The 144,179-nt window shown below is 39.7% G+C and overlaps 6 protein-coding genes across 8 annotated transcripts in view; 3 read left to right on the forward strand and 3 right to left on the reverse strand.

Annotated features, from left to right (window-relative positions):
• Positions 1–4,543: 4,543 nt before the first annotated feature.
• On the reverse strand, positions 4,544–28,476 carry pnpla7b (patatin-like phospholipase domain containing 7b). Its single transcript, XM_027162964.2, has 37 exons — positions 28,437–28,476; positions 28,023–28,143; positions 26,004–26,047; positions 25,153–25,227; positions 24,980–25,064; positions 24,683–24,762; positions 24,238–24,326; positions 24,013–24,153; positions 23,674–23,833; positions 23,137–23,217; positions 22,922–23,050; positions 22,182–22,262; positions 21,435–21,582; positions 20,816–20,905; positions 19,874–19,953; positions 19,637–19,792; positions 19,451–19,528; positions 18,850–19,055; positions 17,417–17,548; positions 17,034–17,157; positions 16,832–16,945; positions 16,667–16,742; positions 15,978–16,127; positions 15,669–15,732; positions 15,402–15,570; positions 12,666–12,848; positions 12,416–12,534; positions 10,733–10,889; positions 10,494–10,610; positions 9,281–9,350; positions 9,064–9,180; positions 8,824–8,972; positions 8,420–8,572; positions 7,966–8,082; positions 6,562–6,646; positions 6,338–6,474; positions 4,544–6,265 (listed from the first exon to the last, which is right to left on the reverse strand). Exons 3-37 carry the CDS (start codon positions 26,043–26,045, stop codon positions 6,191–6,193), a joined length of 4,029 nt encoding a protein of 1,342 aa, XP_027018765.1. The 5' UTR covers positions 26,046–26,047; positions 28,023–28,143; positions 28,437–28,476; the 3' UTR covers positions 4,544–6,190.
• Positions 28,477–28,645: 169 nt separating this feature from the next.
• Positions 28,646–30,160, forward strand: mrpl41 (mitochondrial ribosomal protein L41). Its single transcript, XM_027162769.2, has 2 exons — positions 28,646–28,796; positions 29,606–30,160. Exons 1-2 carry the CDS (start codon positions 28,737–28,739, stop codon positions 30,047–30,049), a joined length of 504 nt encoding a protein of 167 aa, XP_027018570.1. The 5' UTR covers positions 28,646–28,736; the 3' UTR covers positions 30,050–30,160.
• A 724-nt stretch (positions 30,161–30,884) lies between these two features.
• dph7 (diphthamide biosynthesis 7) lies at positions 30,885–36,570 on the reverse strand. The gene is made up of 9 exons (XM_027162976.2): positions 36,267–36,570; positions 35,039–35,154; positions 34,280–34,367; positions 33,742–33,836; positions 33,493–33,650; positions 32,990–33,062; positions 32,848–32,913; positions 32,576–32,748; positions 30,885–31,531 (listed from the first exon to the last, which is right to left on the reverse strand). The coding sequence occupies exons 1-9, from the start codon at positions 36,402–36,404 to the stop codon at positions 31,122–31,124; spliced, it is 1,317 nt and encodes a 438-aa protein (XP_027018777.2). The 5' UTR covers positions 36,405–36,570; the 3' UTR covers positions 30,885–31,121.
• A 281-nt stretch (positions 36,571–36,851) lies between these two features.
• paxx (PAXX non-homologous end joining factor) lies at positions 36,852–39,896 on the forward strand. Its single transcript, XM_027162978.2, has 7 exons — positions 36,852–37,030; positions 37,163–37,226; positions 38,355–38,404; positions 38,506–38,690; positions 38,939–38,986; positions 39,083–39,173; positions 39,675–39,896. Exons 1-7 carry the CDS (start codon positions 36,918–36,920, stop codon positions 39,721–39,723), a joined length of 600 nt encoding a protein of 199 aa, XP_027018779.1. The 5' UTR covers positions 36,852–36,917; the 3' UTR covers positions 39,724–39,896.
• A 37-nt stretch (positions 39,897–39,933) lies between these two features.
• abca2 (ATP-binding cassette, sub-family A (ABC1), member 2) lies at positions 39,934–114,963 on the reverse strand. Of its 3 annotated transcripts, none has more exons than XM_047819073.1 (50): positions 114,558–114,963; positions 80,402–80,495; positions 79,645–79,647; positions 77,077–77,188; positions 76,597–76,760; positions 76,306–76,427; positions 74,811–74,921; positions 74,389–74,568; positions 73,781–74,002; positions 72,364–72,698; positions 72,120–72,279; positions 71,837–71,965; positions 70,355–70,522; positions 69,906–70,002; positions 69,614–69,787; positions 67,722–67,824; positions 67,387–67,501; positions 65,552–65,742; positions 65,154–65,304; positions 64,815–65,019; positions 63,496–63,654; positions 63,203–63,383; positions 62,144–62,356; positions 60,744–60,940; positions 59,881–60,060; positions 59,450–59,622; positions 59,208–59,328; positions 58,283–58,564; positions 57,259–57,477; positions 56,943–57,045; positions 56,013–56,338; positions 53,260–53,473; positions 52,951–53,056; positions 52,746–52,857; positions 51,073–51,133; positions 50,792–50,966; positions 50,583–50,698; positions 50,324–50,471; positions 49,681–49,804; positions 49,452–49,584; positions 49,249–49,366; positions 48,969–49,147; positions 48,434–48,575; positions 47,627–47,761; positions 47,434–47,537; positions 46,999–47,091; positions 45,760–45,862; positions 43,849–43,986; positions 42,226–42,435; positions 39,934–41,791 (listed from the first exon to the last, which is right to left on the reverse strand). In XM_047819073.1, the coding sequence occupies exons 1-50, from the start codon at positions 114,621–114,623 to the stop codon at positions 41,756–41,758; spliced, it is 7,503 nt and encodes a 2,500-aa protein (XP_047675029.1). In that variant the 5' UTR covers positions 114,624–114,963; the 3' UTR covers positions 39,934–41,755. The 3 variants fall into 3 exon arrangements, with proteins under 3 accessions (XP_047675029.1, XP_027018776.2, XP_047675028.1); XM_027162975.2 differs by having other exon boundaries at positions 49,249–49,369; XM_047819072.1 differs by lacking the exon at positions 79,645–79,647 and having other exon boundaries at positions 49,249–49,369.
• Positions 114,964–118,211: 3,248 nt separating this feature from the next.
• limk2 (LIM domain kinase 2) overlaps positions 118,212–144,179 on the forward strand; it is a 34,683-nt gene continuing 8,715 nt past the window's right edge. Inside the window, exons 1-11 of the mRNA XM_027162985.2 lie at positions 118,212–118,432; positions 119,816–119,912; positions 130,797–130,932; positions 136,608–136,717; positions 137,731–137,922; positions 138,490–138,595; positions 139,017–139,228; positions 140,112–140,298; positions 140,640–140,726; positions 140,894–141,025; positions 143,188–143,244. Coding sequence (XP_027018786.1) covers positions 118,417–118,432; positions 119,816–119,912; positions 130,797–130,932; positions 136,608–136,717; positions 137,731–137,922; positions 138,490–138,595; positions 139,017–139,228; positions 140,112–140,298; positions 140,640–140,726; positions 140,894–141,025; positions 143,188–143,244 — 1,332 coding nt within the window. The 5' untranslated portion in view covers positions 118,212–118,416. The remainder of the gene's footprint in view (positions 118,433–119,815; positions 119,913–130,796; positions 130,933–136,607; positions 136,718–137,730; positions 137,923–138,489; positions 138,596–139,016; positions 139,229–140,111; positions 140,299–140,639; positions 140,727–140,893; positions 141,026–143,187; positions 143,245–144,179) is intronic.

Below are 144,179 nucleotides of genomic sequence, written 5' to 3' on the forward strand. Positions count from 1 at the left end.
ATCTGCACACATCTGAAGGAACATTGATCTCTTTCAGCTTCTCCACAGCAACACAGCATCCAGCTCACCCTATGCTGCTGGTCTCGGAGCAAATCAAGAAGAAAATCCAGAGCTCAGAGGACTCTCAGACAGTTCAGTGAAATGAAAAACATTGTGTGCACTACTCTAAAACAACCCCACATAGACACTTTTAAATGTCTGGGGAGCAGTTTCGTATCACGCAAGTGAAATATTCTCCATTTGTTATGTTTGTTATGAGCGCATTACTGAAGATTCAGGAAGCAATTGCCTAGTCTTTTAAATATGGAGCTTGGAAGTGTTAAGGTATGTTCTGTACATGTCAGTGTATTTAAAATATTTACATTTTTGCACAAGATTTCCCTTTAAAAACCTATACTAATTTTATTCGATTCTGAGATTTCAAACAAACAAATTATAAAATTATAATAAAATTGATCTGACAAACATTTGTCTTTTTACTACAACTGGCCACAGATACAGTAGCTGTGGCAAAGTAAGGATGCACAACTGTAAACCCTTTTATTACCCCAAAAACTCAATGCAAAGGGACAAGATTCGATGACTTATTGTTTTTTTGTTGTTTTTTTTTTGATGGATTCCTTATTCTGTATTCATTCTATATCACAGTAATTTGTCATGTAACTTTTTTTTTACTTATTATTGTAAACATTATGACTGTTACAATGTCTAACACTGAAGACTCCTTCCCTAAGATGTAAGCATCTTCTTACAGAAAACTTAATTGCGTAATTTTTAGAGATGACACAATACCAATCTTTTTTTTCCGATACCACGATACCAATACTCTATCGTTAAACATCTCACAAAATTAATTACAATATATAAAACAAACAAAAAAAAACATTCAGCACTGGATATGTAAAACTTTCCAGTTCTAAAAATAAATATTGCTTTCCAAATCCAATTCCAATCAGTGTCATTTGTTAGAGTGCAACATCTGACATGGTTTCTCTGATATGTTGCAGCTTGCAGCTACACAATGATGTCTTTGTTCCTTTAAAAAGACACTACAAATTAATTGAACCACTAAAAGGATCATTACATTATGCCCTAGAGCTTTTGAACTGTAAAGACAGAAATAAAGCAAGAGCTGTAGGGTGTGTGTGTGTGTGTGTGTGTGTGTGTGTGTGTGTGTGTATGAGATAAAATTAAACAAAGTACAACTCCATCACTGTCAATGCAAGAGTAATGGCGCATCGATACGTATCTGCAAACACATGCTGGTAGCAAGTAAAACCACTCGGGATGCGATGTGGTAAATCCATAGAACGAGATGCGATGTGTCAAGCAATGCTTGCTGTGCTCTTTTCTGCACAGTTCCTGTGTGAACTCATATTGGCTAATGCTGCTGTAGGCTTTAACACAACACACTGGTGGTTATGTACCACAAGATATATTAGTGCAATACATAACACTCACTGTCCCAAGAGTACAATAATGTTAAGATTATTGCTAAGCAATACAAGCACTGGTGACTCATGTTCCCTTGTTAGTCATGCCATGGATGTGTGTTCTGCCCTGTTCAGTCCACACCGCTCTTCTGAATTCGAGCTGAGTGCCTCTGGAGCTCCGGGACCTTTTGTTTCTGCTGTCTCTACTTCACCAGATCCTTCTTTTTGGCTTTTTAAAAGAGCAGCCATTCCCGTGTGGCTTTCAGAGATTCCAGACTTTTCTTTAACTTCTGCAATGATAAGAAATACTATTACTATGTCCACTGCCTTGGCCTCAATATAGATTCTTTTTTGTTTAATAAATAAATAAATATATGGAGCATTTGTACATGGGTGGTCAGCACATGGGGTTGAGGGTTCTGTTTCCTGTTTCATCTGCTGTGTGTAGGTGGAGTTTGCATGTTGGCCATAGTGTGTGTGTGTGTGTGTGTGTGTGTGTGTGTGTGTGTGTGTGTGTGTGTGTGTGTGTGTGTGTGTGTGTGTGTGTGTGTGTGTGTGTGTGTGTGTGTGTGAGTGTGATTGTGCCTTGTGCCCAGGGTCCCCTGAGATACTCTCCAGGTGCTTGCAACCCTGTTTAGTAGAAACACTAAAGAAAGTGGATCACCGGCTGGAATAATTTGATAAAATCCAATTACATTGTATAACAGCAAGTTTTATTCCTCAAATCTGAGAATACTGTTTATGATGTATTATCTTACTCTGAACTGCATCCAGATTTGTGTACTCAGAAGTGCATTTGTGCACTTCTCTCCTGGTGTCACAAATAACACACCGTGCATCAATCTGACATTTCTGCTACCTTTAGAATATGAACAAATTCTCAGATCACACATTGTGTTGTCTCACAGCAAACATCACTTTATGTTTGTCTAAGCTATTATTCACTTTCAGAGCAGGCATGGTGTTGTGATTCTCTCTCTCTCTCTCTCTCTCTCTCTCTCTCTCTCTCTCTCTCTCTCTCTCCTCTCTGTCTCTCTCTCTCCCACTCTCTCTCACTTATAAAGCCTGTCTTCAGCTCCCGTTCTTTCTCTTCCTGTGCTGCACTCATTTATTACTTCATGACCTGCTGCTCTATCATCATCTGCTTCTCCATTTGCATCAGTCGAGACTGCAAGGGAAGAAGCAGAGTCATGGAAAACATGTTGTTATTAAACCAGAGAAGACAAGTCATCTACTGTGGTGCTGTTCGTGGTGTAACATCCTGGTCAGCTTGCTGAGGTCAGAACAGTTACAGAGCACTGTGCAATGTGTTCTGAAGCTTTTCCAATTTCCTGGGTCATCTCCATTACCTCCTGCTGAACACAGAAGGATATACCGTGTATACATGATTTTCTGGACTAAAAAAAGAAGCTGGTGCACTGTTGCTGATTTACTGTATGCACACTGGCATGCTGTGAATGTTATCGTAGCTTAAGCTAAGTTTTTTTTTCTTTTCCTTTTTATAGCCTCTATGATTTCCATGTTAAATATCTTACAGTGTTCTCCACCTGGCTCATCGTCTGGCATAAATAGTCATATACAAATAAATACTTAAAGGCATCTTTCATGTTTAGGATAATTAATACCTTATTAAATATTCTGTTCACTGCAGAGATTCCATATAGATTCTGACTGAATCTTTGAACAATTTATCTACAACAAACAATTTCAAGAACCTTTCCAAAACTGCTGTGAGGAAAGCAGTGTATGACATTTGACAGCATTATATAACACATAATAACAAAAAAAATCGGTCAAGATTTCCAAGCAATCCCATCAGCAGTTAGACTCCAGAAAGGACGAGGAGTGAACAGAACTCACAACTCACAAGTTCCAAAAGTGGGTCAAAGCATATAAAAGAGGTTTTTTTGTTGTGTCTGGTTGAATTGCTGCCATAAAGCCATTAATGTCATTTTATTTTTGATTTATATCTTAAAACTGTTTAGACATTTTTTTAAAAGATGAAAATAAAAGAACATTTTGGAGTCACTTAACTTTGTCAACTTGAGTTTGTCCTAAACAGTGTGCAAACATTTTCACTTGACTGTACACAGTGTGAATCATAATGACGAATGTGCAAACAAGCATAACAGATCCTTGGCAACAAGCAGCTGTGGTTTGTGGAAATTAAAAATTAGAGAATGTACTGCCTGTTGGACCAGAATAAAGCTGCTGGCAACATCTAACCAAAACCGTAAACCTTTTGGAGCTTGGCAACTCTGATGAAGGAAGTAACGGAGTTGGGGTGAAGTTCAGTTTACACACCAACTGTGCTAAGACTGGCACTGCAAGCATCAGCACATCAGCTGTCTGTCTCTGTCCATTGTACGGAGTTAAACTGTCTAGACAATGCCTACATTAAACTGCCTTTGTCCATGGTACTACAATCTATTTGAGTTAAACTTCCACTGTCCATTGTACTGAAATCTATATGGGTTCAATTGTATCTGTCCATGGTACTGAATCCTGAGCCAAACTGCCTCTGTTCACGATACTGAAATCAATTTGAGTCAAATCACCTCAGTCTGTCGTACAGAAATCTATTTAGATTCAATTGTCTCTGTCCATTGAACTAATTCCATTCAATTAAACTGATGACTGTAATTCTATTTATGTGAGTTTGATCGCCTCTGTTCATAGTGTTAAATATTAAACACACAAACCTGTTCACATTTCTTATAATTGGCATCGGAGGAGCTGCTCGGAGGAGCTGCTGTTCACGAATTGTGTTCTAGCTCCAAGAGTTGGCCTTCTTTACTTCGAACATGATTGCAACTGTGCTGAGAGAACATTTACATAACTGCAGCTGTGCTGTGCTGTGCTGTGCGTGTGTGTGTGTGTGTGTGTGGATGGATGGATGGATCTGGAGGAAATCAAGAATATAGATAGCAATAAATAAAGTTATTATTAAATAAAATACCAATTAAGTGCTTGATTTTTTTTGTAAGTACTTTACTCATTTATCAGTATCTGTCTAGTCGACATACCTTTAAAAATTGTATTGATGCATTCAATCTGTAATTGGTTAAAAAAAAAAAATGACAGAAGCATATCGACAACCTGAAACAAGATACAGAAAGACTCAGTCGCTTTTTCTTTTATTATGTTAGTGTTCTTTTATAACTGACTACATTTATGATGCAGAAATGTAAAGCCCTGTATTAGCATATTGTATCCCCCTCTTGTGCCATTAACACTGAAACACTGTTTACTTTATGAATGTCAAGTCACACACTTCATTACATAACACTTACAATATAGCTTGTTTTCATTGATTAACAAATCATAGACATCAACAAATAAATGGTACACACACAATGAGCAGCTAAAATACTTATATATAAAATTGCATTGATTGGCTTGCATGAGAAATGCTATTCAAAATGAGAAACCAGAGCATAAAGGCTTGTGCGATATGTATTTTTTGAACAGCAGCTTATTGAGGTGTCACTCATGAATGACACTCATGGTTATCAGCCTTATCTGTATCCATTGGATTTGTACAGTTTTGTGCAACTACTATGGATAAGAATTTCAACAAGATTTCCAGTATTAGGAAATGATCTTTTTTGACCATAATTCAGTAATAATGGACTTCCAAGAGTCTTAGAAAAAGTTCAGCAATTTTTTTATGATGTTATTTTTCAAGCACAGAGAATTGTGTCGAATTTGAGGTGGACAGAGATTAGGATTAAAAATTGGTGACGTATCCCTTTAATCTGTAGAAGACACACAGTTCCAATCCTGAAGGACCAAACACTGGGTAATTTTTGTGAACTCTTGTCTGCCAACTCTTTACTGCATCCTTCATGATGTGAGTAAAATGGTGAATTGTGCAAAACTGCAGACAGATCGGTGGGTCCTTGATTTAACAGTAAACTCCTACTCCAATTTGATCCTGTTCATGTTACTCAAGCTGCATTAACACTCAAACTAATGACACTACCTTCCCGTTTTGCTTTGTATGCTACAAATCTGACCTCCTTCGAGTTATACTATATAACTATATAGCTAGCTTAGTTACTACAGTATGTAGCCTGTAAAAGTGTAAACCTCAGATGTCCACACGATATGATGATGAATTCAATTCATAAGTCAAAGATACGATATTTGTTACTACCCCTGAATCTTCTACAATATCATCACAATTGTTAGGGCATTTTTGACCAGACCACTAAATCTGCTACAACACGGTAGGAATCAATTCATTAGGCAACAGTGTAATAATGATACAACTAAATCTGTTATGATACGATTTTGATTCTTAAGGCAATATTTGTAGCCATCCATCCGTTTTCTGTATCGCTTATAGCTTACACAGGGTTGTGAGGAACCTGAAGTCTTCCCCAGTCGACCTGGTGCACAAGGCAGGAGACATCCTGGACAGGGTGGGACGCCATTGCAAAACACAATCATAGACTACTGACAATTTAGAGATGCCAATCAGCCTACAGCATGTGTTTGGACTTGAGGAGGAAAGTTGACTACACATGAAGTAGAGGCAGGAATCGAACCCCCATCACTGGAGGGGCTAACCAGTAATCCACCAAGCCCCCCCCATGCCCCCCCACCCCCACCCGCCCCAGGCAGCAATTTGTTATGTGAAAATACAACCAAATCTGCCATTTAATACAATCTGATCTCAACCGTTGCCTTTTAAATTGATGCATCGATCCAAATCATCTGATGGTTACACCTCTAGCATCCGCACTCCTTCCTCAACGCAAGTCATGGCTCGTGTGATTGGCGTTCCGGTGCCGCCTTTGTCTTCTCACTGTCAGTATATCTTCATCCTGTGTCAAATATCAGATCATTAAAAACAAACAGAGCTCTTTACAAACCAGAATTTATCTGACTTGACTTACCGTATCGCCAGTGTCAGCCGTCTCATCTGTATTCTCGTCCTCTTCCTCTGTGTGCTCGTGCTCGCTGCAGGCGTTGGACAGGTCCAAGTCGGACAGCACTATGTCCTCATCGTAGTCTGTGTGATACTCCGATTCCTCTGTGCGATTCAGAGGTTAGGGTTGAGTACAATGTGTGCAAATGAACAGTCTATTAATGTAACATATGCTCTAAATATACTTCTCACCTTCCACTATGGCCTGCTTCACCGGCTCTATCCGAGACACGATCTCAGCCAGGTCAGTGAACGAGGCATTAGGACAGGTCACCACCTGCAATACAAGAATACAGCCTCATTACTTATTTGCTGATTATCTTCAACAAAGTGTATAACAACTCCCAGAGTAACTCATTAAAGAGTTATTAAGGATTCTGGAAAAGCTGCTTAATGTGCAAAACGCTACAGCTATTCTAAGACTCAAGACATGTTATGAGCTAGCTAGATAAATAGGGTCCAAAAGTCAAGAATAGGACCGAATTTTCATGGAGGAAAATTGTTTTCTGTTGCTTAAGAGTTATTTAAATGACAAAAGTCAACAAATTCTTACTGATTACAAACATTAGCAATGATTAAGGGGAAAAAACGACTGGACATGGTGCTCTAGAAAATAATGAACAACTATACGGTGTGATGTGGCCTGAATTACTGCTACCACACAAAAGCTGATTCTCACAAAACGTGCTGAAGTGTTTCATTCCTATTCGACTACAGCAATCAAGTGAGCAAGCATGAGAGAAAGAGAGAGAGAGAGAGAGAGAGAGAGAGAGAGAGGTTAAGGACATGAGTGAGTGAGTGAGTGAGTGAGTGAGTGAGTGAGTGAGTGAGTGGGCTAGAGTGAGTGAGTGAGCTAGAGTGAATAAGAGAGTGAGTGAGTGAGTGTGTGAGTGAGTGAGTGAGCTAGAGTGAGTGAGCTAGAGTGAATAAGAGAGTGAGTGAGCTAGAGTGAGTGAGTGAGTAAGTGAGTGAGTGAGCTAGAGAGAGTGAATGAGTAGTACTGAGTGAGTAACAGAGAGAGAGAGTGAGTGAGTGAGTGAGTGATTGAGTGAGCTAGAGTGAGTGAGTGAGCTAGAGTGAGTGAGTGAGCTAGAGTGAATAAGAGAGTGAGTGCGAAAGACTGAGTGAGTAACAGAGAGAGAGAGTGAGTGAGTGAGTGAGTGAGTGAGTGAGTGAGTGAGCTAGAGTGAGTGAGTGAGTGAGTGAGTGAGTGAGCTAGAGTGAATAAGAGAGTGAGTGCGAAAGACTGAGTGAGTAACAGAGAGAGAGAGTGAGTGAGTGAGTGAGCTAGAGTGAGTGAGTGAGTGAGTGAGTGAGTGAGTGAGCTAGAGTGAATAAGAGAGTGAGTGAGTAAGAGAGTGAGTGAGTGAGCGAGCTAGAGTGAGTGAGTGAGTGAGTGAGTGAGTGAGTGAGAGAGTGAGAGAGAAACAGGGACAGGCAGGTGACAGAAATTAGTGAGAAATTAATGAGAACTCATTTCCGATGCTCCTGACATTAAACCTAACAATAAATCATTCAAATGTGTGACATTTCATTCATTAATAAATAAAACTGTAATCACAGGCAGATTGCTGTGCTATAAGTGGAATAACACACATTGGTGCTCTTGCTCTTGTGGAACTCCTCCTGATGTCGATCTTTCAGCATTTTCTCCACCACTCTGCTGCGACACCACAGATCAAACACCGTCTTCCCGTGCTGATAGCCGACATCCTGCAAAAAAAAAAAAAAAGAAAAAAAAAAAAAAAAAGAAAAGACAGATCATATGCAGATGAGACCCATGTGTAGTGCTTTCTTTCTAATGTTAATTGCGCTGTGCCGATATTCATAAAGGTCACTGTAGCCATCATTACTGCTCCTACATATTTAACAACCTCAGACATTACAGGAAAGACTTTATTAATATGTCAGAATAGATGGCAGTTAAAAGATAAACCTTTAATCCTATATACAGGAATCCAGCCAAAATCACAGAGAGTAATGTGATATTATTTAGCACATCTCATGCCGGTAAATTGAATGGTCAAACAAGTAAGGAAATTTTGCTCACGGCGATCTCGTCGAATTTGCTGAACTCTAGAGTACCATAGCGGTCAATAGCAGGCCGGATGTACTCGCAGTAGTCGCTGTCTTTCACCAATTCCAGCTGACGCACGCAGCACACGTAGGCCAGTCGCGTCTGGATCTCCGCCATGTTCAGCACCTGCAGGGTCATTCATCACTGTTACAAATCGCACGCCTTAAGGAAACACATTTTCCATGTTACTGTTTGTTACTCTGGTGATTCAGAGCCAATAGACAAAAAGCAGATTTTGCTTGTTATAGGGGAATTTAAAGCAGATGCTATATGCCCAATTTTGCTATATTATTTTAAGCATTTTGCGAAGATATATTTTTACTACTGCTTGTCACTGATGCATTATTTATTCCATGAGCTGCTTCCAGAGTCCTAACCTTCACTCTCTCTGCTAGAGGGTTAAAGCGTTTCCATAGCAGCCACCACCCGGATAGAGAGTCTCCGTAGTTGGTTAGGTTGGTCTCATCCTGGCTGCCTACGTCAATCGCTATCACTACTTTGGCACCCATAGAGCGAGCTACATCAGCTAGGAACACATAAACACAACTGAGTTAAGACACCATAAAGGCTAAAAAAAAAACCTATTTGAAACAATACGTCATGAAAACTAATCCTACCGGGCAGGTTGTTGATATAACCACCATCCATGAGTAAATGTGCATCTTTTGGGTCACAAAGTGGAGGCAAGTAGCCCGAGAGAGACATGCTGGCACGCACGTACCTCCACAGAGAACCTGAGTGTAAAGAGGACCAAATGAACGTACAGTACAGGACATGAGCAACCCAAAGAAAGACAGGAACACAAGTACAGAATAATACGACTGACTGACTGACCGTCAGTGTGCACTCTCATGGCAGAGGCGGTGATGTCTGTAGTGATGTTAAAGTATGGAATCCAAAGGTCCTGGAAGAAAACACACACACACAAGCTCGAAATTATATTGGGGCATATAAATAAAAAAGGTTGCATATCTGCATGACTAATCACAGTGTCGATGAGATTTCGCATAAGAAAAATCCGATCACGATGCCTCAGAGACAAGAGACAGGGAACAGAAGCGAGCATACTGAACAACACTAACGTTCAAGCTCAGCAAGCTAGAACATGCAAGAACAAATGTAATTACAGGCCTTTGTGATATAATTAACATTCTTCTACTGTGCTGTATGTGCAATTCCCTTAGCAAGCTCTTTACAAACCTCAAGTTCTCCACAGGTGGGAGACTGGTTTAAAGAAAAAAAAGACTGCGATTACAAGGGAATATTTGACAAGCCTTCAACTTCCTGTCAACCATTTAACGCCGTTCCATCTGTCGACACTTTAAAAGCCCCGTGTGTTGTCTAAACACACAGTGACAGAAGGTTCTGCATCTTTACTCTCAAATACAGCTTTGACTTCCTGTTTCAGCGGAAATTACATCAACATTTTGAAGCACTACAGCATTAATTCCATCAAAAAAAGGCACATTTTCACAGAAAACTTCACTATATCATAATAATTGTTTATGTGAAGCATCCACGATACAAATCCTTTCGTTAGTAGTTACGTCTTGATCAATATAAACCGTTAATTTCCTTCTCATACAGAACCGCTGTCTAAGCTCCAGTTAGAGAACATTAACAAACACTTCTGTTCAATCAGAATCGATAAGATTTCTATAAAAAACATTAATTACCGCATTCAGCATACAGTAACAAACCATACAACATAACATGTCAACAAAATTAATAATTAATATATTAGTAATTTTTTTTTTTAAGGACTACTAGAGTCCTTACAATCTAATGTGTTGAATTCACATTAAAAGAAAACTCAATTTCTATGCTACCTTGTTACCTTTTAAACATGATTTATACTTTCTATTTTTGCTAGGTATGGTTTGTTAATGTTAAATAATGCAGTAAGTAATGTGGGTTAAAGGATCCATGCACTGTGATGGCAAAAATAATTTTTGGAATTTATAAATTCTGGAATTTATTTTATTCTATACTTAATAATCAAAGACAAAACTTAATCTAGAGCTAAAAGGTTCACCCTGTTTCCCACCTCGATCTGTTTGTCCTTAAACAACGCACTGATGCTGGAGTTAAAGGCTGCGCCAGTGAACATAGAGGTCACTGGATATGTCAAGTCCAGGATCTTCTTAAACATCGATCCAAAGTCCTAGACAGCAGATGAGAAATGGCGTGTTAAAAAATAAACAAATTAATTAATTAATTAATTAATTAATTTAAAAAAAAAAAAAAAAAAAAGAATTGCTGAAATGGATTGATTGTTGTTCTCACTATGGCCCATTCGCGTGCTCTGACTCTCATTCGGCTGTAGCTTCTCTCCTCGGCAAACAGCGCCGCCATCAGGGAGCCGACAGAAGTACCACCCACCAGATCAATAGGGATCCCTGCTTCACACAGAGCCCGGATGATGCCCACCTGAGAACAGCCTCTGCCGGGTGAAAAAGGTCAGTCAGCTAATACATCAATAAAGCTGCTTGCTCTATCACATCATAGATATAATAGAATATAATATAATTATTGCTTTCTTCCTAAGAACGTCTCTTGAAGTAGTTTTTCCTTGCCAGTGTCACCTCGGGCTCACTCATTTAGGATAAATTTATTAAACACGAAATCTATCATTCGTATCCTGAATGTATGTATTTCCATAAAGCTGCTTTGCACCAATGTGCATTGTTCCGGTCTCTATCCTTGATCGATTAAAGTGAATTGCTTCATATCATCTTTTTAAACATTTTTGATATATTCCTGAGACTGATAGGTAAAAGCAAAGCAAAAACAAACACACATGCACCTCCAATTATTTAGAAAAGCTATACAGGAGATCCAAGAAGCTCCTAGTAAGCAAAAACTAAAGCAGAATTTCAGTGGACAATTTGACTCATTTATTGTCTGCTGTGTGCCAAGCAACAGTAAAACAAACAGCATGTAATCATTCGCACTCCCTCCGTTTTTTTTTATTGACCGAAGAGACCACAGTCCCACCCACATGTTTTAAACGGACTCAAAAGATGTATCACAGGTCAAAGTTCACCTAGATAAAATTTGCACAAAGAGAATGTAATCGTTTCGAGACGTCCCACGTCCTTTCCACTTGCCAGTTCTGACCACTGCTTTAGCTAAAAAGACGGAGAATAATGAATGATATTTTAGATTTTTCCCCTTACCTCTACTACTATATACCTCTTTCACTCACTCGCTTAGGAAAACATGTGAATTCTGCTCGTTCATGGAATTATAACGAGCCTTTATAACAGTGCTGAGCAGAAAGGTATTTTAGAACACACAATACATCCATCCTTGAAGACGATTGGCTGTCAGTTGTGGAACCTGATGTGATTATATAGATGTTATTATAACACATCTGATTCAAAGCTTGGTGCCTTTTGCTTTCTGAGATGCTTTTCTGCTCACTATGATTGTAAAGATTAGATTGTGGTTATTAAATCTAGTGGGGTATATATGTCCTTTCAAACCAGTTTAGGCCGGTTTGCTCTGACCTCTCTGACTAATTCATAATGTTCAAACGGTATGGTTTTTTTTTCTTTGTAAACGTTAGACGTTGTTGCGTCTGAAAACCCTCAAACACTTCTAAATGGTAAATATTATGGCTAAACTTTTGGCACCTGTGGACCGCAATTGTATTATTTACTGGATGGAGAGTATCACAGAGGTGAAATTAATCCAATGGTTAGACTACTGGAAAATACTGAATAGTCATTAGATAAAATCAATCACCGTGCAATGAATATGGATATGTGTGTAATTGATGATGGTGCTGGCAGAAGGTGCTGAGTGAGTGAGTGAGTGGGCAAAAATGATGAAATAAAGTGTGTGTGTGTGTGTGAGAGTGTGTGTGTGTGTGTGTGTGTGTGTGTGTGTGTGTGTGTGTGTGTGTGTGTGTGTGTGTGTGTGTGTGTGTGTGAGAGAGAGAGAGAGAGAGAGAGAGAACAGTACCTAGCACCTCCTCCCCCAAGCACCAGGGCTATGGCATTGCCTGTCAGCACTCGAGCCAGGCGAGAAAAATCAGAGTGGCGGTCTGGGGGCTTTTCAAAGACACGCTGATACATCTCTCTCTGAAACAAGGAAAAATTTTATTAGTAGAGGAGACAAAAATTAGATTTTAGAAATTTGAGATTATCATTTACATTAATACCGAGATAAGCATAAAAGTGCTGTTTTAAAAATGAGTGTGTTTGCTTTGCACCAGTTTGGGCAGACTTCTGCGGCTGAAAACCCTGCGAGGACATGACAGGTGCAGGTGTCTGGAGATCCAGCTGCGCATGTTGAGCCATTCGGCTGTTCCTCTAGGTGGAGGTCCGTCCTCACGATGCAGGAGTACCAACTGTTTCTGAGCCCGAACCGCGCTGCCCTCCAACATCTGCTCCAGCTGCAGCAAACAAAAACACGTTCATTATATCAGTGCTATCGAATTCCTGACTCTGATTGGTCAGAAGGTGTTGATTCATTTTCTATAACAGTAGTTTATAAGAAATTCTAAAGAAATAACAGTGTACTGCTCACATTTATGGAATAACAGGAGACGCTTCATTAAAAGGATACTTGTGTATTGTTGCTATTTAACAAAGTATAACGATTAAAATTTACATAATACATTTTTGGAAGTGTCAGAGCTTTATATATTCATACATTCTTGACACAGGCGTGTCTTTGGGATAGAGAAGTTTCTCTGGAAAATCTTTTTTTCTTGTCTTATTAAGATCAAAGACAGAGAGTATGACTTTTAATAGCTGCTATAACATAAGTGATAACACAAATTAACCATAAACACACAAATATAAATGTATTGTTCTTTAATAAATATAAAAATGTCTGAGGATGTGTTGAACCGGGAGCGCCTGTATCGTTGATTATTATCTCGATAAGAGCACTCACACACAGGCTTTATCTTTACTCATCTCTTAATAATCAACATAATAATCATAATGAAGTCCCAGGTTAATTAATGTTATTGTTAATACTTTCACGGTCAGCGCACCACCCACGCCCACCGAACACCAACACCGAGAAGCGTCTCCAGAATACTAGCTCTCCCGGACTACACCTCCCAGAATCCACCACTGACTCTGATTGCTCCACCACCTCTTCCTCATCAGCCGCTTCCTATAAAGACTGAACGTGAACTTGACACCAGTGCGAAGTCTTGATCTGTTCCGGCAATCATTCTGAGCAATTCCCGTGTTTTCTCTGTTCTGGTTTCGGTTTCTGCTTCTGCTTCTGTGTTTTCGTTTTGTGATTGTTTGCTGCCTGCCCTGACCTTCTGCCTGTCTTATGTTTCCGATTCCTGCCTGCTCTCTGACATTGTGTTTACATGCCCTGACCTTGCCTGTACGACTACGAGTGTGTCTTTATTAAAAGCTGCAAATGGATCATCCGCCTTACGACTCTTCGTTACAAATACACTGTTGATTGTATTGCTTTGGTCATTTTCCTTCTTGTCATATTATGCAAAGTTATTCTAAGAAAGTTCTTTTAACACAGGACACTGCAGTAGGACATTTCTACTCAAGTCTGTACTAGGACTTTACACCTACATGACTGGACACACCTTAGTCTTGAAGAAAAGGCAAAATCAATGTTAAACAATGTTAGATCTTGAAACACTTTACTCTGTCACTGTACAGTTTACATCATGTTCAAAGCTCCGTATGGCTTTAGAAGCTCTTTGCCACAAATTACAGATGTCAAGACATCGACTTCTATAATCATATAACTTTTAACATGTGAAAGGAAAGCAAGCCTGGGTCTAGCGCTAATCACTGCCTGTCGTTTTCTTTTTCTAGACGCCGAGTTAAACAGCCAGGTGTAAGGCTGTAATGCTAGTAAGCAGGACATCATTTAACACTTAGAGAAATGACCTGGTTTATTTCCAGTGCTAATTACAAATATGATCCATATCGTGACCTGAGAATGAATGCTTAGTTGGCACACAGTACACACACACAAACACACACACAATACACACAAACTCATAATATACACGAGTCTCATTTATCAGTCTTTTAGGAGAATTGTGTATAAATGTTTGTTGTAAGTCAAATCACCTGAAAATTTCAACTTGCAGTGTGATAAATCGTCCAGTATTCGCCATTGCAGCTACCGGCAGCTACTGCAGAAACACACCAAAACAGAAAAGCAGATTTAGTGTGTTTCTGCAGTAGCTGCCGGTAGCTGCAATGGCGAATACTGGACGATTTATCACACTGCAAGTTGAAATTTCAGCGCAGCAGAGCATTTTAAGACCCAACGAGACACCTGGGTGAAAGATCGGAGACAGCACTGGTGGGAAAACATATTTGTTTCTGGCGCGATGCACGACTCGCGAGTCACCTGCGAGTGACGTACTTCCGTTTGGGAGGAGTATAGCGCTGACGTATGTGGCTTTAACAACCACATGCATTTACACCTGTCCAGTTTCATCTGAAATGCGTCCCAGACCACCTCCTGAAGGGGTTTGAGTGATCGGATTTATATGCGTCTCGAAAACGTTTCAGAGGGCATTTACACCTGGTCTTTTTACCATCGGATAGCTATCGGGTCACAGAAAACGCATGAAGTGACCAGGTGTGAAAACCCCCTATGTTTGTTCTACTTGAATAGCTAGTGTTATTTGTCTTGTTTCCCTTATACAAAAACGTAACATAAACTCCGGCACATTCATGCTTCCAAATATTTTTCTATGATATAACTGAATTTGCATAATGTATCCAGCTTGAAAAAAGAGACCAATATGTACATGATTCTATAAATTTTCACTAAAATTTTACTTTTTCCAGCCTATGAGTTAAAAAAAATTAAATCAGTCTTAAAATTTAGACATCATAATTGAAATGTTTCAAGCACTTTGTGTCGTTCCAAGGAGCACACTTCAGTTTGACCGTAGTGCCGTGTGGATAATGTATAAAGTTCGGAGTGTGTGTACCTCTCCGACTGTGGGCTCCTGCTCTCCCAGACCCACAATGAGAATACAGTCAGCCTGCCGGATACAGCGCTGCGTCCACGGCGTCAGCGTGCTGTCTGACTGGTACACAACAATCCTGTGAATATCCTCTTGCTGTCCCAGCCAATTGGACAACCGATACTCATGAACGCTGGACATGAGACAGGACAGTATCACAGACATATATTAACTGGAAGAGAGAGAGAGAGAGAACTTCTACATGTACATTAGATGGATATCCAGGCTGACCTGTCGAGTGCTGCGGCACCCAGACGCTGTTTGATGATGTCACTGGTCAGGAGTAAAGTAGGACCTAGGATATGGTTGAGGACATGAGCATTTGTTACCTATAAACAGATGTATTTCTGATATCTTTTGGCTTATTAAAATAAACTTCTAAGTTATATATTAATCTTTTCATTCTCCCCAATACAATTGAGTATTTATTTCCAATCTGATATTTATTTGTTTTCCTTTTGTCACCGATCTGTGGGCCATATTAATATAGCAACTAAGCCAAAGGACATGGACTTGTACGAGGCTGTGAGGTGAAGTTACCAATAGCGCTGAGAGCATGCTGCAACTCCAGAGCAAAGGATGTCATGGGCACGTCATCAGACACAGGAAGGATGGATACGGTGGATAGGTTGGAGACAGGATTACCCGCATCCCACTTACTGCCAGAAGAGTGCAGACCCAGACCATGTGCTAGTGCAGACCCAGAAAAATTAATAAAATAATATATAAAAATAGTTATAAATATTTATTAATGTTTATCTGCTATATGATGATGATAATGATGATTATTATTATTATCAGTAATAAAACAGGAATCGTCATCTAGCATTAGGAGTAGAAGAAGCAGTAGTTGTAGAAAGGAGGAGGGAGAGGACAAGAAAAGGATGAGGAGGAGTAGCAATAACAGTACTACTGTATGCAGGAAAAGGAGAAAAATATAGATGAGGAGAAAGAAGAGGACAAGCAGGAGAAGTAATAGTAGTAGGAGAAGGAACAAAAGTAAGAGGAGGAGGAGGAGTCGTAGTTGCAATATAATAAATATTAATTCATATTAATTACGTCATATTAATAGTAACAGTAGTATAAATGCTACAAAAGTCTGTATTATGTTATAAACACAATGAATTTTATGATTACGATTGCTGCTACTGACAAAAGATATATTGAGAAAATATACTGATACTTTGGTATAGAAGACATATGGTGACTTATGGCAGCTCTTTACACACCTGATAACGGACCACTGACTTGCTGCATGTTTCCCAGAATTTTCTGACCGAGGAGATGAATCAGTCTAGTCACAACCTGTTAAAAAAAAAGGTTAGAGTAAAGCTAAGAATGAATTTCCCTTCTATGTTTAAGGTTACTGTGTTCTAACTGCTGATAGCTGGAACCTGAGGGTATTTTCTTTTGATGGAGGTCAGCGCTCCTTCAGGCAGCTTAGCCAGCTCTGAGTCTCTGACTGCGTGGACTGTGGTGGCACGGTTCATGTGAGTCAGAGCTTCCACCTAAGAAAGGATGTGAGGTTTCAGACGGTAATAAAGGAGCAGCTGCAGCATATTAGCCTCGAACTGTAAACAGCGAGAAGACTCTCACCACGCCGATGAGGTCGCCTCTCCCGTACTCTCCGGTCAGCTCTTTCTTCTTGTCCTCCCTCATGATGACTGAGCGCAGACGACCGCTCAGCACGATATAGGTGCTGTCTGACTTTTCACCCTGCCTGAGAGATAAAGAGACACATACAGACCCAACAGACCCAATAGTTAATAGATAGTAAGGTTAAAAGCAAAATAAGACAAAATGTTTTTTTTCTATCATTCATCATTTCACTTGGACAGAGAGATAAAGAGAGAGAGAAAGATATATATATATATATATATATATATATATATATATATATAGAGAGAGAGAGAGAGAGAGAGAGAGAGAGAGAGAGAAAGGGAAATAGAGAGAGAAAGAGAGAGAGGGAGACAGAGTACCTATAGACAGCCCTTCCGGCCTCCACAGCCATCCAGTCGAGTGCAAAATCAATCTGTCTGAGGAAGGGCGAGAGTCTGCGCACCACTGTGTGAGCCACGTTCAACACCACCTGTGGCTCCTCACGCATTATCCTGCATGTGTGTGTAAAATCAAACAGTCATCCACACTGAAAAAAAAAACACACATCCACTCCATACTGTGGGCACTTTTATTAGCTGATCCATTACACAAATTCCAGTAAACTCCAGTGTGTAGCTCAGGTCATGTTTTGTTTGCCTAAAAACTGTTAGCTATTATATTGCCGTGTGTGTGTGTGTGTGTGTGTGTGTGGCACCAGACACACTGTGACTTGTGTAGTATAAATTCTACAGAAAGTGGATGGATGGAATGAGGGATGGATAGATTCTGAATTCCTTGGGTGTAGTAGTACTACAGTATCTAGCACTAGTCCTTATCCTATTAGTCCTTACTCCAAGTCGTCAGTGAGTGTTCTGGCTATGGGCTATGGTGCTGTCTGCTCACATTGCGTGTACAAAGCTCTTATTTGAGACTAGCTGCTGTCTCTGCATGATATGTCTCGGGATGTGATGCGCAAACGTACAACAAGCAGAAAAAGTTTCACTGTGAAACGCAATTCCGAGAATCTCACACAGCGATTCTGTCTCCGCAAAATAAATATAAAGAATCCGTGCTGTCTGACCCGAAAACATAATGAATGTCTGCTTTCGCTCCGACGGCTCAATGCGGGTTTTACTCGGTCCAAACTCTCAGTAAAATCTTCACCTACACTGCCATCCATCAGAAAGTGTTTGTCAGATACAGTCATAAGACCTCCAGGAAAAATCAATGGTTGCCACTTTTCAGATATTAATCACTCGTGACCTTGTCAGAACAGTTGAGAGGAATATCTGCAGGACTATTACTCACATGAGGACTTGCACATTATTATCTCCCAGGAAGAACAATACATGGTCTATATGTGAATCACTAGCAGACTCCAGGAACGCAGCATTAGTAGAAAACCACCACAATTCAAGTATTTATTTAGTACTCATTTAATACTGTAACTTTATACATAACTATTAGGACAACAAACCTAACTCTGGACTTGATGCTACTCAGACAGTTGCATGAGCTGTAAACATGACAGGTTGAGTTCTAATTAATGCGATTTAAATGCATGTGGTTGCCATGGAGAAATCTTTAAATACCTCCGAAATGATTTCATAAACAAACACCGGAGAGGGACATTGTGTCAAAGTGAGACTGAGTGATGGGAAGAGACAGAACTGTAAAAATCTCATCTAGCCTTGCCAAAGAAAAGGCATTTATCGTAGAGTGCATGTGCAGTGATACAGTATATGTAAAAGCTGAACTAGTGTGTGTGTGTGTGTGTGTGTGTGTGTGTATTTATGTGTGTTTAATAACTTACTCATAAAAGTGTGTTTTGGAGATGGATAGGAAGCTACAATCCCGGTTAGCACGTACGCTGAAGATGAGCGGCTCTCCCGTGAGCACGGCCAGGTGACCCACCAGCTCACCCGGGTGAGTCACAAACAGACACGAGTCCTCGTCTCTGTCAATCATCCGCTGGTACACATGCAGCATGCCAGAGATCACAAACTGCATGCTCACATCCTGAAAGATGAAAGAAAAAGTAATCCATGCTGTGAAATGTTGCAGGCCAAATGTCTAACTCTAAAACTTATAATGTCCCGGATATTTATAAGCAGGAGACCCGAAGGAATACAGTACAAGCTACCAAATTTTCCACTAAAAAAAACGTCAACATCGTATATAATGAGAGAACAATTTATAGGCCATATTTACAGGTAAAAATCTTACAATAAATCTGCATAGAATTCAGAAGAAACTCTGATCATGTTTGAGATCCTCAACATGTGAAGTGTTCAGTAAAAAACAATGGCGTTTTTAAAAGAACAGACACAACAAAAGGAATAGATGTGATTTAAAACAGATGTATTTAAAAAACAGAGGTGTTTGACAGAACAGTGTTTGAAAGAATTACAAACCTGGTCTCCTTGGTTTGATATCACACTTCCAGCCTTTACTTGTCTCAAAGTAACCCTGCCTTCCAGAAGACTTGGATCCTGGAGGACAAAGGCATATAAAATCAATATTATTCTCAAGCCTGAGGCCTGACTCCACACTTACAGGATTGTATTTGTTTAATTATTCCATGCAGAACAAAGCTTTGCCTGGAGCTGGATGATCTTGAGCAGGTCTTTCTTGGCAGCCTGGAAGATAGCGTTGACTTTGTTGTGGTGGACGTTGCCAGAGTGCCCCCCGGTGTCAGAATAGTGGTACACGGCAGAGGGAGAAGGCTGCATGGTCACGCTCTTCTTCAGGATTGACTTGGGTACACAGAAAAATAACATTAAAGTAAAAACACGTTTATGAATTGGGGAAAGTTATCAGGTTGTAATAAAAAGTACCTTGTACGCTACAGGGTTTGGAGGAAGTTCGTTTTTTTGAGCCGTCACTTTATCGAAGGCTGCGCTGAGATCGCCGTCTCCTGGTGCATGAAAGAAAAAGCCACTTTAGAAATTTAACGTTTGCACTGAAAAACATGTTCTCGTTTAGATTAACGGCAGCATCCACAATCTGTCTTGTGTTACCATGAGGGGGGAATTAATCATGATTATCATTCAGTTCTGTTGGCTGATCTTGTGTTTGATCAGGTTTTATTTATTTATCTGCTATTATCTCTAAAGTGTCGCTTCTCTTTTGGCATAAAATACAGTATATTTTGGTTCAGGAGCAGCTGGGATCTGATTACCAGTTCAACTGATTAGCATTATGTTGTTTCCTACAGCATGGAGCTTTTCAACAAATTGATCATGTCATTTCACCCAGGATGGAATTTCTGTGTCTGCTGAAATAAATTCATGTAGAAGAATCATTCATATAGCCTAGTTTCCTGTATAGTTCCTATTAACCGCAAGTCCAAGTCGACTGGGTGCTTTATTCTATAGCTTTGCTGTGATACACAGAACAGCTTTTAATCATTCATTCATTCATTTTCTACCGCTTATCCGAACTTCTCGGGTCACGGGGAGCCTGTGTCTATCTCAGGCATCATCGGGCATCGAGACAGGATACACCCTGGACGGAGTGCCAACCCATCGCAGGGCACACACACACTCTCATTCACTCACACACTCACACACTACGGACAATTTTCCAGAAATGCCAATGAACCTACCATGCATGTCTTTGGACCGGGGGAGGAAACCCGAGTACCCGGAGGAAACCCCCGAGGCACGGGGAGAACATGCAAACTCCACACACACAAGGCGGAGGCGGGAACCCTGGAGGTGTGAGGCGAACGTGCTAACCACTAAGCCACCGTGCCCCAAAGCTTTTAATCAAACTACCTGAAATTGAGCTCTCTGACGGAGTGGACATGGAACGAGATTTCCTGAAGGCCATCGACGCACTCTGCATGGGACTGGGCTTCCCATCACCTGCAATGACCAAATCAAAATTGCACATCATTACTTGTCCAACATACTTGGAGATATGTTCAGATTGATGTGAAGTAGCATCAGTTTAAAAACTACAAAGAGGTTTTGTGCAGAAATTGTTCCTCCGTACATCAGTAACAATGAAGTTCCATAGGTATATTTTATATTTTATTTATATTAGCACATCTAAATATGTAGTTTATTGTAAAATTGTTTTTATGTGTCATGATATTATCATTTCGCCATCCTTCAGTTCATTTTTTTCTACAAATTTACATTAGACAAACTACAGTAGGTGTCACTAGTTCACCAAATATCTCTATTCATTCTTTCATTCGTTTATTCATCCCGGTCGTTGTTGTGGTAAATCCTGAGTTAATATCAGGAACACTGGGTGCGAGGGAAGGAATACACCCAGGATTAACCACCATTTTTTTTAAACTACTAAATTGACAACAATCCTCTAACAAAGACTGTAATATTAGATGGCATGTTATGAGTTTCTGACATACTGTTCTACAAAACTAACCTGCAGCACTTTGCTTCTCTGTGCTTCCATGCGCAAGTTTCTCAGCAGAATCGTCCTCTCCAGTGTGCGAGTGTCTGCGATAGCTTCGGCCCGGGCTTCCCTCTCCCAGCACCCTGGCCACGTTCTCCAGAGGAATGGCCTGACTCTCCTGAGACACACAACACACACATCTGGATGTTAGATATTAAAGAGCCACGTTTCATCAATAAAACATAGGTGAAAAAAATCAGAGAAGCAACAATTCAACTAAATGATTTTCAACAGCAGTTTCAGTAAAAATGTGATGTGTCTGCACTAGAGGTCTTCACGGGTCCATTTAGATCCGAAAACCCGAGGTCCGACCCGAGACCCGATCGGGTTCAGGTCTAAAAGTTTCACGTGTGGCGGTAAGCTAATTTTCGTTGAAACAGACCTGTCAATCAATTTTGAATCCACTCTGTAGCGGTTACTTTAGTGTAGAGTTATGCAACATTCGGGTCCAGTTGGGTTAAATAAAAATGCCAATGGGTCGGGTCGGACTCGGGTCTATTTTATTTGGGTTTGTCTCGGGTCGGGTTAAAAAAACGGGTTTTTAAAAAAATTATGCACGTCGGGTTCGGGTAAAAAGTGATTCGGCTCACTTCGGGTAGGGTACATTTCTTTAGACCCGAGAAGACCTCTAGTCTGCACTAACGCTTCAGTGTCGTATGTTAAAAGTCATTCATTTTCCATTTGTATGAACTTGATGTGTAATATTGCGGTTCTGACCGTGTTAAACAGCTCGGTGGTCAGCCCCAGGTAGTTGTGCAGGGCGAGGAAGGTCACTCTCTGCAGACGCACCATCATGATCTGTACGAGATACACAGTTAACATAATGGATTTCCGAATAAAACGCTCCTTTATTCTTTTGAGTATTTTCCATTAAAGCTGCACTTAATGTGATTAAAGTGTCTTCCAAATAAAATCTTTTCCTATCAGTGCTTGGAAATATGCTATCGCTCATTAGGTACTTTGGCGACTAGCTAATTTAATTAACCTTTTACATAAGCTACATCCTCTCTATGGGAGTTCACCCGGGGATAGTTGCTGGTCCATCCTTTTTCTTAGTTTATACTATATTACTAGGCTTAATAATTGGTTGATATGTTTTTAAAATATGTTCAGATCTTCTGGACATCATCTGTTTTATCCTTCTCAGGTTCATGGTACATCCATAGCTGATCCTGGGAATGCTCTGGATGGGGTGTCAATCCATCTCTGGGCATCATGTACCCACACGTTCAACCTTAGGCACAATTACGTAGCTAATCCACCTACTGACTGTTATTGAGAGTAGGAACATTTGGAGGAAACCCATAATAACAGTTAAAAAAGTGAAACCCCAAGCTCAAGATCAAACCCGGGACCATTGTACCCCAACAAATAAAATGAGTGCCAACCCAAAGCTAACTTTCTCATTCTTTATTGCAAAGACTAGCCTTCAATTTGCTGTGTGGAACAATCCATACCTGAACAACCCGGACCAGAGTTTCTGGATATTTCTCAAACACTGACTGAAAGGCTGCAGCAGGGAGACGGAGAACAATGGACGGAGCTGCAGCACGGGCTGATACGGTCTTATAGGGAGCTGGATATCCCTATACAGGACAAACACATGACCTCAGACCTCATTGTTGTACTTGGAGCGAGTAGAAATACATGATGGAGAACTGATGAATCTTACAGTAATGACATCCAGGATACTAAGCAGACTGTGAACGCTGTCTCCAGGCAAAACATGCTTTACCACCAGCTCTGTGCCGTCCTGAGAGGAAACAAGGAATCATTTATTTGTTCTTAACAAGAGACATCTTTGGACAATAGGCTACTAATTAAAACATCATTGTAAGCACTTTTAGACCCTGCCTCAAGTTTCATACGAGAGTTATGGTAGTTAAAGAGACCCAGTTATGAATAACTGAAACTCATTTTGAATGCATTACAGACCTTTAGTTTTGTGAAAGGTTTATTTTTATATTGGTCTATTTTTTTATTTTGTCTACAGTACTAAAATCAAAAAACACCAGATGTATAAATGTTTTGACTGGTATTACATACGTTTTGACTTTTATCAGTTTTTATCTGGGGTTTTTTTCAACAAACCCTCTGAGAGACACACACACACACACACACACACACACACATATATATATTCTAAAATGTTGCCACTCTTGTCTACCCCTACATGCATTGACGTTGTTTCAGAAGGCCGTGTACTTACAACCTGATTAACACAAAGGTCAAGTCGGCCATTCTGCACAACAAAGATGCTGTCGTCTGTGTCTCCAGGCCGAAAAAGTCCCTCTCCCTGCTGTAGCTCGATGAACACCATGTGTCGGCACAACTCCAGGAACAGGGGCTTCTCAAAGTGACCCAGAACCCTAAGAACAGCACATAACCCATAACACAGATTTCTTATGGTCAAGCATAGAAAGAAATTTACTTCCTAAAACAGTCACGGTTATGTTTTTAGCTTGAAATCTGGGAGTTCATTTCCAGCGCTGCTCCAAAACCTAATATAATAGAGCTTAAACTGAAAAACCAAACTATTGGATCCCACCTGACGTTCTTAAGCATGTACAGGACCTCAGATGGCAGGTGAGAGTTCTGAACATCAAACTGGGTTAAATCTGCCTCCAGAACTGACGGGGGCGGCTCTTTGGGTTGAACGGTGGGCGGCTCCCGCCGCATATGCAATATCCTTATTGGATAAAACAAAGAAATAAAAAACATCTACTGATAATGATTAACAAAATCCAGACTGCATGTTGAAGGCTTTATTTACTTGCGTGCAATCGAAAGAACTTTGGGTCTCTTTCTGGTTCGTTTTTGAGACACTGGACCTGAATTGGCTGGAGAAGATAACGTCTGCACCTAAAGCAAAAAATAAATAAAATACAACGGTTGTCAGTTGCCACTTTTATAAATCTTTGTTATTCACTAGAATAAGCTACTGATAGATCATTAAAATCTATTTTAATACTGATTTGGTTTCATTTGACTTCCTTTTCCTTGTAAAATACTTTTCTGTAAATACTGAATAAAAATCTTTTTTATGCTGCATTTTCAGTAATTTGCTTGCATTTAGTTGTAAATTCTGTGAGAAATTAAGTTGTGTCTGTGATGCATGCAAGTATTAATAAGTGACATAATACTTTTGACATATCACCCACAATAAATAAACAGGAAATTAAGCCTTTATTCGAGCCAATCTCTACAAGAAGGTGTACCTTTCTCATTATTTTCCGGCCATAAAACATCACTTTATCCCTTTTCCTGAAGCGATACTTGGGGGTTTCAGTTTGCTGTTCTGTAAAACAGTCAAGTGTCAAGTATCCACAGCAGAAAAAACACTGGTACACACAGACCATTGTAAATGTCTCACAGAATCAAGAGAAGACTTGTGTTATAATATTTAAGGTCCTTCATTGATACAGAAACTTTAGCATTAGATCTTGTGACCTTAATATATAGACTTATTACTGAGTTATCAACATTTAAGTGGAATCAAAGACTGAAATACATACTTGTTTTGTATCTTCTGTACAGCAAATATATGATAACACTAATGAGTGAGACAGCAGCTACCACTCCGATCAGCACACCGGTCCACTGGAACATCAAAAACGTACAGCAAGACATCAGACGGCGTAATGATTTAAAGCAAGTTACATTTGTTTCAACGACTGTGAAGTCTTACCATACTGGTGTGCATCTGGTCCTCTAAAAAGTTCTGCAGCCGAGCCCTAATCTCTTCTCTGGAGGGAAAAGCTGCCTAATGAAAAGAACATTCAGTACTATCAGAGCCATTACAGAAAACTCACATACACACATATACATACACACACACACACACACACACACACACACACACACACACACACACACACACACACACACACACACACAGAGAGAGAGACAACTAAAACTATACACCAGACCAGTGTATTATGTACTGAAAAAACCTTGAATTGTTCAGAACTGAAACTGTATTAAATGCTTGAGTATGAAAATAATCAGTGTTGGTTTTGGTGCTTGATGTGATGCAGAATTACTCATAACACCAAAGTTATGTAGTATATTTTCACATATTTTTCATATGAGTGTCCTGGAAACTTTTATTCCTCTTGCACACCGCAACAATTTTTTCTTTATTAAAGACGTTATAAACACATCATACACATCATAATTTATGTTGTTATGTAGCTATTATTACTTATAACTTATTTCATAACACACTACATTACAATGCCTTATATTCAGTACATATTCTCTATATTAACAGATAATGTCAGGTTAGTGATATATCTTCATAGGAATGTTGTGGACATTAACACACTACAATGCAGATTTTATGTGTGCTAAGTTCTCTCTGTTGAAAAGACTCTCCTTAGATCTCTATTAAAAATGAGTTCTGAATAGTTTTCTATTGAGATATTATACAGTATATAAACACACATACTATAAGAGAATAGACAGCGGCTTTGAAACAAAATAATGGGAGTATCAGATTATTTTTCAAAGTTCTGCGGAGAAATGAGAAATGCTTACTGGATAAATACTGCAACTGTCCTCCTCTTGTATCCCTTCCATTACTAGCACACACACACAAAAAGATTTAATTCAGCATGTTTAGAAGTGTTCAACATGTGTACGAGTGGTCAAATCAATAAAAGAGCAAGACGATTGTTTTTCCCTCTGTTAGAAAGCCTTACAAAGAATTTTACTGGTTGAAGATGATGCCTTCAAATAGCTGAATCTGAACAAGCACTTGGGGTAATCATATAATCAATAAAAAGTAATCACCTGTGTAGAAAAAAATATATATTTTTTTTACTTTCCTTTCAAAATATCACCTTTAATAGGCAAGACAAACTACAAATTCTTAAATCTCCGAGTGTCTACTTTCACATGAGCTTCATATTTACATTTACATTCACATTTACAGCATTTGGCAGATGCCGTTTTTCAGAGCGATTTTATCTCATTTCATGCAACTAAGCAATTGAGGGTTAAGGGTTTTGCTCAGGGGCCCAGCAATGACAGCTTGGTGGACCTGGGATTTGAACTCACAACCTTCCGATTGATAGTCTAACACCTTAATCAATAGGCCACCACATCCTTATTAACCGCCAATGTGGAGTTAAATTGTCCTCCAAGGTGCTAAGAAACCTTTTACACCTGCACCATCAAGAGCATCCTGATGGAAAGCATCACAGCCTGGTTTAAGAACCAAGAAGAAAAAACAAAGCTCCACAGAGGGTGGTGCTATCATCTAAGGGAACCATCCCCATTGATCTCTCTGCCCTTCTGTCTATCTGCTGCAAGCGGTACTGGACCAAGGCCAAAACGATTGTGAAGTACCTCAACCATCCAAAACATGGACTCAGATCTCTGCTGTAGTCACAAAAGAGCTTCCACTCCCTGAAGACAAACATAGAGAGAATCAGGAGGAGCTTCTTCCCTGCAGGCTATTCAGGCCCTCAACCAGGACAATAGATCACACTTGTCTGAACAACAACCACAAACAGCCTGATACGGCATACATACTGCACAAACTACACTTTGTACACACTACACAGTATGTAGTCATACTGCTTCTGTCACTGATTTTGTCACTAATTACATATCCTACCTGTATCGATAAAGTATATTTTTATTGAAAATTCTATCTATATGTCACAGGCATTCAGAAAAAAAGCGCCTTTTTTCTTGTAACACTGCGTATGGTCTTGTATGTGGCCAATACAATTGAAATTTAAAATAATTGCAGTGCATTGGGACAATAAATGTTTGTCTTAAATGTCAGTCCTTCTTAATTTAAACACAAGAGCTTGCACAAATATTCACCCCTTAAAAGTATTTACGAGTATTTTCCCAACTTAAAAGCTTCCAGTTCACCTACAGTTACTGGGAGGTTGAAAGAAACCAGAGAACCCACAGAAAACCAGTTTAGAGAAGAACCGCATTTGGGTATTATGATCAAATGTCCACAAATCTTTAGCCACACAGTATATGTGCTATGAATAGTCACAAAAGAACCTATAATTTTCAAACAATGGCCCATAATGTTTAACTCCTCCATATAAAATGTGTCATGTGCTCTCGATTAGGGACAAATTAGTTTTCTATTCACCAACTGGCATGTTTTCAGGAGATGGCAGAAAACCGGAGAACCCGAAGGAAACTTTCTCAGGCATAAGTAGAACATGTGAAAGTTAACAGAGACAGCAACCTGAGCTCAGGATCGAATGCTACAACATGTGGAAGGATTTACGAAGGCTGATTACACGTGCATACGATAGTAATAACATCATCATAAGCAAAATCTTATTAGAGTTACTTTTGTTAAGTTGTAAAACAGAAAAAAAAATCCATGTCGTGTTAGTTAACCTGTTTAATTCTGCACATGCTGTTAGTTTATCGTGGAAAAGTGTATCGTTTCTGATTATTAATCATTTCCTCGATTAATACTCATCAGGATTTACAGTTTGTTTAAAAAACCCAAAACATCAACCCAGAAACAATGCAGTATGAAAACCTGCTACAGTTATATATTTAGATTTCTACCTGTAATAGAAGAAATGCAATTTCCATCCAAACCAAAGTAACTTTCAAATCCAAAGTGAGTGAAAGATGATTTCAGTCCTCCATGATCAGGGCACAGTGTAAACAGACCCTCACCACTGCACTGGAGTATCAAGGGTCAAATTAAAGTCAAAGTCAATATAAAGTCAAACTCTAAGGTCTAAAGCACTCCTGGTGAACTTGTGATGTGTTTATTGATATGACAGCAAGGTTGAGATCACTAACTCGTCTATGTACATGTACACATCCACATGCCAAGGCATTCTATAAATAAACACAAACACCAGCAGCAACAACAAAAGCTGCAATGTTATTAAAATAAACTCACTTGCACTCAAGTTACAGGTAAATCCCCAAGTTTTAAAATTAGTGAAAGATTTAGAGAGATTTACTCACTGATCTTTTTGCTCCAGCTCCCCCTCCCTCCCTTTGTCAACACTATAAACTTGTGCTCTGGAGTCAATACACGCGGAAAGATTTTTTTTTTCCCCTAACCGTTTTGTGTCAAATCCCGCCTCCGACTCAACGATTGGTTAGTACTTTGTATGTACGCAGATTTTAACTGGCTACCAGCATGTGAGTGTAATATCCTAACCAATCGAAGCGAAGAAGGCGGGATTTGTCAGAAAACGGGTGGAAAATTATTTTAGTGTCAGTTCGTTCAATTGGGCTGAGGGAAAAAGGTTTTGACCAATCATGAGCGAGTTTGAAACGCCCATTTCCAAGCGGTCTCATATAAGATACACGCTTTTCAAGGTGAGTGTGGGATAAATAAAACAAAACGAGAAATATTATACTTGTAATTCTTGTTTTTTATTGTGCTTTTTATGTACGTGCCATTTACACACTAGTTTAAAGGCTCACGGCGTCTGTTAGTGTTATCAGATTAACAATAACAATCATATTGACATGCTATAATGCTAATGCTAACTCACTACATAGTCATTTTATTCATTACAACTTATTTAAGACAAGATTGTACACGTGTATATGGTTCAAATATAATATATTTTATTCGCGATAATTTATTGGAACATTTCTTAAAGAGTACATTTAATTATGTGCGTCAATTTATGCAAATGAAGGATCTTTTAATTACATGTACATTAAATACTTAATTATACCAAATATATTATTTCTTAAGAAACAGACTTTCACAAAAATGTGTCAAAAAATTATTTTTATTATTGTTTATTGAGTAAGAACTGATCTGATAACTGACCCATTTTTTCAAATGTTTGTGTTGATTTTTATATTTTTATTATTTGCAATTATTTTTTTATTAAATTCATTACTATTTTTTTAAGTATCGTTTATTAGGAGCAGGTTTATGAATGCAGGTCATCTAGGAACTAAATTTTTTGGTTCTGAACAAAAAAAAGTGCCAACTGGTGTGATTTATAAAGATTTTATTTATTATGATGTCATTTTGTCAAGTGGGTGGAGCACAAGTTTCTAATTCTAGATAATTACTTTGTCCTGATTATAATTATTTCAGCTTGGCTTCAGCATATACTTGGTACTTTAACCTGGATGAATATAACTTAATGTTAATGTATTCCAAGGTGCTCGAGAACCGCTCGAGGAAGTGCATAAAGAAAATGGGGCTGCTTTCGGCCCTGACTCGAGGACTGGTTCGGGGAGCAGACCGCACAGCAGAGTTCACCAGTAAACGAGGCCCTAGGACCTTCTACAAAAGCCGAGGAGCCAGGCCAGCCGGAGTGCTGACCTCCAGCAGGAAGTTCATCCCTGTGCGGGAAATGATCCCGGAGTTCGTCGTTCCCAATCTGGAAGGCTTCAAGCTAAAGGCGTACGTGTCGTACAAGACCCCGCCAGGTACAGAGCAGCCCATGACTGCTGAGAGCCTCTTCAACCAGACTGTAGCTCCGCACATCCAGAGAGACTTTGAAGCTAACGAGTTTGACCCACAGCAGCTGGAGAAATACGGCTTAGAGAAGACACAGGAGGGGAAGCTGTTCAAATTGTACCCCAAAAACTTTATACGTTAAATGTCTTAAAAGTGATGAATGGACTGTGAAATGTTTTGTAGACACCAGTGTTGTATTGTTGAAAACACAATTTGCATACTATAAATTAAATTTGACCTTAAAAAACAAAAAGATGCTCAGTTGTTTTGCTACAATAATCCATATAACAGGATTCATAATTCAGAACTCATAATTTAGTGTTCAATAACTCAGAAAATAGTCCAGTTTAAGCAAGGTATAAAGTGGAATGAGGTGCAGTGGCGAGTTAAGGGAATATTTCTAAAGCAGATGGAACTTTGGGTGGAATTTAGGGCCAGTAGGTCCTGTGAGGCTGACAATCTGCTGAGAATAATCATTAGACATCATGTACTTCTTCAGCTGGTCCCAGTTTGGGGTTGCCACAGGTTTTACAAACGGATGCCCTTCCTGACACAACCCACCCATTTTATCCAGGCCTGGGACCAGCACTAAGATTTAACCCCTCAGTGGCTGGGAATCGAACCCAGGCCATGATAGTAAGAGCAATAGGTCCTGCCGCTGGACCAACAGGGAACATCGTTTAGTAATATGATGTATTATCCCCAGAGACATACATGCATCTTTTATATATATATATATATACACACACACACACAACTGATGGTTAGGGGCCTTGCTCAGGGGCCCAATAGTAGCAATTTTGTGGTCCTGAGATTTGAACTCACAACCTTCTGATCAGTAAATCAATGTGTTTACCAATGAGCTTACCCTAGTTATTGTTGCTATTAAAAAGTTTTAAAAACATTTCAAAAAATATATAGATATATATGCTTGCACACAGTATACATCTATAAATAACAGGAGAAAACCAAATCAATAAGATATAAATGCATATATCAGTAATTTATTAATATCTGTGTACATTGTGTTTTCTGTGCATAGCTGATATAAAAGTATGTAAATATTCAGTATGGAGGAAACGACTGGAAGATCTAAAGCCTCATTGGAATGGGACGACCTAAAAAGATTTTATAAACTTTATAAGCTATAGTATAGTATAGTTCCTCAGAGGATCCAGCTTCTGTTTATTCTGTGTCCATCCAATCATGAACTCTCAAGAAGAAAGAGAAGTCTCCCCAGACTGTGTGTCCGTCTCTGAACTCCAGTCCCATCTCCACACATGCAGCATGTGGTCATAGAAGGAGCAGGAAGCCAGCAGGCAGGTAAGAGGGGCTGAGTCGTCTCTGCCGCCAGGGACGGGAGGAGGAGCCGAGTCGGCAGCGGTGTGGTCGGGGATGTAGCGTCCACACTCGTCCTCCAGAGACGTGTCAAAGCTGGCAGTCGGGGATTCGTACTGGATCCTGAGGTGGCCTTCGGGCTCGGAGAGGAGGATGCTGGCTGGTTCTGTAGGAGGAGAGGAGGGTGGAGGGCCACTTAGGGTGAGGCGTGACCAGTCGGCTCCGTACGCTAGCGAGTTATGAAGGACGTAAGACGCCAGGATTGGACACGGGCCTTCTTTTCCATCTGTTAAAGTGAACATGGACAGCAGAAAAAGTATTACTTATTCCATTTTCAGTAGAATCTACTGATATCATGATGATGCTGACAACCTTAACAAAAGAATATATTAAATAGCATTTAATATGAAGACCAGGATAAAGCAGTTAAGTAAGAAACAAAACAATCAGTTCCTCAAGGAGATCACAGAATATGTTGTGATTGTTGCAGCCAAAAATGTTTGATTTTGCTGTGGTTTTTGTTTGCCATTGCGACAGGTAGCTTCATATGACATGAGACATGAAGCAGAGTTTCTCTTACCACACTGGAGTTGCTTATTTTCAAATAACAGCATGTTTTAAAGTGTTTTATTCCTCTTATACCACATATCTCGTAACCATTAGTGCAAGATGCAATGTGCTTTTTAATTCATTTACAGTCATGAAGTTATTAGTTAATATTTAGAATGTCAGACAAATTAGTTCATTATATCACTCATAACAGCTAGAAACAATCGTTCTCTCTTTGTCTCTCTCTCACTGGCGATACACTGGTCAGGAAATGGATATTGACTTCTCAGACTTTTACTATCAGTATAACAAAATATCACCACAAGGCTGTTATATTTAAATCAGGACAGGGTTGGGTTTCTGTACGTAGAGTATAATGTCTGTGGGTTTAGCTGTTGGTGAGCTGGTCGATAGGAAAGGGAAGTGATGTGAGCCCACAATTCACACCTTTCCAGAATAAAATAGACAGCGCAACATAAACTACACCACAGTTCTATATAAAAAGCTGAACAGAGTCAAAACAAACCCCACAACAGTCGAAACAAACCCACAGCTTGTTCTTTTACCAAGAAAACAAAAAGTTAAAAACTCCTGGTCTTGTTTAATCCCAGACGCTTCATATCAGACTAGACGAACTAATTGTTTTATTGGGGTCTTGTGTGTTTCTGGTTCTGAAGCTCACCTCTACTGTAAAGTATTATCTATGTATTATGTTTGGTATTATGGTTGTACAGACTGGCTGTTGTCAGAAAATGACCCAGCCTGTCCTGTTTGGGCTTACCCTCAGCTCTCTGGCAGTGAAGGATGTGAAAATCGTTGTGCATGCATGCAGCTAACAGCAGGTGTTCGTGAACAGGGTGCCACTTCAGTCTCCACACTCCTCCACCAACTGGTGTTTCACTGAGAGGCTGTCGCATATTCCTCCCATCCCATATAAGCACGTTTTCATCGTAACTAAAGCAACAGACGTTGATTAATTAATACAATTTAGCAGTGTGAAACATCTTCGATCTCTTCGTACTGCATACGGAGTCGGTTCTCGAGCTGCTTTACCTGCCTGTGGCTAAGACGTGCTCTCGGTGAGGGTTGCTGTGTATGCTACACACTCCCATCGAATGCCTGTGAAGGGAGAATTTGACGTGACGTAAACGATAATTAGAACTTCGTTAAAGAGCCGCAGTAAAATAACCGTCACCTTTTACTGGTGAATGTAGGGGACGAGGGACCCATCCTCAGATCCCAGCCCTTAAGTTTGCAGTCATCACCACCTGGCACAAACAAGCCAAAACACTGACATATATAAATTGCATAAGATGAAATCAGATGTAATTTTATTTTAAGTGTAATGTTCAGATCTGTTTCATAGACTTCATTTGACCGGAGGACTATGTTTTAATACATTATAATTCATTATAAATTTTAATTTAATGCATGTTTTAATGCATTGTGGGTGTGTCTAATTTGCATATTCATGAATCTTCAGGAGAGCATAGAAGCTTTTTCTTGCTTCTAATTATTTTTTATTATTCAATATAAAAAGGTATAGTCTATAAAATGTATAGTATATATAAAAGTATGGGTTAAAATTGTATAGAACTTTTACATTTAAAAAACAGGTCTATTTAAATTGTGTGTAAATAAAGGGAAAGATGACAGCATGAGAAAGAAGAAAACAGAAGGTTTATTTCGGTGTCTAACCAGAATAAACCAGCTGTGTATCCCAGTAACTGAACGCCGAAATCCAGGCCTCAAAGTCGTGAGCTTTCCACTGAGACATGGCGCTCAGGTCGTCCTCAGCCAGAGACAGCAGCGTAAGAGAGCCGGTCGAGTCGCTGGTCACCACACGGGGATCGGTGCTGTAAACCAACATGGCAACAGCTTCCACTTGACATCATGCATGTACACAATTCAGGTTTAGCATTGAAAGTGAAGCACAAAGCCTCTCACCTGTCACCTCTGCCTGTGGACCAGTCCAGAGACAGTGCTAATCTGTTAGGACCCAGCTCTGTGCTGAAGACAGGATCTAGAGCACATCTGCCATCCTACTCAACAGTAACCAGAGTCAGACACAGCTTTAATGTCAGTTCCGTTATGTGTACAGGACATACACAGGTCTGAAATTGCATTTCTATCAGTCATACTGCGCAGCAACAAGAAAAAAGCTATCTATCTATATAGAAGTACAGTATATATAAATATAAATACATAAATATATATATATTTATTATGTACATATGTAAGCATAAGGGTTTTAAATATATAATTATGGATAAATATCAATAAAAAGTATAAAAAAATATATAAAGGTACGTGTTCAAACTGTATATAACTTTTACATTTATAAATATACAAACTAAAGAGTAGAATGTAGTAATCCTTGCAAATCAGAATGTGTCTTACAGAAAATGTCTGGCTTTAAAATAAATCAGGTCTTTATTTGTTGTTATACATTATGTCTCCTACAGTATCATGTCTGAAGTCTCACCTGTGTGTCTTTGAGTCCATGCAGTTGGATTTCTCCACATGCCGTGGCCAATCCCAGCAGAGGACGCTCATACAGCTCTGTATGACACCTGAGGAAGATTAAAAACAATAAAAAAGGATCCAGTCCCCCCCCCCCCCCAATGTAAACCTTCCTGAAACGTATTCGCTCGACCAAGTATGACTGTTTGCTTGTCAACAATGCCTTTTCAATTTCCTTTAAAGTTAAGCATTGTTCATCTTAAAGGCAATAAAAGTTGTTTAATTCAAATCTGTTACAAATCTAGCTGGTTAAGTGTGATTTCCTCACACAGTAAATTGTAAATATTACTCTACATTCATACTTTGCGCAAGCTGTCAGGCGGCTGCTTCGCATCAGAAACGGACGAGAGCGCTTACACAATCTGTACAAACGACAACACTTTTTTCCTAACAAAAAATGCGGTCTCTCTTTTTATGGTCAGCGGTTGTGGAGCTTTGTGTAATTTTTAAGAAATAAATAACAAAACCAATCTAACCTACTGCACATTTAAAATGCTTGTATGACGTAATAAGTAAATTTTATAAATAGCACTGAAGCAATCTCTGATTATTTCCCAATCAATGATAAGTGGAGGAAGAAGCTCACGTTTAAATGCCTCGAGCGACATTTACCTCTGGTGAAATAGATATATATTCTGTATATATTCTTAAATTATTTCATAATAAAAGGTCAGAATTTGTCCAAGTGAAGTGTTTCCCAGTCCATCTCACACACACACACCATTTCAGGTCTAGTATAGCTGGAGTTTCAATGCGCTGGATCTCAGTCAGTGGAGGTGTGAATGATTGTTGCTGGTCAAAGTGGAACAGGTAAAGTCGACCGATTCTGCTGGGGTTCTACAAACACATACACAAGTCAAGAGTCAAGAAGCTTTTATTGTCCTTTCCACCATATATAGCTGTTGCAGTTCACAGTGAAATGAGACAACATTTCTACAGGATCATAATGCTACATAGAACAAAGACAGAGCTATAAGGAAGTGAGAAAAGTGAAGTGACATACGGCTAAGGACTTAGTCGTAGACACATAAAGTGCAACTGTGCAACCTGGTGTAAACAATGCAGGACAAGACAACAAGACAGAGCAAGACAGTGCAGGACAAAAGACAACAAGACAGAGCAAGACAGTGCAGGACAAAAGACAACAAGACAGAGCAAGACAGTGCAGGACAAAAGACAACAAGACAGAGCAAGACAGTGCAGGACAAAAGACAACAAGACAGAGCAAGACAGTGCAGGACAAAAGACAACAAGACAGAGCAAGACAGTGCAGGACAAAAGACAACAAGACAGAGCAAGACAGTGCAGGACAAAAGACAACAAGACAGAGCAAGACAGTGCAGGACAAAAGACAACAAGACAGAGCAAGACAGTGCAGGACAAAAGACAACAAGACAGAAAGACAGTGCAGGACAAAAGACAAGACAGAGCAAGAAAGTGCAGGACAAAAGACAGAAAGACAGAAAGAGAACAAGACAAAGGACAAGAAGACAGAAAGACAGTGCAGAAAAAAAGAGTGCAAACAAAAAATAAAAGACAATACACAAACGACAATAATAAAAGCAGCACTGACAGTGTAAATACTGTATGTTTAAAACAATATTACGTGTGCAGAAATACTGGAATGAACACATTATTATAGCAGCAGTTACATGAGGTGTTGTAATGTATTGTGCAAACAGCAATCAACTGAAATGTGACACAGCTTGTGTAAGAGCAAAACAGTGTGAAGAGTGTGTAACTAGTGTAGATCTGTGCAGTCCATACAGTTGATGTGTGTGTTGTGCTCAGTTCAGTTCAGTAGAGAATAACAGACTGTGCAACAACTTAATAAACTAAACTAACTTAAGCCCAACAATTGCAGCTTTGGTGGACCTGGGATTCGAACTCACAACCTTGTGATTATTAGCCCAACACCTTAACCACTAGGCTACCACGTCATCACTCACCTTCTCATCGTCTTTCTGAAGCTGGTAGGTGCCACAAGCCAAAATGTGTTCGTATCGATGTACAGGACACCATTCTACTGTGTCCGCGCTCAGCTCCGTGTCAAACACCTGCAGGTTTCGGGTTCTAGAGGAACCCATTTCAACAAGGTTTACATGCTACACAACAGCACGTGTCCGGTGACAGGCTCTACACTGTACGCATGCGCAGAAAAGGGTGATGGCGGATTACGTAATTAAGCTTTAAAATTAATTACATGGGTTAGTTAAGCTAAGATAAGATCAAATAAATGATATTTTAGGGAGAAGGGAAGAGATACCAGTGTAATAGTAGATGTTTATTTCAGCTTAAATTTGAGACTTAAATTTCATTCCTTAATCAATACGAAGTGTTTACAAGTGCAATGATGTACTTCCGGTAACAAATCCGCTGTTATTTATAGAAAATTCCTCAACTACAAAATTTAGATTATTAAACAGGACTTAAAGCGTTTAGAATTTTTTTAGATATTTTTTTTTACATTTTTACTTTTTCAATAACCGAAAATAAAAATATATTTGTTCTCGGCAATAAAAGGTACTTCCGGGTCACGTTGTTAATTGTTTATTTTTTTGTTGTTGTTGTGTATCTGTTATGGTTCTGTTGTCTAGTCCATGGACCAGGTCGTGTTTCAGTCTAAAAGTGTCCTTTGCACTTTGACAGATAAGAAAGATCAGTCACAATATGTCTGTTTTACACAAAAGAAGCCTGCAGGGATCAACATTGGGTGAGTTTGTAATGATCCACCGTTTTAGCACCAGATCTATAGGTGGGATTTATTTGACTTTAATTAGAAGTTATGTCCCATAATTATATCTTATTAATTAGTTATCAGTTGTGTTGTGATTTTCTTTCCTAGACTGAGCAATGGTGAATCTGTTTGGAAAGCAGACCTGGATGAGGAAACCTGTCTCTCACAATTTGTAAGTTCCTCTAAATAAATGGTTCTCAGCCTCTTCCTCTGAACTTCATACCATCACTGTGTACTGGTTTAATAAGAACAATAAATCTTTCAATTCCATTCAATTCAAGTTTATTTGTATGGCACTTTTTACAATCGACGTTGTCTCGAGGCAGCTTTACAGAACATAAACATAGAACAAAAGGTTATTATAAAGATTAATAGAATACAAGATTCATGATTAATATTAGACATATTTAAATGTGTTTGTATTTATCCCGAATGAGCAAGTCTGAGGTGACTCAGGTGACTGTGGGGAGGAAAAACTCCCTTCGATGGTAAAGGAAGGAATCTTGAGAGGAACCAGACTCAATGGGGAACCTCATCCTCATTTGGGTGACACTGGAGGGTGTGATTTATAAATATACAGTCTGATAAATGTTGTAATGATGAAGAGGTTGTTTTCCTCAAAGACCACATGGTGTCGGCGTCTCCTCTTTAGTATAGCAGAGTCTAACTGGAGCTGGTAAATCTCTAGATGCCTCAGGATCCTCACAAAATCAGCCTCGTTCACAGCGGAGGTCCAAAATATCTTCATGGCATATTTAAATACTGACCAATCATGTATTACATACCCTGTATATTATTTCCTTCTTTTTTCCCCCTTTTTTTAAATTAAGGAACATCCATGAAATAAAACCCTTTTAATATTTATTTTGTATTTTTTTTTAGTTATTTATTTTATCCCTATGCAAACTTTTGCACTCAGCTCTGTATACCTATTGGAATTATTTCACAAACCTCAGAACACAACACGACATATTTGAGATATACTGTATTCTACCTAATTAGAAGCAGTTTTCTTAGTTTTATTAAAAGGAAACATAATTTCTAACTGTTTTCCTATTTAATGAGCATTTTATTAAACCCTTTTTATTTATGCAACTGGCTACATAGACCTATAACTTTAATAACTGAATAGTAACCAATACATAGTATGTATTCACTATTACCACAGACCCCCGGTTACGCTTCACGAGTCTATAGAGGTTCCTAAACCACCATTATGACTCATTGTAATAAGAGGACTGATATTCAGTTTGCTTTAAAACGTGGAATAATCTTTGTAATCTTTTTATATACTTTTCAGAAGAAGAAATTATCACTGAAATCAACAGAAGACTATGCCCTAAAATTAAAGTAAGGTTGTTTGTCATAAAAATAGCTTCATAACAGAAAGTCAATATTAAGTTAATGATTCTTTTCCCCCCACACGCTTGGTTTCACCCGGTTGGATTTAGGAGTGCATGCAGGAGCGGCAGTGCGTATGTCTCCCTGCAGGAGGATAAGGCTGTGCTTCACCTCAGCTCTGAGCCTGCAGACCTCAGTGTGTCTTTCACCAAGCTCACAGATCATGAAGGAAGGACAGAGCTCAAAGATCTCCTCTTTAAGATGGCAGACATTTTAATGCAACAGGACAGTACAGGTTCGGTAGAAAACAGGGCTTGATCTTTGTTCCTTAACATGTCCAAGATAAAATGCCATCCATTTTATTTACTCATTCTAGTAATTCCAATTATGCTGAAATGTTCTTTGAATATTAGTATAGCTGGAGTGAGTTATATATGTAAACATCTAGATGTTTTGTAGAGCATCTAAAGCAAGTAAAACATCTGCTGTAAGTCAGACCCTCAGTGCTATCTGAATCTAAAGCCAGGTTTTGTACCCTTATAGGCACATCTTCATCAAGCCCTATTAAAACCCAACAGAGGAAGGGAATGGGTGAGTTGAAGTGTCATCCTGTTTCCTTCTTTTATATCTAACATTGAGAGAGATGAGAGAGACATGAATAATGGTAGCTTTATCGCGTTTATTTAGGATTTGAACCGAAGAGACAGCCCACTGGTCCAACGATCGCAGTGAAGAAACGCCTGCCAGGGGATTCACTCATCAACCCAGGAACTAAAAGGTCATTTGGATGAACACGTGTATTTAGAGTGTCTTTTTAAATGAATGTTTAAAGGAACATTTTAGACCAGCGGTGTCCAGTCTTATCCACAAAGGGCCGGTGTGGGTGAAGGTTTTCATTCCAACCAAGCAGGAGCCACACCAGAGTCTACTAAAAGCCAAGAACAACTGATTAAACAGGGGGAATCAGGTGTGGCTTCTGCTTGGTTGGAAGGAAAACCTGCACCCACACCAGCCCTTTGTGGATAAGATTGGACACCGCTGTTTTAGACCCTTAAAAACCTTTGGGTTAAGGGTTCCAAGCCGATTTGTCTGTGGATCGTTGCTAGGAATACTGTAGTGTCGTAAATAGTTTACTCAGACATGCAGTGTAGCCTGATTTGTCTGTTGATTGGTGGTGGAAAATAATAATAATAATAATATGATGATGATGATGATAAAACTACTATTATAATGGTGCTTGAAAGAAACATTCACATTGGTTTTTTTTTTTTTTTTGCAGGAAGCGCTCTGCTACAGGAGTAGCGTTTGACGATGGAGACGAGACATGAACCTCCTGATAGTGACCCTGACACATGTTCCTGTTTTAATCCAACACAATCAGTGCAATTACTACAACCGGCTGTTTTTATCAACTGAAACAATTATGAAGCTTTTTTTTTTTTAACTTTATGCATGATTTTAACATTTTAGTCAAAAAAATAAATGATATTTTTTAAAAGTGTGTATATTTGAACTTTTTTATGACAAAGAAAACACAGTTCAACACTTTTTTTTTTTATTTCCTGTTCATATTAAAAACACCTGAACAGCTCATCACAAGAATAAGGAAAATAAGGTAATCATCAGAAACGAGCTCGAGTCAGTCTGAGTAGGAATTTAACAGCATGGGAAAAAAACCACACACGATTTCTATCCATGAATATGCACTTAATTACATGACGCTTGAAAGTATTTGCTCCCGAGTAAAAACTAAATCTTAAACCGCTTGGTTAAACGTTTGTCTTTGTTTGCTGGTGTCTTAATAGTAACATGACTTTCAGGTGAATTAGGATTAATCAACACTTGACTCATATTTACAACAACAGTAGCAAAGATGCAATTAACTCACATTTAGTTCAAACATCGAAAAATATGCTTCATTTTCCCTTTGGTCATATTACATGTAAAATAAAACACAAAGATACTCAGGGGACATCATTAAGTACGTATACTTAAGGATCTCTTTGCTTTCTGTCGTTCTTTCGGCTTAAAATAAAGGACTTTGTATATTTTTTTATGAGGTTTTCTTCACAGATCTAACGTTATGCTAAAGCAGGAGCAATGAATAGAGTTAAACACTAGACACACTATAGCACAGCTCAAACACCTCTGTACAGCTTCCACTGACTTTTGCAAAAAAAAAACACGTTTTTTTGTTTTCATGTCTTTAGCACACAATACAGTGCAAAATAAAGGATTACGGGAGGAAAATAAATACATCACTTGATCAGGTGATATGCAAAAAAAAAAATAGATAAAATAAAATAAAACAAGGTCTCCTGAAATCTATGCGTTGTTGATCAGACTGAAACAGAAGTTCACCTTTGGCTTCACAGTGAATGCAAAACAGTTAAGGATTAAATGTCGGTCTTTCTAACATGTGCATGTGCATTATTATAAAAAAAAAAATTGAGAATAACGCAATTTTACATCTTTGCGATGACCGTCATGGCAAATTCGGGAAAACGACTCTTAAATGAGGCACCGATCTGTGCAAAAAAAACATTTTCATGCCATTTACATTCACTAAACGTTCACATTCGACACCTTATTCCTCTGGTCCACCCCGTCAAAATGGTCAGGGATGGGTTCAGACCAGTTTGATGTCCGACCTCAAACCAGTGTTTCCAGTAAACGTCTCTCATAAAAGGTGCGTTTGTTTGTACGTCAGAAATTGTACCACTTTTAATACGTGACATAAGCCTTAAAACATTTCGATCGATAAAATATAGGACGTACTGTACCACAGGCTTGAATATATAGCATGCTCTCAATCAAGGCAGGTTCAACATATTAACAAAGGGTAGATTTGATTATAGAATTAAAAAAAAAAATTAAAAAAACAATCAGCATTTTAGCTGAAAAATTGACCGGTCATAAAAATAACAGGGTAAAAGGTGTGAAACCCCAAAAGGTCTTTGTTATCAGGGATGATATGTTATTTCATGACATCAACAGCTAGTTCAGAACAGCATGAACCCATTTTAGTTTTTAAAAATCTGACCGTGTATCCGTTTAATAACCTGTTTTAATCCCGTCCCAAAAGAGGGATATTCACCATAATCATTTCTCCAAAATGCAAAATCACTTTATATAGCAGCAGCAGCAGCAGCAGCAGTGCGTCTGAGGCTCTGATGAGTGACCCTGGAGTCCTCAGTAAGCTCCACCACCACAGCACACACGGATAAACAGCACAGTTCTTCTTAAGGCCAGACAGATGGACCACACGGAGAAAGGAGATTAAGAACATCTTCCCTTGGTCAGATGAATGTCTGTACTTGAGGCTGTGTTTTTCACGTTTCTGTGAAGGAGGTTGCTGTTTCAGCAAAGAGTATCTGTATTAAAGGACAACTGCACCTACAGGATAAAAAAGAATTGAAAGGAATTATTATAGAACCTCACTGTCATAATCGAGTGTACTGTAAATAAGGGATAAACACGACGAGGTGTGCTGTTACAGTATGTGCTGTTGCTATAACCACAGCAAACTGTCAATGACTAAAAAAGTGTTTTGATTATTTATTAAGGTAGGAACATTTGAAGCGGATACATTAAGAACATACACGAAGAAGCGCATACATTACAACTCAGTGAACAGAACAGTATTTTGAACATACTAGTGGAATTCTGCATGTTTTTTAAAAAAAATTACATTAAATAACATAGAATTACGTTTTCAAATTTTTTTTTTAAGTTGCAGCATGAGGAGGGAAATATCTTGCATGTGATGTATGGATACATTATTGGATCAATACATTATTTTGTATAAATATCATTGGGCTTAATCTCACCCTCTCTTCTTCGAAGCTGATGAGCCCTTCATCATCATCACTCTCCAGTTCCTCGGGCTCGTCAGTGACCAGAGCGCTCAGCTCGGTGTTGGTCGTTCGTGGTAGCAGGATTCTAAGCAGACGCTGCAGGGGCGACTCACTGCTTTTCTTCGGCGAGCTCTCCTGCTGCTCCAGGTTGTCACTTTGCTTTTTGGCAAAGTTCACAAACACCTATACCAAATTTATAGAGCTGTATTTTAATCTTGATGAACTGCTGCTTAAGTGCTCAGGATTTGGAAAAGGGGTGAAAAATATATCACGATACTTGACATATCTATGAGAGTTATTAGAGTATTAGAGCAATATATAAGCTTGCTAGCAATTTCCATGGGGAATTAATAAAGTACTTTTATTCATTCATTCATTTTATACTGCTTTATCCGAACTACCTCGTGTCACGGGGAGCCTGTGTCTATCTCAGGCGTCATCGGGCATCGAGGCAGGATACACCGTGGACGGAGTGCCAACCCATCGCAGGGCACACACACACTCTCATTCACTCACACACTCACACACTATGGACAATTTTCCAGAGATGCCAATCAACCTACCATGCATGTCTTTGGACCTGGGGAGGAAACCGGAGTACCCGGAGGAAACCCCCGAGGCACGGGGAGAACATGCAAACTCCACACACACAAGGCGGAGGCGGGAATCAAACCCCCAACCCTGGAGGTGTGGGGCAAACGTGCTAACCACTAAGCCACCGTTCCCCCCAAAGTATTTTTAATGTCTACAAAAATAAATGATTTATCGTTAATCAGTGCAAACCTGCCTGCAGACCTTGTAATTATTGTTTTTGAAAAACTGCATAAAATACTAAAAAATTAATTTTTGTATATTGTTTTTAATAGTATATTAGGAATAAATATCTATTCACATTAACCCTTTACTTTACATCTACTATATTTTGCTTGTTCTTCCTCGAAATTTATTGTATAAGAAAAAGGTGAAATCAGTAAAAGACGATAAGACTATAAAAAAAACTAAAAAAAAAAAACAGGAAATAGTTTTCAGATAAATCAAATCCAAACCCATAAGAAGAAAAAAAAAGAAAATTCTAAAATACAGGATGTCCCAAAGATCTCTATACTAAGGGGAATTAATACTTTTCAGCAAAATGTCTTCCATAATATTTTCAGATAGACTTTCAGAATGCCTTTGACAAAAGAAAAATGTATTGAAATCATTCCCATGGCTAGATCACGAAGCCATAAGCTTGCGATGAACTTTAACAGAAAATGGTCCAAGTGCATCACACACAAATGGGGAGGCAAAGATGTGAGAGATGACCTTGTGTTAAAAAGTCTTAAATAGCCTTATTTACTGTATGCATCCTATTGGGACACAATGTACTTATTATTCTCTGTACTGTATGTGTCTGTACTGACACTTTCACTTTTTCTCAGAGGAATTGTGTATAGAAGTCTATATTTACATTATATCCTATAGTATATTTTATCTATCTATCTATCTATCTATCTATCTATCTATCTATCTATCTATCTATCTATCTATCTATCTATCTATCTATCACAGAACGATTAATCGCTCGTGTTGGAGAAGAAAAGCCGAGCTGCTTACGTTATCCAGGGTGGTCTGGCTGACGGAGTAATCCTCGATGCACAGCACCTCCACCACCTGCTCCATCTTACTGAACACCTGAGCCAGAGAGATATTCTCTGACTTCAGCTGGTACTGGATCTTAGTGTGATGTCTCTCCTTTGAGGCAAGAGAGAACAAACCTGTTACAAACCAGTTACTGCAAACTAAGCAGATACACACTCCCTAGCCATGTAATTGCTTTATTCCCTGCCAAGGATGTTTATTAATGACATCCTGGCTGCACAAAAGCCCACAGTAGAACTAGACTGTTGTGAGAAAATCACTGTTAATTTGAATAAAAATAAATTAAGCCCATATGCCAAAATAGTGGTCAAGTCTTCCATAGTTTCCACAGATTAACCCACACACCTGACTGACACACAAGACCATTTCTAGCTGAAAATGGTGCAAGTGAAGAAGATTTTATTTGTCATCTCATCCGTATATAGCTGATGCAGTACATAGTGAAATGAAACATTTCTCCAGGACCATGGTGCTACATAAAAATAACATAAAGCTAGATAAAACAACACAGAGTTAGGGACTTATGTCCTCACCACATGAAGTGCAACGTGTGCAACCTAGTGCAACAGAGGCACTCTGAGACAGCAGGGAAGCACAAGAATACAATATGTAAATGGTGGGCTTTCAGCTGCTCTCTGTTCAGGGTCACAGTGGTTCATGTGATTGACAAATTTGATTTGATGCAGGTTTTATTACAGACACCCTCCCATTTTATCCAGGTTTAGGACGTCCCTGAGAGTTAGCTCTTCAGTGGCTCGGTTAGCTCCCTGCCCAGGACTCAAACCCAAGCCATGGCAACAAGCGTGCAGTATCCTACCGCTGGACCACCAGGAGGTTAAGAATACAGCATTTAAATAAACTAATTAGACAAATGCATATTATTATTATTATTATTATTATTATTATTATTATTATTGTTGTTGTTGTTGTTGTTGTTGTTGTTGTTGTTGTTGTTGTTGTTGTTGTAGTAATACACACCCATCTAAGCTATTTCTGGCCAGTAGTGTAATAAGCAGATATACCACCAGAGGGCTCCATAAGAGCACAGGACAAAGAAACTCAGACAGACAGACAGACAGACAGACAGACAGACAGATAGACAGGTAGGTAGGTACATACATACATAGAATGAAGAGTAGAAATGTCAGATTTAAAAATTAATAAATAAATAAACAAATAGCTTCTGATTTTTTTATCTTCATTGTGTATTATTATTAGCAGTACTAGTAGTAGATTGGGGCATGTGGAAGCTCAGTGGTTAAGTTGCTGATTAGAAGGTTGTGAGCTAAAATCCCAGCACCACCAAGCTGCCACTTCTGGGCCCTTGCTTAAAGCCCCTAACCCTCAGCTGCTCAATAGGATAACGGTGAAAATGTAAGTCGCTCTGGATAACGGCATCTGCCAAATGTAAATGTTGTAGGAGTAGAATCACTTCTGCTACAAAGAGGATGTTGCTCAGAGCCCCAAATGTTGATAAGCAGTTATATAAAGAATGTATAAGTTTAAGAAATCAAAACCTTACAAATTTGTTAATTCTGTTTTATGGGGTTGTGTAGACGAAGCAGCACAGCAACACTATAGCATGACTTTAATGCTAAGAACTCAAAGGCTCTATAAACAGTCAAAAGGCTTCATAAAACTCTGAAAGAGCTGCAAATCCTGACAGTGAATCTATCTCACTTTAGGATTATTGCTGTAATAAGGAAACGTAATAAAAACGATTTTTTCCTCCCACTTTCATTTTGAAGGCAGTTTATAGCTTTACACCAACATGATATAAATAAAGAAACATTTGTATTAATAGTAACAATATAGTAATGATAAACTAGTGGTCATTATATCAATAAAAAAAAAAGAAACCCTTGCCTTTAAGATGGCCTCGGGGAAGTTCCTGTTAAAGAAGCGGATCACTTCTTTAACACTAGCAGTCGTCTTGGTGCGCACTGTGATCATGTAACCGTCACCAAACCTGTGGATGTGAGATCAAATGCCTCTGACAATCAGCCCGGACGTAGAAACCAGTGAGGATGAACTGATATTATTTACAGTGTTCAATAAACCTTTAAATCCAAATCATTTAAAATATTTTTTTTAATACAAGTTAAGCTTTACAAACCTTCCTTCATTATTATGTACTGTACATTATGTATATTATGTATATTATAAACGATAAAATGTTGTTAAACTATAAACATATACAGTATGTAGACATTTATTAAACCTCAAATGTTTGAATGTTTCACATTTAAAACAGGTGACTCATCTGTGCACAGGTCATGATGCTAGTTACAAGTAGCAGTTTAAAGCACCACCATGACACATAACCACTTAAAATATTCTTTTTAGCCATGAGGTAATCACTAATGGTAACTGGTCACTTCTGATGCCATTCTGTTAAGTTAGATAAGTGCGCAGACCGTTTGTACAGTACAGTAGCTAGACCCTTTCTATTTTACATTTAAATGTTACTTGAATACATCTGATATAAACCAGGTATGGATGGATGGATGGATGGAGATAGATAGACCGACCTTTATTGTTACTGCATAAAGGTGCATGGCAACGAAATGCCTCTACATCTACAAGAAGTTCAAATAGTAGAAAAAAATATGCAAAGGAACATGAAATGTTCCAATAAATATGTCAGAAAATGTATAACAATAAATAAAGTTATGGCAGTTCGAATGTGCACAAGTATAGTATGTGCAAAATAGGAATACGTGCCAGTTGTCCAGTATATCTAAATAAATATAATTATATATAGTGCATTACGTGTATTGTGTGTACAAGAGTAACCAAGATAATATATATACAGTGTATATACAGATAATACACATAAAGGGATGTAAACTAGGTTAAGCGATGAATTTCCAGTTATATACAATTGTAACTGAATGTACAGGTGGAGCAGAAATGCAATGTGATTGCAGACGGTGACGTATTTGTATTAGTGAGACGATCAGGGTTCTAGCGGTGTAGTGAGTTCGGTACGTTTATGGTAAAATAGGAAACATGATTACATGAAGATGGAGTTGTGTCTAAAAAGTTTGAAAGAAATTTTCCCACACAAGGGTGTACAAACTTTTCTTTTGTTTAAGTCCTCACCTGTTCTTGAGATGCTGAATGCTGCCCAGACACTTGAACCTTCCATTAACCATGATTCCCAGGCGAGTGCACAATGCCTCGCACTCCTCCATACTGAAAAGAACACAGCAGTGCATGGTCTTAGAACTTACCTAGCAACAACATGCAAACTCCGCCCACTCAGGACAAAGGTGGGATTTGAACCCCAGTCGCAGGGATGCAAGGAAAATATGTTAACCACTAAGCCACCAAGGTCCCAGATAGATAGATAGATAGATAGATAGATAGATAGATAGATAGATAGATAGATAGATAGATAGATAGATAGATAGATAGATAGATAGATAGATAGATAGATAGATAGATAGATAGATAGATAGATAAGATAAGATAAGATAAGATAAGATAAGATAAGATAAGATAAGATAAGATAAGATAGATAGGCATCTTCATCACCTGTGTGATGTCAGCACCACCGATCGTCCCGTCTTGATGATGTCAAGGATAAGGTTCCAGAGGAAGCGGCGAGCTTTCGGGTCCATGCCGGTTGTGGGTTCGTCCTGCAGGACACAGCAGAGAAAAAGATGAAGGACAAAGCTTGCTAACTTTACAGGGTAAGGATTAGAGAACACAGCCTAGGAGCTCAAACCAGGAAAATCAGGGAGGGGTATCCGATGAGAGCGATAGCTGTAGACAGTTTGCGTTTGTTTCCTCCACTGTACGTGCCAGCCGGCTTGTCTGCGTACTTGGAGAGCTGGAGCTTCTCCAGGGCCCACTGCACCACCTGAGGGGTGAGATAGAGGGGTTAGAGAGGAGATGGTACATGACGGAATGAAACGAGTAAGGTTTAATTACCACTTAAATTGCACTTTCAACTGAAACAGTTGTTAAATGTAATGCATAAAAAACTGCTTCTTTTTCCAAGTTGCTCAAACAAATCCACAAATTAGATTTGTGTGTGTGTGTGTGTGTGTGTGTGTGTGTGTGTGTGTGTGTGTGTGTGTGTGTGTGTGTGTGTGTGTGTGTGGTTTATTTTAAGAATTAGAATTTTTTATTTTCAATTATATATTTTTTGTTTTTTTAATTATTTCTTTAAAAGATATTATGTAACTTTTTTTATTATTTATTATTTATTTATATATTATTATTTATTATTTACAAATTCAGCATTATGAATGGTTACATTTTTACAAATTTATCAGAAACTGAGTGAAAAATACTCCCTTGCCCGCTATTTTGTATTATTAAATTATTTCTTTTAATTAAATTAAATTAATAAAAAAAAAAGATTCAAGTTTCTAAATTATTTATTATTTAATTTTTTTTAATTATTATTTATTATTAAAAAATAAGCATTAAGGATTAAGACAATTTTTACACAAAATGAACACAAACCATTTTCTTTAATAGAATAAACCTATGACAATCAGATACTGAGTGAAAAACGCCCCCTTACCCGCTCCTCGTCCTTCCACGGTATACCTCGGAGGCGTGTGTACAGCTCCAGATGCTCTCGTGCAGTTAGATCCTCGAACAGCGCATCAAACTGAGGACAGTAACCGATACTCTGCTGCACACGCAAAAGATCCTTCAGTATGCTGTGGAAAGGAAGTGGTTTAACCAGATTACTTCCCGTTATTTAATCACGTACTACACGCTCTTGTGTATCTCAAAGAGAAATCTTTATTGTAATGAACTTTAATCTGTTATCTAATATAAGTGTGTCTGTGTTCTGCATATGCTGAGACGATATACTGCATAACTGCTGTGCTTGAAATTTCCATACGTCTTTCCTGTGTTTACTTTCTTCTCTGTAATGGAAAGTGACAGGAAATTTGTAGACTTTTTAACAACCTCGATCGTGCCTAGTGTGTTAGTCTGTATGACGAAGATTATACAAGCTAAAACCAACTGATTAAACAGGGGAAAACAGGTTCAACTCCCTTTGTGGATAAGACTGGACACCCGTGCAACAGGTCATGTCTACTAACCTGTGTCCTTCGATAAAAGCCTCTCCTCCTGTTGTGCTTTCATCTCCAGTCAACATTTTGAAAGTGGTCGTCTTTCCTGCTCCATTGACTCCCAGCAGCCCAAAACACTCTCCAGGACGAACACCCAGACACAAGCGATCCACTGCCAAGATGCGTCCCATCTTACGAGACTTATACACCTGCAAATGGAAAATTATTCGTTGATTATTAGATATGAAATATTAAGCGCTGAAGCGACATACAGGTGCAAGAGCTACAGTATAAGAGGCTACAGTTTCACCTTAGTGAGATTCTCGATCTTCAGCATATCATTTATAGCGTCTCCTCGGAGAACTCGTCGTCTCTCGTGCGCAACATCGACATCGTCGTCTTCGATAGGCTGACTGTTTACGGGCAATCTTCTGCGCAAAGCATCACAAACTCAATACAGTGTACATAACAATCGGCTTTGGTTTAGTTTGAACATTGAATGCGCACACTCACTGAGGTTTACGGAGAAAATTATACTGGCACAAGATGGTGATAAGAAAGCCAACAAAGCCCTCGATGGTCATGGCCACCAGTCCACGTGTCACAATGTCCCACTCAAATGGAGACTTCACCTTATCAAACTGACCTGCAGGACATGGCTTTGTTCATTAGAGGACAGTAAAGAACATCGGGACATGCCAATTCTGAGTCAGAGAGAGACATATACTCTAGTGGAACATACCTATCTTGGCATAGTACTCATTAATGTATTCATTGTAGGCCATCTCCATCAGCCCATGACCCAGGTTATAGTTAGGGAAGATGAGAAAGCATGACTTCAGATATCTGTTTACCAACTTCAGATCCTAGAAGTGAATGTAATTATTATTAATATTACTATTAAATTCGTCCCTTTAAGCTGAACAAGAAATCAGTTCAAAACATTATCGATTGATGTTAATAAAGTAAATGTTATAAAACCTTTTCACATCTTCGTATGGACCGTCTGCCGGTGTATGTTACTATAAAAATTCTAGCAATGTTTGAATCTATGTACAAAGCATTTCCCAGGCAATTTACTATCTGATAAATCACCAGATTTGAGAATTCAACAGTACTGATATGTATATCATATATTTCATAATTGTTGATAGTAATGACCTTTAATACATGATTTTTTTTTTTTAGCTTTTCAGACTGTAGTTTTCAACTTTCTTAAAGCTAAGCAATAAACGTTTATAGAGAAAAACTGGAGAAAATTGATTCATTCATTTCTGAGTTACAGTGGTCCTTGACAGCCTTTTCTCGTAATCTTGTAAACTTTGACATTAAGTCATTAAGACATCAAGACTTTAATAGACACGCATCATGCTCTTGGTGTGTACCTTGTCATGTTCAAACAGCTGAAGGAGGAAAGTGGCCACGGTGGCAGTGATTCCTATGAACAGGTTAATAACGATAAGGAAAACGTAGGCTGTGCTAGGAACCTCGAACCAGAAAGAAGCTGGATACATGATGGGGGTTATGGACCAGCTGGACAAAAAAAAAAAAACAATAAATTCAGTTTGTAACTACACAAACAGGAGTCTAGGTATTTATTTACGTTGTCTGCCATTTTAACTCCTATTCAATGTTATTACATACCCATAAAGCAAGAAGAGCGCCACCACTGCTGGGAAGTTTTTAGGGGACGTGTACGCAGGCAGGTCAAAGACGAACAGAATGAGAACGCAGCATGTAGCTGGAACCAGGTAATTCAGCTAACAGAGGAGACAGAAAAAGCAGAAAAGACGTTCACACTTCAGCAGTACACTCGGTTTGAGAAAGGAGATCACGTGACGCTTCCAGCTCACCATGTCCCAAATATAGTTGGCCAGCCAGTAGATGACAGGGTCACAGCCGCTCACGAACTGCAGGTGCTTAGCCTTGGTAGACTTCTCCGCCACCAGAAAGACCACAAAACTGGCTGGGACAAAGGACATGGCTACGATGATGAAGATAGCAATGACCACATCGGTGCCCTGGAGTCTGGATTAGAAAGCGTTAGGAAGTGAGTTGAAGGAGCTCGGAGATAATAAGAAGCTTATAAGAGGCATATGTCCTGTGAAAGAGGTGAAGAAAAAAAAACACTTACAGGTAATCTAGAGAAAGGCTAGCACTGGTCCTGTTCATGGGGTGATTAGTTACTGTAATACCTGAATACATAGATACACAAACAACATGATAAATAATAAACACCGACACAACACTACCCTTTGTGTCTACCAAGTGAAATTCCAGCTTATACAGTACTATACTGAATGTTCTTCCTCCTTGTACAGCTGATAAAAGGTCCCCACTGTTTCAAGCTCTATATTTCTTGGTTCTCATGTGACCGAGGACCTCTCGTGGTCCCTGAAAACCACATTCTGCGCCAACAAGTCCTAGCAGATCTAACCTTTCCCTTTCCATCCTCACCACCTTCTCCAGAGAGATGATAGCAAGCATCCTGACCGGCTGTCTCACATGTTATCATTTTCTTGTTTTAACGCTGAATACAATGCTCTAATCCATCCATTGTTTCTGGCTAACAAGCCTACTTTTGTTACTATTAAATCTGCATCATCAAATGAGTGTGCACTGATGCGTAACTTAGGTCATGGTATTTTGATTATTTTGCATATTATAATTGTTGTCATTGTTACAAACACATTGCCTGGTATGTATGGGTCTTCAGTATTTTAGGAGAAGATGGAGAACTGTTTGTTACACCAGGCCTTGATGGAACTGGAGGGTGAACATGATCAACACCCATGTTTTTTGGGACCAGAGCATCTTTGACAATTTCTTACAAGTCCACTAAGTAGAAAAGAAAAGTAAAGTCAGCTCCATTGCTGCTCAGTCCTGGAAGAAAAATAGCAATGAACAAAAGCTTTGGCTGCTCAGTCCAACAGAAATAGAAGAGTGAACGCCTTCATTTCACTGAAGCACAGAGCTGTTAATAGTTGTTGTGGCTTTTTAGACAAAATTAAAGATGAAACCTCCACCAGACATAGCAGAACAATTGTGTAATCGAATTCATAGCATCTTTCCCAAGCAAGTGACTGCACAAATAGACCGAAATAATTAAATAACCGTGGGTTTGGGGGGGCAATTTTTTTGGGCATGTGTGTGTGTGTGTGTGGGGGGGGGGTTGCCTCACACCTCCAGGGTTGGGGGTTCGATTCCCATCTCCGCCTTGTGTGTGTGGAGTTTGCATGTTCTCCCCGTGCCTCGGGGGTTTCCTCCGGGTACTCCGGTTTCCTCCCCCGGTCCAAAGACATGCATGGTAGGTTGATTGGCATCTCTGGAAAATTGTCCATAGTGTGTGTGTGTGTAAGTGAATGAGAGAGTGTGTGTGCCCTGCGATGGGTTGGCACTCCGTCCAGGGTGTATCCTGCCTCGATGCCCGATGACGCCTGAGATAGGCACAGGCTCCCCGTGACCCGAGAAGTTCGGATAAGCGGTAGAAAATGAATGAATGAATGAATGAATGTATTAAATAATCATAAACTAGAGAGTAATTTTAGATCTTTGTGCATGTCTAAACAGTAGTTTTGGGTTTGTTTGTTTTTTTTATCCATTTTTTGATGCAGTATTTTCATATATTTTTGGGCATATTTTAATATTTTTCTCCATTTCCAACTCATATCCATTAAGATACAGTTCAAGTCATTAAGTTTAAAATATTATAGTATCACATGCGACTGTACAATCTCTATTAAATTAGTTGCTAAAGGTTTTCTATCAGGCAGGTGAAGCTATTTAAGGCCAAACTGCCACTCTTACCATAAGCTGCAGGGTTGCCCTTGCTAAGGGGCAGGTTAGCACGCAGGATGGCATTGTTCAGCACGTTCAGGTATGTGGGCATGCTGTGGTAGCCTTTATTGTTATACAGCACCTGCAGAGATGGGAAGACAGCAGAAACCCTGCTGATCAGACCTTTAATAACATGACCTTTAAGAAGCCTTATAAGAAATACACGCTGGGTCACCTGGGCCGATCGTCGCACTGCTATCTTGCGCGCCATGAGCGACATCTTTCTCCCAAAAGATGCTGGGACAGATTTCTGGATGTTTCCAACAGTGATGCCTCCATACCTGAGAAAGCAATGTAAGTAGAGACTGGTTTTATAAAACAAATGACAAAAAAAACACATTTCAGTACATAACAGCTAGAAAAAAGTGAATGGTGTCTGATATTTTGTAAAAATGTAAGCTGGTGAATTGTGACACAAATGAAAATGTTAAATTAAATATATTAATCGACACAGCACAAGTCAGCTCGATTGTGATTTCTTCACCTGTGCAGTCTCATGCGATCCGAGGTATAGAGAAGGTATTCAGACACGTTGCGTCCTGTGACATCCACCAGAATATCTCCTGTGACTACTTTAGTGAGGGGCGGTCGTCCACCGACACCGCTGGGGCACGAGAAGCCTGTTCCCTGCATGGAGCAGATGCAGCGCACTGGTTCTCGTATAGACAACGGCAGTGGAGGAGGAGACGTCACCTTCTCTGAAGAGTCAACACACACCACACATGCAGTCGCTTTAGCTACACAAGCAATTGGGATTTTGATGGAGATTGAGCTGATACAAAAAACTACCACGCATACACAAAGAAAAGTTGTGCATTGTGAGTTTATCGCTGGAGAAACACGACTAATGTAGCTAACGTGTAAGTGACACTTTATGTTAATGTGTTTATATAACATCATCTCTTCATCTCACATCATGATATGTTGCTAAAAAAAATTCTCACACATTTGACACACTGCTTAGATGATTTCTGACCCTGAATGACACGACAGAACCAAACCTAAGAACAAAGTAGTTGTAATTTTGGTTAAAGTTTGCCTTTAAAGGCAGGGTCTCTGATATTTGAGAAATGCTTCAAAAAACTAAAATCAAAACTAACGTGTAGCCAATGAGCAGAAAGGGGCGGGGCTTGTCAATATGAGGCGGAGAGAGTGTTCAGTGCGCATGTGTGACATTAGCAGAAAGCGGTTTTAACATTGACATGGAGGATAAAAACAAAGAAAGGAAGCGAAGAAAGGCTTACGATAAGGCAAGAAGTAGGACGTGTTAATATAGGATCAGCTTTCCAGCGCTGGAGAGAACTGAATTAGCAAGAAGTTGGCGCATTTTTACAAATCGGAGATTCCCAAGTCAATAACTCCTGAGCTATTTGGGTTAGGGGTGTGTTTGTTTTGGTGATTTCAAATGTCGACATTGGCTTTCAAAAATCGGAGACCCTGCCTTTAATCTATAACAAAAATCTCTCCCGTAATATCCAAAGACTAAACTTTACAACACTCTCAACTGTGCAGAGAGTCTAAAAGCTCTACATTTCATGGTGCTTATGAGACAAAGGAGCTCTCCTGGTCCCTGAACACCACCTTCTCAGCCAAAAAGACATAGCAGCACCTCCAAGATCTAACCAACCCCTTTTCCATCCTCGCCACCTTCTACAGAGGAACGATAGTAAGCATCCTGACTGGCTGTCTCACAGTGTGCTACAGGAACTCCACTACATTGGATTGTGAGAACAGCTGAAAAGATCATCATAGTGTCTTTACCAACTATGAACCCATCATACAACAACCACTAAATCCACAAAGCCAGTAATATTGCAGACGGCCTCTCTCACCACTCTGGTGGACTCTTTACCCTTCTGCCATCTGGTAGAGGTACAGGAGCATCCATGTCACCACTAGCAGACTTCACAACAGTTTTTTACCTTAGGCAGGGGGTTTACACAACACCCTGCTCACCTGGGCTAACTAATCAACTAACCCAGTGTGACTTAACACCACTGTACTTTTAAAAGCTGTATCAGACACTTATTACTGCTACACTTACTGCTTCTTCACTTCACAATCATTCACAGTTTACATTCCATGTTGTGTATTTGATGTCCCGTGTATCTGTTGTTCTGTTCTATGTATTTTTTGTAGTGTACTCGTCTCACTCTTTTTTCAGTATCTGTACATCATGTAGTCTTGTTTATTGTTGCACAATGCGTTACAACGTTATCGCAAAGTGGGTTTACAGCAATATATAAATTCAGAAATAAGCACGCCAGAGGTGACGCCGTTGAGGAAAACTCCCTGAAACAACATGAGGAAGAAAGCTTGAAGGGGATCCAGACTCAAAAATTGAGTATGAGAATGAATCATACTCAATTTTTGAGTATGATTCATTCTCATACTCAATTTTTGAGTATGAGAATGAATCATACTCAAAAATTGAGTATGATTTTTGAGTATGAGAATGAATCATCCTGAATTCTGAATTCAGTACAGTTTTAACATGAACCTCTTCCTGCCCAAGCTGCCACGTGGAAACCCGAGCGCAAAACTGAAATGACAACAGCAGTCCAAATCCACTGCCGTTGGTTTCCAAGTGGCATAATCCACAGCAATCCAAAACATTTTCAAACCTTCATAAATTGTTCATAAACTCCTCAGTAAAGATTTATATCATAAACATCAAACTCTTCAATGTTAGGCTCATTCTTTAAAAATAAATATTTAAATATATGTATTGGAGCCATATACCTTTTTGTTTGTTTTTTTAATAGCTGTAATAGTTGTTAAATTACTGAAGCTTGGATTAAACCCAATTACTGTAATACATGTGGTCATGAAAAATTGGTTATAACCAAAGACTGAACAAAATAAAACACTGCATAATAATAACTCACAACCAATCTCTTAATAAGTAGTAGACAGGCATAAACGTACTCTCTCATGAAGATGTCTACATTTAAGTTAATAAATAAGGTTTATTAAACGATAAGCTAAATTATTTACATCATTGATGGTGATATAACATTTAAACCAAATTCTATGCTCTTTTCTTTGGTTTGCATCATATTTAGCAGGAAATACAGGCCAACACTGATGGCCAAGAATAACCTTTAAATTCAGACTTGTTTGAGCACATGCCGTTAAAGCAAACAAAATCTGTATTATTCATGTAAACATCAAAGATTAACTTAAGTTTAGGAAATAACTCTAATCACTGGCTGGTGTGCACTGGAGGAGCCTCACCGTGGGCTGTGGTGGGTGGAGCTGCTGTGTAGTTCCACAGAGCATCATCAAATCGTGGCTCTGGGTAATCAGAGGGTGCAGGTGAAGGTGGAGGTGGGACGAAGTTAGATAAAGGCACGCCCTGGGTGAACGAGTCCAGGCACATGGGGTCAAAGTAACGCGCTGCCAGTGTTTTGGCGTTATTAGCGTAGGGGTTGAGGCTCTGCGCCAGCTGGTCCAGTGTACTATTATAGGGGGTTTTGAGCACACAGGTTGCACCCACTCCTGATGGCAAACGCAGGGTGTTGATAATCTTTTGAGGGCCGGCGTCCGGGGACAGCTTGCTCCTATAACAACAGAGAAGAAAAAATGTTTATAAAAAGAACATCTGCAGGCCTGGGGGATTTAAAACCAGCTGTTCTGTCAGTTTAAATGAAATCTGTAGGATACTACAGTACCTGTCATTAATAAGCAAGCAAAGATGAACCAAAAGATTATCACCTGAAAGAAGATCACTAATATTTCAATATATTTAATCCTTTTTACCAGTCAGATTTTAAAGCAGCAATGGGTTTAATATCATCATTGACTTTGAAGAAAAAACAGAATTTTCTATGAATAGAAAACCTTATTGTTAAAAGCTAAATTATAACACCGGTCAGCATGTTCTGTGGCATTGCTCATGTAATGATTGGCAGCAGTGTCTGCCAGACAACTTTAACAACCTGTCACAGTCTTGAAAACGAGAGTAGGAATGCCAATGTACTGTAGCATCAATCATCTTTATAATCGTTTCATCATTTAATAGCCATTTTAGGTGCAAACATGCACAATAAATTGTATCGTAATAATGTTACAATATCACTTATAATGCTTAGGATGTGCAAACAGTATAATGGATAATTTGATAAATTGTTCAAAAAAGCTTTTTTTTATGGTTCTGAGTCACACCTGTACTGGAGCCGGTCCTCGTTGGCGAAGGGGATGAAGTTTCCTCTAGGCTGGGTGTAGTTATGATACTGAGACGGTGACAGAATGAGCGGAGGCAGATCACCTGCAGATCAAAAACACACTACATAATAGGGTTTCAAATGCAGGGTTCAGCAGGAAGCAAAAGCAGAAGCATAAGAAAGTACCCGTTACCTGTTCTGTTACTTCAACAAATCAATATTTAAGATTAACAGATGTGTGGAGTGCTCTGTTGAACATAATGACTACATTGAGTATATTAAGTGTATTGTAGTTCCTCCATCCTGCTCGGTCTTACCTATCGCAGGCACAGAGAGAGCGACGGTCATTGCCACACAAACGAAGAAGGCTGGCAGTAGAATCTGGGAGAACAGGACCTTGGTGTTCCTCTTGGCACAATGAAACCTCTTGACTATGAGGCCGTGGAATTGGCGAAGTCGCAGCCACCAGCCCTCCAGCTTAAAGCTGCCTTGGCCCTCCAGCACATGGGTCTCAGGGGAGTTTGGCTCCTCCTCATCTGGGTAAAAGATTATAAAAATGAAGGTCCACATCAATGCATAAATAATGCATATTGATATAAGGAGATAATGTATATGCATACTGTATGTATGTGTAATATGTATGTCTGGTGTGGATATGGCGTGATATGGATATGGTGTGAACATGATAATTGAGAATTATATCCGACATGATTAACTTTAACAGACTGCAGCCGACAAGCCCAGGCATGCCTAGCATTAAAGCAGCCTGTGAGGAAACCATGTCAGGAACTGAAACCTTTTACAAATAACTTCTGGTACATGACTTAAATTGAACCCTGATCAATGAAAAACAATCGTTTGGGTTTCATCTATTCGTTCTACGGTCTCTTCCCTCCTCCCTAAAAAAAACATATAGATAGATGAATAAGCTAAGTTTCATTGCCTCTTGTGTGAACGAGTGTGTGCATGATGTGCTACAATAGACTGGTGTACCATCCAACATGTATTCTCACTGTCTCCAGTGTTACTGGTAAAGACTCTGTATTCTCCAGGATGAAGAGGTACACAGCTTGCTAGAAAACTGGATAGCTAGTTCACAGATTAAGTGATTAGTGGATAGATTAAAGGAAATCCAGTCATTATTTCTATGTTAATCCACTCTGTCCGTAGTGAATTACTGCAGCCACAGCAGACAAACAGTAGGTCTTGACAATTTCCAAAATCCTCATATTGTGTATAGCCCTGTTGACTCAGTCCTATTAGTTAAATCTTTAGCCAATCTTGGCCCACTGTTAACCTGCATAAACTATTAGTATAATATTATTATTATAATGTTCCTACCTCTAAGACTGGCTGAGTCCGGTTCCTGGGGACTATTAAACAGTGGGTAGTATTCACCGTAGAAGTCAGAGTAAGGTCCTCCCTCGTCACCTCTCACTGAGCCCACAGAGGAGTTTGAATGCAACGAGGCCTGACTGGAGCTCAGCCTTGAGCTCATCACCATGTTGCTCATCTCCACTTCAGGCCGGGTCACGGCACCAAGCGGAGCTCCATCACACTGCTGCGCTGCCAAAAGGGAAGAAGGCTTTCCCACTGATGCCCCGCCTGGGGAGCTCTTAATGTCTGTAAGAAAAAGAAAGAAAAAGAAAGAGACAAGAAGAGTATGTGTATGAAGGCAGGACAACTTTTAGGATCTTACAGCTTATAGACTTAAGAGACACAATGGTGGTGATTTGGTTTCCTTCCATATAAATTGTTGCCTGCTCTTTTTCCAGTCTTCAGCTTCTTAAATAGCTTCAGATTCCAGTTCATGGCTGAAAGGAGTGAAACCTAATGTGGTCAACCACCTCAAGGTTAGATGTGCTGTGTATTCAGAGATGCTTTTCTGCTCACCACAGTTATAAAGAGTGCTTATTACAATTACTCTAATAAAGCTCTTCCTGACAGCTCAAACCAGTTTGGCCATTCTCCTCTGACCTTCATTTTTTGCAGCATTCTCTGTAAACACTTAGGAATGTTGCACCCTGGTGATCAACATTTTCTGAAATTCTCAATTTCACCTATTTGGTTCCAACAGTCATATCAAGATCAGTCACTGAAATCACATTTCTCTCCATTTTGACATTTGATAAAAAATAAACCTGAATCTCATATTCTTGATATGTGTGACTTTATGTACTGCGCTGCTATTGGTAGATCAGATACCTAGCATGAATGTGCACATGTATGGGTGTTCCTATTAAAGTGGCAAATGAGATCTTAGTACCTGCGTCACTGTTCTCAAGTGACAGATCATCCTCTGAGACTTTTAAAAAGACCTCCTCCAGCGTGGTGTCCATCACACCAAAGCTAGTGAGAGCCAGACTGTCCAAACTCTGTTCCAGAGCCTGGAAGAAGGATAATTCACTGTTAATTCAGTGGTGGCTGAGTACAGATCATATACCGAACATTAAAACTATATTCTTTATAAGGTCTTTTGGAAATGATTAGTGATCTGGGTGTGTTTACCTGAAACAGCCTCTCGAAGCTGCCCTTCCTGACAGCCTCAGATGGCAGGATGTAGGACAGCTCGGTGTTGGAGTCAGACACCAGCAGGCACGAGGCTACAAACTGTCGAATAAACTGAGTGACTCTGGGTTCTGAACACAGGGACAGGGATGATGGGGGCAAACCCGACTGATCTGTGAAAACAAGGTGAAATTAAGAAATAGCAAAGAATATACATTTACCTGCTAGTTGATTGTGATTAGTCTTGTGCGTTCCTTAACACAAGACTAATACATGTCTAATACACTCCCACCACACACACATACAGTACTCTGTATATAAGCCCAGTATATAAGTATACTTATACAATATATACCTATTTAGTAAGAGCATCTTATAAACTGTCAATGTAGTGTACAGTTCACACACAAAGACTCACACACAACTCTCACCTGTAGGATTGGAGTCACTTTGCTTCTTCACAAGTGTGAGCTTATATCCGTCTCCGTAGGTGCTCTTAAGGAAGAGAGGTGAGCCGCAGCACTTGAGCTTCCCGTGGGAGATGATGGCGATGCGATCACCTAGAAGGTCAGCCTCGTCCATGTGGTGTGTGGAGAGGAGGATGGTCCGGCCTGCTCACATACACACAAACACACACATGCACACACACACACACACACACAGACTCTGTGGGTTAGATAAACCCTTACACACACAATTAGATAAAGCCATATACTGTACAAACCAAACCCTTACACATACACAAAAACACCCACACACACCACCCCAGCACCCACACACACTTCCTATCATAACACAACCCCATTGTTTTTTTCACTACCTATGACATTCTGCGGGTTTAAGATTTTACTAAAGTTTAAAAACAACACATTTTTATATGAGTATCGGATCAATCCAGATCGATATCGGGTTCATGTCTGATATGTCTGTTTAATAAATATGGAAGTGAGAAATAGTTCAGTCCATCTTTCTGTGTTCACTTCCTTTGCATTTCTCATATCAATAAAGCTGTCTTTGCCTGTTTTATATCCAGTCAAGCTGACGGTGCTTATGTGGTTATACACAATGCCTGAGAACTGCTCATTAAAATAGCTATAATATACACCTGTCACATTTCCTCCATGTCTTAATTGCAGCTTCCACCTGTGCACTAATTCTGCACCTGGCATCAGGAAGATCTCTACAAAAGCATGTGTACATCTTCATAAATTTGAATAACTGAGCTAAAAAGTGAAGGTCAGTGTGAAAACCAGTGCTTAATACTATGTGGAATTACAGCAGTACTCATTCTAACCTTGTTTATATTTAAGGATGAGATCCCATATGGCACGGCGGGCGTAGGGGTCGACCCCAGCTGTAGGCTCATCCAGAATCACAGCCCGAGAACCGCCCACAAATGCTATAGCTACCGACAGCTTCCTCTTCATGCCTCCTGAAAGCGTCTGCACCAGGCAGTGGCGTTTATTAGACAACTCCAGATCCTCAATCATCCTGTATGTGGAAGACAGGAAATAATCATAAACATCAGTGATGCAACACCGATATTAAGCGGCGAGACAAAGAAACTGTCATGATCTCATCCTCCCTACTTTGCACTAAGGTTCCCATGGCAACAGCAGCAGGTGCTCTTGTTTTTTTTTTTGGGTTTTTTTTCAAGACTTTGCCTTTTTCCTGTCATTGGTTTATTTCTTTATTAAATATATCTGTTTCTAGGTACCATTCAGTAGTTTCTGTCTATTTGATACATCCCTCTTTCAAATTATTTCCCTAGTTACAGATGTTCCATGCATCCATAATAAAGGGCTTTGAGATGCATAGAGCCTAAAGCACAAGGCAGGGGACAACCTGGACAGGGTGTCCACAGTCAGACTTTATGAAGACTTTAGAGATGCCAGTCAGCCTAGAACATGTCTTTGAAATGGAGGAGAAAACAGAAGGAACCAGAGGAGAACATGCAAATGTCAAGAATCAAATCCCCTACCCCAGAGTTGTTTGCCAACCAGCAAGCATAAAATGTTCATTATATACACAGAATTTTGGAACAAAGACTGTAAATATATGTATATCACATCTTACCAAATTTCCATGTGTAAAAACATATGACTTGAACTAATATTTTACATACTATACAATCTATAACCAGACAATTTCCTTAAAAGTCTACTTAAAATATTCCCTTAAAAATTGGAATCAGGAATTCAGGTATTATTACAGATGAATTTGGAATTTGTTCATATATGTTAATTATTAGGGGGGGCACGGTGGCTTAGTGGTTAGCACGTTTGCCTCACACCTCCAGGGTTCGATTCCTCCACCTTGTGTGTGTGGAGTTTGCACGTTCTCCCCGTGCCTCGGGGGTTTCCTCCGGGTACTCCGGTTTCCTCCCCTGGTCCAAAGACATGCATGGTAGGTTGATTGGCATCTCTGGAAAATTGTCCGTAGTGTGTGAGTGTGTGAGTGAATGAGAGTGTGTGTGCCCAGGGTGTATCCTGCCTTGATGCCCGATGACACCTGAGATAGGCACAGGCTCCCCGTGACCCGAGAGGTTCGGATAAGCGGTAGAAAATGAATGAATGAATGAATGTTAATTATTACAAGATAGCATTGTAGCCACTGATATGCTAGCTAGTTAGTAACATTGTTAATATTATTAGAAAATTGTAATAGTTAGGAAAATGACCAAGGGGTGCTCACTTATCCATCTCTTTTCGTATGTCCTCTTCAGCCATGCCCTTCAGGCGTGAGTAGAACCACAGGTGCTCCTCAACAGTCAGCTTATCAAAGAGGACGTTGTGCTGCGGGCACATGCCCAGGTTCTGCCGGATACGCTCCATCTCTGTGCGAATGTCGTGGCCGTATATCGTTGCTGAGCCCGAGGTGGGAGGGAACAGCCCGGTAAGGATTGACCTGGTGATCAAACATGCAGCAGTGACAGTTTAGTGGATCCTCAAAGGTTCCTGGTTTGAGCTTCCGGAAGCCTGAGAGTTACTCCAAAAAGAGATAAATGAAACCCTATTTGTCATTCTAGTCTCTGCTTTCATTAATAGACATTAATGTCTGAATCATCTTCTGGCAAATTCTGTAAACTTTAGCTACTACATTGCCATATACAGTAGTAGGAAAATATCTACCAAATCTTTCATCAAATTGTTCATCATTCCTGTATAAAGCAATCCCATTTGATTTGATTGTGCTTTTTTGCAAGAACCGATTGATTATCAAGGATTTCTTTCTTCCTAGGAAGTCCAGAATGCTTAAAAGGTGAAATATTTACTTTCTATATTCTATATAATGAGTATATTTTGATGACTACGTGCAATTACTAGCTTGCTGATTAACTTTGATCCCCTCAAATTATCTAGATCCAGATAATCTATTATAGTTTCCATTTATCTATTAAATGCTCCTTCTTTAGACTTCCTAAGAGAGCTATTAAAGCACAATCAATAGCTATTGAGGTAGAATCCATTTTTTAAAGTCTTTTTTCAAACAAAACCCATACAATTTGCTTTCACCATGTTCTCAACAACTTGACATTGTGTCATAACCTAAAATGCTGCCAGCAGATCAATTTAGTAATCTTGTGCTTATCAGACAAAAGTCTGATCTGTAATGAGCACCTAACTCTAAAAAGAAATAAAAGTCTCTCTCATTTTCAGTCTAAAAGACCAGAAGCTCACAGGATAGTGATGCAGATGGCCATGATGCACACACAGTTTAACACAGACCCACACACACATTTCGCTTTCTCACATTGTTGTGGTCTTGCCGGCTCCGTTGTGTCCCAGGAAGGAGACCACCTGGTTTTCATGCAGATTTAAACTCAACTTGTTGAGAGCCAGCTTGCTGCCCGTCTTGTAAACTTTAGTGAGTTTGTCTATGCACACCACCAGAGGTAAGTGACTGGGTTCCTCTTCTATGCCACGGGTTTCCTCTGTGGGCATCAGACAGATATAAAACTCAGACTCGAGAACAAAATCTTGAATGTTTAAAGGTTGTCTATCAGGTGCAACAATGTAATCTGAAATGAGCAACTACAGCAGTACCTGAGCGTCTATGCTCCATGGCACAAGCTTGATCCTCCTCCATCACGCTGAGCCTGGCGTTGCTGCCCCATGGCCAATCCCAAGTCTCAATCCGCCCACTGCCTAACCAATAGGACTTCTGCAGGGGGAAGTACCATGGGCGAGGAAGACCATACATTCCTGCAGGATGAGAAGAGTATTATAGCAAATAAGACAGACCTAGAATACATCTCAGAAAGAACAGAGACCAGTGAATGGCAAGGATGTTTAGGGGAAAGGGGTGAAACCAGCAAGTGGGAGGTCAACAATTTCAAGGAGTAGTAACAGTAAAAACAAGACTGAGATAAAATACTTTCATCTGTGCAATACAGGCGTCAGTCATTACAGTCATGCCTAAAGCACTGGGACAAGTGACTGTTTAGCACCTAGGAGATTCTAGAAACAAATACCAGCAGTGCCTTCATCAGGGCACTAATTAATCCTAAGGATGGCTCATTTGTTTTTTAACAATTTGACTTCAGGGGGGCACGGTGGCTTAGTGGTTAGCACGTTCGCCTCACACCTCCAGGGTTGGGGGTTCGATTCCCGCCTCCGCCTTGTGTGTGTGGAGTTTGCATGTTCTCCCCGTGCCTCAGGGGTTTCCTCTGGGTACTCCGGTTTCCTCCACCGGCCCAAAGACATGCATGGTAGGTTGATTGGCATCTCTGGAAAAATTGTCCGTAGTGTGTGAGTGTGTGAGTGAATGAGAGTGTGTGTGTGTGCCCTGTGATGGGTTGGCACTCTGTCCAGGGTGTATCCTGCCTTGATGCCCAAAGACGCCTGAGATAGGCACAGGCTCCCCGTGACCCGAGAAGTTTGGATAAGCGGTAGAAAACGAATGAATGAATGTATGAATTTGACTTCAAGGTTTAATAACATCAATCTATCTATCTATCTATCTATCTATCTATCTATCTATCTATCTATCTATCTATCTATCTATCTATCAGAACGCTTAGGTTATTTTACATGCTAAAAAAAATTGCATAAGCAGACAGAAGTTGGATTTCAAAATAGAATCTAATGGAAACCATAGGATGATGTGATATTAGAGCTTCCACACTTATTTGCCATATTAAAATTAATTCTTTTAAACCTCTAAGCGTAGAGAGCCAGATAACCAGACACTAAATTCCTTAAACATTCTCAAAGGTTCCTGGACCTGTTAAATATTGTCTTGGATTTGTCTTAACACTCACAATATGCACCACTTTGCAGAGAGATTCTTATTAGAAAAACAACTGTATTCAGATGTAGCAAAAAAAAAATCTTTGCTCAATAATAGCGGTGTTGAGGTTTACCTGGATGCACAGCCTCGATGTACCAGGTGAGCACGCCGTACACAGTTGTGTCAATAATCAGCATGACTATAGACAATAGCAGGTTAAAATCATCACCCTCTACCGGTGACTGGTTGATGGTGCGCCACTGGATGCCCACACCGGCCACCTCGTACAAAGCAAAGTACTTTGAGCCGAGTCCAAAAGCAGTGGTGGACATCAGAGACTGCAGGAAGAGAGGAAGTCACATAAGAATACAGGGACAGATGGATACTAGATTCTACTGCCAGATTAAAAAGCCATTTCATTCTACAACACTGTATGTTAGAGTTGAGCGTGTTGTTCGAGGACTTTTCATACCGCAATACACTTCTCAAAGGCCGTGATCTTGTCATGGGCCACCTCTTCTCTGATGGCCACGTACATGTAGGGAACATAACTCAAGAAATAGATGATCCCGCCGCAAGCTGAGGCCAGTTTGGCTTTGGAGTAGATTACTGACACTAGAAAGCTAGGAGACAGAAAAGAAAACTCTTAACAGGGTTAAGGTTAGGGTTACTACTCCTCCGTATTACCTCCTGGCAGCATGATATCATTAGGAAAAGTATTTTGCATCATTTGTGTTTTGTCAAATTTCATAGATTTGTTTGCAAGTTTGCAAAAGCTAGCTATTTCAAAGCAGCACAGAGATAAAGACTAATATCAGAATCATAACTGCCTCCTCCTTGAACTTGGTCAGCTCCAGCATGATACATTACCAGAACATGATGGTGGCGATGGCGTATACAGTGAGGAAGAGCCAGATGATGAAGGGATCGCTGTGAAGGAGGACTCGGCCATACTTTAATATGGCTGTCAGTGCTGTTACCGATATAGAAAGTTGTACAAAGCCTGTGATGAACCAGGCCACCCAGTGCACAGCATTATTTAATCCCATCATCTTCATCACCTGAAAAGAATCATCATCATCATAATTATCCATCAGAATATCAATAAATAATCTGTCAGTGCTTTTCCACCACATATACAGCGACACACTTGATGGCACATCCAGAAATGTAACTGGCCACATTTGTAGAATTTAGTCCCCTTTTTACTGTGAAAATACCCTCAACTCTTTTCTGGGAAAGCTTTCCACTAAATTTTGGAGCATGGATGAAGGGATTTGTGCTCATTTAGAGGTTCTAAAAGTGTTTGCGTCTCAAGTGTTTGGAGTTGATGTCAAAGATAAAGATGAAGTATTAACAGACAAAAGACTGAACTTTAATATATCATTCATTCATTCATTCATTCATTCATTTTCTACCGCTTATCCGAACTTCTCGGGTCACGGGAAGCCTGTGCCTATCTCAGGCGTCATCGGGCATCAATGCAGGATACACCCTGGACGGAGTGCCAACCTATCACAGGTCACACACGCGCTCTCATTCACTCACACACTCACACACTATGGACAATTTTCCAGAGATGCCAATCAACCTACCATGCATGTCTTTGGACTGGGGGAGGAAACCGGAGTACCCGGAGGAAACCCCCGAGGCACGGGGAGAACATGCAAACTCCACACACACAAGGCGGAGGCGGGAATTGAACCCCCGACCCTGTAGGTGTGAGGCGACCGTGCTAACCACTAAGCCACCACCCCCCTTTAATATACAGTATCATTAATATAATATTCTAATAACATCACAGGTTAGGACACTTTATAATAACAATAACAGAATATATCATTATCTACGGTGATATCCAAATCACATACTTTTGCACTTTTTTATGCTATTTCGTAGTATAAATAGTGTGAGTGGTGTGTGTTCAGACTGAAAATTCCAACAAGAAGAAGTGAATGCCAAGTACCGTGATGATGCACTTATTTAAATGAAAAAAAAACAACATGTGGAACTTTGGCGCACTCAACAAAGAGGGGTTGGGCTACCAGGCTCTCATGCTGGATGAGGGAAAAGATGGTCTTCGGCCCTTCGGTGAAAAGACATCTTGGAAATGTGTAAAATTAGCACATATTGTGTGATTTACTTTCCAAGCTTAAAAATTCACTGTATTCTACTAAAGCTAGCAGCATCACATTACAGCTGACATTGACTTGGAAGATGGTTTATAATACCATCTTCCATTTAAGATAACACACTCTATAAAAAATTCATATACTAGATGGTAGCGCATGGTGTGTAATATGTCATTTGGGAGTAGAAAAATAGCTTTTTCAGGCAAATCAAATCTTTTAACTTCCATCAAATCTGAAAAGATCACACCAAGGTTCAGTCATCCTTTTTGTTACTCAGTCCTTTCTTCTATGGCATTTAAACAGTGTCATTAATAGACAGTGTGTGGGCTGTTGACCTGGAATCACTTAAGCATGCGCAGCAGCATTAGGAATTGTGGTTTTTAACAGTATTTGTGAGCACAGGGCAGGAAGTGGGTATTCTGCGAAACTGTGATGAGACACGTAAACACTTCCTTTCCCTTAACTTTACTCACGAGTCAAATTAATTTTGAAGACTTTTTGGAGTGGGAATAATACCTTAAAAGCGTATTTTACAAATCATCTGAATGTCATAAGAAGATGACATCTTCTGACCTCTTTGAGCCGATGCTCCTTCTCGGCGACTATGTGTTGGATCATCATGGCCACCGAATAAACCCAGGAGATTACCATGCACAAGGGCATCATGTGCTCAATCACAAACAGGAAACTGCAAACATAAGAAGTAGAATTCTCATGAAGGTTGCCATTAAATGTCATAATACCAAATATGTATTTGCTTGAAAAAGCGTCAGGGCCATCGACGCGTTCAACTTCACACTTTCACGTCCCATTTCAGACGCCTTTTTCACAATCACTCTGCTGAGATTACTCTAATGATGACTGAAGCGAGAAAATGCTAAGAAAGATGAAAATGAAGACAGACTCACTCGTCTCTGGTGTAGCAGGGATAGGGGAACATCTGCACGTAATTTCCAGGCTCCACAACATCATGTCCAACAAATGTGTTAATGATCGCTCGCTCCATCATATCTAAGAGAATGCAACACACCAAAGTTATTAGATGTCGACGGAATAAAACAGCCAAAGGAACAAAAATCAACTGTTCAAAAATGAGTTTAAGGCAAATTACATTCTATAATTACTGGAAACTTTACTTGAAACTTTACTTAGAAAAGGTTTCTCAACCTAGATAACCTAGAAATCAAGGATATAAATCTCTGAAACATTTTCTGAAAGAGGAAATATGCTCCAGGCCTCTACACTGAACCTTTAGTAAATGTGTTTAGATTTCATTTCTAATTTTTTTTAATGTTTTCAAAACCAAAAATAAAAGCAATATTGTGCCCACACCCTTAAATCTACATATACAATTATATATGATAAGATTGTATGACAAAATCTATGACAAATAAATTAAAAATCAAAATCTAACAAAAAAAAGAGATGGACAATTAATCTAAATAAAACAGGTTTGAATTTATTAATATATATATATATATATATATATATATATATATATATATATATATATATATATATATATATATATATATATATGGAATATACTGTATTTGCCTCATATGAGTTAAACATGAAAAGTTTTTTTTAAACCTTTTTTAAGCTTTCTGGTTTCCACCACATCACATTCACTATGTGTTTGCTTCTCCTTGCAATGTTGTGCCAAACATCGTTCTTACCAAGCTATATTTTTGTGTTCCTGTATTATGGTGTATGATTATGGATATTCCCGCATTGATCACTGACTGTTGGTGCTTTAACTCACGCTCTGGCTTAGCGCTCATGATTGTATCATGCCTCATTTAACCTCACATTATTGCTCTACTAGCACTGCTCGACTGGTCTGGCCCACCATCTCTCTGGGTAAAATGTAGGTATACATCAAGACTCTTTTCTGTTCTAACACCGAGGTGGTGGAATAAACTTCCCCTAGATGCCCGAACAGCTGAGCCACTGGTCATCTTCAAACGGCAGGTGAAGACCTACCTCTTCCTGAAACACTAAAACTAGCGCTTACTATAAAAAATTTTTTAACAGTGTTTGCTTTATGTGTATATTAAAAATAAAAAACCATGAACAGAATTTTAGGTTGATTGTATCCCAAGTATGTAGCCTAGTGAACGAGTGTTAATGTATTCATTAAAACACCTTTGTATGTCATTCTGGATAAGACCGTCTGACAAATGCCATAAATGTAAATGCTCATTTCTGTAATCATGCCATGTTATAAACCTCTCTGACAAACTGGACATGATTTGAAGGATGGTTTTATATTGTGAGTTAGAACAATGAGTTATGTCCTGGCCCTGTTTTAACCTCACAGCTTGAGAAGACCAAACCATTTTTGTAGATTTTTTTTTTTTTTTTGGTTATTTGTGTGAGATTTGCTGGATTTTAGAAGCTCTTATACACAATAAGAAATATGATGCAGTGTTAAAAGCAGCTGAGGCAACATTTTCCACATGCAAATTCATTGTTGTTCCAAGTTTAACTTAACCAGGTAAGCAGTTTACCAGGAAACACTCCATTCTGAATAAAACAATCTGCAACTCCATGGGCATTACATGAGCAGATGATTTATTGCTCTACTTATGGTTTTATACAGTCCTTTGCTTCAGTACAAATTGCAGAAACAATGTGAAAAGTCTGCAAAAAAAAGATTCATTCTTTTGCCAATAAAATCACCAAGCTTGCGTCTTCATCAGCAACAAAAATAGCATGAGTTAGAAATTTCATATAAAAGGCATTTGCTTGAGATGTCAGGGTATCGTATCATAGTTTAAACGGTTCATGTCTCTACCTTGGATCCACACAAAGCCGTAGAGGAAGTAGAACTTGCCGCCGGTGTTGGGTCCCGGACGCCAGTAAGCACGCCTTATCTCGTTAGTTTTCTCTGTGAAGCTGGAGTTCTGCCTGATCTTATACTGTACATGAGGAGGCAAGGAGCCATCCTTATTGGTCTGGAAAATAACACCTAAAAGACATAAAGTCACACATATAGTCACTGGAACATACTGTTACACTCATAATAATGCAGCTTGTAATACAGTCTCAGGAACAGCAGATTTGAATAAGAAAAGCCTTTCACTCACTGGCAAATACAGAGACATTATCATGGTAGGCTTGGTTCAGAGTGTAGTTTACAATGCTATCCTCATCCGGGAAGCCTTTGAATATATCCACACTCACCTAAAACATAAACCATGAACAATAAAGTAATGCTACCCCATTAAAAACGCTAATAAAAGTGAACGGATAAAACATTCATGGGTGAAGAGATATTTAGAATTATGTAAGTAATAAAACACAACAGTGTGTGCTGTAAAAGTTAAGCAAATCAGTCACAAGATGGTGTGATTCGACTTGATTGATTATTGTCCAGTAACAGCACATCCTGAATGTTTTCTTTCTCTTATAGCTTTGCAATTTTCTATTAATTATGACACAAAGTTTTAATGTGAGGATCATCTAGGAAACAAGTTAGATCCTTGACGGTATTAAGCATTATCTAAGACTTAAGAAGAAGTAGGTTTTGTAAGACCTTTGACATGAACTGGGTCCAGCCGCAGGCGGCATTGTCGATGGTGTCGAGCTGCTCTAGCAGCGTGCTGATGTTTGGAAGGGTGAAATTTTCCTGCATCAGACTTTCTAACAGCTCACTGTCTGAAGCGTTTAGCAGCTCCGGGTGCCTTCGCAGGTCTGAGGTCAACTATGGAGACAAATTACATAATAGCTGTCACACGGAACACAGGGACAGAAGCAGGCTGAGAGGCCACAAGTGCAAGTGGGCTTATACAACTAAAGTAAATCCAAAAGGCAAAGCCAAGTTCACAAGACAGGCTAAAACTGGTGTACACACGCTAAGTCAAAAGACTGAATATCTCTGAATAAAATGTAATAGCCTTGCTAAACAGAGAACAATGGCTTGATACTGTCACGAACAAAGACACAAAATATATACATTGTAATGATACAAATTAGGGTTAAATACTGACATTAATCAAGAACAAAATAAAATCAGGTGAGGTCAATCATGAAGCATAACAGGAAACAGGCAATAAGAAGCCAGGGACAAAGACAAGACATGAATGAAAACAAAAGCCCATGGATACATAAACAAAAAATATATATACAGAACTCATGTGGCTGCAGGCTGCTGCGCAGCTCGGCTCGCAGTGCCAGAAGGAGAGTGAGACAATAGTATAATAATTAATATAGTAAATCAAACCAAAGATATCTTAGTAGAATGGTTTCTAATGATTAACATGCTAGTCCTGCAGCCAGCTAATCTGGAACTGCTTTATTCATTACAATAACAAAATGCTGTTTTTCTGGAACCTTGATTCAAAGGCCATGAAGTTCTTGTTCTCCTTTGGCTGCCCCCTGTTCAGGGTTACCACAGCAAATCATCTAATCTGCATATTTGATTTTGGCACAAGTTTTACAATCAGATACCCTTCCTCATGCAATCCTCCCATTTTATCCAGGCTTGGGCCCAACACTGAGAGTTTACCCCTCAGTGGCTGGCTTTGGTTTCTGACCGGGAATTGAACATGGCACTGAAAACATGCTTTTCTGCTGCTGGGCTACCAGGGACACAACTGAAGCAGAGCAAGTAATTTGCATTAAAACAAAATTTGCTAAATCACTGTATTCAAAACTTGGCTTGAAAATGATTCAAGCACCAGTGCTACCAACGTTATGAGAAAACTATGACTAATTAACTGACTTTGATGGGTAAGATATGCTTTCCAAAAGCTTGTAAAATCCTGCAGGGTCATTATTTTTAGGCCTTTTGTTAAGACCAACATCTCATGGTTCATCTTAAAAAACTGTGGAAATGGGACTGGTTCTTAAATAGGTTTGCTCGTTCCACAGGGCATCCAGGCTTTCCTAGCCAATCTGGACACATTTTCTATTGATTAATTAGCAGTGTTCAATTGAATTTGTCAAGACAAAAGTTTGTATCTGGAAAATGGTATAATATGCTTTAGATACTTTAGCTTCGTTGACAGTGTATTACCTGTTGCAGCCATGCCAAGTGATTGTGCAGTTTGCCCTCCTCCAAGAAAGGTCTGAGCTCAGCCGAAATGTTTAGCCATACTTTGGCATAATGAGTCACATTGCCCACAAACGCAAATGTCTCATTGGCCTAGAGAACAAGAGTCGAACACCTGAATCATCACAATGTCCATCATTCAGACAATAATAAAAAAGAAACCTGGTTGACACAGGCTAAATATCTTTAAACATAAGCAAAAGGGCAAGATGACACAGTCATCCTCATAACTGTGAGATTTACTTGCCTTTTGAATGACCTGATCCACCTGTGAGCCAATGGGAGAGTAGAGGATCTTGGGATTTGTAGTCATAAGGTGAACGAGTAGCCCTAAATTCCTCTGCTCTTTGCTGGTAAAGCCAAGAGAGCTCATGTTACCTTGCTTCAAAGCTTCTGGCTCAATAATCCTGGTGAATAACAGTGGATTTGGTGACTTCAGAAATGGCTCTGCAAGTAAAGATGATCAAATAGCCACACTAACAGAAACAAACCTGTTATTTCCACACAGAATTGGCTGCAGCCCAGCCCATAGCTGCACAAAAGCAGAGAACTGGGAGTGAGGATTATCTGCCTGAGTGTCCTTCCCCTCAGCAAGGTTTTCAGTGATGTTGGTACCCCAAGTGGTAGTGTTGGAGCTCCAGCTGGCATTATTAGCAGAAAACAAATTCTGGTGTCCTGCACATGCCCCTTTGGGCAGCAACTTTGCCAGGCCTGAGAGCAGATCCACATCTTTAAGCAGTTTCTCTACCTCAGCCAGGTCCTTCAGCAGAGCACCCAGGTGGGACTGAAATGGCAGAGCTGAAGCATTGGTCTGTTCCAACTTTAACTGTGGGGATTAAGGAACAGAAGGGTGTTAATTGAGGGAGACATAGGTATAGTATTTTAGAGGTAATAAAGAATAGATAGATACATATATAGATAAGTCGAGTGTATAAATAAGTAGATGTACAGATGGAATTAGAAGTTGATAGAGGTTCCACTGGTGAATGAGTATATAATATAATCGTGTATATTTTGTTTTATCGTAATAATATAACAATATATTTTGTTTATAGTACATACCCTCTGTATATTTTAGTTTATAGTAATAGACATCTGTATATTATGTTCATAGCACATATACAGTATATTCATCTGTATAGTCTATTCATAGAATATATATATATTCATCTGTACATTATAGTCATAGTACATATATGTTCCTTTGTATATCATATTCATAGAACATACATATCTGTAAATTACTGTTTATAGTATTAACCATATATCTTGTTACAGCACATATCCTTCTGTAAATATGTATATCTGTTCATAGTACGCACACAACTGTAAATCACTCCATATTACCACTTACATAACTTATTTAAATCTTGTACAATCTGTATATCCTGCACTTGCCACTTAGACCAAAACTGCCGTTGCCTTATACTGTACATGTGTAATGACAATAAAGTCAAATCTAATCTAATCTAATCTAATCTAATCTAATGTGGTTGAATTAATAAACATATGGATAAATAAATGAATGAATGACAGTTATGGAAATTGAATCATATAGATGGGTGAGTAAGTGGATGGGTAAATAAACAGACACTGTACAGTATATGAATCAGTTGATTAATGGATGAATGAAAGAATGAATGAATGATTGAATGAATATTGAGATGGGTAGGTGTAAATATTGGATGAACAGTTTGTTGGATGGATGTATTAATAGATTGATGGGTAGAGAGAAACCCAGATTGACAAAAAAATGAGTTGGAGAAACTGATATAAATAAACAGATGTACTGGTTTCATGAATTGATGGATCAATTGATGAATGGATGGAAGAATGTATAGATAGATAGATGGATGGATAAACAAAAGATAAGACATCCATTTGCCATTGGAAATGTGTTTTTTGTACCTTCTCACTGATTCTCTCTGTGTCAATCTGGTCCTTCAGCTCTTGGCTGATCTGTGCAAAGCGCTCCGCTTTCTGCTTCACCTCTCCTTCACACATATTCGCCTGATAGGCTCGTAACAGTGACTGCTGCTTTTCTGGGACTGATAGTATCGTGTTGAGCTCACTGTCTCTTCCCTCCCCACATGTAAGTGCCTCCAGCACTCCACCAGTCAGCAGAATTCCCTGGAAAAAAAAAGTTGATGACAGATATTTGGCACGAACAGATATGGTTAAAGTGGAATCAAAGGCAGAATCCAAAAAGTGAGTGGCAACGACCCAACTAATGAGCAACTGGTTTGTCAAGACTGTTAGTGTGATAAAATAGTGAAAACAATGTTATTTGCTGATGCAAATTTTTAAATCATGAGAGTTTAGCTAATTAAATTATTGACTTGCTGGTAAATTTGAAGAAAAATAAACCCCACAGTCCCAGGACAGGTACAAGAGCAAAATGTAGACAACTAGTATGAAACACATTTCAATTCACACAGATATGACCAAGGCTCATATCTGTGTGAATTGAAATAAGAGTGCAACTTTAATACAACCAAACCAGGTGCATGACTGACCTCCATCTCTTGCAGTCCCTGTGGATCAAGTTTGTTCGCATCCCCTCCTCCTCCAGCGATGCCAAGGGCCTGAGAGAGCAGCTGGAAAAGAGCGTGCTGATCAGCTGCTTTAGTTGGGTCTCTCAGCGCTTTGTGAAGCAAACCCCCTTCCAAACTTCTCCAGCCTCCCAGCAGCTGCTCCTGGAGTCACACACCAAGGTTTAGTGCCATTGGAAGGAGTAGATTTGTTCATTTGAGAAGTGTAAAGTTCTTCCGATCCATGTCAACCATCCATAAGCCGATTTTGATTCTGAAGTATGAATCTGATTCATTTACATCTGTATTCATGAGGCATTTTCTTCACCAATGGAGTGTGCTAGTCTAGTGGTTTAGTGTGTGTGTGTATGTGTGTCTGTGGTGTGTGTGTGTGTATCCCAAAATACCTCCAGTTGTAAGACTTTCTCTCCAGTGCTGCGAGCACCACGGTGACCTTCAGGCCAGCCTCCACCGCCTGCACTTGCTTTGGGATATGTGCCAAAAATTAGGTTATATACCTGTGTCAAACACACACACACAATGTAATCTCAGCCTCCTTTTATTGGATGTTAAGATTTTCTTTAATACTTTTCTGGCCACAACCTACAGAATGTTACAATTCGATTGGCTTTCTGAACGTCTATGTGCTCGTTTTCAGCAGAAAAACAAACAATTATAACCAACACAAAACAATTTGTGTTGTGTCAGAGCCTAGACTAGTTGTCTACAGGCTACACTAGAGCTATTGGTCTATGCTTGATCGTCTGCCATGTCAGTTAAAATACTTTGTGTGTAGTCCATCTACATGTTTGGCTTGTGACACTACACTGTTAATGACAGTGACAGTTTCACAAAAGGTAAAAAGGTTAAAGGTCCTTTAGGTTAAATGTAAAGACACAGTGACTACACATGTATAGACAGCTCCAGAACTATTGGCACCCTTAATAAAACTGGAGATCTTCTTTGAGAATCTGGCTTCCTTTGCCAAGACAGCCAAGGATCTTTCAGCTAAACAACGTTCCCAAACATATGTTTGAATAACAGAAAAAAAAGGGTTTAATTGGTTCAATGACCACAGAATCAATCCTTTGACATGACCATCCTAGTCTTTTGACATGAACAGCATTGAAAACTGTGAGCTGAGCTGAAAAAGAGGATCCAAAACAGAAGACTGAGTACTCTGGAAAATGTGGAGAAATTTTGTATTGAGTTCAGCTCAGATTCTTTCCTTGGTAAACTTATTAGGCATTATAGAAGAAGACTGTGCTGGCTAAAGAAAATTGCTTACGCTGGCTAAAGAAATGAAATTCAATTTTTACATTTAAAGTGTAATAAGGTGCTAATAATTCTCAAACTGGCTGCTGTCTATACTGTACATACTGGTCTTTTTATACACCTACTCTTCCAGTACATGTATACTATACCAGGTGGTATCTACTGTATACTACTAAGTCATGCATTTGGTGGCATTTTAAATGAAATTCTTGATTATTTAAAATAAGGGCCTAAATTATCACCTTCAGGCTATAAATACACACAAATACTGCCAGCCAAAAAGTTTCAGATTATACAGCAGAGTGAAAAAATGGTCGGTTAAATTTATTGGCTTTAGGTTATTTTTATTCCAGTATGAGTGCGGAGGAGTTGCTTGAATTGTGCTGATGTTACAGCAATGGTGCTCCTTACATTCCCAATATAGCAGCAAGTTAACAGCCTGGCACTTAATAGACAAAGAGCTGAAGTTCACATCATTAGCCTGTGCCATTAAAAACGCTCCCAGTCTGCTGTCAAAACCACAATAAAAACATAACACAAAAGATTCTTAAAGAGAGCAGGTGAGCTGCAGATGGCGTGTCCTGAGAGCTTTAAAGAGAAATGTGTTGAATTGAAGGAGTTACGAACCTCTTTAAGGTTAACTGGGGATGAAAGAAGAAGGCTGGCTGTGTCGTTGGACAGAGAGAGATTTTGGATAAGGAACTGCTGGAAGTGAGAAGGATTCCTTAAGACGCTACCTAAAGTGAAGCCTGGAATCAGATACAGTAGAGTTTCAGATGTCAGCTATGAAGCTCAAGCATAATTAAACACACATATTAAAAGCAGTCATGCTTGTGCTTTAAAAATAATCGTCTTGTAAGTTCTGTTGGTTTAGTTTTAGGCAGCATTTGTTGTGCAAGAATGTGTGTATCTCTAGACCGTGGCTTGTGTTGAAGCTGTTCTCTAAGGGACTCTGAGCTGAGCTGAGACTCTCCAGGTGCTGCTGCAGTGACTCCAGCTCCTCTCCAAGAGTCGGCCCTTCGGACGCGAACAAGTGATTCTGCTCCACAACCTCCCCAATCCGCTCCAACAACTGAGTCACGCTAAAAAAAGGACAAACATGGCTTTGATGAATGAAACCCAGAAAGGGAAACCAGAGAAAAGTTCAAAGTGTGTCTGAGAATAAAAAAAAAATTAAAGAACGACATGGTTAGTTAGAGATCCGTTATAAACCTGTATATCACTATAGTTCTGAACTGCAATCGTAGTGAGAGACTCATTACGCAGGCTCACTGCTTATACACACATGATTACAGGTGCTAATGAGGACTGCTGTTAGGTGCTACAGACCCAGTGGGAGTCTTTAAAGGTGATAGAGAGAGAAAGATGCAACATTACAGCATTAAGCCTTGGACTCACGTGGAGTTTTTATACTGCAGGAAGCCAAATTCGTCTCGCTGGCCATCCGGACACAAGGACTGCATGACTGGAATGATGCCCGCCGAGGTCAAGGGGGCGGCGCTGTAGAAAGCTGATCACGCCGTGCCGAAAAACAGGATAACAGGAACGCCGGGAAATGGATGAGGATGATAGTAGGTCCAGTAGAGGTGGTGATTAGTAGGGTTTAATTGAACAAGATGTGTATGTTGGAAAGGACGAGGAAGGAGTATGAGTAGGTTAGAGATGAGGCATTGCAAATAAGCATGGAGTGGCAGAAAGATGTAGGATAAATAGGGTAGAATGGGTGGAAGGGATGTGAAATGAAATCAAAACCAAACCAAAAAGAAAGAGAGAAGGAACGGTCACAACTCCGATAAACAGTCAGGAGGTCAGGGAAGGTTTCAGATGTCAGGTCAGATTGTATTAAGTAAACTAGATTAAAGACCATTTTACTAAATCTCCCTCACACACACACACACACACACACACACACACACACACACACACACACACACACACACAAACACACACGAATGAGCCATCTTTCACTGAAACACAGAAATACTAATTTTAGTATGTTCCCACACACTACAACCTACATATTAACACATCTATAAAAAGCTCCAGTATACAGTCAGTTTAAAGAGTTAGACTTGTGTCGTATCTACACACAATGGCCAAAGCTTTAAAGTAAATCTTCCATATAAGTCACTCTGTACGCTCCCAGAATCCCAGTTCCCTGCTGTTTTTTCTACTTGGTGTAGATATGAAGCGGATTATTATTGGATTATTAGCTTCTATCTACAACATTGAGCTGATTCACTGTAAATTACATCTCACACACACACACACACACACACACACACACACACACACACACACACAATCTACTGTACCATGGCAGTATAACTGATGTGCTGCGAAAGAGCCATCACATCAAGAGCCATCGCATCTGATGAGAGAGGGCTAACCAATAGGATAGATGGATTCTAAGCAAGGAATAGAACACGATTAAAAGTGCTGTAAAGGGGCTGTGGTAATGAAGGCCTGTTACTACTGTTACTATCCCGAATAACATTTATTTCCTTACGAAAATGAACATTAAAAGTTTTTCCCAAAGTGAATTGACACTTTAAATTTGTTTATATTTGTGGAATTGTGGAATTCTCTTATATTATAGCGTGTGTGTGTATACATACATACATATATATATATATATATATATATATATATATATATATATAGAGAGAGAGAGAGAGAGAGAGAGAGAGAGAGAGAGAGACTCCTAATTACAGAATGGGGCCTATAAGTAGTCTGACGATTTAATGATCCATTATTTAATCAATGGCTCTGAGTAAATTGAGCCATTTCACATTCAGCCTGAGCTGGTCATCTTGGCATCTCCCTCAGGATGTCACCGCAAGACTTTTGGCACTGACAGCGGTGTACAGAAAGTTAAACATAATCTGCTGACTATCCTTTTCTAAAGTGTTTGGATACTGCAGCAGACAGTCTGCGGAGCTGGCATGTACTCCTTTCTCATCCTCTTGCTTTTCCTCCCTCTCTCCATTAATAAGTCGCCTCCTTCCGGCATTCTGGAATCAGACAGCGCGTGCTCACTGTCAGCACCTACCCATGCAGTAAAATCTATCTGTTTACACAAGAGGGTGTCATATTTCTCCTGTTCCAGTGATGGCTGGTCTGCTGAGACACACTGGCTGTCGCACTGTTCAGGTCTAATACACTACTGCCTGACATCTGCTTCCTCTCTGGCCAAAGGATTAATACAGCAAACACGGTCAGAGGAAAAGCCTGATCGCAGGATAAGTCCATTAAACAGGTTAAACAGCAGTGTGTGAGAAGAGATTAAGATTTAAGCTTTAAAGGAGTAGTTTGGCCAAAAAAATTCAATGTTAACAATTTCCCACTTACCCCAGGGTTTGTCAGGAACTGCTTTTTTAAATTTTGCAGTGCCATTTCAAAGACTAATGCAGCAGTACATGTCTGTCTTAATTCATATGGGGTAAAAGGAAAACTCTGTCAGTTTGAATTTTCAAAACCAAACTTTTCCTTTAAGATATTATCTTTGTAAAAGTAGTAGTGTTGGAAATAAGTATTAATGCTGACATGTTATTGTACACAAAGACATCTGCAGACAATAAACCTCGCTGAACCTTTCATTCATTAGCTCATCCGTTCATGAATACATTAATACATTATGTATGAAACTGTAGTGAGTGTGTGCTGATGTCTGCTCAGTGTCCGGTGCTGTAATATGGTCCTTGCTTTCATTAACGTCACACTGACAGAAGAAACAGGATCTGCAGTACATTCCACTCAGGTAAGCGATTCTCACTCAAACACACACACACACACACACACACATACACACACACCGACACAGACATGCACCGCTACACACATTAGAGCCCACACCATGACACACATGAAATTAGCAAACGGAGAGGTTATGCAGCAAAGATGGAATGGCACACAGAAATTTCATAAAATAAGAAACACTGAATAAAAAACAATACTTAGACTTACACACTGGTCCAGCATGCAGTGAATATGTACCATGGAAAAAAGTAAGAAGAATACAGAGAGAAAAAGTGGGAGAGAGCGAGAGAGAGAGAGAGAGAGAGAGAGAGAGAGAGAGAGAGAGAGAGAGAGAGAGAGAGAGAAAGAGAGAGAGAGAAAAGGACAGATGATAGAAAGAAACAAAAAAGACAAAAAAAAATGGTGTTTGATTTTGATCCGCATCAGAAACAAAAAAAGGACACTATGGTGAAATTAATGAGGACGTTCTCTGAGAAACAACACGACTGTTCACTGCGCAGAAGCCCAAACATCTTTGCAATCGACGGTGGATTAGCAAAGTTGCCCCATAATGCTGCGTGGCCACATACAAAAAGACAGTAACATAAATAGCTAATATCCATCCACAGCTAAATTCTACATACAGTATTCATCACAAAATCAGAGATGAGCTTTCTGCAGGATCTACTGTTGCACTCACAGCACCAGCACTGTTACTGACTGCTGTAAGAGGTATACTGGGAGTGTTGGGAGTGATGGGTGCATTATGCTAATGCTTTCTCACCATTTAGTTGCCCTTCCACCTGAGAAGTTCTGCTAGTTATGTGGAAAAAGGAATCGTTCGGTGAAAAAATGGACAACGGGTCATGTTTGATGTTTACTCCTTTTTTTTGGAAACATGTCTTGGCTGATCAATTACATGTGAAGTGGAAAAATTTATATTTCATTTTAAACCACTTTTTTTCTTCTGTTGGATCCATCTTACCTTCTTTCACAGGGATAGCTGGTTTTTTCTGCCTCAGACCCAGCAAAATAAAGAAAAGGACTAGAGGGATGAAGATCTCAAACGCCAGCACCCACTGAAAACACACAAACACACAAAGCAGTGAATATAGCTTGTCAGGCAGCTTTTTGTCTAACCGTGTCTGCATGTTGTAACGTTGTAACTGCGTTAGTGTGGACAGCCTAACAAATCCTATACTGTTAATACAAAGCACATTAAAGGGAATTTCCGTAACCTGAACATGAGACACAGTTAACACCTCAGTGTACTAGCTACGCTAGTAAGCTTTTTGCTTGATAACTTGCTAATATCATGCTAGCACTTATACATGATTCAGACGAAGCAGGATATGAAATGTCTTTATAAGACTTTCTTAATATAATGGTCGAATTAAATGTTCTATTACAACTTTGTGGGGACTCTCATCTATAAAAAAATACTATTTCACATGATGCTTCTACTACCATGTACTAACATGCTTCCATTATTATTATTATTATTATTATTATTATTATTATTATTATTATTATTATTATTATTGATTGTCATATGCACCAGTTTCTTGAGTTTGCACTACAGTGGTGTGAGTGGTTAAACTATAATGGCAAATAGTATAAAATAATATTAACACATTTGCACTTCCAATAGACATTCATAAACAAAACAACATTAGAACTCAAAAAATATCCAAATAAGTATAACTTAAATATATATATAAAAAAAATTGCATTTCAAAAGTTTTGGCAACTCAATAAGCACTCTTTGCAAGCGTATAAAGCAGAAAAGCATCTCAAATCAACACAACACATGAACAACACATCAACAGCAGAAGATCAGATCAGGAGCCACTATTTTCATTTCTGCAGCAACATGCAGATAGTAAGGTCAGATTTGATTTTTAATTCATGAACCCAACCTGTATTGTGGGGATGTGGTAGCCTAAAAGGTTAAGGTCTTCCAATCGGAAGGTTGTGAGTTCGATTCCTATGTCTACCAAGCTGCCACTGCTGGGCCCCTGTGCAAGTCCCTTAACCCTCAATTGCTCAGTTGTATAAAAAAAATGAGATAAAATGTAAGTCGCTGTGGATAAGGGTGTCTGTAAAATGTATTGTGCCTTAACGAAATCTTCACTTTTGCTGCAAATTCCAGGGCGCATTGATATCAAATGAAAGTTGTAAAGCTGCCACATCCTTTCTGAGTATCGTTGCTGACTCTTTAGGACCATAAATGTGCATCCCTTTATGGGCACATTTTATCTTACAATGGCTATCTCCAGCATGATAATGTGCAACGTCACAAAGCAAAGACTGTCTTTCACTTCTCCAGTGGGATAGGTCATAAATTTATAATTCATCCACTCTGGAACAGCAATTATATTTACTCTGATCAGCCATAAATTCTGAACCACCTGCCTAATATTGTGTAAGCTCCCACTTGTGCCACCAAAACAGCTCTGACTCCTTGAGGCATGGACTTCTGAAGGTGTGCTGTTGTATAATGCTAACCAAAACATTATTCTCAGTTCTATAAGTCCTGTAAGTTGTGAAGTGGAACCTTCAGAGATCAGTCTTGTTTGTCTAGTACATCCCACAGACGCTTGATTGGATTGGGATGTTGGGAATTTGGAGACCAAGTAAACACCCTTTTTGTCATGTTCCTTAAACAATTCTTGAATCATTTTTGCAGTGTGTCAGGCAGCATTTTCCTGGTAAATGGAAACACTGCCATTACCAGAAAGTCATCCAGACATCTGGCAGATTTTTACACTTGCTGACTTTTCTGCTTCCAACACATCAACTTTTTGCGAAATGACTCCTCACTTGCTGCCTAATATATCCCACCCTTTGACATGTACCAATGTTATTCATGTCACCTGTCAGTTGTTTTAATTTTATGACTGACAGTAAATTTTTTGAAAAGAAAAAAATAGGTAAATTAGACAGTGAATCGTTTTGTAGGTCAACTGAGTCAAATCGTTTGAGCCGATAAATCCTCTGGTTGCCACGAAGGTTACCTACTAGACCAGAGAGCCAACGTCTGCTGCCAAATATGCAGTCTTCAGCAGCCAAATGGCCTGAAGCTGTTACACAAAACAGTGTCCTGTTACACAGGCATAGAGGTGGAGGGTGAGCACACACACACACACACACACACACACACACACACACACACACACACACACACACACACACACACCGCAGCAGGTGGCTTATATGAGCGGGTGGGTTGGACAAAGTATGCAAATATATGCTTACGTTGTCAGTGTCGAGAACATGCTCCATTATTACTGCATGCTTTAAAGAGTCAATATAGAGTTTCACATTATAATGCTGAACAGATGCTTTTCATGAGCTTTAGTGTAACAGGGTAACAGTGACACTTAAAGGAATAATCTACCCTGAAAACAGATCTAAACCTTTTTTTTTTTATCAGAGGCCAAGAAATAGAATTTGATTTACATCTTTTTTGTTGTGTCTGTGTTGAGCATGGAATGTCTTTATCATGTCTCACTCGCTGGGCTTTAAGAATTTGGGATTTAGTAGCGCAGTGGTTAAGGTATTAGGCTACTGATGGGAAGGTCATGGGTTTGAACCCCAGGTCCACCAAGCTGCCACTGCTGGGCCCCCCAAGCAAGGCCCTTAACGCTCAGTGTAAGTCACTCTGGATAAGGGTGTCTGCTAAATGCCATAAATTTGTAGGTTTTTTTAAGTATTTCTGCTTTACCTAGCCTACTAGGGGTAAATATTACTTTACAGAGAAGCTCTTAAAAAGCAAACCCATTTCTGCTTTCTGAGATGCCCCAAGTGTTTGTTCGTAAGGAAATTTCTGTGTAAGGTTATCAACAAAGAGGAAAACCACAAGTCTCACCCTGAAAGTCAACAGAGTCCCGACTGTTTTTTTTTTCTTTCAACTTGCTGCCTGAAAATAATTCACTTGTTTATACTGATACAAAATGTCTGATAAGTTATAGGAAGACACCAGGGTTGAGTTAAAAAGGGTTAAATATGCTTCAGTCAAAATATTTGGGATGTCCTTAGTGATTCTGGTTGATTTTTCCTTCATGGCTTGTGATGTAATCTCAGTTTTTTCCCACACAACAAAAATAGATACAAAACAAAAATCCATATATCTCAGTGTTGGCTTAGTTTTTTTTTTTTTACACAGAGCTAGGCCTATATTTGTCACTGCAACGTTCTCTCATAGAGGGCGGAGGAGGTGTAGAGATGATGATGATGATAATGATAGCTTTAAGTAAAATTAGGTTGACACTTTGGATAAGCTGCAACTCTGAATCTCAGAAGGAAACACAAAACACCCACATTGCACTTTCGAGCAGGTACTTTTCTAGTTCCGCCAAAAATTCTTGCTGTGCCGCCAAAAAGCTGAGTAGGCCACACAACACCGCTATGTTGTTGATTATTTTCCAATAACAGAACACCCTCAAGTGTTTTCATCTTTATTTTAACTGACACAACACCACAGTTTTATCTACTGCTGTACGTTTTGTGGGAAAAAAAAGAAGAGAAAAATAATCCAAAGAAAATAGAAGTTAGTTTCAAAGCTTTTCCTTTGCTTTTTCTCCATCGCGTCTGTCTCGTCACGCTCATTCCATCATTCCATCTCGGTGTCTCTCAAGGTCATGATAAACAAGAGGCTTTTCTGCATGCTTCCCTCCCAGTACACAAAGACACGTCTGACAAACCACACAAAGCTTCAGTTGTAAGAGCACAAGTAACAAACCGCGAGTAAACACACAAGAAAACGCTTGTGTCTTTTAAAAATTCTTAAAGCTTATTGATTTCAAAGTTGTGGAAAGGGCAAAGAGAAATGTTTCATTTGAATATTACATTTCTCCTGCGTTCGAGTCACTGGGGGTAAAAATGCCTCCTCTGTTTTCCTTCTGCTGAATTTGCATGTCGGAGACTGAGCTTTCATTATTTATAGGTGGGCCAATGCATCTAAGATATACTCTATCTTTTAGGCAGAGAGCAGAGGTAGTGCCCCCCCCCCACACACACACACACACAGTATTGACAAAGATATATTAAAGTTCAAGGCCAAAACCAAGCAAGTCAAACACAGAAGCTGTAAACAAACACAGCTGAGGATCAGATCATGATCCAGAGTCTGAAAGAAAACCATATGAAAAAGATGTATGTATGATTAATATGATGATTAACATGTTCCCAGCTATGTTTAATAAAACTGTATCACTTCAGGGGGGCATGGTGGCTTAGTGGTTAGCACGTTCGCCTCACACCTCCAGGGTTGGGGGTTCGATTCCCGCCTCCGCCTTGTGTGTGTGGAGTTTGCATGTTCTCTCCGTGCCTCAGGGGTTTCCTCCGGGTACTCCGGTTTCCTCCCCCGGTCCAAAGACATGCATGGTAGGTTGATTAACTGTCCGTAGTGTGTAATTGTGTGAGTGAATGAGTGTGTGTGTGCTGCAGCGTCGTCAGGACACGGGGCTTTGAGGTTTCTAGGTATATAACATATAATTTAACTTCAAGAGAAAGAAAAAAAAAGCTGATGATCAGTCAAAATAATCAGTGGCGAAGATGACAAGGAGAAACACTAGACTTTAAGAGATAGGAAAATTATTCCGTTTTCTGGTGAAAGCAGATCTGATTATTTTCTTGTTCTATTATTCTCCTATAACTAGCAGGTTTTATTCCTGACATGGTCTTTTGTATTTTAATTCGTTGTGCGGTTAAACATTCGATAATTCATGATATGAGCGTTTACATGTTTCTCATAGGAAACTGATATCATTGTCAGTACAAAATATCAATATGCTTTAAACATTATCCTGTATACACCAAATACGGTAGGTGTATCAGTATTGTACGACTGCTATCTTTAATAGAACTTTGATTCACACATTTATCAACATATCTTATCTCCATGTTTATAAAAACAGATATTTCCATGAAATATATTTTGATGAAGGTTTGCTGTTTATAGTTACCATGAGCTAACTACTCAAGCTGAAATCAAAATTTTAGCCACTTTTGTGACTCGTGGGATTCGGCAAATTAAATAATTTCTCATTTTCTCCTGCTTCTCCGAACTTCTCGGGTCACGGAGAGCCTGTGCCTATCTCAGGCATCATCGGGCATCAAGGCAGGATACACCCTTGACAGAGTGCCAACCCATCACAGGACACACACACACACACTCATTCACTCACACACTCACACAATTTTCCAGAGATGCCAGTCAACCTACCATGCATGTCTTTGGACCGGGGGAGGAAAACGAAGTACCCAGAGGAAACCCCCGAGGCACGGGGAGAACATGCAAACTCCACACACACAAGGTGGAGGCGGGAATCGAACCCTGACCTTGGAGGTGTGAGGCGAACGTGCTTACCACTAAGCCACCGTGCCCCCCCAAATTAAATAATGATCGAGTTTAATATTAAAAATCCAAATCTGTTAACAACCAGGGAATAATTCAACATTGAAGAGTTTACTGTACAGTGAAATCACCATCTTAAAGGATGTGAATGCTGTCGGAGGAGATGTGAATGCTGTGCAAGGTTCAGTATATGCTCTGGAAGATATAGACTTTTTATAGAATTTTTAAACAACCACCAAAAAAAAAAACAACCTATTGATGTTTTTCTGCTGCTTCCTCCCAGGAAGACCCTAATGGGTGGAAACACTGTAATCCAATAGGAGCATCAACAGGAGCTGAAAATGCCACTTTGCATTCATGATCACATTGTAGCACAGTATATAACCTGAAACTATAAATGAAATCTGAGATTTATCCAGCGCTGTGTGTGTGTGTGTGTGTGTTTGTGATTATAGCTGGTTATCAATGACGTGTGGCTGTGTGTCATGCGCATGCTGTGTTGCAGGTCAGCGGCTCCCAAAGGACTCGGCCTGCATTGAGTTCTTCTTCATCCCGTAAATAACTAGTTAGAGATTTCTCTCAGGGTTTCCCTCGAATTTACACCCCAGCAAACATATATAAATATTAATTTACATAGATAGATAGATAGATAGATAGATAGATAGATAGATAGATAGATAGATAGATAGATAGATAGATAGATAGATAGATAGATAGATAGATAGATAGATAGATATGTGTGTGTGTGTGTGTGTGTGTGTGTGTGTGTGTGTGTGTGTGTGTGTGTGTGTGTGGTATGTAACCTATAAATCCATGACAACAATATAAAGTTAAGTATTACAAGTTATAGACACAATAAATAATAAAACAACATAGAGTTAAATATTCCTCACCCTACCCAAGGGTTTTTTAATGAATGTGAGCAATGGCCTGTTATTCATATTTTTCTCCTGCCATCACAAACTGAGATAACATGAAAAATAACATAAGAATGACATAAGAATAACATAAAACCCACAACCCACTACCTCAGTCAGTCTTTTGGACATCACTTTGGACTATTTGCCCAGCTCACTTCACTTTAACTCCACTGCACACACTTCATTTCATTCATATCAATATTCAATCATGTCATTGCATTCCAGCAGCAAATTTTCCCATTTATTTTACCTTGTACAGCTTCCCCACTTTATTGTACAGCAGATGACATTTTTTTTCTTATTGTTGGATTTTTATTTTTGCTTTCATTTTATTTCAATTCTTTTTTGAACTGTGACTCGATTTTTCTATATTTCATAATGAGGTATACACTTGAATATTTATTCAGTTATGATGATTCATGTAGTCAATCATGCAGCGAAAGCACAATATACTGTATAAACATGCCAAGAGTGTCAGTTAATGTTCACATATCTTAAATGTATGAAACTATTTTATTTTTCTTGAATTAATATTAATATGAAATGAGAGGGGGCACGGTGGCTTAGTGGTTAGCACGTTCGCCTCACACCTCCAGGGTCGGGGGTTCGATTCCCGCCTCCGCCTTGTTTGTGTGGAGTTTGCATGTTCTCCCCGTGCCTCGGGGGTTTCCTCCGGGTACTCCGGTTTCCTCCCCCGGTCCAAAGACATGCATGGTAGGTTGATTGGCGTCTCTGGAAAATTGTCCATAGTGTGTGAGTGTGTGAGTGAATGAGAGTGTGTGTGTGCCCTGCGATGGGTTGGCACTCCGTCCCGGGTGTATCCTGCCTTGATGCCCAAAGAAGCCTGAGATAGACACAGGCTCCCCGTGACCCGAGAAGTTCGGATAAGCGGTATAAATGAATGAATGAATGAATGAATGAATATGAAATGAGTAGGTCAACCAAATTATCCCATTATTTTTGTAATATGTGCTATTTGTGTGTGTAATTCTATTATATGGTCTGATTTAAAGGTTGTCTGATAAAATGTATATTATTGTGTCTTCATAACTTTACACATTTTTTTTTGTGAACTAACATGAACTAAAATGTTCCTACAGCAATTTACAAATAAATTCGTTTGTATCCAGGTTTAAAATTGAGGCGCAACATATTCAGAGGAGAACGCTACACTGTCCTTCATATTAGATACCATCAACAACAGAGAGCCAATTATAGTCCCTTATGGTGTTTTCACATATGCACTGTTTATTTTTATTTGTTTAATTAAGTGCAGTATTAAATTAGGGTTTGATACATTGATTACTATTTTATTGTATTTAGAGACCCAGCTACGTGCGACTGTGCTGTCGTCGGGATTCAAACTCATAATCTTCCTACAACAGTTTGAAACCTGAGACAGTTCTGCATTACTGGATGGCAGTGCCATAGTGCACTATTACGGCAAATCCACAATCTCTTCGCTAAAAAAAAGGAAGCTTTAAAATCTTCTAAAACAGACTTTGATCTCTCTGCTTGGTGCCTCCACCACTTTTAATCAGCAGCAATCACAGCACATCACAGCCCTCGAGACCTTCTGTACAGGAAAGTCATCAAAGCATGAATTACTGGAAAGTCTGAGCTCTGGGGATTCATTTTATCTTCCACCAGAAAATACAGACACAGACATTTTCTCTGCTTCTTTATTCAGCTCCTATATGATTAGAAAGATGATCAGGCACAAAATGGTGATTAGGACGATAAAAAGAAATGTGTAACGATGACACCGTGTCAATGCAAATGGTAGACCAACAGAATAAGACAAAGGTTGTTATAGCTCTCGATATGTCTTGTCTGCGACCTAATCTGTTTGTTCGCTCTCATCTATCTGTCAGTCTCATCAGTCTCAGGTGATTAAAGTATCACTTTCACCACTACTGCGATGAGTTACGCTTCAAATGCAATGTCATGCTCCTGTTTCCGTCACCCAGCAATACACAGAGGTCAAAAATGATGTAAATGTGTAAACGTCACAAATGTTTGCTTTGCCATCTTCCAGTAACATAATGTTGGAAAGGCAACTTTTACAGGAACTCGGGAATCTTTTAATAATATCAGTAAAATCAGTGAACATGAGCGCTAGCTTCCCAAAGGATTACCAGTCACCAATATGCTTAGTAATACAGTTCAGTCAGGACCACTTTGTCAAATGAGGATTTATTAGATGATATGCATACAGTTGATATGCCAACAGCGCATGCATGGACAGAGCGGGGAGAGTAGCAACTAGAAAATAAAATAGACCCCCGTATAACAGCAGAACCATTAATCATGCGTAGTATTAAATATGCTCACTTACATATTTTGAAAAATAAATAAATAAATAAATAGAGAGAGAGAGAGAAAGGGAGAGAGAGAAAAAATTAATATGTGATGAAGTTTTGGGAGTCGGGGTTGGAGGAAGGAGTTTAAATCGCAGCAGCAGCGATGCGCTGGGAAGCGGTTCAATGAATGGGAATTTAAAGGGTCGGATAATATGGATGTCGTAACCTGATTGGTGCGCTGATTATCAGCTGATGCATGCTTGACGACGTGGCCTGCCTGAACTAACGCGATGCTTGATTCTGCATAAAAAAAGCTGATAAGTAGCCAGGTCTACATACAGTACCGTTTTTTAGCTATAATAAACTTAGCATGTCAGACCACCTTGTTACATCCAAGATGGAGACTGGAGTTGGAGATTCAAACGGCTCACCACAGCTTACGAACATGGCAGTACCGGACACACCTTCCCAGTATCCTTCTAATTGTTTTCAATTGTGTTGAATTCATATGTTCTGTTCAGCACTGCACCTATGTTTCAGTTTGTATTTGCAAAGTACTCATTTGGTTCTTTTGTGTCCACGACGTTATCGAGCCTGCCTGTTTTATCTAGACTTAGCCGGCAATGTCCTGATAGCGACTGACCTACGCTTTTTGGTTGGTATTTTTTTCTAAAAAACTGACCTGCATTTGCATCCAGCCTCCAGTGTCTGTTTTAATAACAGCAGTACCATGTTGGAATGATAAATCATTACATCACCAAAAACCTTGAACACTTCACATGATGTATAACGTTAGAGCTTGTTTATCGAAGCCACTGAGCTTAGAGCAGCACTTTCTGAGGGACCAGACCTCATGATTCCTGCTCTTGCAGATTCCCACATGCATTCTTTTCCCAAGCTTGGTGACACATTCTCCGATCATTAGCAGTGTTGTGCAACGGACCCAGAGAGAGTTGGTACACATCGGAGGGCCATCACATTTCAACACTAACTGTGTTTTTTTTCCTTGGTCTGCCGTGTAGAACTCCAGCAATGCTCAGGTGGGATTCAATTAGCAATTATATGAAGAACGATAACCAAGTAAAAACTGAACACAACAAGATCATCATTATTAAGTGTTTATGAGTAAGTAAAATGCTTTGGGCTACCTACATACTGTACAGTCCCTGTTTTCATCATGAAACTGCCGTTATAGTGCATGTACTGTAGAAATATAACTGCAACAGGCGTTTGGATCTACTTGTGTATCTAGAGGGTCTAGAGCCCAGTTATGCAGATGGCAGCATTAGAAAAATGAGTCATCTAACTTAAAGGTTAATTAACCTACGTATTCTTTCAGTGACTAATTCATCTGGCTGTAATGAGTGTGAATAAAGTGTCATTATATGTGAACCTATTATCTATAAAAAGCACATGAAAGCAGGAGTCACAGCTACAGGGCTACTGGGAGCAGACACTGACATGAATATGTTTAAATTTGAATGCCCTTGTGCAGTCACACACGGGATACTGCTTTGCATATATTGAATGGATTTAAGGACGGATGAAAGAACAGATAGATGGTTTGACAGATTGATAAACAGATAGGTAGAGATTGAAGGGTGAAAACAAGTCACTGTCCCAATATCACTGTTTTAAGTTCAACATGATCTCAATAAACCCTTTAAAATTTAAAAGACCACTCGGTAGAAAAATAATCAAGCCACCAGAGTTAAGTGAATTTTCCCAGTTGTGATGTCTCTGTGCCTTAAATCGATGTCTGTCCTGGGTTTATGTCGTGTTGTAATCAATCACATTTATTATAGCATAAAATACATTAGTAGATGAGATTGGAAAATGAAACAATTCCAGTGAAATACAGATTTACTGGCTATGATACTTATCTAATTGTTTTTAGGGGTCGCAAAAGCGGATCATGTGCTTGTTATCTGCCACAGTATTTATTCTATATACCCTACATCAGTGGTCCCCAACACCTGGGCCATGGACCGGTACCGTTAAATTATTTCCATTTTATTTACTGTGGTGTATTTATCTCGGGTTTGTGCGACTTTCCATGGACGAGAGGTTAACCGGGAGCTGAGAGACGTCACCTAAAGCCGCACCAATACCGCGCATGCGCAAAATATCATGATATCGGGCCGGGTTTATGTGACGTCTGGAGCTGAGCGGCTGCACGCGGCAGTGGCGTTGTAGCTTTGGTGGAGAGAAGGTGTGTATCGCTCTTCCCTCTGTTCACCGGTACTTTCTCATGTTTAACAGTGCTTGGTGTACGTGTATATTGTGTTTGCTCAAATTTAACCCACAAATTAGCAAAAATGAGCACGAAACAGACGTCGTTAGAAAGTTAGAAACTCTGCCGGTGTTCTGGATTAAAGTCATGGCGGAATACCCTGAGATTGCCACCACAGCACTTAAATCCCTATTGCCATTTCCGAAATGCTATCTGTGTGAAGCGGGGTTTTCTGCAGTGACTGCAACCAAAACAAAACAATGGAATAAACTGGACATAAGCAACACACTTTGGGTGTCATTGTCTCCTATTACCCCAGATGGAACCGTCTCGTTGCAAAGACACAAGCTCAGGGTTCTCGTTGATTTAGCGTTGTAGTGAGTTAAGAAGGCATGTTTAAATACAACTAAATTAAAATGATTAATTTTAATTTAATTGTATAGCCGCCACCCCACCCCCACCGGGCCGCGGTAAAATGATCAAACATTGACCGGTCCGCAGCGAAAAAAAGGTTGGGGACCACTGCCCTACATGAGGCAACCCACATTTTTCCATGCTCAAGATTGGGACTAGCACTGAAGTTACACTAACTTTGCTGTCTAAGGAACTATTGCATGTCCACACTAAAAATAGCATAACACATTGCAATATAAATGCATAAAGTGCAACTGAAATGTTTCTGAACACTTATGCAAGTTTTCTGCCACAAACAAAAACAATATTTACCAAATGGTAACAACATAGTAAAAAGTTATTCAGCAAATTTCTCACCAAATCGACTAAGAACCTATTAACTTGCCACCAACAGATCCAGTGTTTTATTAAAGGCAACTAGAAATGAAACTCTGTTAAGCCTATTGATAAAAGACTAATAAGTACAAATCAAAAAGGTTTGAACATAATGAACATAAAAAAGCTCTGGCTTTTTTAGTCAATCCACACAAGAGAAAATATTTGTGTAATTTGCCTTAATTACACCAATTATCCTGATTTATTATAGAAAAAGCTGGTTGTTCATGTCGGCTTTACAAGACTGCAAAAAACACTCAGTCATAGAGGGATCTGCAAGAAGCTGTAGGAAGCAGGCTGTCAGTGTCTGTCATGGCGGAAAAGCTTGGATCGTGCTGACGGACACCAGTAACAAGGATGTTGGCGGTGCCTTTCATGGTGGTAACCCTTGGATCATGCTGATGGACACCAGTGGTAAGGTAAGCCTTCAAGATGAAGAGGGAGGCCTTCCAAAACAGATTGTGAACCCAGAAAAAAAGGCTTTCAGGTGGTAAAGATGTGAAACTATTCACCTCCGGAAGGGGAGACATGGCCATACTTAAAATTCTTTGCTTAGAGACCTAGGGCGGTGCTTTTAGAACAGCGGACAAGCTCTTTACTGTTACTCAATATTATGAGGGGTCATGAGACCTGTTAATCCAGTACACTTACCTATATTTTGTGAATTCTGAAAAGGTCTACTGCTGTGTTGGTTCAGTGGCAACACTGTTTTAGTATCTGTACTGGTTTGTGGTAGTGTAGTCAAAGTGCACCAGTGGTATCACCGACAGAATAGGGTCTCTTTTAACTCAGGGAGCAGAAATTAGTTTCCTACACAGAACTCCTGATCTTATCTTACATGAATGGTTGAGAAGCTCAGAAATATATGGGAAGTTTGGAGACGGCTCAGGCCCCTTACAACCCCTGGTATGCTATTACCAGAGCTGTGTCAAGCCCGTTTTACTTGAGGTTGACCAGGGACATGCTGGAGAGATTAGATTCTCATGGTTGATTTGGAACATCTGGTGATTCCCAGGAAGAGTATGGAACTGGTGATAGTGAGGTCAGGTTTGTGTTAGTGATGTCTAAGGTCACGTACAGGATCATCACAAGAATACAGTCTCTTATAACTTATACAGGTGGCAGAAATTAGATTCCTACACAGAACCTCTGAGCTTACTCTACATGTAAGGTTGAGAAGCTTAGAAATTCAGGAGAGTCAAGACATTGCTTGGGGCTCTTTCAAGGATGCCCCCTAAATGAGCTGTATGAAGCAAGTTTGTTGAAAGCCTGGGGTTGATCCAGGACTCATTAGAGAGATTGTACAGTATAACACAGTTAACTTGAACATATTTTGCAACCCCGGAAGAGCTGAAACTGGGTACAGATACTACGACAGTTGCCAGTTGTTTAATATATTCTCAGTAAATAATAAAAGCAGATAGCAGACAAACATGGATGATTAAAAGACAAGAATAAATTATCTAGTGTCACAACAGATGGGAGGTGGGCATCAGTCTTTCTTCTTGTACCAGCCAGCCGTCTTTATTTTACTATGCTGTCAGGACTACAGAAAATCGACATACTCATGCTACCTTTGAGACGTCAAGATAAAATTCCTAAACCAAGACTTGAAGATTTCATTCATTTACAGTCCTCACAATATCCCTAACATCCCTAATATCGTCTCCTCCATTTCCTGTTTTTGCTCTCAGGCCATACCTTCCCTATCCATCATTCCTGTCACAGTGGCCACTTTGCCATTTCACACTCGCACACTCCTCGGAAATATGATAATATGGTGTGTTAAGATCTAATAACACTGATCATATCTCAATAGGAGCTGCCAGTCAGGATGGCGACTGGGCACGGCTGCTCAGCAAGACACGTTCACTGAAGCAGGATTTGGTGAACCTGCATGCAGTAAACACGTTCGCTCGGCTCTCTTCCAGCCTTTTGCACAAACAGACTCTAATTTGAAACAAATCTGATAAGTGACATAAGTGAGGACACAAAACAAACAAGTGCTGATCAGCCAAGAGTCATGAAAAGCACATTGCACACCGAGCAAGAGATCTGCTGCATATCGACATTTACAACATATTGACATCTGCTGCAGACGCCCTATCCAGAGCGACGTACAACAGTGCTATCAAGTCTCTATCGATGAAAACAAACATTGGATCGCAGGGAAAAGTCTAAATAATATAAGGCTCTCTCTCTTACTCTCTTATTAATTTTTAAAGGAAGCTGACAGCCATAGTAGTTATGCTAGACAATGGGCTAATATACAGTATGAGAAACACCTGAACTAATATAAACAAGGGGAAGGAAAGAGAAGCAGCACATGAGAAAGAAGAGAAAAGAGAGGCTTTTTCACGAAGAAACAGGTGGCTGAATAACCATTCCAGTGAAGCAGGTGCAGCACTATAGCAATAACAAGGCAGAATTTGCAGGATAAAGCAAGGAAAACAGCCTCAAGGTGAAGCATCTTTCCACAGTGCAAAACATAGCAAGAGGAAAACCGATTCCGGGTTGTGACCATAAACCTAGTCGCCTGCCAATTCCCACCCGCCAAGCAGCTTAACTACATTCGACCACAGCAGGAAGGTTGAAAGCTAACACGTGCTTCCTCAGGAAACTGCTGCTCATGCTGAGATGCTAACATTTGCACCTTCAAGAAAAGGTCACTAGCTACTGTTTTGACTACACTAAAAAATTGCATGTTGAATTAACACGATTAAAACGTGTGAACCTTGAACTTAATAAAATACACAAATAGTTTCCATACATCCAACATGACTCGAGCGTCGTGAACCAACAACCCTGGTGTTTTATAACTGACACTTTACCATTGCGCTATTCTAGCACACAAAGTGTAGTCTATATTTAATACTATAGTTATAGTTCCCATCAGGGCCGACATCCTTGTGAGATTTCACAAGGTAATTGGTTTACCTTAATACTACGTTGCTGAATGAAAGGCTGAATATACTAAATGTACAATTCTATACATTATCTCAAGGACCTGCTACTAAGAAACTGTGTTCATTCTAATGTTACTGCACGAAATATTGTTTGAACATTCGGTATTCACATACAGTATATGCACTGCTCGGCCGGCGCTGTTTCTGTTACTGTTTATTGTCTTTTGTGTCTTGTAACTTTTTGCCTGCACTGTATATTGTGCTGCACTGTCTTTTGTCCTGCACTGTCTTGTCTGTCTTGTCCTGCACTGTTTGCACCAGGTTGCACAGTTGCACTTTATGTAGCTTAGACTACTTACAAGTCCTTAGCCCTGTTTTTGTGTTATGTAGCACCATGATCCTGGAGAAACGTTGTCTCATTTCGCTATGTACTAAAACAGCTACTGTATATATATATATATGGTCAAAATGACAATAAAAGCTTCTTGACTTGACATGACTTGAATAGACATTAGCCATGTATTCAGTTGACAGAAGCTTACTGACACGCACAAGTGAGTCCAATTCAATCGTTAAACTGAACCATTGAGAGTAAAGGCTTTGTTCAGAGGTCCGAAAACCTTCATATGACAAAATCTTAACCACTTACAGTATGTTCCATTACCTCTACCACTGCAACATGACTGAGATATTGTGTGGGAAAGGGACAAACAGAGAAAGAACAATGATGATGACTGACAGAATCCAGAGACACACACCCTGCTGTTCCGCCTTCACACAGCGAAATCAATTTGTTGCCCGCCTTAGCAGGGACACAAACAAAGCAGGCTTAGTCACTGCCTACTTAATTAGAGAAGGAGCTCAGATGAAGGTCCTGGTAATCAGCTGAAGGAGGCAAAAAGAATAAGCAGACAGAAAGCATAAGATAGCGTTAGACAGTGTAAGCTGTCAGAAACCAAAATGCCAGTGAGACAATTGAAAAGATTGTCAAGAAATATAAGTAGATACGGTATCAGTGAGAGAGAATCAGAGACAGACGGCCACTGGAGAGAGACAGACAGGTATTGGTAAGGAACAGACAGCACAAACTGATAGACATGACACAGAGGACAAAGAGAGACATATGGGTCCCACAGAGACATAGACAGACAACATGGAGAGACAGACTAGCATGAGTGAGACAAGGGCATGGAAAATTTGTGCCACACACTCCTCTGTGTGTGTGTGTGTGTGTGTGTGTGCGTGCGTGAGTGTGTGTGCGTGTGTAGATGTACTGTATGTGCTTGTTATCTGAAGGGTACATGAGCTATACTAAGGAGAAAGTCTTTTAGTCTCCATGTTTCTCTCCCTGGCACTCCTCATTCTTCTTTGCTTTTTCTCTCTCTATTTCTTGTTCATTCACTCTGACCCATTTTCCTGTCATTCACTTCCTCTTGTCTATTGCCTCCCCCCCCCCTCTCTCTCTCTCTTTTTCCATACAGTGACACACATAAGTATTTGCCTCCCTTGAACGTTTCTACATTTTACAGTATGTTGTTACATCCAGGAACTGAAATGAACTTAGCTGTTACGTATTTCGATCTATCTAATATTTGAATATGTAAAACATTCTTTTAAGTAAACAAAAAAGTGGACATTTGTTTGTTTCGGCTACTTGGTAAAATCACTTTTGGCAGCAATTCAGCTCGAAAACGTCTGGAATATGTCTATCAGCTTTGCACATCTGGATCCTGATATTTTTCTCTTTTTTCTTGGCAAAATCGCTCAACTCTGGAGATTGGACCTTGTTCAACAGCAATTTTGAAGTCTTGCCACAAAACCTCAATAAGATTCTTTGACTGAACCGTTCTACTACATTCAATGTCTTGGTTTCGAACCACTTCCATCTATCTTTGCTGGTATTGTTATCCTGTTGTAAATTTATGACTGAATGAAGCAGGTTTTCTTCTAGAATTGGCCTTTATTTGGTTTTAATCTATTTTACCTCCATTTCACTCTAGTACAGTTTCCAAGTCCCTGTTTCCAAGTCCCATCCTCATAACCTAATGCTACCACTGGCATGCAATGGTGTTCTTCATCAAGTGCTACACTTTGTTCCAAGGTCAAATCAGACCAAATGACTTCTACATATTTGCTCAAACACACACACACACACACACACAGACACACACACACACACACAGACACACACACACCAAACACAATCAGACCTTCCGGTGTGTTTAACCTGATCTCACACTCTCTCTTTCCTCTCTCCTTCTCAGCGATGGGAAGATAATCCCTGTCTCAGGGCCAAAGTCAAGGCCATCTAAGAGGACAAGTTTGTGTTCAGGAAGGGAGAAATTGGTCCAACCCTGCATGGCCTGATTTCTCTTTCACACCATGTTTCACACTTAGAAAAAGGTCAAAAGAAAACAAAACACTGCCAAAAAACATCTCACAGAAGTTCCGCTTGTTCAAACATGGGACTTAAACATCTCCTAAGCATCTTGTCTATAAGAATAGGCGGAGATATCTACTCGTAATGACATAAAGCTGGCAATTATCCGGAGACGGTAATCAAAAGGCATCAAAAGACAGAGATCTTTTACTGGCACTAACATTTTGAAATAATTTATAAAAATGTAAATCACATCAACATCCTTAATGTGACCGCTTCTCTGAAGAACAAATCTATTTTATTTATTGCTTATGATTTAAATACATCTGAATTCATCCTGTTCAAGCTTTATTCATAGAATGGATGGCATCCAATCAAGTCAAAATTGAATGTTAATATAAAAGCTGCCTGCTGATATACCTTTATCTGGTTTATTTATGACGTCTGAATACAGATATTGTTAATCATCTTATGTATCCCTAGATTTCACAAGTTTTATGTCCACTTGCCTCCAAAAAGCACCGGCCTTTGCGAATACTTGCCTCGTCAAAGCCAACATCAAATTTTGTTGCGAGGAAATTTAGAAATCTAGTTTTAAACTGATTTTTTTTTTCTGTTTCTATACTTCTGTAAAGCTGCTTTGAGACTAGGTGAAAAGCGCTCTACAAAAAAAACGAACTGAATACACAGCACGATATTTACCTTTGTTCTCAGGTTTAGCTCAAATGTACATAAGAGCAATCTTTTTCATATTACCCAGCCTAAGCTGAAGCTTTTATGACAGTAGTTATGCACAGGCCAGCCAGGGTAAAAGGGGATTTGTACTCTGTTTTTGTTAATAGGAACAGACATCACATCACCACACGAACATCATTAGCCAGGCTGTAATAAATGTAGCTTTTATGGCAATATGGCCATAAAAGTCCAAATACTCAGGAAGCCGATCTAGATTAATCTAACCATTAGCAAAGATGCTATCAAATCACTCTGTAAATGAGGAAGGTTTGCTGAATATTGCTAAAGATCCTGAAGCTGGTTGCCAGGAAAGTGTACAGTTGATATTATACAGTCCTAGTTAATGAATCCTAACGGATGTATCACTACAAACTGCATCATTAAACTTTTCACTGTATCACCATGGGCGTAAATGGGGGGGGGGGGGGGGGGGGGGGGGGGATTGGGTTCCGAGGGTTGTCCGAGGGTTGTCCCCCCATTCGAGGATTCCCCCCCCAAAAAAAATTATTTAAAAAATATCGCACTCTCTATTGTGAAAAATATATGTATGTATACCTAAATAATTGTGTAAGTAGGAAAAAAACCAAATGCAAAAAATGCATTTAGAAACAGTTGAGTTCCCCCTCCCCTTCCTCACAGTGGTTTGACCCACTGCCTGCTTTCCCAGTTCATCTCACCTACTCTGCACACACCAGTCAGGTGTGTGGCTGCGGCTCAGTTAATGTTCAACTCCATTAAGTAGGGGATTTTATTCACTTTAAATAAAGCGATTCTCTTTAATGTAGTTGATGCAGATTCATTCATAAATTAGTTGCGGCAAAAATGCTGATTACCGATGTCATTTTCCATGAATCTGCTATATTAGCGATTAAAATGTTACTTATCTAGTTAACGTTAGCTTGTTTACAATAGCTTGTTGCATAATGCACTGCAACTAACACGCCAAAGCCGTTTTGTTGTTTTTATACATAGAGCAGTTACTGTAAAGTGATTATTTAATAATTGATTTTGTTACAAAATATTACTTATTTTATATATATTTTTCACAATAACAGTCATGTTTATATTTTATTGTATGTTGATGGCGCTTTGTCATTGAACCTGAGAACAACTTTGAAAATAACCATAATGATGCAGTCTCAATAGTAACGATAAATTGAAATTTAAGCCCATGTGTATCACCAATAGAAACCTACTGAAAAACACTATCTGCAGGTTTGATACAAAGATCTCCCGATATGAGTGACTGTCTGGTCTGATGAACAAGAGATAAGAGAAGAGAGGCGGAGATGATCATGATTGGTATCCCATTGCACACAACGCAAACAAAGCCCTGGGCATAAACATGAGTGTGATGGAAGTATTTTATGGCAAGCAATGTAGCCTAAGAGTTCCAGCTAAATTTCTCTCTGAGAATAAAACAAAAAGCTCAGTCTAATGGCTAATTGGTAGGCTGGCACCGCCAAGCATCATCGCCCTAGTGAAATACCCAGGGAAACATTGGCAGTCTTTAGAAGTGCAGGCTTTTTGGCGTTTTTCCCCATGAGAAAGTATCTGCAGGCTGCGTAGCGCAGATTCTGGATGAAGGGATCAATTATTAAGAGCCTCACGCAAAGTGTCATTTATCCTCACCACTTTCTGTCTTCACCTCACATGCTCTCTTCCTTTCAGCAGAAGTTTTACACTGACTGGCTGCAATTAAACTGGCATAGTGCTGGTGTAATAGATGTTTTATTGTGTTAGTGGCAGGACAATAAAGATCTGTTCTCGCTCTCACTCGTTCCCCCCCCCCTCCCTCTGGATCAGGCAGACACGAGCCGGCAGTGACTCGGTCTGGCGTGACGGAGATTGAGCTCACTTTTTGGCAAGCGTCCTTGGATGACCATACTGTATGTGGAGCCTGAAACAACAACATGAGCTTGCTATAGAAAATGACACCTGTTGAATTCTTGTTGATTCACTTTCTATAAGGTTTATAAGCAATGTACTTGTTCTAATAAGTTACTATAGTGACTGTTATCACTAGATTTCAAGAGATGTTTAGTATTTTGCATTTCTGGAAGGAGTTTCTAGTGCCAGCACTTGAGAATCCGTCCAAAGTCAGAGGCGCTGCTGCGAGGTGTGTATCCACAAAAAAGTCTTCAGAAAGTCACATCACCCCAGCACTGAATATTTTCCTAGTACAGCATACAATACATTTTACTTCTTTTTTCTTCTATTTTACTTATTGTGGTATTTACACAAGGCACGAATCCTCCTGTGATAGTTCCTGGTGCCCTGCAGTGTTGGTCTGGTTTCAGACTCTCTTGATTCTATTAAACCCCTGTGCATTTCTGTTCTGTTAACGTCACCACGGCGTGCATAGAGAACATAAAAGAGCAGAATAAAAGATGACTCACCATATTTTTTAGTGCTATTATGCACAGCAGAGTGATGCCAAAGTGAACTCTGACTACATCAATTTTGTTCTTTCCAGTGCAAAAACGTCTACGTTTGGCATTCGAGACTACAGACTACAGAGCTTTCTGGTCCACATGATAGCTCTCACATTACCAATTTTTCATGCAAATCATGCTCTGTTTAGGCTTTATATTACACAAAAATCAAGCCCTTTTAGACTATAGATCAGTCTATATTGTCAAGATTGCTTTAAGATGTTTAATACATACAACATTATGTCAAAGATTAAAATAGTCTAAGACCGAATGTGACAGTGACGATTGACAGTGACAAAATAAAAAGCTCTAAAAACTAATCCACCCAATCAAAGAACTCCCTGGGTGTGGCCTAATATTCAAATTAGCAGGTTTGATTGACAACCCCCTGTCAAGCTAAAAAGAATTAAGGTGTATTTAAAGGTCACGCATGAATAAGCTTCGACTTGAACCACCCAGTTTACACTAAAAGGGGCTTTTTACACCTGGTCACTTCATGTGTTTTCGGTGATCAGATAGCTATCCGATGGTAAAAAGACCAGGTGTAAATGCCCTCCGAAACGATTTCGAGACGGATATAAATCCGATCGCTCAAACCCCTTCAGGAGGTGGTCTGGGACGCATTTCAGATGAAACTGGACAGGTGTAAATGCATGTGGTTGTTTAAGCCACATACGTCAGCACTATTCTCCTCCCAAACGGAAGTATATCACTCGCAGGTGACTTGCGAGTCGCACATCGCACCAGAAACAAATATTTATTTATGTGGCTTAATGTAAATGGAACAGTTTTAACAAATCAGATAGCTATTGGATCAGAGAAACCACATGAAGTGACCAGGTGTAAAAAGGCCCAAACTGTACTGGCTGGACTTCTTGGTTCTAAATGAAAAGGTAATACTGTACAGCAGAACCATTGTGTTGGGACATAAAATTAAATGCAAACTAATATGTTATCATTTTCACTTCCTCATTCTTTTACAACAGTCTCTCAGCTCTGAATCTAGGAAAGCAGAAGTTGTCATTTTTTCCCCTCTAGCTTTATAGTTCTGTCAACATACTGTTTTTACCATTATTAGTTTTTACTTCTCTTTCTCAATTTGCTCTACAGTTCTCTGGTGAGGTCTTTTCCCTCCACTCATATTGTCTTTAGGCAAATTCTTTTATCTTTATCTTCGTTTAACATTAGAGTGGCTCTGGTTGCGTACAATATAAAAAAAAGAAATAGAGCAAATTAGTTCATCTGGTTAAAGTGGTGAGAAATCTAACTTGGCAGCTGGGTCATACAAACACCAGTAATAATATAGTGCAATTGGAAACAAGATTGATATTAATCACATTTTGTTCAGACGTGCTCGTAAACCGGTCTGAAATAATAATGTTTTATGACCAGTGAATTAATTCTGTGCTTTCTGCTTTATTGGAATACTTTGCGTCACGTTGCATAACTTGCTTATCCCCCCATGTGTGCTTAAACTTCTGGCACTTCACCTTCCTCTGTCCTTAAAGATTTGAGCATATTTACTGCATAACTGTGTTCATAGTGTTTAGGAAACTTAAGGCTACACTTCCTTAGCCTATAGCTACATTAGCTAGCCAAAACTTTTTTTGTAAACATCTGACCGTCACACCCGTATGTGCTCCTTCCCTTCTCAAATGTTGGAAATGTTGGAAATGTTTGTATTCTGGAGCAGTATGATTTATCTTCACTGGAAATTAAACTTAAACTTACTTAAGCATGATGAAGCCCCAGGCACAAGCAAGATTCCGGTTTTGCAAAAGTTGGCGTAGAAAAACTTCAGTGTCCTGACCTAAACCCAACTGTACACGTTTGGGAAGAACTGGGTTCGCCTTCTTGTCCAACATCAGAGCTCACAAGCTCACTAATGCTCTAGTGGCTAAATATGCAAATACCCACAGCCGTGCTACAAACTCAAGTAAAAAGTCTTCAGTGAAGAGTTGGGGCTATTAAAACCACAAAAGGCAGACCGACTCCATATTAATGGCCATTGTTTAGGATGTTTGGCAAGCAACAAGGAGGGTCGAGGATGTAGCTCAGTGGTTAACGTGTTGGTTAACTGCTGGTCATGAGCTTGAATCCCATGTCAACCAAGCTGCCACTCCTGGGCCCCTAAGCAAGGTCCTCAGTAACTCAGTAGCTCAGCTGTATAAATGAAATAAATGTAAGTTGCTCTGGATAAAGATGTCTGCCAAATGCCACAAATATAACTGCTTGTGATGGTCAGGTATCCACAGACATTTGTCCATATAATGTATTATTTATTTTGTGAAATTTATTTTATTTTTTTGCCTTTTTTGTTTTTACATAAAGGGGTTGTAACCAAATATGAATCCATCATTCAAATTGAGCAGATAATGTGTTCTAAATGAATACAAATATAGATATAAATAGCTTTATAAGCGATTCATGGATCCCGAGAAGTAAGTGTATGGGCACACACACACTCTCATTCACTCACGCACTCACACACTACAGACAATTTTCCAGAGATGCCAATCAACCTACCATGCATGTCTTTGGACCGGGGGAGGAAACCGGAGTACCCGGAGGAACATTCAAACTCCACACACACAAGGCGGAGGCGGGAATCAAACCCCCAACCCTGGAGGTGTGAGGCGAACGTGCTAACCACTAAGCCACCGTGCCCCCCAGCATGGAGAACAGTGGTAACATAAAATAAATAAATAAATAAAATTTAAAAACCTTGCATGAATACAGATTTGAATATTAGGTGCAGCACATAAATGCAGCTACAGATACAAATAATTCACAAGTGGACTTTCAAACCAGTAAAGAAGATAACAGATGAGAGACTCTTACATATAATCATCTAATTATTACATTAAATACAGTCCTATTTAAAGTAGTTAATGGTTTAAGGATAAACTGATTTATAATCACACTCTCCAATGTCACCCAGATGAGAATGGGTTCCCTTCCCTTTTTTTTTTTGGGTCAGTGGTGGTTCAACTGGTTAAGGTTGTTGATCTGAGGATCGGGGTTCAAGCCCCAGCACAGCCAATCCACTGCTGGGTCCTTGAGCAAGGCCCTTTACCCTCCCTGCTCCAGAGGCGCTGTATCATAGCTGCCCCTGCACTCTGACCCCAACCTACTCAGTTGGGGTATGTGAAGAAAAGAATTCCACTGTGCTGTAATGTATATGTGGCGATAATAAAGGCTTCTATGCCCCCCGTTCCATTCCTTCTGAGTCTGGATCCTTTCAAGGTTTCATCTCAGGGAGGAAATCCTCACCACTATCACCTCTGACTTGCCCATTAGAGATAAATATAAATTGAAATAAAAAAAAAAAAGTTATAATTTTATATCCTGATTTTTTATATTCCTGTACAGCTGTAAAAACTAATCGAATCTATATACTTCTTTTCCTGATAATGTACATGGCATAGCATAAAAATATGGAATATTCATCCTGCCAAACTGTATGAATTGCAATTTGAAACTTCTAGGCAATTTAAATAAGCACTTGAGTTAGAACAAGGTGCAAGATCAAATTTGCCCTTGAGGATGAATAAAGTACTCTCGCCTCTCTGTTCTAGTGAGAAGTCAAAATGGCATATTTTCCAGAATATAAGTTCCTCTTGAATCTAAAATTCACCCAGGAAATCTGTCTGCTTAATGAAAAAAATGTTATAGGTCACCTCTCTGACATAACCTCAGGGCTTCATTAGTTCTAAATTAATTGAACCGGAGTACTTAAAGGAATAGTTAATGATGTCATTGGCCGATAGCCAAACCTAGCTATTTGGATTGAATCTCAACTCAAATAGTCAACCTCAATATTCTTTCACTGTTGAAGTGAAGTGAAGTGAGGTGACGTGAAGTGACATACGGCTAAGTACGGTGACCCATACTTCACCAATTCATTCTCTGCATTTAACCCATTCAAAGTGCACACACACCAGTGAACACAGCATGAACACACAACCTGAGCAGTGGTCAGCCATTTATGCTGCAGCGCCCGAGGAGCAGTTGGGGGGGGGTCGGTGCCTTGCTCAAGGGCACCTCAGTCGTGGCCGGCCCGAATACTCGAACCCACAACCTTAGGGTTAGGAGTCAGACTATCTAACCATTAGGTTAGATATTTAGTATTTGTTTCATACTGATTGAAAATGACCGATAAGTCGATTTCCATTTTGCCAGCGTAACGGAACACCAGATTACTGAAAAAAAAAAGGTTGATGGCTTCATAGACATGCTGAAATGGATAAGTTTGCAGCTCTTGCTTTGAGAAATAAAGTTCAGGCTTGTATCGGTGAGTGTGTGGACTCTGTATCTACACTTCAGTAGAGGGGAAAAAGTTATTCATTGCTGCCCCAGCAGGAAAAAAAAAGAATAATTAAAATGAAGGAGGCATGAAATTAAAATGTACAGTATTTAAGCAGTGTGATGGGTACCTAATTGATTTTTTCAGCAAGTTAAATGTCAGGCTGGTAGTGTATTAATAATACAGTCGTCCCCTGTGAACAAATAAGATATTATTAGTGATGAAGACGGGCACTTCGTTCGGGGTGTATTCCCGGCTCGTGTGGTGTTCCTGGGATCGACTAGAGATCCACAGCCACCAGAATAAAGTGCTTGTTGAAGATGAACGGACGCCTTAGTGTCGAGACGACTGTGTATATACTGTAGTAAGGAAACTTCAACTTCAGTTTGAACTGATTACAGAAAATGTCTTTAAACTTTAAGAGCAGATTATTTAATGTTGAATGTAAACGTAAAATTGATCAATTAGACATTTTCAGACAGTATAAAGAACTGAATTATTTTAAGTCTGATATAGGGCTCTGTTGGCTTTCAGTGTAAGATGTTTATTTTTCCCTATGTTGGATAAAATTACACAGGATTTTAATAGTTAAAGATAAACACCTTCAAATTATATATTCTTATCAACAAGTACATGGGGCATCTCAAAAAGCAGAAATAGGATTGATATCACCGTTTAATTTGAAGACAAACATTTACGTGGGGAAAAAAATGAAACACTTTTGGTTTACTGGAACTTGGTGAGAAAATATTACCTTTAAAAAATGCAAATACTTTATTATTGAGTGTCCACTTTCGTATGAGCCATTGTGGAGTTTGACATGATAAAGTAATTCAATGCTGAACATGGTTCTATATATATAAAAAAAAAAAGCTTAAAATCCATATTTCTGGCCTCTGGGAAAAAGAGTTAAAGGTTAAGCAATAATACGTTTTATCACAATTCTGTCATGTTAGCTGTCCTTTTGTAAGCACTGAGTTTTAAGTAGGTAAACCCTCTGGCATTGTATTAAACACCCTGCTGTTGCTCTTCTGAACACTTTGCCAACTCTTTAGGCCTCAAAGATCCTAATAGATCGATAATTGTATAATTCACACATTCAACACATAATTCCAGAACAAAGTCACAGTTAATGTGCTGAAACCTTTCTCTCGTATTTAACAGGTGGCTCACACAGCGGGACTGTGAGATGAGCCGTTCATGCACACAAACAGCAACCTCAGCCCACACGATAGAATTGATATTCCATCACGACTCACGCAAACACACAGAAAACAATCGATACAAATCCTCGCTTTGGCTGTTTGATGAACTGCACGCCATTTCGTCTGCTGTCATCTGCGATGCACACAGTGATAGACGGTGAGGGGATGGAAGGGGAACTAAGAGAGTGGAACTGCAACGTAAGTCTGTTAACTGTTTGGTTGCTTTTAGGAGCGTAAGGCATTATGAGACTTTCCTTCGGACGATTATAGTCATTAAGAGCACGCACATCTCAGATCCTATTCAATAACTCAGACCTGTATTCAATTACGGTAAAAACACAGCAGGCGGCCAAAAGGCCAGGCTTTTATTGCTGACCCTGTAGCTAAATGAAAGCATCATTCAAGTCTTACTCATGCTCTCTCACTCCAGCCTTTCTCCCTCTTCATATTACATTTAAGCTTGGTAGACATGGGATTGAACTCACAACCTTCTGATTGATCATCTGACTAATCTCTGTCTGTATCACTACAGCCTTTCTTATTCAGTTCTCCTCTCATTAAACACGTTATCCTCTGTTCTAATGTTCTTATCCCTCACTATTCAGTGTACTAATGGATCTAGATTTTCCTCAGCCTCCATATTTATCACTACATCTCTTTATCAACCTACATCTCTAGCTGTGCACTATGATCACTCTGTTCCTGTTTCCCTCCCCATTTCTCAACTCCCTCTTCATCCCCATGCATATTTCATTTAGCCTTTCTCTCAGGAGTAAGGAGCTTTCAATAATTCACCGTGTTGGATTAGCAGGACACTTCCACCCCGTGCGAAGCGTCACTACACTAACTTCATATCTCACCCTCATCAGTTATTACACTTGCTCTAAAAATAGAACAAATCTGACTTCTGCTTGTAGGATGGTTATTTAAATGCAGCATGTTTTCATCAGTTGAAATTGTTTCACTCTTGTTTTTGTTTCATCAGACAAAAACAATAGCGGCACAGCTACGGTACGTAGGTTATATGTCCAGGCTGTTAGCTATTCATTCATATTTGCTGGAGGACAAGTAAACTCAGTAGGTTAGCATGTTAACTGTAACATTTAACCTGTACTACCAGCTAAAGTACACAAAAACAATAAAATGTACTCATCAGAGATTTTGGTACAGATGTTTTATAGCTGTTTAAGATATTTATCTAGCTAAGTGCATTAATACAGATGCACAGACTCAAATGAAGCTTGAAGTAACTAGCTAACTAGCTCCCCACATATCATTAGATTATGCTAGCTATTTAAGTGAATTAAGTTGATTGTGTGTCTATATGAATGCACTTAACTAGCTAACTAGCTCACAATTGTATTTACATTATGTTAGCAAATTAAGTGAATTTATACAAACATAAAGTATGTTGCTGTCCATTGTATGAAGGCACATGTTAGCATAACACATAACTAGCATGCAATACATTATTACATTATGCTAGCTAGTTATGTGTTAGCATAACACATAACTAGCAAGCAATCCATTATTACATTATGCTAGCTAGTTATGTGTTAGTATAACACATAACTAGCATGCAATACATTATTACATTATGCTAGCTAGTTATGTGTTAGCATAACACATAACTAGCAAGCAATCCATTATTACATTATGCTAGCTAGTTACCTCATTAATGATACAAAGAAGGTGATTGTTAGCTATAAAAAAAAAACTTATAACTTATAACTGAAGCATAGAAACAATTGAGCTTTTTCTTGCCTAGTGAGCGCTAGCATCTGAAATTATTTGTTCGCCGCTATTTGTGATTTTTGTGAAACGTACAATGGCACAATGTTTTGTGCTAAAAGCCTTGAGTCAGGGTTCCTCTCAAGCTTTCTCTCTCCTGCCTCAGAGCATTAGCATTTCATTCTATTTAGTTAAGCTTTTAAAATCCACTACCAATTTTTAAACAGTTTAAATGTATTTGTTATGCTTGTAGGTTTCAGTTAAACTGCTCACATTTCCCTAAACTCATCTGCATTGAAAACTACAGAGGATAGCATGTAGCTAACGTCAGTGAAGCGTTAGCTGGATTAGCCAAGTGCTGCATCAATTTAGTCATAACAGAGCTTTAATTATATCCGTCTGAGGAAAAACATTATCTAGACCGAAAAACAAGAATTCACATCTGATATCATTTTGCTTTTGAAATCGTGGTTTGAAGCGCTTGTTAAAATTGAAAGTTACTGCCATGTCTGATAGAAAAAAGTTTAAGAAACTCAGTCTGACGGGGTGACAAAACATTTCCTAGCTTGCATCCAATTCTTATTCTGTGTGAATGTAATATACGATGTGTTTAAAACATTGGATGTTTAATTTTCTGCTCATGGTGCAGAATTTCAAGAGTCTAAAAACATGGTTTGCTAAAAATAGGTCGCACCTATGCTATCATGTCAAAAATGCAGAGCACGCCTAAGAGCTCTGGAAGAGTTTTCAGTTATCAGATGTACAGTAAACGCTTTAAATGGTGCATGAATCGGCAATTTTATAAGAATAATTCAACATTATCCTGATACTCGTGGCACAACCGAGCACACACAAGGTCATAGTGACTAATGTCAGCTTTCCAAGAAGAGAAAAAAATTTACATATAAAGAAGAAGTACTAATTTAATTTTACAGTAAATGTCCCGAAATCTTCCCAGGTAATTCTTTTCTAATTCATTTATAATGATTCTATACGACTAATTATTATCCTCCGCCAGGAACTCAGACAGTTTTTCACAAGCGAATGACTGCTTATTCCCCCAAGGCAGGTCACTCGGGTTCAGAAGCAGTGCCAGAGTAAAGCTCTGTGTGTTTATAAGCTGCTAAACCAACACACAGAACATTTAATAATTGTCTTAGCATTGCTGAATACGTTTACAAAAATGGAAAAGAACAAGTTCGCGCTTTTGGCCTGATGTGTGCCTCATATAAAAAAGCCAGGCATCTTTAAAAATAAGTGCACAGGCACAGGATCCAACTGAAACAGCACTGCAGTTTCTATCTAACCTGTTGCCATGGTTATCGAATTGAAGTGACAAATGAGAACTGGTGTTTTGACCTTGAGTGACATCATACTTAGAGGTTGAAAGGTTTTAGTTGAAAAACATAAACACTTATAAACACACTCGCGCACACACACACATCAGCCCTTATGTTTAGCATGTATAATGCAGAATGCTGACATTCAACACTCCCGCTGTCGCCCCAGATATCTGCTGTGACTGCATCTTGATCCTTCTCACTCTCTCTCTCCCCCTCTCTAGTCTTCATAGATACACAAGCATGGCCTAGCCTTAGCCAGTCATTCAGAGACTTTGAGCTCACATGGGAAGTAGGTCAGTCCGTTCTGCGTTAGGCAAAAGGGTCAGGGTCAGGCGATGCAACACAGCACAGAAACATCAGCTCAGTGGTTTCCAAACATCCAGCTATCAGTAAGAAAGAGCTTCACTAGACATTTAAAAAAGACAGGACATCAGGTACAGTAAGAAGAGCAGTATTTATGATTTTTATGCTCACATGGATGTATATCATTTTAAATGTCTATTCAAGCTCTTTCTTACTGATAGATGGATGTTTGAAAACCACTGACCTGATGTTTCTGTGCTTAAATAGATGTTTAAATAGGGTTGTTTTCGACAGTTACAGTTTTGTTGCAATATTAAAAGTATATTAATGCTCATTAATATACATGAATTTGCATGCTTAAAACTGTAAATATGCTCGTCAGAGGACAGTTTCTTGGAATATCACTTCTTTATTGTTTGATTTGTTTTATGATACTAATGATTCATGGACTGTAATTAAAAAAAAGACACTAGAGTATTCACACTTGATTCCTGCCTCTAACCCAATGGTACTATATTTTCATGCCATTTTCAGTTTTAAATGTATCATGAAGCCAATATTTTAATGTATTTGTGGTAGAAAAACATGAATTCTGGTCATCCAGAATATCTGAACATATGAAAAAAATACATTTCTTATGTTTACATTCTAGAAAATCATCTACAATGTGATGTGACAGATAGCCTGATAGCTTCGGATTACAGCAACCGACACACATTAGATATCTGCTTACACAACCATGTTATATCAGTTAAAAACAGCTTTTAAACAGCCATCCCTTTACCTCTCTGATCTACAGAGCTTGAGAAAGAGTCCATAGAAATCTGGCATTTTAGCCAATTTGGAGCTCTATTTCAATGCCAATGATTTTCATAACTCAATACATATTCATTAAATATATATATTTATTTGTTTGTTTGTTTGTTTGTTTGTTTATCTATCTATCTATCTATCTATCTATCTATCTAGTTATTTATTTATTAAGATATGGTGAACTTTAATAGTAGTATATTCTGTGGTTATTTATTTTTATTTTATTTATTTTTTTATTTATCATTCCATTCATTCATTCATTTATTCATTTTATCATTTATTTTTAACTGACCTTTAAAACTGAGTTTTTATTTAACAAGTCATTAACGTGAACAAAATAATAATTTCTACCTGTAATGTCTTGCCTTGATAAAAAGATTTATCCAAGCACTTGCTCAGAGGTCTATAGTGGAAGTCCTACCAGTCCTGCTATTCAAATCGAAATCTTTAGATCTCTAGCCCAGAGCCTTAACTACTGAGCCATCATCGAGGAATAAAATCCCAAAGCATGACTTGATCATCCAATTTGGATCTGCCTACGCTTACGAAACGCCACAACAAGCAAAGGAGTTTAAATATGGGTCAGTGTCAATGGAGGTGATTAATCATTGTTACATTTATATCCGTTTTATGTTGATGCTTACAAATAGAAAAATACACTCTGTGATTAACAGTCAGACATAATTTTGGCACATTACTGCATAAAACCTTCAAAACATTGGCGCTATAAAGCCGTCATCAAATGATAACGCTGCCTCTACCTGAGCTTCCTGTACAGGAACCGAACAGATTTAGTATTCATTAGTTAACCGTGCAATCATGGTGTCTTTCTGAGACAAGAAAAATGATGAATCAAGTAACTATCCAAACATCTCAAGGAACTAAGTAAGAGGTTTTAATATTATTTAATGAGAGTCAGAAATTCAATGCAGATTTCTTTCTAAAGGAATTGATTTCTGAATGTTGAAGTGGTATAAATTAGTGTTTATATTATTATTATTATTATTATTATTATTATTATTATTATTATTATTAATATACACAGGGACTTCAGGATGCTTCAGACAAATTTAAGCAGCAATATCATGAGCTTCTCTGTGATGAGACATTTAAGATTTTTTTTTAACATTTAAGGAAGGAGTCTCCAGTTTCAGCGCTTTGTAACAGCCAAAGCTAACGCTGTTACTACGTTTTGTAAAAATGACAAAGTCTTCAGGATGGAAGGCTTTTTGGTTTCCTGGTAACAAGACAATTCATTTTATCAACTTTGTGGAAAAACTTTACCTTAAGCTTGTGACAGAGCGAGTCATGCTGTCATGTAAACTCTAACCGGGACGAACATTTCAGGGAAAACATTAAAGGTAGCAATGAGCCAATCAAAACACTCTCTCAGAACGGTCAAGGGTAATCCCTTATTGTCATCTCATTTAACGGTTGCGTCAAAAGCCGCACTTTTATGTGTTATAGGGAGAATGGGATGAGGGAAAAGCAGGAGATGATATGGATGTCATGGATGGATGGGATGGAACTTAAAGAGGGTAAAACTCTTTGGAGTGTTTTGCCACATTAATGTGTACGAGTTTACTGATATGGTTTGCAGTCCTGAATAATATATATTTTTAAGTAAAAATGTATTTAAATTGTAATGTGTTGCTATTTAATTACTAAGAAAAAACAAAGTTGGCCAATTGCAACAAAATAAGAAGAAGGAAATATTTCAAGACACAAGAAAGCAAGGTGGTAACAGTAACATTGTTATGGTTGGCCCACAACAGAGCACATCATTGTTTACTTTCCTCCTACTGAACTCACATCCTATCTCGAATTATTCCTTACTTAATACATAACGGTAAAGGCTTTAGATCTGTCTGCTGTTAATCACATCATGAGCGAACAATAGAACTGTCTGACTAATGCATCCCACGATATTTTTAAGAAAAAAAAAACACAGACGTGTCCAGGGTTTCGGCTGTGGGACGGCACTCCTAATTATAAGACGAGGTTTTATTTACAGAACATAAGATTTTGTTGAAAATGAGTGTAATAACATTACACTATTGGCTTTGAAGATGTTCTAAAGTTTCTAATTCTCGAGATATTTGGGCAAACAACATTACAATGATTTAAATCAGCGTACGCTAGATCGTATGTATTAACCCTGCAGGAACGGAACAAGAACAGAGAAGTCTGAGATGTTGTAGCAGCCATATACTCATGAATTTGGCACAGAAATTACAGAAGTGCAACATCTTTATTAGACACTCTGTGAAACTCTAAGCACTGATTCAGAGCACATTTGAATGATCCAATTTTTCATTTCTATTTGTGTAAAATAAAGAAGAAGAAGAAGAAGAAGAAGAGGAGGAGGAGAAAGAAGAAGAAGAGCAGTGAAGTGATGCAGCTACAGCTGCTAAGGTTTGCTGATGCACTGTTTCCCAAAGGCCCATCAATCAACTCCTGAACTCCTGAGCACGCCTGATTAAACCGAACCTGTGACGTAGCTGTAGCTAATCTTACAGGGGTGATCCTTTCCTCCAGGGATCCTGAAATACAATAGAATAGGGCCTGGGATTGCTAAAAATAGCTCATAGTCATGGCTGTGGTATACGCTGACTGTGCTGTGCAGTCGCTGGGTAGAGGAAGCTGGGATGATTGGAGGTAATGCATAAATAAGCACAAACAGTAAATAACTATAGAACTTTTATTTTAAGTTTTTTAAACCAGCATCAAAGATTCGTTCCATCAGCATGAACTATGAATCGAGTATCGGACTGATGATTCAACAGAGTACTCGAGCGTGTGAATGATTCAGCATGTTTCATCTGAGGTTGTTTACAACACGATTCACTTTCTGATCCCGCTATGAACATTAAATTTATGAAAATTAAATTAATTTGTGCTCCAGTTACAGTCTCGTCCTCCGCTGCTGGCTTTAGGCCTCTAATTCAAGCATCCATCATGAACTAAGTGGAGAAAAACAATCATTTTAAGGGGATAAAACTAATCTGAATTTAAAACAAAAGAATCCAGATAAATACAGCAAATTACTGCTCCGTTTGAACGTCGATCTTTAGAAGAACAGTAATATATGCTTGTATTGTAGCGGGAAGTAATGTATTATTGTCTTATTTAATTTAAATGAAAAAAGCTGGTTAAATCATTCTTCAGTTTGTATCTAAACTCACAGGATAGCATTTAAATTGCACTGGGTTTTTTTGTTTTTGTTTTTGTTTAGTTTTTTATGATTGAGCATTCTTTTATCTGCGTATTATTATGCTGTCGTACCTGCTCCTCTGTCACAATAACCTGTGTGTTCTTCATACTAAAAATGTGCCATATAGCAAAATGGATGGATATTCCAGTGCATTTTTATCCCTTTGGATATACAATACATGATATCAAAAGCTGAATTCAGTCGTGTCATCTTCACGCCTTTCTGCGAGTTTTGGTTGCAAATTTATGCAAAACTGACAGGTGTCATGGCAACGTGCATTGCTCGGGAGCATGAGCTTGTCGAAAGTTATGGATTAAGATGTGAAATCAATCCAGGATTTTTGACTTGGTGCATTTCTACTGAAGATGGTGCCAGTAGGGATTTTTAACAGATCCAGAAAGATTTATTTTTTTCTTTTTACATTCAGCAGTTTAGACCACATCAACTTCCCTGACTTTTGTTTGTCAAACTGTGTCAATGGGTGCCTTTCAAAGCTTGAGCAATCCAAGAAGTGCATTTTATTTCTTCACCGATGTCGAAATGTCTAAAAGAAGGGATGGGTTCATGTTTTTGACATGAACTAAAGGGAGATATAACATGCAAGACTATACTATCCATGAACGCTCACGTTCTTTTTTCATGTGTTACAAACTTCATCTGTTTTGTAGGAGCACATCAGCCTGTTGCTTACGTATCGTAAACACCAACCCGTGCTTTTTTTTTTTTTGGACACACTTTAAAGCAACAAAGCTATTCATGTGGTGGTTCTTAATTCTTGTGTCTGGGTCTATATGTGAATCAAAACAGATATTGCAGAAGCATCATGGGCTCTGGTTCAGTCTCAGCATCACCAGACTACACTGTGGGACTTGCTCTAGTGCAACCTGTTAATGACTGTGTGTGTGTGTGTGTGTGTGTGTGCGTGTGTGTGTGTGTGTGTGTGTGTGTGTGTGTGTGTGTGGTATTACACCACAAACACACACACACACACACACACACACACACACACACACACACACACACACACACACACACACTACACACACGTGTCCACTGATTCGATAGCAGTAAAATATTCATCAAGTTGTTTATCATGCAGGTTTATAAAGATGCTCAGGGTCACTATGGTTTTTATTATACAAGGCTGATAGACTGAACACTCACCGGCCCTCTGCGCTTTAATGAGACGTTTTTCCAAAGAAGAAGATGAAGCTGATGAAGGAAACCCATATCTAATGCAGTCGGAAACGAAATCAGGTGAACCAAGCAGGCATCAGAGCGATGACAGCGCGCGCAGCTCCGTTACCACCAGTCCCTCAACTGACCGATCATCTGTTCCTCCGTTATAACAGCTGAACCGCGCTCTTGCCTTCTGATGAATCGCCATGTACCGATAGAAAGCGAGGCTTCAGCGGTCAACACCTACTGCACAATGCCTGGATTTGTACTTCCGTATAGATGTGTCGATGCTGATTTGACTCAGAGACGTGTTAATGAAAGCATCTGGGGTCGAAACCGACTCATAAAACAGCTCGTCAGCGCGCGGCTGCGTTCAATGAGGGAACTAATGGGCGAGTCATGAATTCATGAATCATTTTGTGTGAACGACTCCTTAGAACTAAGTCAGGGGAATCGACTCTCAACCTGGGATAGTATTCTTGTTGATTTGTTGATGTTTATATATACATTTGTGTGTGTGTGTGTGTGTGTGTGTGTGTGTGTGTGTGTGTGTGTGTGTGTGTGTGTGTGTGTGTGTGTGTGTGTGTGTGTGTATACATATATATGTATATATATATAATGTGTGTGTATATGTATATACACACACACTATTACAGTATATACATACATAGACAGACAGATAGATGACAGATAGATTATAACAAATGACAGAACCTTATATAAAATCTAACTAGAACGTTATAAAGTAGTTATAGAAACAATTATATTAATTATAGATACTACTATAAATATACACTAACCTATATTCACATACTTTATATTTTCTATATAATATTTTCCCTTAATCTGTTCTGAATCTGTATCGTAATGTGTATGACTATAGAATAAAATAGAATTTTAATATGTGCTTTCCATTTAGAATTTACAGGGGCAGCATGTCCAGATCTGACAAGACTATTACTGGATCAGATTACCTGAGCCAGATGTTGTATGGATATTGAGGGAGATTTTTAGAGCTCTGAACTATAAACTGAGGGATTACAACATGACTATAGTGAGAGAAGTTGATGCGTAAAGCTTTCAGGCAAATGCACATAATGAAGAGATCATTTTATCTTTATCACTTTTATTATATGTTATATATTATATGGTGTATTACAAATTGTAGTAGGTCTTTGATATTATAACTAAAAATTTGTTTAACTCTTTTATTATATACATTACAGGCAAATACATTACAGGCTAAGTACTCTATGTTTAACTTGTTTTTTTTACTTAATTTATGTATGGGGGGGTGGTAGAAAATGCACAATAAAGCTACAATAGGCTAAAATAACAAAAGAGACATTCCATGTCTTTATTTTATAATTACATCATCAAGATCATACCACATTGTTTACTGTTCTTTAATCTCTATAATCTGTTTTATTCTCAATTTATGTGCTTGCATGAATATTTTTAGGAGAATTGTTGATTTCCCACAATGACCCTATTTTTCACTATCTTTAGATCGCCATCTAGTGTCTAATTTTAGTAAAATATCTACCCATCAGTATTTATAATGATATTGTGATTTTGTAAAGGATTTGCATATACAATGTCATGCAGAGATATGCTATCTGTGTCAATGATGTTTCAATAATGTGTTGATGTTACGTTAAATAAATTTCGTCGTGATGATATCACGACTCTGCAAATCATGACTAGGTTACTCTTATAATGTACTGTTAGAGAAGAATAATCAATAATCCTAAATCAATCAACCAAATTGTGATGGCTAGACCACTGGGTCAGAGCATTTCCAAAACAGCAGGTCTTGTGAAGTGTTCCTGATATGGATCTACCAAAAGTGGTCCAAGGATGGACGACTGGTGAGCCAGAGACAAGGTCATGGACAGACCAAGGTTCACTGATACTGAAAAGCAAGCCTGTTTGGTCTAATCCCAATTCACATAGCATTTAATTGTGTTTGGATTAAAAAGTCTCTAATAGTACCATGTCACTGGTCACAGAAAATTCTCTGGTACAGTAAGCTAGCAGGTGTCTGTTATTTTCTTTCTACTGAATAAAATATAGTACAGATTAGGGATATATTCATACTTTAAATGATACTAGAATTTAAAGCAGAAGGCTTCAGAAATGCAGTACAGTACAGAAATACATCAATGATGAGAAAAAAAACAAAAATAGAAAATAGAGAAAAATAGTATTTTAGTATAATGTTTTATGAATCGACAGTCAAGCGACTACGTGTAGCTCAGGAGTGCTTTCATATACAGTGTTTAATTGTTAAATGATCCATAGTCAGTGTTGTTCAAGTTGAGCCATATTCAGTGTTGTTTATTTTAATATTGAAAAGATCTTAGAGCATTTGTTGTTCACTCCACAACTCCTGTACCTTAGCTGTTTAACACCGTATTATAGAAGTGATAGTCGTAACGGGGAAAGAATAATAAAATAAAGTAAAATGTCAGAAGTATTGTGGGAAGAAATTACTATATTTATGTTGAATCACCAACGTGTTGTTCTTGTTCTGTTTATTTTTCATTTAACAGACGTGCATAACATATTACACACATATAGCATGTAATAACATATACCACAAATATATGAATCCTGTACAGTAACTGTTGTTTGTATCACTAACAGATAACTATTATTACCGCTGCCTAGCTACTTAACTCTGTAAAAAAAATATTTTTAAAGTTCTATATCTGTGTGTATCCATATAAAATGAGATTTTGATTATGGGTTATTTCAGAGAGGCCTGAGAATGGTTAAAATTAGCATTCATTATCATGTGAATCATCAGTTGAAGACCACTTGGAACACTAAAAGACTCGGTAATCATAATACTAATCGTTGTGGTTCAAGCTTCTTTTTCTTCAGTTGTTTAGAGGAATTTGTTACCCAAACCAGATTCCTGTAAAGACTCAGTTCTTCTGAAATGGGCATTATGGTGAAATATGATATATGTTTTCTTTCTGGGATATATTCAAGGTCAAAATAATAATGAGATGCAAATATGTGCATAATGACAAGATGAGGCTCAGTGAAACAAACAGCTCAGCGTATAGACAAACTCAACATTAACATTTCTTTTTGTACATTGTTGATGGCGGTTGACCGCTTAACCTCGAAAAGGTTATTAAAATATTTTAGTTTGTAAAGTTAAGATTTGCCACACCAAATGCTGACTATCATTTGGGGGGACTTTGAAGGAGTGGCACCTTGTCCCCTGGGATAGACTCCCGACCTTGTCCCCTGGGATAGACTCCCGACCTTGTCCCCTGGGATAGACTCCTGACTTTGTCCCCAGGAATAGACTCCCAACCTTGTCCCCTGGGATAGACTCCTGACTTTGTCCCCTGGGATAGACTCCCAACTTTGGGTTAGGGTTAGACAGACAGACAGACAGACAGACAGACAGATAGACAGATAGATAGATAGATAGATAGATAGATAGATAGATAGATAGATAGATAGATAGATAAGAAGGTTGGGCTTTTAGATAGATTCAAGCACGTCTATCCCAAATCTATCCCAGGTAATGCGTTTTACACAGAGATGAGCACTAGATGGAGTAGTGTGCGCTCAGCTCTCAGCTCACTTTCTCCTGTTTCAGGTGATGGTGTTTGATCCCTTCCGGTCTCCGTACAGGAATTTCAGCCGCATGACGTCACCAGCTCGCCGAGCCGCCTGAAAGCCAGTCGTGTCCAACGGAGCGCTGATTTCCACACGGGATTTATCGCCTTTCACTCAGTCTCCATTCTCCGACATGTGCGGTGAGAACACTGCTTGTGTCAGGAACAGCACGTGAACTTTGAAGACATCCACCGTGTAAATGGACGAACAAGAAGGTAAACGCGACCCTAATCTCGGAGGCGCTCGAGCGTGTTTACAAACCGCAGTGTGAACCGGGAACGTTGATGTCGTTAAGCGGACATCTAGCTTTTAGTCATCGTTGTTGTGACAGATGTAAATAAACCTATTCGGGATGTTTGAAATTGCTGGTTAGGCAACATTTTTGTAGCGCAACGTTGATGTGATTCGAACCGACTCACTGTTTATGGTCCATAGTTATTACGTCACAAATCTCGCGTGCGGATTTAAATCTGTACTGTATTTAAGTCTGTACTGTATTTAAATCTGTGCTGTATCTAAATATACAATGTAGTTAAATATGCAATGTATTAAAATCTGTACTATATTTAAATCTGTATTGTATACAGGTTTTAAACTCGCCATTTAAATTCTTGCTTCAAACCGTTTTAAACTCTAAACAAGCCTTTATTTGCCTTTTAAAAGTGCCTGGAGAGGTACAAGGTCAAGGATAAAATGTCATGTTGGATTTTCCATCAGAATACTAATGAGTCTGTATAATATAAATTTTCTATTTAATGTATGGAAAAATTAATTCAGTCTAAAAAGATGAAAATTCTGATGATCATTTTTATTTGATCAAATCAGCCACCAGTGATTTAGATCATATTCTGATAACACTTGCGATTCAGAGAAGGTATGATTTTGTTACTTATCACGTTACCCAGCAATAGTGATGTAAAGATGGGTCATTTTGGTACTCGTCTGAGACTGAATGTATATACATATGTTCATGGTATAAAGACAATAAAGCTGGGACTCTGTTGGACTCCTATACAGGCAAGGAAATGGTCTTTCAAAACATAGGACCAGGCAGGAAAGGCAAGTGAATGGAAATAGATGCTTTAGTGGAGATGTGCATTCTTTTTTCTTTTTTTTTTGTTCCTTTCACAGTTGCCTAAAAATAACCACAGACACTAAACCGGAACCAGATTTTACCAGACTACAAACGACTCCTTCAGCCATTATCGGCACATGATTAACTAACACAGACAGAATTGCATCCGGCTGAATTTCCAGCACACGTGTTATAAATATGTGATGCTAGGGTTGGAGTCGTTTGTGATCGCGTATGCATGTTATATTGGTGACTAAATTTGGGAGAAAAGTAATGACACAACTACATATGCATGCATATTGTATAATTCACTGCATCAAATATCTGTTATTGATATGAACAGATTTGAATGAGGCAGAATGTGGGAAAAGTAGTGGCTCAGTGGTTAAGGCTTTGGGTGACGGATCGAATGTTTATGAGTTCAAAATCCAGCTGTAGGATAAACGTCTCAACGATGTGAGTAAACGTAATGGATAGGTTCAAATCAAACACGTTTGTTTACCAGTGTCCTCCTTTACCCCAGATCCGTGTGACCGCGTGTGTGCTGGATGCAGAGGCAGGATTCAGGATGCTTTTCATGTCAAGCTGCACAAAGACTTCTGGCACAATGCATGTTTTCGGTAAGTCTTTATCCTAGCAGGACTAGGAGACACAAAAAAACACCTCATGATATGGATATGTTGGGCCATTTTCTTTCTATACATGTGTCTGTATTTTGAGGAAGGCTGTGTCAGGGATTGTTCCCTAAATGCCATGCACATATGCATTAACCCTGACCACATGTATAAAACCCATAGATTAGCTGGAATGTGAGGTATTCCCCTGAACACAAATACCAAAGGAGCTTGTTTACTTTTGGCGCACTCGAGCGTGACGCAAATATTGATCTGGAAGTGGAAAAAATGATCGTAATACCAAGCGATACGGCAGAGCCTGCCAAGTTGGCAGTTGTACATTTCTTCCAAGTTTAAGGCAGGGAGAAATGTGGCTTTATTTCCATTTCATGCTAATTTTGTTGCCAGTAAGGAAGGAGAGGCTCAGCTGTTTTGCTACATTTTTGCATTCAGGTTCTGGGGGAGCGTCAGTCTGAGTAAGATTGGGAGTAACCAAGGCTGGAAGTCGAGTGTTACAATAAAATACATTTGTACATCCCTAGTTGTCTGTTTGTCTGTCTGTTTGTCTGTCCGTCCGTCCGTCCGTCTGTGTGTCTGCCTGCCTGTGTGCGTGTGCGAGCGTGCGTGTGTCTGCGCATGTGTGTGTGTCTGTGTGTGTCTGTGCCCGTCCGTGTGTGTCTGTGTCTATCGTGTGTGTGCACATGTATGTGTGTGTGTGTTTGTGTGTGTTCTAGTTCCCAGGATCTTTGTTAGCAATACCAATTGAATTTATTAATCAGATATCAGGCTCATTATAATCTCATAAGAACTTGGTTATGTGCTGGAGCTTTTATTCCTGAACTTTCCACAGACTAAACACAGTCGTATTAAAATTGTCACATGAATCAAGATAATGTTATTTATTAGCTTGCTTGAGTTTGAGTTTGAAAGATTTGGATTGAACCCATTCAATTCAGTAGAGAAAGAAACTCTTAGAACTCTTAAGAGCTCGATGATGACTATAACAGCATAAAAACCTGTGTGTGTGTGTGTGTGTGTGTGTGTGTGTGTGTGTGTGTGTGTGTGTGTGTGTGTGTGTACATGTGAGTTGGAATTAGTAAATGGTACTACACAGTGCTGATTCACTCGACCTCTCTGCTTTTCGTCTCACGCTCTGTTTGCCTCTCCTTTCTGTTTTTCTGTTGTCGGGTTTAATCATTTATAGGATTAAGTGATTTTTTAGCACATTGTTCTGAGTTATTAGGGTCAAAGTTTTCTCTCAACTAAAATAAACTAGAATTACGGCAAGAGTACAGTGAAGTAGCCACATGAGCGATGTTGCATCATCACAATCTACCCCGTTTCTTTAAAAAGTAGATGAAAGTACACGAGTGTGTTTTGTGCATATGGTCATGACTAATCAGTGGAATCACTTACAGATGATCTGTTTGGTTTAAACACAAAAAAAAGAGCCAAAGGCATATTTTGTACAACGATATAATTGTAGTCGCAGAGATGATGGAGTGCATGGGGCTTGGTTTCCCCCCCCCCCCCTAATAAAGGTTACATTTCTTTATACAGTTGTTTAGATTAGTCATAAATCTGATGTCAGTGACTTTGGTTTCTGATCACAAGGGATTTTTATGCAGAGCAGATGTAAAGTTCACACAGAACATGGTGTGGGAAACAGAAAGCATCCACATGAGCAGAAACATCGTGTCAAAGAGAGAGAGACAGACACAGAGAGAGAGCAAGAGAGAGAGACACAGAGAGACAGACACAGAGAGAGAGCGAGAGAGCGAGACGCAGAGAAAGAGAGAGAGAGCGAGAGAGAGAGAGACACAGAGAAAGAGAGAGAGAGACAGACAGAGAGACAGAGAGAGAGTGAGACAAAGACACAAAGAGAGAGAGAGAGAGAGAGAGAGAGAGAGAGAGACACACACACAGAGACACAGAGAGAGACACAGAGAGAGACACAGTGAGAGAGACACAGAGAGAGACACAGTGAGAGAGACACAGAGAGAGACACAGAGAGAGAGACAGAGAGAGAGACAGAGAGAGAGACACGGCTGGAGTTGCCAGGAAACCCTGCGTGTTCCGAGATGCTCTTCTTCTCAAAACGCTTGTAAATCTCCCATGTTGTGTAAGAAGCCAGTTTAACAAACACAGGGTGGAAAACAACCAGAATGTACACAGTATAAATTCTAACTAGTTCAGTTTACTTAAAATAAATAAATAATTTGGTATGTATCATTAACACGTAACATCAATAACGTTACAAAGTGGTGTTCATGGTGCCTACGATTTTAACCGCTTGGCCGAGTTCCTGGGTGAAGACATCGCCGTGGTGCCAAGATCGGCTCAGTAACAAGGACAAACTGAAAGAACTGAAAATGGCTGTCAATCAAAAGGTTACATAAGTTCATTTCAGCTTGCAATTGTGCTTAATTAGAGTCTAAACGAGATCAAAATGCGAGAACGCACTTTACTGGAAAGGCTTTAGTATTAATTAAAGTTCTTTGTTCGTCCCGGTGGTACACAGTCAGGTAAAGGAAAAGAGAATGAATTGTTGTTGAGAGACTGGAACAGGCAGCATGTTTTACAAGGGTTTCTATCAGCTTCTGGATGCCTACATGTTCTAATAAAGATGATACGGTGATATTTTTTACTTTTCCGACCGTCGATGCCGTTGCGAAAAACCCTGAATCCATTTCGTTATATTTTAGCCATTGAGCTTTTCAATTTGAATTGAAGTTTATAAATTTTATTTTAGCTGAAGTGTAAAGTGACTCTACTGAAACAAATTCCAAATTTGGTGAAAAACATCCAAATGTTTCGGATTTTGTAGCGAAATGCTTTCTGGATTTGTGAACTGTATCGTTTGCCAGTTTCCTGATAAACTTCCTGTAGCTCTTGCGCCAGGACAGGTAAAGACCGCTGCCGTAGGGAAAGCTGTGCAGACCACTGGGACATTCCTAGACGGCGATTCAGTGTTCATCCAGACACACTGCGTCTGCTAGTCACCCCCCCCACCCCCCCACCCCGGACTGAACACACGAGCTCGACCTGTGCCCCAGCGACTGCCCCTTTGTGATGAGAGGAAAACAGCGAAAACTTCGGGCCTCAGGGGCTGCGTTTTTAAGTGCAGTTATGGGAGGGACAGGAATGCTCCCTGCATGACTGCTAATTGTGTTTGGTTTCCCTTTTCATTAAGGTTTGCTTTTCAATTCATCATGTCGTGGCGAGGATTTTGACCTCCCTCTCTGACTGCAGCAGTCTGTGGTTTATCCGTATAAAAGGTGCAATATTTAGCTTTGTGTACCAAGGCATTGTGTGGTCTTGTGCTTTTACAGCGGGTCTGTGAGGGTGGCAGGATAAATTGTGCACGAACGGACACGGATAGATTCGACACCGTCCACTCAGCAGACCATTCAGTTCACAATGGTTCACATGCTGTTAGCAGGAAAACGTTGTTATAGGAAATTCTAGATTTTATAACATGATAATTGCACATAATTTGATCAATTGGTGATAATATTTATTTCTTTTTCGAAGCTCTGGTTTGGATTACCTTCACTGAGAAGGGCACTTGCACTTCTCCTGTAAATTGGTCCAATAGCAGGCAGCTGTTTCTCTTTTCTCATCCACATAATGATCCTGGATTTAGTTGAATCAGTTCTGCACCAAAAAAAAAATCTGCCGCATTTAAGGAAATCTGAAGCGAAAGATATTTGATATTTCTAATCTTTCATGTGTAGGATATCACTGGCTCAATTCTGGCTGAAATCAGTCAAAAAAAAAAAAGAAAGAAAGAAAGAAAAAGATAAAAAACTATTTGTGTGGCCATTTTTTTTCTTTCACACTGAAAACATGACTTCAAGTAAATAAAAAAAACTAGCCGAGACAGGATAATATCAGCATGTCCCTAACAACAGCATGTAACATAGTGTTTTATTACTTTTACACCACAGTGTCCTGTCTAGTTAATAAGTAGCATTATCTTGTACTTTTTGAACATTTCTTATAACCTGTAACGTCTGGGACTGTCTGTGAAACCAGTCTGTTGTTTGTAGCATCTATAAATATAAATGTCAGAGGTTTCCTCATGTTTTATTGAAATGAATAAGACATACAAATGCAGCTTGTCATAATACTGAGAAATCTGAGGAAGTTCAGTTTGGACTGAGCAGATACCAGATCTGCCAGAACACAAACTGGTAGACAGCTTAATGACCAGTATGAATGTGATAGAGAATGAATCAGTGCCTTCTGACAAATCAGAACTGAGATTTCAGCAGATCTGTAGTGTAAAATGCTATGACAGAGAGAGACACAGACAGACAGAGAGAGACACAGACAGACAGAGAGAGACAGACGGAGAGAGACAAATATCCAGCTCATTCATACAGTGCTTTTCGAGGTCACCTAGTCCTAGTCATCCTTCTTCACAGAACTGTTGAGTGATTTAAAGGTAAAGTTGCCTAATAAATGAGATGTAGGCTTCCGATTTACTTGATTAAGTGTTCAGCAAACATATTTCCCTGTTTCTTTCTCTACTGTGAAAAGAAAGAGGACTGTTTGTTCTGCATTGTTTGTTTTGTAGTGTGGCAACACATGCACACCATTGTGTCTGTCGCCTGAGCGTTGTTGCTATAATGCTCTAATCTGTTTCTCTATATATATATATATATATATTTTATCTATATATATATATATGTTTTATATAGATATATAGTATATTTTATCTATATATATATATATATTTATATGTGTTTATATAATATATATATATATATATATATATATGTTTATCTATATATATATATATGTTTATATCTCTATATATATCTATATATCTATTATATATGTTTCTATATCTCTAATCTATATCTATCGTTTCTATATATATGTCTTCTATCTATCTTGATATATGTTTATAGCTATATATATAGTTTATATATATATATATATCTATATTGATTATCTCATTTGTATATATATCTGATTTCTATATCTAGTTTATATATCTATATATCTCTATATCGCTATATATTTTATCTGTTTATATCTATATATATCTATGTGTTTTATATCTCTTCTGTTTCTCTCTCTCTCTCTCTCTCTCTCTGTTTCTCTCTCTCTCTGTTTCTCTCTCTCTCTCTCTCTGATTCTCTCTTTGTCTCTCTCTCTATCTCTCTATCTCTCTCTTTGTCTCTTTGTGTGTGTGTCTCTCTCTCTCTCTCTCTCTGATTCTCTCTCTCTCTCTCTCTCTCTCTCTCTGTTTCTCTCTCTCTCTCTCTCTCTCTCTCTCTCTCTCTCTCTCTCTCTCTCTCTCTCTCTCTCTCTCAGTGTGAACAGCCAGTGTTCTAACCGGTGACAATCTGCTGCTTGTGCAGAACAAAGATAAAGGTTGACATTTTGAATAAGCAGCAAATCTTTACAGCGAGGTGTTTTGTGTGAGTTGCATGTTCCATGTGGGAGTCATCGAACCCCCTGTGTCGACACGCCGGCAATAAATCAGGACCTTTCGTTCACATCTGGTTTATGGTGAAAGTTTATCGTGAGTGAGTGTGTGTATATGTGTGTACACCTGGAGGAGCTTTGTGACAGACGCAAATATTGATTCGCAGACGTCACCGAGCATAAGATTGTGTGTGAACAAACGATTAACAAATCCTTAGACACACATGCATCCCCAGATGTTACCATGACATCACGGTACACACGGGTTGGCAAAAACACAATTGGGTTAATCCTGTTCACTTGCAGTTCAGTCATATATAATTATATTATTGAATGAAGAACATGAATGATTATCATAATCATTTAAGAACAATTAAAGGCTTAGTCTGCATATTTTAGTACAGATTTTCTACTTTGTATGTTTGCATTTCTGTGTCCAAATATTCATTTTTCAAAAAAAGCTCAGCGTTTGTACGTCATTAAAGTAATAGATCACTTCTCGTATAAAACCATCATCGAGGCTGACTGGGATTACCTGCAGAAACGGAAATAAACGAGACGGCCAGAATCTCTTTGAGGAATGGTGAAAGTTTCTTTCAGGATGCTTGGAACAAATGACCTTCATAAGAATTCCTTATAAAACTATGCAACACGGTGCCTAAGCCCACATTTTCCATAAAGCTCTTATCACTCCCTCAGATCCTCCCAGCCGTGCTTGACTGGTCCCATCAATTCTCAGGGTATAAGGAAGGTACACATCGAAATTCTTCTCTGTCAGAAGGAACGTCCCGTAGATGTCCAAAAGTCTATAAATAGTCAACGATTTAAAAAAAATAATAATAATAATAATTCTTTGCACAGTTCTTTGCTGGATTTCCTTCCAACAGAGTTTGAGACTGATGGTATTCTTATTATTAGTTATTAGTATTCGTTGAGTCGCTCTAGATCAAAGTCAAATGGTTCAAATCTCAAAAATCACCCAATCAACAAAGCCGATCAAAAACAAAGCCAATACAAAAATGAATAAAGAGTTTACAGCAGGACGTTTTGTGTTTTGAGTGGCTTGGTGATGCTTATAAGTGATGCTCTGTGAACCTGGAGACGTAACCGTGACCAGGATACAGCTGATGATGGAGGATTAACCAGTTAAGGCTCTGTGTTGTTGATCAGTGACTTCGAGTTGAAGCCCCAGCACTGCCAAGCTGCCACTGTTGGGCCCTTGAGCAAGGCCCTTAACCCTCTCTGATCCAGTGGTGCTGTATCATGGTTGACCCTGTGCTCAAACCCCAACCCTTAATGAGAATGTAAAGAAATATGTAAAGAAAAGAATTTCACTGTGTTATGTACAGTATATGTGACAAAATAAAGGCTTCTACTTCTTCTTCTTCTGCTTCTTCTGATAAGGATGAATGAATAACAAGTACTTTCAAATACACGCTCGTCACATTTGCAGCATCCCTGCCACGTCCTTTCCGAAATTATCTCCAAAAAGAATCTGTAACCTAACACAGCATGACATACCCCTGGGGTTGAGCCAGGGTGCTGTTTTTACTATTACCACCTTGGAAAAAAAAGACACAAACTCATACACTCATTCACACCTGGGGGTAATTTCGACTAGCCAGTCTACTTAGCACCATGTTTTTGAAAGGCGCTGCAGCAAACCCACTGCAGCATCGTTCTGCCTTTTCTAACAAAATTAAATCAATAAAGAAAGCCTGCTTCTGCACAGGGTTTATCTGATCACACAGTCAGGCACATCATGCCGAGCGTCTCATGTCTACATTCCTCGATATGGAGGCACAAATCAGCCAGAACCCAAGGGCTCGGTGGACAATCCAACAGCTGCTCAGGCTGCGTCTTACTAATGTGATCTTTATCAAAGCAGACTCTTATTTTCCATCCTGCTTCTCTGCCACTGAACGAAACACGATCTTTAACAGCACCTTTTATTTCTAGTCATTTCTCTCACTTTCTCTGGTCTCTTTCGGACTTCATTTTCTTACTTTCTGTTTTTTGTTTTTTTTTTCTTCTTCTTTGACCTCCTTTTACAGTTTCCCGTTCAATATCCATTTCATCTTCGAACACAATGTTCCAGACACCTCAGATTTCCTCTTCTAGATGAATCAAAGCTCGACGAAGAACCGAGGACCGACTTACTCATAGAAAGCAAACTCACTTAGAAAGCAAAAAGAGCCTTTAAAATGCCCGGAATTAAATATTATATATGTCAGGAACAAAAAGAAACGCCATGCACTTTGTGACTCGTTTCCTGTTTGCAGGCCAACTCTCACAGCACAGAACGGGGCGTAATCAAGAAGATGGATTGCACTTAAGCTGTGAAGTTTCTGGCTGAATAGGCTTCTAGCTTTTTTCCTTTTTTTTTCTTTCTTTCTTTCCCTTTTTTTAAATAAAGTTCTTTACCAGATTCCCCGGTTATTGTAGGTTCTGACTGACGCGTCTATTTTTCTAACAGTGATTGTGAACATTTTTGCAGTTATTGTATTGCAGCAGCAGTTCCAGCTAAGTGAAAAGTGTTGTTTGGCTCCAGGTGGTTCCAGTTCTCTTGGAATGCGAAGAATTTCGGTTGTAGAAAGTTTTGCACACGGCGTATTGTTCGCCGCTCCGTTCGGCTTAATTGGTGCAAGACAGAGCCGTATACTGTAATTGTATGCAGATTACGGATGGAACTTTTCTCGTTCGTCCGAGAAGACAAATGACACGTCAGCAACTCGCAGCAGCTAGTCTGTATTTTTGACAGAGTAAATGAAAACCGTGGTACGACTGGATAATTAAGTCCGAGCGTCCGCGTTTTCCCGGTCGGCCGATTAAATGCAGATGCTTGAGTACATGCAGAACATATTTTCACTGACAAATTGGCAGGAACTCTTCATGTGGTCAAAATAGGAATATTGTCTTTCTAGTAAACTTTCCCTTAATGTTCTCTTCCCTGAAGGCATCCCTTCTAAGGGTTTCCCCTGCTGACACATACAAAACTTACTCTCACACACCATGACATGACCAAATTGACAGAGCAAGCCGTGTCATGTTTAAAAAGCTTCCTAGACAAATGTTCTGCCGTAATAACACATCTAAGCTGCTCCATTGTGGACTTGAACAAGTTAAGTGTCCTTTAATTAAGTCAGTTTTCCCAATGGGAGCAATGTCATAGCTAAAGAGAACATTACAGGGTTCCAGCATCACCTCAAAACTTTAGGACTGCCAAAGGGAGAAAGTGTGTGATATATATCGCTTTATGACTTGTTTTGGCTTAAGGCCCAAATTCCTTGTTTTTTTCCCCCCTCAGACTTTAGTCAGTGTGGCCCCTGTGTTTCAGTGGGTGGGCTTGTGTGTGTGTGTGTGTGTGTGTGTGTGTGTGTGTGTGTGTGTGTGTGTGTGTGTGTGTGAAGGAAAGGTAGGAGAGAGAGAGAGAGAGAGAGATGCATGTCTTTGGCTGAAGAACAGAAGAACAAAGCTTGTAATGCCCGCTGTAGATCAGGGAATTGGAGTGTAAATTGGGGAACAAAGCACAGAACATAGTTTGGGGATCGATCCAGAGGACTTGCACTATATCGGCAAAAGTATGTAGACACTTGACCGTCACATCTACACATGCATTTGGAACATCCATATCCAGATTTGTTCTTCTGGGAAGGCTTTTTGCTATATATTGCTGTTTCTATGGGAATTGGCTGTTCAGCTAACTGAGCATTAGTGAGGTCAGACACTACAATCAGACTGGGCACAGTGGGTTTTCCAGTTCATCATAAAGGTGTTCATTTGGTTTTAGATCAGAACTCTCGAGCTCTTCCACTCCAAACCTGGCAAACTAATGTTTAATGGAACGACATTCATGGGGCATTGTCATGATGGAACCAGTTTGTGCCTCTTACGTCTAGTGAAGGAAAGCCTCTTGGGTGTGGGTATAAAGGTCAGGTGTTCAGAAACTTGTAAATTTGTCAAGCAACTTGATCAGGGAGTGTTACAGGGGGAATAGATCGGGGGGTGTTACAGGGGGCATCGATTGGGGAGTGTTACAGGGGGCATCGATTGGGGAGTGTTACAGGGGGCATCGATTGATGAGTGTTACAGGGGGCATAGATTGGGGAGTGTTACAGGGGGCATCGATTGGGGAGTGTTACAGGGGGCGACGATCGGGGAGTGTTACAGGGGGCGACGATCGGGGAGTGTTACAGGGGGCGACGATCGGGGAGTGTTACAGGGGGCGACGATCGGGGAGTGTTACAGGGGGCGACGATCGGGGAGTGTTACAGGGGGCGACGATCGGGGAGTGTTACAGGGGGCGACGATCGGGGAGTGTTACAGGAGGTGTCGATCGGGGAGTGTTACAGGGGGCGACGATCGGGGAGTGTTACAGGGGGCGACGATCGGGGAGTGTTACAGGGGGCATCGATCGGGGAGTGTTACAGGGGGCGTCGATCGGGGAGTGTTACAGGAGGTGTCGATCGGGGAGTGTTACAGGGGGCGACGATCGGGGAGTGTTACAGGGGGCGACGATCGGGGAGTGTTACAGGGGGCATCGATCGGGGAGTGTTACAGGGGGCATCGATCGGGGAGTGTTACGGGGGTGACGATCGGGGAGTGTTACGGGGGCGACGATCGGGGAGTGTTACGGGGGCGACGATCGGGGAGTGTTACGGGGGTGACGATCGGGGAGTGTTACAGGGGGCGACGATCGGGGAGTGTTACAGGGGGCATCGATCGGGGAGTGTTACAGGGGGCATCGATCGGGGAGTGTTACAGGAGGTGTCGATCGGGGAGTGTTACAGGGGGCGACGATCGGGGAGTTGTTACAGGGGCGGACGATCGGGGAGTGTTACAGGGGGCATCGATCGGGGAGTGTTACAGGGGGCATCGATCGGGGAGTGTTACAGGGGGTGACGATCGGGGAGTGTTACAGGGGGCGACGATCGGGGAGTGTTACAGGGGGCATCGATCGGGGAGTGTTACGGGGGTGACGATCGGGGAGTGTTACGGGGGCGACGATCGGGGAGTGTTACGGGGGCGACGATCGGGGAGTGTTACGGGGGCGACGATCGGGGAGTGTTACGGGGGCGACGATCGGGGAGTGTTACGGGGGCGACGATCGGGGAGTGTTACAGGAGGTGTTGATCGGGGAATGTCACAGATGGCGTCGATTGGGGAGTGTAACGGGGGTGTCGATCGGGGAGTGTAACGGGGGTGTCGATCGGGGAATGATGCAGGTGATATAGAGCAGGTCACAAGACATGAGATGTAGATCTTATAATGATGCAGGGGAACTGTGTAGCTAATGTTAATAATGTATTTTAAATACTTATTTCCATTCCAATAGAAATGTATGTTTGTTGTTATAAAATTGCAAAATGGCATAACATTTTCTGTGAAATGAATAACTAATCCCTGCTATTATTACCTCATAACTGCATAACTCTTGTGTGTCCTCAGGTGCTCGGAGTGCTGTGATCTCCTGACCAACTGGTACTATGAGCGGGACGGAAAACTCTACTGCGGAAAACACTACTGGGAGAAATTCGGCGAGCTGTGTCACGGCTGCTCACTGCTAATGACCGGACCAGCTATGGTAAGAAATGAACCTTGTGTCCTGAGGCTGTTACTTTGTGTTCCTTTACAAATTAAAACGCTTAAATAGATTTTGGGAGAAACTTACAGCAAAGTAAAAGCTTTCTCGAGGTAAAAAAATCAAATATTGGTTCTTTTCAGAAGGAACAAAACCATACAAATCCCTAATTGCATACCCCTAATTAACATGTCGTGCAACTTAAGCAGTTGTAATAAGCCTTTGCTCTTGTTGTTTAAGCCTTTATACAGGTAACAAATAAGTGGAGAGTTCAGCTTCATTAAGTTCGTAGTTTTAATTAGCTGGTTTTAGATCACTGTTCCTGTAACAATAGACAGGAAGTGGCTGTGCTTAAATGTCTGTCGTTCTCCTCTCACTAATCCTTAGCAATGTTTGGAGACGGTTTTCTCTGACTCAAAGGTTTAGCTCACTTCTGCTCTTCCTCCAGCGCAAGGTTACCTCGCTGTCCATCCGAGCATAACAGAACTGTGACGAATGAGACCAACTACATTCAAACCACACGGAAAACTGGACTGCAGCTTGGTTGTTAGCTTACGTAGCAACGAACAAATTCGGTTGCAAAATTATCGGGTTCAGATGAGCCCTCAGATGAGGGTCACAAAAATTTGTGCATAATTAGCTTCACTGCACAATGAAATGTGTAAAACCTGAACCGTAATTGAGGTAAATCTATTATAGCAGAAGATCAGTTTATGTAGTTTGAATATAGAAAAGGTTTATCGTATAAGGTTTTTCACATTTCTCTTATATTTCCCAATTTTTCCAAGGGTGCCATTAATTCTAGATTTAACACCGCAGGATTATATTTCTCTAACGATCAGACCCTCATTGTAATCGGTCAGTGTTGCCGTATTTCAATGCTTCGTTGTTTCCAGAGCTTCTTGTTTTTATTGTACCTCTAAAACATAGCTCCTGTGTGTCTGATTGCTGTTGTTATGGGGTTCCAAATGTCTGCTCTTGTTGTGTTCGTGCCTTCGCATAACAATCCGCGCTACTGGAAATACACGAACGCGTGCACGACTCGTAAGAGAATTCAAAAATCGTAATGGCGCAGCACCTGCTAGAAGAAATAAAGTACACGTCTCATGGGATCGAAAAAAGTACAGAAGTTGGTTGCTAATGGCTTCATCTGCAAATTGGTCTCACCCTGCATTGGGTATTTATAGTCATTACGCAGTTATAGTGTAGTCATTGCCTCTGAGCTCTATAAGAGCCCAGGCAGGGGGCAAACCCTCAGCCAACCTAAATCATTTAGCGAGTTGATTTAGCTCTGTGCCGTGTCCTTGTTTAGATTTCCTCTCGTCTCTCAGTCTCCAACCTTCTGTCTCTGTGATGCTTACTGTGAAGGCTTAAATGAAAACAGACCAGAAAAAGAGCTTCCATGCTTGTGTGTGCCGTGTGTTTGTACATGCTTGTGTTTATATAGGTTTGTGTATGTGTGTGTGCTTGTGTGTGTGCTTGTGTGTTTGCTTGTGTATGTTTGTGTGTGTGTGGGTCTGTGTGTGGGTCTGTGTGTTTGTAAATGCTTGTGTTTATATAGGTTTGTGTATGTGTGTGTGCGTGTGTGTTTGCTTGTGTATGTTTGTGTATTTGTGTGTGTGTGTGTGAACATGTGTGTTTGTATATGCTTGTGTTTATATAGGTTTGTGTATGTGTGTGTGCTTTTGCATTTCTTGTGTATGTTTGTGTATTTGTGTGTGTGTGTGTGTGTGTGTGTGTGTGTGTGTGTGTGTGTGAGCATATGTGTGTTTGTACATGCTTGTATTTTGTATATGCTTGTGTATGTGTGTGCTTTTGCATTTGCTTGTGTATGTTTGTGTATTTGTGTGTGGGTCTGTGTGTGTGTGTCTGTGTGTGAACATGTGTGTTTGTATATGCTTGTGTTTATATATGTTTGTGTATGTATGTGTGCTTGTGCATTTTCTTGTATATATACTTGTATGTTTGTGTATTTGTGTGTGTGTGTGTGTGTGTGTGTGTGTGTGTGTGTGTGTGTGTGTGTGTGTGTGTGTGTGTGTGTGAGACCGTAAGTGTGTTTGTATATGCATGTGGGTGCGCTCTTGTTTGCGTGTGGTGTGTGTGCGTGTGTTTTAACCGAGATAGGAGAGATTTATATTTTAAAGCAGTTAATTTTCCTCTACCTGTGATTTATGCCCTTGGCACCTTTTTGCTGCTAGGAGATCAAAACTCCAAACCTGCCCACTGTTTGTTTACCAGGCTTAGACTATGAGCTCATTCCCCACGATCTGGATGAACGTGATCTGAAGACTGGAATGGTCTCGGCGTGTCTTTGAATTTGTCATCATGCCTTTGGAATGTGTATGGGCTTTCAATGGACTGCTTTGTAATCATAACACAAATGTTAGCCCTAACACAAACCCTGAGGAAGTGCGACGTTGAAGAACGGCACCGCAACACACGCAAGGCAGCAGTGACAAAGCAGCCAGTTTTCATTCAGTAATTTCATGGTTTTGAAAGCATATGAACAGGGAGGGTGCTTAGAGGGGGGGCTTTACCAGTGAGCAAAACACATAATAGGTCTCTTCTATTCAGACTTGAATAGAGGGTTGCCAAATATTTTTTTTTGTGCCTCGCCAGTTCTGAGCTCTGAAGTGCAACAAGCCGGGTGTGAAAACATAAACAGACCAGAACTGATACTCAGCAGTAAAAGTGCTGTGTGTGTGTGTGTGTGTGTGTGTGTGTGTGTGTGTGTGTGTGTGTGTGTGTGTGTGTGTGTGTGTGTGTGTGTGTGTTCCTTGTGGAAAAACAGTCGTCATGGCATGTTGTAATGAAGAGTCACATGAAATGGAGAACCATGCGTGCAAACCCACACGTTAGAAAACTGATATGCAATTCATATTAAACTAATACACATTTATTTGTCCTACAAAAGATTATTAAACCAGTAAGAGGTGAGCGTAACATCTTAAACATTCCCATGCGCTCAACAGCAGGGTGTAATAATAACACATCATGAACACACAATGTTTCATGACACACCTTTTACTCCTTAAATAACCTCGCATTGTAATTTCTATACGTTTGTAACCGCAGAAATTTTGGCAGACGTCTACAAACCAAGTCAGTTGTGTTACTGAAGCTATTGATGCTATTTACTTTAATCTTTTTATATATGTAATCTTTTTATATTTGTATACGTATATATATATATGATAAAAAACAGGAGACTCCTTCCAAACATTCCATCACAGGAAGCGTCACCATATTCTTCATCTCCTTTTCTTGCATGGTTAATGCGCACGTCCACCACACGGGTCCATTTGTAAGCTGTTACTATAGAAACCACCGATTATTTGAGCTGGAACTCTGTGATGAAGTAAAGACCTTCATGACGGATCAGAATCGAGAAATCACCGGTGCTGTGATTATAAAACTACATTTCTCAAGTTTGTCTTTAAATGTAGCCACACATCATATCTGCGACAAATTCCTTACAAAACCCCAAAACTTTCACTCATCAGTGATCCTTTCTTTGTCTTTCCCCTAAATCTGCTTTAATCTCAGGGTCTAAAGGGAGGGAGGAGCTGCTGCAGCCCAGTGCTGGGAAATACACACACACACACACACACACACACACACACACACACACTATTATGAATCATATAGGAATGAAAGCATCTGAGACGTCCTACATAGTCAGTCACAATGTAAGCTGCACCTAAGTCACTGAGCCTTAGTCAGTATTGCGTATGTTCACCACTCCAAATTCATTGTGTTTAGCTGAATGTCAGAAATGTTGAAGCACAACCAGAATCTAGGATCTATCTAGATTCTAGGTTTAGGTTTAAGACACGGAGAGCTGAAATTAGTCCTTGTCCAGAGGGTCTGACAGACGGACGACTCCGTAACCGTCTATCTGGTCGTTGTGGCTTTGAATGAATGAAACTGCAGAGTGTGTGTTTTGGCTGGAAATCACCGCCTCCTTTTATGGCTGTCCAGACAGCAAAGATACAGAAAGTTTCTAACAAAAGAAGTTCTTAGGATTCATCAGATACAGCAGTTTTTGTGGAGTTTGTGTTGTTTGGAGAGACACAGCTTGCTGCTTATCCTGGTGTGTGTGTGTGTGTGTGTGTGTGTGTGTGTGTGTGTGTGTGTGTGTGTGTGTGTGTGTGTGCACGTTTGTCAACAGCAAAACATACCACTAGCTGCCGCTCTGACACGTATCAAACCCCGTATGAACTTTAGTTTACAGTTAATAGCAGAAGAAAGGCAGGAGAGCAGTGTGCGTGTGTCTCGCTTCCTGTGTATAGAAGCAGGTATTCGTTTTCCTGTCGTCTGTCCAGGGTGTGCGTGTCTGACATGAGTGCGTGAGATTATTCCTGGCACAAACATGAATAAACAGATGAGTCTCTTTTGTCTGCACATCCCTTTCCTCTCCGTAATATGCTCAGAGACTGTAGGTAGAACGCAGATGCTGTGAACATGACCCGAAAAAGAGCTTAAGTGATGATCGTTCTGCCTGTTTGTCATTAGAGCTGTTGAACACACACACAAACTACAAACTAGATTCATCTCACAGTCTTTTAGGTGTTCCTGAGCGATGCAAACAAGAATTCAAATCGATTTAGCACAGACGAGACCTATTTATCGGTGACGCATGACAGGTTTATCAGTTTGCTGTAATACGTGAGCAATAAAACACTTTAAAGGAGAATTAACGATGGAGTGTTGTGATGATGAGGCATCAGTGGAGTGTTTTATTGTTACAACAAGTTAGTTCCATGTGTCACTTACATCATAACAGCTGTAATCAGTCGTGCTTTCATCAGACACTATATAAGACCAAATAAACATACACACATCATTTGACACTGGAGACTCCTTCCATGAATGTTAAATAACAGCACAGTTTACTATTAAGCCAGAGATCATGTGGAACTGTTTATCAACAATAAATACATGTTGGATACTTCATTTATAGCTGTAAGGCTTGGTATGATGGCTTGTTATAGCAGGTAGAACATGTTAGGAACATGCATTCAGGAATCCTGCAGCCAGCATGCATTTGTATTATAGAATCTTGACAGGAATGTATATTAATGTGTGTGTTCAAGTGGTTCAGGTGTGTGTGTGTGTCTTGTGAAAGAGTTAAAGTGTGTAAAGTTCCAGACTATAAGGGGTGGTGAGTCTGTCTGTGTGTGTGTCTCTGTGTCTGTGTGTGTCTGTGTGTGTGTCTCTGTGTCTGTGTGTGTGTCTCTGTGTCTGTCTGTGTGTCTCTGTGTCTGTCTGTGTGTCTCTGTGTCTGTGTGTCTCTGTGTCTGTGTGTTTCGGTGTGTGTGTGTGTGTGTTTGTGTGTGACTGTGTGTGTGTGTGTGTGTGTGTGTGTGTGTGTGTGAAGGTGTGTAAAGTTCTAGACTGCAGGGAGGTGCTGATTGCATCACTGTCAGAAGGCAGGTTCAGACACAAGCAAGTCAGAGAGGTAAAAAAAAAAAAAAAAGGCAGGGAACACAATCAGTGTGATGTGTGGGAAAACAACCCCAAACCACCGAATGTGATAGTGCAGGGCGGCGTGTAGCAAACGCTTGGATGCGGTACAAGGGTGTCACTGGGATCCAGAGCTGTGTTATTTCTGCTGCTCTTTCACTGTGGAATGCTGTCGATCACAACAGCACAACAACTCTGGCTTTGTTTCTCAGGTGGCTGGAGAGTACAAGTATCATCCTGAGTGCTTTGTGTGTCTGAGGTGTAAGGTGGTGCTCGAGGAACAGGATACATACGCTCTGGTGGAGCGCATCAAACTGTACTGGTGAGGAACTGCTGATCTGTACAAACGTTTTCTCTTTTTCTGTCTGTCTGTCTGTCTGTCACGTATCGATGCGCTCCTTTTAAAGAGGGTTTACCTGGATTTCCCCAGAGAGACGAGCGGGAAAACCCCAGAGCACCCGGAGTAGCGTATCGACTCTCGGCTCAAACTTACCACCCTGAAATGGATTCCTTTTCTATAAGAGCATGCAAATGTTTTATTCGATTTTTCATTCAAACAAAAATGATTATTTTATCCACAAAAGAATGCCTTCTCTTTTTTCTGTTAGCGTGTAAGTCTGTATTCCCACGAGACAAATTACTACCTGTTATCAATGAGTCCTCTTTTTGTCACCCTTTCTCTTTCTCTTTCTGTTACTAAGATAAAAATAATGCAGCTTGTTCCCAGGAAGCCTTAATGTGTGGGAAATCGTAATGTTTCACCTCTGAACAAGTGCAACGATTTAACGAATAATAATTAAAGAACGTTTACCGACCAATAAGACTCAAGATTTCATAGGCGCTGTTGTGTAAGGCCAAAATAAATATAATAGTAATATTCTTGGGGGCACGGTGGCTTAGTGGTTAGCACGTTTGCCTCACACCTCCAGGGTCGGGGGTCGATTCCAGCCTCCGCCTTGTGTGTGTGGAGTTTGCATGTTCTACCAGAGCCTCAGGGGTTTCCTCCGGGTACTCAGGTTTCCTCCCCAGGTCCAAAGACATGCATGGTAGGTTGATTGGCATCTCTGGAAAATTGCCCGTAGTGTGTGAATGAGAGTGTGTGTGTGCCCTGCGAAGGGTTGGCACTCTGTCCAGGGTGTATCCTGCCTTGATGCCCAATGACTCCTCGTGACCCGAGAATAGTTCAGATAAGCAGTAGGAAATGAGTGAATGAATAATATTCTCAGTTTGTTAGGAAATAGGGCTGTGAAATAACATGACTAAATCCACCGTAAATCCAGTCAGCTATTGTTATTGTGAGTAACAGTCAGTGTCTATATGTATGTGTTTGTGTAGTGGCAAATGCTATAAGCAAGAGGTTTTGGCCCCGATGCTGGAAAGGCGCTGCACGGCTGACTCGTCTCCCGACACGCTGCCTCACACAGTCACTCTCGTGTCCATGCCGGCGGCTGCTAACGGGAAACGAGGCTTCAGCGTTAGTGTGCTCCGGGACTGCAGCAGCACTACGGCCAGTGTGCACGTCAAAGAGTGAGTATAAAAGCTCGATAAACGCTCACACTTGCATGCCTCTGAGCGTTTTGTTCACTTCTTTGCTGAAGGCATCAGTTTGATTTTCACATTCCATAAAAGCTGTCTGTTTTTAATGAAATAATCCCAAACAGATCAGTTTTCATAACTAAAGTTGTTGAACATTGAGTTTATTTCAGTCAATCACCGAAGGAATTAGCCCCAGCACTGTTTTGGCTCTTGCCCTTGACACACACTAGTAAACACTGAGTAATACGTTGCATAAGTGTAATTGTTGGTTTGTGGTCAGGCTCAGGGCACTTTTGAGCTTCTACCATCCTGTTTTTCTACAATCCTGTTTGTTTTTTTTCCCCCATACTGTTACTTTTGATGACAAATTGCCTCGGTATAATCTGTCAGGCATCTTTCAGTATTTTTACAACTGCTTGTGGGTTTGTCATGGTGCTGTTATGGTAGTTAACGAGGAACCTGCCAAGCCAGTCCCCGGTGGCTTTAGGTAATCCGTCCAAATGCTAGCACACATTCATGTGTGTGTTGTTGCGCTCAAAGAAATTCCTCCACCCTCAGGGTACGTGGGATGCTGATCAGCCCGGAGGTTCGGAATGCCATCCATGTCGGTGACCGTATTCTGGAGATCAACGGCCTTCCAGTAGGAACTCTGATGGAGGATGAGGTGAGTGTACGTGTTGTTATGCACAAGTGCTGCTTTGTCCTAGAATACTGTGATCGTAGGTCAATTAAGATGGAATGGTGTTCGTCTGCATTGTGGCTTCTTGCTGTGACATGGTACCTTTACAAGTCTCAAGGAGAAACTCAACTCCTGGGGACATTTTGTGTCCTAGCATTTCCCCGAGACCTAGTTTCTCATTGACACAACACAACTCACTGTGGTCTAGAAAGACTCTGCAGTTTCTAATATTACTTACTTTATTTTAAAATCCTATTACAGTCCAGACCGTGTATAATCCAGTGATTTTAGTCAGTAAGATCAGAAATTTATACTCATACAGACTCCTATTACTGTTTAATCTCAGTTCAATTTCAGTAGCATCAAAGCTAAGGGCTGGATTTGAACTTGTGATCGGTCCTTTTAGGTGGAGGACCTCATCCATCGAACCAGTCAGACCCTGCAGCTGTTGATCGAGTATGACCCGGTCAGACAGAGACTGGACCGACTTCGTCTGGGCACGTCCAGCATCCGCCTGGGCGTTCCTGCCTCGTCACGCCTGCGTCTGTCCTCCCCGACCGACGGAGTGATCGAGAGGACAGCTAACGATGACGGGACACTGAAAAGGAGATCTCTCAGGTTGGTCATCCAGAGCAAACTTGTATTTAACAAAAAAATTACTGCGCATCACAGATATTAATACTGTGATGAATATAAGTTTCATTTTCAACAAAAGTACAAGTACAAAAATTATATCAGTGAATTTAGTATATTAAAGATGCCCTGCCACACGTATTTCAGTACTTTTGTGGTAATGTCTGACGTTTACCATGGACTCTGTACATTTTTTGTGGAAAAAATGCCTTGGTTACCTTGTTTCAAGCCATTCTAGTGTGGTATAGAAAGCCTGCAGCTCGATTTGCACCAGTTCTCATTAATATTCAATGAGCTAAGCGTCTTGGCTCCGATTGGCTAACCGCTAGGATAGGAGAGCATGCCTATTCATTCACCCAGCGCAATAAGTAGCCTAGGATAGAGGGACTTTGTTTACAATCACCTGGAATTGTGGCAGAATGGCTTCTTCAGGTATATTGACGTTCAGCCATCCTTGCTGTATAGGAAACTCGCTGAGCTACACGAAGTCTGTGGGCGCGGTCTCAAGTGAGAGAGCTCATGAATAGTAATGAGCTCGATCATTTCTACGTCACTCTGAGCAGCTTTTCTAACTGACCTGATTTCTCCGCTTATTTCTTTTAAGTGGCTAGAACTAACAGGGGAGGTAGCAGTTCATTTTCACATTCCCGACACAACACAAACTCATATGGACCTAACACATATCAAAAAATACAAGTAAAAATGGTTTTGTGTGGAAGGGCACCTTTAATATTACGGATACATTTTTGGCCCATTACTTCAAATATATATGAGAATTGTTCTATAAATACAAACTGCTTGGTCAAAACTACTAAAGTGTCACTGCTGTGCTGGTTTAACGGTATGGTTTGTTTTGTTTTCCCTCCAGGCGCAGTAACAGTATCTGTAAGTCTCCGGGGCCCGGTTCTCCTAAGGAGCACCCGATACTAGCCCGGGACATCAGTCGCTCTGAATCACTCCGATCCTCCTCCAGCTGCTCACATCGCATTTTCCGACCGTGCGACCTCATCCACGGAGAGGTTCTCGGCAAGGGCTTCTTTGGTCAGGCCATCAAGGTCAGTCTACTGTTCTCTTTCTGAAAATGTTTTCAGTCATGATCAACTCTCCTGTGCTGTCAGAGTGCCAGTGTCGGTGTCGATGCCTAAATCAGAAACCTACAAAAATGAACCAGATTTCTGCAAGCAAAGAAAAAAAATGTGTTCCTCTTAGAACCAAGAACTGTTGAAGTGAGGGGCTTGGCATCATTCTGTCACCATGACAACAAGAGGTTGTTTATTACTAAAAAAAAAGTAATCTGGCACTCAAACTGCTGAAAACAGGACAGCTTGGTGAAAAAGTTTGCTAGTTTTAGCACCTGCATCATCACCAGGTAGTTGATGACTCGTTTGTCGAACAGGTCACCCATAAGGCCACAGGAGAAGTCATGGTCATGAAAGAACTAATCCGGTGTGATGAAGAGACGCAGAAAACCTTCCTAAAAGAGGTGAGGTTTTACTTCCACATCATTTAATACTGCAGCGGTTGGTGTCGGACAAGGACTGTCTTTGTGGCTTTTACCCTCTTGTTTTTATAGCTTTGGCTTTCCTTCAAGCTTATAAAGCATAACGTTGTAGTGATTATTAGAATTCATAAAAACATCTTTTTTTCTAGGTCAAAGTGATGCGGAGTTTAGATCATCCTAACGTTCTCAAGTTCATCGGCGTGTTGTATAAAGACAAGCGACTCAATCTAATCACAGAGTTCATCGAGGGCGGAACCCTGAAGGACTTCATTAGAGATGTGGTATGTTCCCATGGATAAATCTCTCTCTCTCTCTCTCTCTCTCTCTCTCTCTCTCTCTCTCTCTCTCTTTCTCTCTCTCTCTCTATCTTTGCTCCTTCATTTTCCACAATCGGCTTTTCCAGCGAATGCAGAAAGCCAGGATTTGAACCAGACAGCGTCTGAGACTGGTTCTCATGTCCTGAGGTAAACTGTACAGATGGAGTGATACAGAGGTGCAGTGCACTTTACTGAAAGCGGGTGGGAGGGGAAGGGGGGGGGGTGTATGCATGCATCGGGAGAGTAAGGAAGGAATGCAGGAAGAGAGAGAGAAAACGAAAGTGTTTCCAGGTGAGAAAGTTCAAAGAACAGGTTGTTTTGCTGGCCCCATCCTGTGAGCCCTGTCTGCTGGACTTGTCTCAGTACCAGCACATGGCCAGCAGATGAAACCTGGAGATCTTCCATAGCACTTCGGCTTAGACAAGTTGTCTCAGAGTATTGAAAGAAGAATGCAATAGAACTGAATTTAACAAACATTACAGATGGTCTTGTACCTGCTTTAAAGACATTCATGCCATTAGCCTTAACTCTCCAGTGAGCAAGTTGAGGATACATACATTCTTTTGTGTAATTGTGTTATTTATCTGCACAATATGATAAATCCATCTATCCCACAATGACTATGAATACAATGAATGTGATGAGAACTATATTTGAAACACATTTCACATTATCTTCACTATCTGTTCTCAAAGTCAGATATGAAAACAAATGGCCAACAGTTTCTAAATCACCCCAAATTGAAGCTTTTTCTTATGTTATTGTGTCACTTTACTAGTTTCTTCTATAAAAGGGGAAAGCACAGTCCTTTTCGGTTATATAGCAATCCCTTTTCCCTCAACACAACAGATCCCTGATCTCTGAACCCTATCTAATTCCTTATCACCTGATACCTGGCTCGCTGTTTTTATACAGAACAATAATAAACTGTAGGGTGGTGTGACGCAGCCCAATGGATTTCCCCTGTAGTTGATTATTTCACAATATCAGCATGTCCCAAATTGATTTATTCTTATACCTTGCCCACAGCCACAAGGACCGATTATGTCATAAACTCATAAACAATTTATATTTGCGTGTTGCTTCATGTGATTGGGATATAAAGCAACGAGCACTTCTTTATAATCACCGAAGTTCTCAATAATAAGTTCTGAATTTAAACACTTCTGATTGGACACCGCGGTCACGCGGTCAACGGACGGACATTTCTGTGGTTAGCTACAATAACCGGTACTACAAAAATACTGGAATTTTGAAGACGCAGCAACACTGAGATATTAAATAGGGGGGTCAGAAGTTACGCTTTTTTCTTTCACAAGTAGCATAACAACGGCTCACCTTTTTAAAGTGATGTGACATACGGTCACTTGGCAGTACGGTGACCCATACTCAGAATTCGTTCTCTGCGTTTAACCCATCCAAAGTGCACACACACAGCAGTGAACACACACACCGTGAACACACACCCGGAGCAGTGGGCAGCCATTTATGCTGCGGCGCCCAGGGAGCAGTTGGAGGTTCGGTGCCTTGCACAAGGGCACCTCAGTCGTGGTATTGCCGCTCCGAGACTCGAACCCACAACCTTAGGGTTAGGAGTCAAACTCTCTAACCATTAGGCCACGACTTCAGCGCCCTACCCTGTTCACGCTCATTACTTTGTTGACAACACACACAGAACAAGAAGACCAGACCACTTTCGCTGTTGATGGGGGGGTTTCGCTAACACTGGAAGTCCCAACTGTCATTCAAATAAATAACGTTTCTTTTGTTTTACATTTTTATTCGTAGCTTTAGCATGTTGTTAGAACTATTATAATGCTATAAGAATATTAACATCATGACACGGATTAGCAGTATACCTTTGACATTCCAGGTATCCCCCCCCCCCCCTTCGAGGGCATTTGTTACCAAGATCCACTCGCTCACTGTGTTAATGTAATTTAGCCCTAGTTTATAATTAAATATAATTGACTTGTTATACTTTGTTGGTTGTATGTTTCCCTGGATCTCTACTATCAGCTTTGCATAGCAATATTCCATGTGACTGTAATGATCAGGGTCTGTGAAGTGTTTTATGATAACATGATAATACTGATGTTATTGTTTCTCTGTCTCTCGTTGTTCAGGACCCATTCCCATGGAGGCAGAGGGTTAGCTTTGCCAAGGGCATTGCTTCAGGAATGGTGAGTGCCAAACTAGTTCACGTGCATGCAAAGCTGGCAGCTCCTTCGCAGTGACAGACGTGTGCATGAGGCCAAACTGTACAGGACTGTATAAAGCAACATGACTGTGAAACTGGAATTGGCCCAGCCCACACTGGCATTTATGTTTATTATATCTAAGCCTGTTAACACCACAAACATGAACGTGAAGTTTTATTAGACCCACAGCAGAAACATTCATTTCATAAAGCATGGCAGTCCACAGGAACGTTGTGAGATGCCAGACTTCTCTTGTACATTCTGTTTTACCAGTCCAAAGGGTGTGATGATCATTATGCAGTACAGACCAAAAGTTTGGACACACCTTCTCATTCAAAGAGTTTGCTTTATTTTCATGACTATGAAAATTGTAGATTCACAGTGAAGGCATCAAAACTACGAATTAACACATGTGGAATTATATATGTACATAAAGAAAAAGTGTGAAACAACTGAAAATATGTCATATTCTAGGTTCTTCAAAGTAGCCACCTTTTGCTTTGGTTACTGCTTTGCACACTCTTGGCATTCTCTTGATGAGCTTCAAGACGTAGTCACCTGAAATGGTCTTCCAACGGTCTTGAAGGAGTTCCCAGAGATGCTTAGCACTTGTTGGCCCTTTTGGCCCAAACTTTTGGAAGGTGTGTCCAAACGTTTGGTCTGTACTGTAAGTTATCATAGTAAATAGATGTATGTGGTTTATTAACTATTACTCAATTCCGTCATGAGTTTATGTGAACTGTATCGTAAATATAGCCGGCACACGATCAGCTGTTCTCGTCCCTCATGTCATACTTAAAACGAACCTGTGGGATTGAAGCACGTTGTGAAGCACGTTTTAGATTAGTGCTACAAAGCAGAAGGTACTTTTGCTCAGTAGAAGCTGGTTTATTACTCGGAACGTCTTTTAATAGAGT

Source organism: Tachysurus fulvidraco, chromosome 9 (genome assembly GCF_022655615.1).
Source record: "Tachysurus fulvidraco isolate hzauxx_2018 chromosome 9, HZAU_PFXX_2.0, whole genome shotgun sequence".
Taxonomy (NCBI): Eukaryota; Metazoa; Chordata; class Actinopteri; order Siluriformes; family Bagridae; genus Tachysurus; species Tachysurus fulvidraco.

Bases quoted from the DNA above. Each gene is read 5' to 3' on its own strand.
- abca2 (XM_027162975.2), bottom strand. From the start codon at position 114,623: ATGGGTTTCCTTCATCAGCTTCATCTTCTTCTTTGGAAAAACGTCTCA. The intron at 57,478-58,282 runs GTAGGAACATTA...TCTTTTACCCAG, and splicing joins GGACTCAGCCAGTCTTAGAG to ATGAGGAGGAGCCAAACTCC. The intron at 49,370-49,451 runs GTGAGTGTGCGC...TGCTTTGCGCAG, and splicing joins AATTTTCTCCGTAAACCTCA to AAGATTGCCCGTAAACAGTC.
- paxx (XM_027162978.2), top strand. From the start codon at position 36,918: ATGGACCAGGTCGTGTTTCAGTCTAAAAGTGTCCTTTGCACTTTGACA. The intron at 38,691-38,938 runs GTTCGGTAGAAA...GTACCCTTATAG, and splicing joins AATGCAACAGGACAGTACAG to GCACATCTTCATCAAGCCCT. The intron at 39,174-39,674 runs GTCATTTGGATG...TTTTTTTTGCAG, and splicing joins ATCAACCCAGGAACTAAAAG to GAAGCGCTCTGCTACAGGAG.
- pnpla7b (XM_027162964.2), bottom strand. From the start codon at position 26,045: ATGGAAGGGATACAAGAGGAGGACAGTTGCAGTATTTATCCA. The intron at 20,906-21,434 runs GTTAGTTTTGTA...TGGTCATTGCAG, and splicing joins AGAGAAGCAAAGTGCTGCAG to GTGATGGGAAGCCCAGTCCC. The intron at 15,571-15,668 runs GTCAGCCTGGAT...TCTCATGTCCAG, and splicing joins GGTGCCGCAGCACTCGACAG to CGTTCATGAGTATCGGTTGT.
- mrpl41 (XM_027162769.2), top strand. From the start codon at position 28,737: ATGAGCGAGTTTGAAACGCCCATTTCCAAGCGGTCTCATATAAGATAC. The intron at 28,797-29,605 runs GTGAGTGTGGGA...ATGTATTCCAAG, and splicing joins TAAGATACACGCTTTTCAAG to GTGCTCGAGAACCGCTCGAG.
- dph7 (XM_027162976.2), bottom strand. From the start codon at position 36,404: ATGGGTTCCTCTAGAACCCGAAACCTGCAGGTGTTTGACACGGAGCTG. The intron at 33,837-34,279 runs GTGAGACTTCAG...ACTGTTGAGTAG, and splicing joins ATGGACTCAAAGACACACAG to GATGGCAGATGTGCTCTAGA. The intron at 33,063-33,492 runs GTTAGACACCGA...TGTTTGTGCCAG, and splicing joins TACACAGCTGGTTTATTCTG to GTGGTGATGACTGCAAACTT.